Source organism: Ornithorhynchus anatinus, chromosome 10 (genome assembly GCF_004115215.2).
Source record: "Ornithorhynchus anatinus isolate Pmale09 chromosome 10, mOrnAna1.pri.v4, whole genome shotgun sequence".
In the NCBI taxonomy this organism is placed as follows: domain Eukaryota; kingdom Metazoa; phylum Chordata; class Mammalia; order Monotremata; family Ornithorhynchidae; genus Ornithorhynchus; species Ornithorhynchus anatinus.
Window position 1 is genome coordinate 16,065,229 of NC_041737.1, and position 144,179 is coordinate 16,209,407.

General features: G+C 38.6%; 3 long non-coding RNA genes across 4 annotated transcripts; 1 reads left to right on the forward strand and 2 right to left on the reverse strand.

The window, feature by feature from the left end:
• The first annotated feature begins 14,141 nt into the window (after positions 1-14,141).
• Positions 14,142-34,703, forward strand: LOC103170351. Of its 2 annotated transcripts, XR_486111.2 has the most exons (5): positions 14,142-14,251; positions 24,176-24,222; positions 31,993-32,061; positions 32,764-32,909; positions 34,534-34,703. It is a non-coding gene; the product is annotated as an uncharacterized LOC103170351 (long non-coding RNA). The 2 variants fall into 2 exon arrangements; XR_486112.2 differs by lacking the exon at positions 32,764-32,909.
• A 13,327-nt stretch (positions 34,704-48,030) lies between these two features.
• LOC103170350 lies at positions 48,031-50,571 on the reverse strand. Its single transcript, XR_486110.3, has 3 exons — positions 50,359-50,571; positions 49,455-49,518; positions 48,031-48,967 (listed from the first exon to the last, which is right to left on the reverse strand). It is a non-coding gene; the product is annotated as an uncharacterized LOC103170350 (long non-coding RNA).
• Positions 50,572-50,772: 201 nt separating this feature from the next.
• LOC120638640 lies at positions 50,773-100,127 on the reverse strand. The gene is made up of 3 exons (XR_005660406.1): positions 99,956-100,127; positions 90,697-90,808; positions 50,773-50,932 (listed from the first exon to the last, which is right to left on the reverse strand). It is a non-coding gene; the product is annotated as an uncharacterized LOC120638640 (long non-coding RNA).
• Positions 100,128-144,179: the final 44,052 nt, after the last annotated feature.

Sequence of the window (144,179 nt, forward strand, 5' to 3'; positions counted from 1 at the left end):
GTTTGCAGTGTTTTGTAATTTGGAGGGCCTGCATTGCTCAAATTCCCTAACTCCAGATGTAAGCCAGGACTGCACTGATAGAAGAGTGCCAGACTAAAGAACACAGAATTAAAAAGGAAATACAAATCTGGTACAAACTTGAGACGTAAGACTCTACTGGCAGCTATAATTCTTCAAAAGTCTTTTCAGACTCTGTTTTTAATTTTCTTTTGATTTTTCTCAGCCCACTCTCCATTCACAGCCCCCCCAGCATGCCCATATGCTACCAAATTGGAAAAGCTTAAGTGCATAAAGCAGTATAGTAGCATCTCCTCCTAACTCTATAGTCTATTTAATACCTGGTACATGTCTACCAGATGCTTACTCTTAGCTTTAAGAGGGCGGCTAAGTGGCAGCTTTTCCAACTCCCACCTTATGTAAGAACAGGCCATCTGTCCTGGGATTGCCTTGAGAGGCTCTAAAAATTTGGTCTCTAGAAATTTCTCATTCACAACATGCACATTCAATAAAAGTTGCAAAGATCCCCAGATTAGCGGCATTCAGCTACAGCGCTTACCAAAGAAGCTTTAAGACGTAACGCACACCATGACAACAGTAAAAGAAATGTATGATAGTTCTGTTTAATGGAAAAGCAGCCTTTTGGAAAAAAAAAAAACCAAAGAGATTGCAATTTAGAAAAGCATGGAAGAGCATAATTCAGAGATCCTGGAAGAGTAGTGCAATGAAAAGTTTGTTCTCATTAAGCGTATCCACACACAACATATATTTTTCAGGCTCGTGAGTTAGAGATATAAATTGCAAGTGTTATTTGCAATTTTTAATGGACTTAATGTGGGCTTGCCATCTCATCTTCATTCTTTTACTCTGGAATTTTGGAATGTCTCCCAGGATGATAAATGAGAAAAATGAGTGCTTAATTAACAATTACTATTGAGTACTTTATTAAATACTCCATGGAATGAATCATTTGAAGTTGTCATCAGATCTAATGCAGAAAAATTCCAATAGTTACAGAAATGCTTTTTGCCAGTGACATTTATGTATTTGCTATAAATTTTAAACAGAAAGTTTTATATGTCATATTCTGTTCCATCAAGAAAGAAATGAAATGTTACTGTTCTTCTCTTTATCCAGCAGGCATTTAGCCCTGCACAAAGTGGGTATGCTTAGTTGCTCCTAGAAACTGGTTGAGAACAGAAAAAAGTGATTTCCTCCAGGCTGACTTGGAGTCCAGACCATTTACCAATCAGAGCTGTACATTTCCCTGCCTTGGTTGGCTCAGGAGTGACCCACAAAACCTTCTTTCTGCCAAGATACACAAAGTTAACTCTGCTTTCTGTAAAGTAGGTAAATCTATTCCTGCCCTCTGTCTCCCTCCAAGTTTTCCCACAATTTTGGATTCTCTAGCCTTCCTCACTCCTCTCTCCCAGGCATTTAGAACAGTGTTTTGCACACATTAAGTGATCCATAAATATGACTGAATGAATACTCACCACTCACCCTCTGTCTCATTAGTCTCCTTGCATCCTTCACCCACCATCAACTTTGCCCTACATTTTCCATCTCTTCTTTTGAGCAGTTTAATTCTTCTATAACTTTTGGGTCCCATTAGGAACCTTTCTGTTGACACCACTGTCATCCCCACCCTCCCTGCATCAGCTGCTTTCAAAGTTCATAGCTTTTGCCTTCTGGAGCTTTGGTGGCAAAATGTTTAGGCCGGACCAGGGTAGGATTGAGGAGAGAAGGTGGGAGTGATGAAGAGGGATGTGGGGAAAAGACCCTTCAGAAGCTCCATTCTCACCATCTACTTCATCTACTTTGGACCTTCTCCCCTGCTCACCCCACCTCTTCGGTTGCTGCTAAAAGACCTGCACACCAGTCTTATGGGGTTCCTTTCTTTCTTGTTTTCTTCATTGATACCTGTTAAGCACTTAATATGGCTAAGCAATGTACAAAGCACTGGGGAAGGTACAAGGGAATCAGGTTGGAAATAGTCCCTGTCACATATGGAGCTCACTGTCTAAGTAGCAGGGACTAGGAGTAGCGTGGTGTAGTAGATGGAGCACGGGCCTTAGGAGTCAGAAGGTCATGGGTTCTAATCCCGGCTCTGCCGCTTGTCTGTTGTGTGACCTCGGGCAAGTCACTTCACTTCTCTGGGCCTCGGTTGCCTCATCTGTAAAATGGAGATTAAGACTGGGACCCCCACATGGGACAAGGATTGTGTTCAACATGATTTGCTTTTATCCACCTCAGCGTGTAGTACAGTGCTTGGCACATGGTAAGCGCTTAACAGATTCCATAATTATAATTATTAGGAGTTACTCCCCATTTTGCAATAAGGAAACTGAGGTGCACAGAAGTTAAGTGACTTGCCCAAAGTTACACAGCAGAGAAGTGGCAGAGCTAGGATTAGAACCCAGATACACTTTCCACTAGTCCACACACTTCTAATGAAAAGGTTCTCAGAGAAGCACCATTATCTAGTCACGTTACTGGTGTTAGCTGTAATTCCTTGTTCCAAGAAGGCTGCAGGAATGTTGCCACTAAAGGGCCACCCAGGATTTGTTGTTTCTTCATGATTTGGATGCTGCTTCTTGATAAACTGGTGTTTTGACTAGCTCAGATTTGGATTGAATAGGACAGTGATCTGTCCAGCCCTGGCATCACATGGGACTGTGGCAAGCTTCACATCCTTCCAGTTCCTGTTGAGTGATGTTATAATCAATCAATCAACGATTTTTAGTGAATGCCTATCATGTGCAGAACACAGATCTAAACCCTTGGGAGAATACAACAATCTAGAGATGAGATGTCATTTATGGGCTCTGGCTATAACAATTACGACTTCCTCTTCTTTGCAAGGTGACAAACAAGATTGGTGACTGTGCCTTCTTTGAGAAGCAGTGAAGATTTCACAACATTTCTAGAATCCACCCTTTCAATCCGCCCAAACTGTGCCACGCTAATTTGATTACCTCACTGATTTCCTACTGTATAACCCATACCGCACACTTCCCTCCTCTATTGCCAACCAACACGCTGTCTCTCACGCTCATCCGTCTCACTGCTTAAGCTTGGCCCTCTCCTCTCCTTGTTTTATATAGTATATTTATGCATGGCATTTAATAATCAGCTTCAAAATTTCCACAGAGTATTATGTTTAAAAAATTAAGAATGTTTATGTTGCTGTGATCTACCTGTATCCTGTCAGCTGGTGGGATGGAAGCAGGCATGGACTTTTTTATTGAAAACAGTCATTCCTAATTGTTATGTGAGGACATTGAAAAGAGACACTTTTCTAAAAATTTCCTTTGTTTTACTCCAAAGAATCAAAAGATAGAGACCTTTGGCAGGCTTAGGTTACCTAGAAAGCAGTTTAGAGAATTTTTTCCCAAATAATAAGAGGGAAAAACAAATTATTTTCAGTAAGGGTAGATAAAGGGAGAAATCCTTCAAGACTGAGAGAATCAGTGCACGGTCAGGACAAGACAACACAATTCCCTTCAACACAGGATGACTGATTTTCTTGGTTTCTTTCAGGCTGACAGTTAAAACATTTCATATAAAAAGAAACAAATGATCGTGCTCTCCCTCTTGGTTGGAGTTGTGTGAAGATGTCTGACAGATGGCTCTCTTGTCCATTTACACACAAAAAAAGATCATCTACGCCTGTTGGGGACAGATCCTGGCACAGCAAAGAGGAAAATTATGCCACCTATCCCAGTTGTCTAGTTTGCCCAGTAGTCTAGACAGTCATTCTTTTAGGGTGCTGTACCCCTTTCAAATTGTATCTAATTTAGAGTTAAAGAGGTGAAAAAAAACACACAAAAAAACTTACTTTTATCCTTCCAGGGTTAGCTACACATGCAGGATTTAATAGAAAAGTGTAAAAGAATGGAGGGACAAATTTAGAACAAATAAGCCTCCTTTCTCGGACCTAAAAAGGGTCTGTCATTTTGCAGAATATCATTAGCAAAACGTAAAAGTACATTTGTATCTCTAAATACCCAAGACACTGGAATCTAGGTCTCCTTTTTGTTACCGGAGGGAGTATTTTTGTCTTTCCCTTAGATAGCCTTAATTTCTGCCTCATTCCCTTTCAAGGATTGATTTGTTTTTGCCTTTTCATACAGCACAGAAATTATCCCCTTTTTTGGTATGCATACACATTGCTCTTTAGATACCATTGTATGACTCAGTACTATTGATATTCTCTCCCTTGCAAAGTTCAAAGTTTACTTAACAATACTATTACTTTGCCCCTATTTAAAACACTGTTTTAAAAGAAACTGATGTTGATAATTACTGATAGCTGAATAAAATTATCTAAACACAGCTATAAACTGGCTGGAAGATCCCAGTTAAACGGCATCTTTACCATAACTAAGATGTTCTCTAAAGAAGACCAAATGAATGCCATGAAGCAATTAAGAAATAGTTTCTTAATGGCTCCCCCATATGTCTATCCTTTTACTGTTTGATTTTACAATAAATGTTCTTTGAAAGTTAATGTTTATCTCCCTCTCAAATCTCGTTATTACCCTTCCAATGTAAGAGTTGTTTTTAACCCTAATTAATCTCAGTGTGCTGAAATGACTTGCGAGTTCACTTCTATCTGCTAAACTACCAGAGGCTAAGATGTATGGAATCCGATCAATAAGAAACAATTTTCATCAGGGACATCCTGAATAGTAAATTGGGATTATTTTATGATGGAGAATTATAAAGTTCTTCAATTGCCCATAAAATGGCTCCATGCATCTGAAATATGTATCTCTAGTCTCTTGGTCAGCCTCTTCAGTAGTTGTTCAGTCTTGAACAGTTTTCTGTATTGCAGGGCTTTTTTCTTAAAGAGACACCCATTTTAGAATGCATAGAAAAATATACAGAAAGCATGATTTCTAAATGTACTATTTTCCTCAGTTCTCTGAGACACACCCACACACTCCCTCTATTCCCCTTGAGGTTTGCACCAATTCCCAGTTTGATCTCTGTGTCCTGGAGAAGAGTATGTTTCTTTCAACCGAATCATCCAACCAAAGTCTTCGTTGTAAATGAAGAGTATTATTATGATTTTTTTCGTGTAGGCTGGGCAGCTTTGAACACTGTACGTCTGGGCAGAAAGGGCTAACATCCATGATGACAATTACCCCAAGGGACCTTTCAACACGGGTCTTGGAAACTGTCTGTTTCATTGCTAAATCAGCCTGACGGCCATTTTTAGAAAAGGCAACCAGGTGGAAACCATGCCCTGCTCAGCCCCCTGTGATCTTCTCTGCCTCCTCTGAGCCTCTTCTCTCCATTCCTGTCACTAAACATGAGTATGCTCAAGCAAGGCTAAGCGACAGGTGTGAACTATGTTCGTTCAGAGAAGCAGCTTGGCTCAGTGGAAGGAGCCCGGGCTTGGGAGTCTGAGGTTAATGGGTCTAATCCCGGCTCTGCCGCTTGTCAGCTGTGTGACTTTGGGCAAGTCACTTCACTTCTCTGTACCTCAGTTACCTCATCTGTAAAATGGGGGTTAAAACTGTGAGCCCCACATGGGGCAACCTGATCACCTTGTATCTCCCCAGTGCTTAGAACAGTGCTTTGCACATAGTAAGCGCTTAACAAATGCCATCATTATTATTATTCAAGGTGTTCAGGCATCTCCCATTTGGAGTGTAATAGTGCTAGAGAGTAAGCTTCTCATGGGCAAGAAGCATATCACATGCTTTTATTCTACTCTCTCTAGCACTTAGAATAGAGTGCACTGTAACCAGAGACATTTAATAGCTACTTTTTCCACTATAAGAACTATTATTACTACCCACTTCTCAGACACTCATATATGCCTTCTGATGGTCAGGAGGGTTGGGATGGTAAGGCCACAATATATATTTTGTTTTGAGAACACCCCGACCTAAAATTACCTTCATTTTTATATCAAGCCTTCATGCATTATAGTATACGCCTTCAGGTTTTCTAAGGAGAGAAAAAAAGTATTTCATTAGGGTCAATTCTTCCAGAGGCCATAGGTTATAGGAATCTTCTAAGGACAGAGTGAAAAGTTGTTCATCACAATGGTAGGACAGATTCAAAGAGGAAAGATATCACCTGGTCCCATGTGACTGGATTGTTTCAAATGTTTTAATCTTAATGTTCCCTTGACTTTTGTGTTTGTAATCATCCTTCTCTACCCACATTTACTCTTTCAGTCACTAAAAACCCATAGTTCCTTGTCCTCTTGGCAACAGAGCAAATCTCTAAATCCTGGGAAACGGCACTGGGGAAAGATGACTCCTCATTCCTATAACTCACTGCTAACTTCTACCAGAATTCTAGTAATCAGAGTTCTATTTTCTCTTCACACCTCCTGAGGTCTGGCTTTTCAGTTTGAGAAACATTAATAAGGGGAAAAGATGATGCAGAGCACACTGTACACAGGAAGCAGACACACTTCAGTTTCTCCATTAAAATATAATTTCCCTCATTTTCAAAAAGGAACTTTAGTTTACATGCACAATCGGTACAGGAGCTGTATCTGTCCCAGCACTTTAGTTTGCAAATAAAAGATGTTTTAATTATTCTCATGTTTCAACTGAACTATATTTTTTTCCAATGAATAACCTGGAGAGTATTTGGGGAGTTAAGTTATAAGTGAAGATTCTTCTTAACCTCATTTTTAGTACAGAAGTTCCAAGAAGGTAAGTGAATGATGAAAATAAATATATCAAATTGATCAATTAGTCAGTGAGATTTATTGAGCACTTACTGTGGACAGAACACTGTATTAGGGACTTGGGAGAGTACAATGCAACATAGTTGGTAGACATATTCCATGATCTCAACGAGCTTAGAGTCTAGAGGCAACCTTACAGTCTAGAGACTGAATGCAAAGAAAAAAATGAAAAAAAATGAAAAGGTTCTTCTATCTGAAACAACAATCTTATCCATCTGATGACTGTTTTCCATGCATAGCCACTTCTGAGAGATGCACATTCTTACTGGTCTAAAGTTTCCTTTTGGATCCAAACACTCTTATATTGAAAAAAAATATTTGGTTGCCACTAGTCACAAAGACTGTTCCTTGTCAAGAAAAAATCTGAAGTTTAGATTTAAAAATATTAATTTTTAATGGATTCATAGATGGGTACATTTTGAGGATGTTGACAGAAAAATAAGAGGTGAAAGCACTTTTTTGCAGTCTTTGAAGGGAATAATAGGTAAAATAACTTCATGGTAAATATCTTGTCAAGAGATGAAAGCAAAAACAATAATTGTTCTGACTGCAGAGATAATTATTCAACACTACATGATTATGAGACACAACTGGAATTAGGGAGAAAATAAAAATGCCTAATCATGGCCTGTTTCCCTCAAGCTGAACTTGAACATGGGTGAGTTGTACTGATCCAAATAGTTTGTCTATTCAAGGAATGCAGTAAGGGCGTTCTTAATTAAGGGTGTCAGTTTTTTTGATGGGGAGGCGGTTTGTTCATGGGGACTACAAGTTTTGTATGGTTTCTTCTGATTGATTTCATCGTGACAAATCTATTGAATCTTTCCTCCAATGTAACTGGAATGCATTCAGTTGTCTATGAAACAATAGTAGCAAATCAACCTGGTTCTCTTCTCTGACCTCAAATGTCCTGAAATACCACCAATGCCCATTACAGAAAAGAGATTCCAAACATACATCTCTCTTTCATTCAAACCCATGAGGAAAAAGCACCCAACTTTTGTCATAATACTTAGCGGTAGCTGAAAGTCATTTGTTTTCATCTTTGAAGAGAAGGCATTTTGACCAATGTGACTTTCCTTCTCCTGTTTGGCCCAGTAATTTCTCCTGATTCTGCCAAGGAAGAGCAAAGAGGAGATAGTAGAAGGACAGCAATACACTGGTGCCTGAGTTATCACCTTGTCTCTTTTCCCCATTCACACCTGCTTGAGAATAAGCATGGCCTAGTGGATAGAGCCTGTGCTTGGGAGTCAGGGGACCTTGGTTCTAATCCCAACTCCACCAAGTAAATGCTTGCTGTGTGACCACTTAACTTCTCCTTGCCTCAGCTACTTCAACTGTGAAATGGGGATTCAATACCAATTCTCCCTCTTAGTTAGATTGTGACCCCTGGGTAACAGGGACTGTCTCTGATCGATCTATCTTGCATCTTCCCCAGGGCTTAGAACAGTACTTGACACACAGTGAGCACTTAACAAACGCCACAGTTATTATTATTGTTGATTTGGGAATGCCTGGGAATGGGCTTACATTCAATTAATCAATCAATGGAATTTACTGAGTGCTTTGGAGTGCTTTGGAGAATACAATACAACAGTTGGTAGACATGTTCCCTGCCCTCAGAGAGCTTAAATTGTTATGTAATAGTAAAATGAAAAGTAAGTATAATGCAATTATAATGACCTTGAATGTATTCACTGTCTGAGATCCAAGTAGAAAGAGGCAGGAATTTGGGGATATATTCACAGTTGTCACTTGGGGATTTTTACTTATGATTTTCACCTGGGCTGAGAAGTGACTTTAAGCTGAAAGCTTCCTCTGGCCCCTTTTTGAGCTTGTCAGGGACACCATGGTGAATCACCACTGGTCATGAAATCTTTTGGTGCTTCTGGCAAATGAGGCACCTAGGATTGGGATCTAATCTTTGAACTTCAGCAGGTGGCCTCTCTGAGCTTGTCAACATTTTCCCTTTACATGCCCTCCTACTGAGGGAGAGGTAATCTGTGAGGAAGTACTTCCAGAGAAAGAATTAGATTAAAAAAAATGAGATTCCTCTTGTTGTTAGGGCAAAGACTTTCTGCAAAACATTTTGGAATTTGCTCTCTGCCTGTGCACACTAAAGCCTACTTCAGATATTCAGAAGTTGGGCCTTAACAATCATTCTAATAATTAGCATACGGTATTCATTGAGCATCTTCCTTGAGCCACACACTTTCCTAAGCAGTTGGGGGCTGATAAGACATGAAACATTCAAAGACTGTACAAAACAGAAGGTGAGAAAATAAACCAGTCTTACTTTCATACTCTCCAGAGAAGGCGCAGGCTTATGAACTAAAGGGACAATTTACTTCTTAATTTTAATCAATTCTTGTAGTCTTGAGTGCTTCTTAATAGTGAATGGACTTCGGAACATTTGGAGCTAAAGTAAGAGCAAAACCCGAAGGCAATCTTGCAAACTCTTTGGGTATGAGAGACTTGCTGAAATGTAAAAAAAAAAAAAATCATACTAGTGGTATTTCAGTATTTATAGTCCTGGTTTCAGTCAAAACATGAATAGGAACATGAAAATGTGCTGGAAAATAAGGCAACGGAAACCCCCAAACCACATTCAAAATATTTCCCACTTTAAAGTTATCCAAAGAGATGGGAACCAAAGTTATACATTGGTTTCCTTTTAAAGTTTACAGCGGGCATCCAAATCTAAATAGAAAGTGTTATTTGGTTCACAACAGTTTTGTGTGTGTGTGTATGTGTGTGTGTTCCATCTCAGCTGTCTATCTGGGGCACAATTTGAGTAAGTGAGCCAGTGAAGGGACCAATAATGTGTGTGGGCCAGCCATACCACACAAAGAGTTTGCTAATGTTCATTATAAATATCCTCCTTAGGCTGGCTCTCATTCTCTCTCTATGACCTGTATTTCAGTCATTTTCTGGACCATCGATGAGGGTTCTCTTCCTGTTTTCTCTAATTTCTCTGAAGAGAAACAGCGTGGCTCAGTGGAAAGAGCATGGGCTTTGGAGTCAGAGGTCATGAGTTCGAATCCCAGATCTGCCACTTGTCAGCTGTGTGACTGTGGGCAAGTCACTTAACTTCTCTGTGCCTCAGTTCCCTCATCTGTAAAATGGGGATGAAGACTGTGAGCCCCACGTGGGACAACCAAATTCCCCTGTGTCTACCCCAGCGCTTAGAACAGTGCTCTGCACATAGTAAGCGCTTAACAAATACCAACATTATTAATTCGGATTTGAGTCTGGGTCTTCAAAAGGATGGGGTATTCCACCTGGCAGCTTATAGCAAAGACTGCCTAAGGGGGATCATTTGAATTGTCCTTCTGAATAGCCAAATGCAAGGGGTTCTTCCCCTAAACGTTTTTTGGACATGTTATTTTATGGCCACTTACCATTTTGTAAGTGAGGGATTTGGCAGATTTTGATCATTTGAGGAAAGCGAAGTAGATTTGGTTTTACATAGGAGATACAGGAGAAAGCTCTTTTAGGAAAACAAACGATATTGAGATGCTCAGAAATAGTGTTTTCCGAGGACTTTTAGCTGGGCATTGTGTCTCCCCTCCCCCCTGCCTTGTTCATCTGAACCTTCACTTCTGCCCTTTCACACCTTCTAGGAGCCTTATTTCCTCCCGGCCAGCTGCTCTTTGTGTAAAAGCAGGAGATCACTGACTTTCTGTTGTCCTTGGATGAATGAGTTGTTTAAATTGCCCATTTCTTTAGGGATGTCTCAAATTCACTCCACATCTGGTTAAAAAAAAAAGCAGGCTCTGCAGCTTGAACCAGGGAGTAAGTGTCTGGCTGCATCTTCATAAAAAATAGAAAAGGACAAGAATCTTATGGGGGAATGGATGGTGGGATGCTCTTTCACCAAGAAAAAAAATGCAGCTATAAATAAAGCCAGTGATTATTGTTGTTTCATGGGCTGCTAGTACCACTAGGAGTTTCAAACTAGGAATGCTATACTGATTATATAAATGCAAATGAGCTCTGATGGACACACAAGAATGAGTGAAAGAAGCCACCTATGAGCTTCTTTGGAATTTAAAAGATTTCTAAATAATTGTAAATGCTTCCCACTTGGCAAATTAAAGAAAATATATTTTCATTTTGAATCCCATATTTCCCGTAAAATCTATCCATAAGTGATTTTCATTTACATGACTAATGTAATTTTTTCCTCCTATACAGGATAGATTGTCAGGCTTCTTGTATTTTTCTGAGAAGTCATTCTCTCTGGTGTTCACTGTGGAGGCCTTTAAGGGAAAAGAGACATCACTTAGGGAAACAGTGTGGCCTAATTGGCTTAGTACAGACCTGGGAGCCAGAGAAACTGGGTTCTAATTCCCACTCCACCGCTTGTCTGCTGTATAACTATAACCTTGGGAAAGTCATTAACTTTTATGTGCCTCAGTTTCTTTAACTGAAAAATGGAGATTCAATACCTGCTTTCCTATGTACGTAGACTATGAGCCCCATGTCGGATAAGGACTGTATCTGTCCTGATTAACTTGCATCTTCCACAGCACTTAGAATGGTGTTTGCCATACTTTATGAATATGGTAGGTGCTTAACAAATATCATAAAAACAAACAAAAAAACCCAACAAAAAATCACCATTCCTTGGTTCCACTATCATTATATCTAACCCTGATATCCCAGCTATTCAAAAACTGATTTTTTTTTTTTTATCTTTTCAGGCCCTTGGAATCTTCTTGATCCCATGTAGAGCTGAGTGAAGGAAATAGGGTCTAACTGTATCAGGGCCTCTAAGTTTCAAGTTAGGCATTGTGAAGAAAGACCCTGCAAGATATAGGATTGTATCTTGTTAGTAAAGACAAGAATTAATAGTAGTAATAATTGAGGCATTTGTTAAATGCTGTACTTAGTCCTGGGAGGTTAGATACAAGATAATCAGGTTGTACACAGTCTCTGCTGCATATTGGGCTCATGGTGTAAAGCAGGAGAGAACAGGCATTTAATCCCTCTATTATAGAAGAGGAAGTTGAGGCAGATAGAAGTTGAGGGACGTACTGAAGGTTCCATAGAAGCAGCAGCAGTGTGGCCTAATAGATATAGAATGGGTTTAGGAGTCAGAAGGTCCTGGGCTCTAATCCCAGTTCCACCACTGGTCTGCTATATGACCCTGGGCAAGTCACTTAACTTCTCCGAGCCTTAGTTGTATCATCTGTAAAATAGGGTTTAAGACTGTGAGCCCCATGTTGGCCTGGACTAGGTCCAACCTGATTAGCTTGCTTCTACTCCAGTGCTTAGAACAGTGCTTGGCACATAGTAAGCGCTTATCAAATACCACAAAAGCAAAGAAAGACAAAACAAAGCTGGAAAGTATCAGAACCTAGGTCTACTGACTCTCAGGACAGTGCTCTTTCCATTAGACCATTCTGCTTAATCCAATAATTGCTCTTTGCACTATGATTTGATTTAGATTCCCAGTGGGAATTAATACCAAGACTTATTTGCAACAGGTGACAGATAAGTAACACAGGAAACCTAATTCTTCCAGACTCTCCCCGCCACGACATTTCTCACAGCTCTGTGTTTCCTCTCACCACCACTCCATCGAAATCCCTGTCCAAAGAGACACTGCTTCAAATGCTCAAAATATAATTTTGACAAAGTATGGAGAATGAGAACAGAAGAACCATGCAAACTGGGAATTTTCTGCGACAAGGCAGGTAGCCAACTGCATCATTAAGGGGATGATGTGAAATTAGTGTGGAATCTGAGTAGTGGGGAAAAAAAATGAGAGCAAAGCTGCAGAGAAGACAGAGTTGTATTGCATTTCCTGTCATTTTTAGATGCAAGAAATAACTAACTTGACTATCCCGGACAGTTGACCTATGTTTTATTCAGGCCCAAAAGAAGAAAAACTCAAATTGCTCTTCATCTGGTCCAGCAAAAAGTTTTGAAGGGAGTGAGTTTAAAATAAATTGGGAATTGAAATTTGGGGATCATCTATATTTTAGAGCTGAATTATCCACTGAGATTTAATGGTAAAGTTCATTTTATGAAGGGGATCTTAAGTGCATTTCTCTAAATTAGGTACATAAGTTGTCATAGCACAGTGGAAAGAGCCCGGGCTTGGGAGTCAGAGTTCATGGGTTCAAATCCCGGCTCCGCCACTTGCCAGCTGTGTGACTTTGGGCAAGTCACTTTACTTCTCTGTGCCTCAGTTACCTCACCTGTAAAATGGGGATTAAAACTGTGAGCCCCACGTGGGACAACCTGATCACCTTGTATCCCCCAGTGCTTAGAACAGTGCTTTGCACATAGTAAGCGCTTAACAAATACCACCATTTATTTATTTAAAGATACATTTTAAGTTGAAATTTTTGCTCTACAGTTCAGTACAGCACAGACAAAAAGATCTGCTGTAGTAGGCTAAACTCTCTAAAGAAAATAAGTCTGTAATCCTTTGAAATCCCCTTCAATTGAGCACAGGTGCTGTAAGGCACTTACTCATTCGATTCTGGCTCTAAAAGTGACCCTGCTCATCCTCTTTCCCACCCTATCCACCCAGGGCATGTATTTTCTATGCAAGCATCCCTATTTGTGCTGACAAATGCTGTCTTAAGAGACATCACTGCTATCGAAATCAGTGTTTGAGAACTTGTTTCAGTGAGAAATAAGGGGAAACATTCCAACTCCTATCTGCCCCATAACGCATATATACGAGGTAGCCTCTTGGAGCCAAAACACACACTTTGGGTGCCAGCGGTCTGCCGGAGAGGTATCACGTGCCAAAATACTATAAAAGCAAAAGCAATCTTGTGGAAAGCACACAAACCTGGCTCAAACACCACGTACTTACCAGTGAGTTCATATTTGACCCACAATCTCTCTTGCTCTGTTCATGGTCACAGTACCACAATTTGTGAAATTGTTTTTGCTCTTTTCCTCTTGTACTTTATTTCCAATATCATTCATTTGTGAATTCTTTTCTGTATTTGCATATTATTGTCATTAAAATTATACAAGTATTCCAGTGCAAAATCGACCATAAATAGACTTTTTTTGTTGCTTTTTTCTTTACAGCAGACACTGTACTTGAATCTCCTTTCTTGTTCCCTTAGTTGGAAAAATGACCCAGTTCCAAAACTATTTTTGCTAAGTGAAAAAGATTTCTGAAACCACATTTATAGGTGTGTGTTGATATATATGTATGGATCCAAACAATATCTGTTAGTAGCTGAAGGGCTCATGAGCTGTGTATGCACATCTGTATACTATATATGTAGGTATGCCACGTTGAAATTAATATGCCATGTAATTTAATCCATCTTCATTCACTCATAAATTGTCAAAATATTATCTCAAAAGCCATTTGTTCACCCTAAAGACTTTTGACCCTTTTGTATAATCTCCTTAAATCCTTTTTTTGCTCAAAACAGGAAATGGCCTTTTTCCATGGGGAGAGAAAGAAAACTAACAGAAGTTCTAGATCTTCATTGAATATCAAGTCCCAGATTGTGTTAATCGATTCTCATTATCCTCTGATTATCCAAAGTAAGTCCTTGTTGATTTAATAATGCCCCAATATAATTTCCTCTATTCCTTTTAGGATTTGTTTCGTAATTCCTGTCTTAGAGTAGGTGTATATGTGTTCATATTCTAAACCATTTTAAACAACTGAAGCGGCATGGCCTAGTGGACAGAGCACAGCCCAGGAATCAGAGAACCTGGGTCCTATCCTTGGTCCCGTGTTTGCTGTGTGACCTTGGGCAAGTCACGTTTCTGTGGCTCAGTTGTCCTGTTCTTCCATCTATTCAGACTGTGAGTCCCAGTGGGACAGGGCCTGTACCCAACCTTAATTGACTTGTATATATTTCGGCACTTAGAAAAGTGTTTGGCACATAGTAAGCGTTTAAGAAATACCATAAAAATAAAAATAAGGAAGAGAGGATTTTGATTTAATCACTAGTATCTATGTTTTCAGTCTTTTGTCTTTTGATTATTTGACAATCTATATCTAATTCTCTCCCCCACTGCATTCTAATTTACTCCCGGGCCTTGTCTTGTACCTTGTCGTATTCCTCATATGTTCTAGGAGTACTTTGTAGTACTCTGTCCCCAGAGAAGCAGCCTGTCTTGTGGAAAGGGCATGAACCTAGGAGTCATAAAACCTAGGCTCTAATCCAGGCTCTGCCACTTACCTGCTGTGTGACCTCAGGCAAGTCACTTAACTTCTATGTGCCTCAGTTACCTCATCTGTTAAATGAATATTAAGCCTGTGAGCACTATGTGGGACAGGGATTGTGTTCTACCTGCTTGTATCTACCCCAGTGTTTATTTAGTACAGTGCCTGATATAAAATAAGTGCTTAACAAATACTATTAAGTAAAAAAAAAAGAAAAGGTGTTAGTGATGAGAGTGTTGATACAGCAGCTTCTGCCTAGATGCAGATTGCCACGTCCTCCAACTCTCATCATTCCTCTCATCATTACTTCAAGTGTATCAGGGAAACGCTTGTGATGAGTAGAAATAACATGGGACTGGAACTCAGAGGACGTGGGTTCTAATCCCAGTTTTGCCACTTATCTGTTGAATGACTTTGTGCAAGTCGCTTCACTTCTTTGTGCCGCCGTTTCCTCATCTGTAAAATGGGGATTAAATTTTCCTCTCTCCATTTTAGACTGTGAGTGCCATATGAGATAGGGACCCTGAGCTGACTAAACTGTATCTGCCCCAATGCTTAGCATGGTACTAAACACATAATTAGTGCTTAAGTACAATAATAGTGTTGATGCGACTTCAAAAACCAGTAATAATAACAGTCCTCTCCCACCTCTTCTCATCTCCAAAGAAGGCAGGCACAAGTGGTAGCGACAGCAGGAAGCAGAAATGGAGCCATAGTCAATCACATCTACCAAATCTGTTATATTGTACTTGTCCTAGCACTTGGTAAAGTTCTCTGAACATAGTGAGTACTCAATAAATACCATTTACTGATTATTGATAAAGGTGAATAGAGAAAAGGGACATGGGTTCAGAGAACAATAGAGATCATAATTCTTTTGAATTTTCATTTAGTGGAAAAGAGAGAAAATGTTTGCTTAACTTTTTTTCTTAAAGTTCTCTAAAAACTGAGCGTATTCTGTGAGAAGATACTTTGCTGAGAAATATGGGGTGGGGTTTGGGGTGGGGGGGTAGGGAGAAGTGGCTTTTGACTTCTTAAAAATATATATTTAGGTCATAGAATTCCTTAAATGAATCACACTGGGGAATAATGGAAATTCTCCCTATCCTTCTAGACCCTGTCAATATTCTGCATTTTGAAAATATTCTAGCACTCCTAACTCCAATACTCTGCTAGTAGGAATAGTTAGAAAATACATTTTTAAAGTTATGTATTTTCAAAGTTATAAGTGGGACCCAGTTCTCAACTCATTTGGTAGTCAAAGTGTGTCCCTTCCTTTAAGAAAAAATAATTCTAGGTTTAATCTAAAGAAAGTGAAAACCTTATGCCTCAGAAACGGTGGAACATAAATCCATCCTGTATTCCAACAAAAGCACCTCTTTTTGCTGTATAGTAACTCTAGGAACAGATCTTTAGGAAAAAAAGAGTCTCTTGATACCCATTATTTTCTTATGTGGACTTGATTGGATAGCCCCATTTTACTAATAGAAGGATTCAATCTACAAGATCAACAGACATTTATTGAAATCCAACTTGGGTGTCGCGGGGGAGGGGGAATGCATGTGTAATAGGCGTGGGACCCATCCCGATTCAGAAATCCCTCAATTCCTGTTTTCTCACTCATCTTTTTCCTTGGTTGCCTGAAAGCTCTCAACCTCTGTAGCACCGTCAACACTAGGGAGCAGACTTTCCCTAGGAATTAGCTTTTGAGAGCAAGAGACACAAGGCAGCCCTTCTGCAAATCAGCAATTCGGCAAAATTCCAGCCAATACCCAATGCTGAAGAGAATGAGAAAGCATACGGTTGTGACAGCGCTAATGGTAAACAATGACTGTTCTGGCAAGAATCTTGCGTTTTGTATCTCCACTCCAAGAATCGGAGCTTTCTTAGGGCACACACAATGCATTTATGAACTTTTCACCTCACATTTTACAAATCAAAATTAGAACAGCATTAGGGGATATATGGCAATGGGAAGGAGGGACAGTAAATGGCTTTGGGAGCAAGGAGTAATTGTTTCCTTAAGTCGAAAACAAAGAATAAAGCAGTGCTTGTTGTGTTGCAAAAAAAGTTCAGGAATTGTTAACTTGATTTTGAGATAGAGGAAGTATAGGGCTCTCTCATATTATTAGTGTCACAAATGGAAGCAGGGTCTGGCTCTTTAGAAGTTGTATGGACATGCTAGCTTTTCTAAAAAAGAAAAAAAAAGGACTTTCCCTGATCTTTCCCTGGCCTGAGTGGGTTCCTGATTCTAATCATCATCATTAGTAATTATTGAATGTTCACTGTGTGCAGAGCACTGTTCTAAGGCTCGGGAGCATCAAAAATCATATAAAACTAGGTCCTGGCCCGAGTGGAGCTAGCTAAAATTCTAATTGAGAAAGTTACAGTCTCTGATCGATGGTCACTCTTTTTTCTATTCCACCATTGCTAGAGGTAACTAGATTTGTTGGGGTCTTCCTATGAAGGAAAAAAGAGAAAGGCCTACAGAAAATAGTTCATAAATGAATGAGATGAGATTTGGTAAAATAAATATTTGCCTTTCCATTTAATGTAGATAACCTTGAACTTACAGACACCTTGCAGGGAAAATGCTTCTGCATTGCCAAGACATTTTGAAATGTACCTAGACAGGGCCTAGTGCTACGGAAGCAAGAGTAAGCAGGTATTTAGTAGGACAGTTTTCCTTTGATCTAGTAGTTATGCCATTGAACTAAGATATAAAAATAACAGTGAACTCTGGTATTGGAAAGATAGCTCTCATCCTCTGCAACAAACCTTAATCTGGATTTTAGTAAAAGCAAGACAACTTGACTTCATTTGCAGTGAACTGCTGGAAGGTTACTGTGGTAAAAGGAAATATTCTTCAACTAAGAATAGAGAGAAGGTTTTCTCTTTCTTTTCAAAAATGTAGCAGCATTGAAATACTCAACAAATATAGACTGCTATAAAATAACATACGGGCTATACTTTGTCCTAATGTTACTTGATTTTTTGGCCACCTTCAATACTGTTGACCCTCCCTTCTTCTGGAAATGCCATGAGACCATGGTTTTGCTGGCCTAGTACTCTCTTGGTTCTCCTCCTCTTTCTGACAGCTCCTTCTGAGTCTCCTTTGAGCTCTCGCTGAGCTCCTTTGATGTCTGTCTACCACTTTCTAGACTTTAAGCCCTTTGTGGGATGAGATTGTCTCTACTCCTGAATTGTACTTTCCAAGCGCTTATTACAGTCCTCTGCTCACAGTAAGTGCTCTATAAATATGATTGAATAAATGCATGAATTTGGATCCTCTCTCACCTCTCAACCCTTAGCTGTTGGAAATTAGATTTTTTTTTTAAATGCCACTGGCTTTTAAATAATACCACTTACCACTGTCTTCAAGGGAAGGAGTGTGGCTTAGTGGAAAGAGCACAGGCTTGGGAGTCAGAGGTCAGGGGTTCTAATCCCAGCTCTGCCGCTTGTCAGATGTGTGACTGTGGGCAAATCACTTAACTTCTCTGGACTTCAGTTACCTCTTCTGGAAAATGGGGATTAAGATGTGAGCTCCTCGTGGGATAACCAGATTACCTTGTATTCATTCATTTGTTCAGTGGTATTTATTGAGCATTTACATGTGCAGAGCTCTGTACTAAGCACTTGTAAAGTACAGTTCGCCAACAGAGACAATCCCTACCCAATGATGGGCTCACAGTCTAAACGACTAAACCCTAGCGCTTAGAACAGTGCTTTGCACATAGTAAGCACTTAACAAATACCATCATCATTATTATTATTATTATTCAATGGCCTCCATGAGTTTCTCCCTATCTTACATTTTTGCTCTCCACCCACTAACTCTCCAGCAAACCTAATTCTATAGCTGAGTGACTGTGGGCAAGTCACTTAACTTCTCTGTGCCTCAGTTACCTCATCTGGAAAATGGGGATTAACTGTAAGCCTCATGTGGGACAACCTGATGAACTTGTATCTATCCCGGCGCTTAGAACAGTGCTGCACATAGTAAGTGCTTAACAAATATCAGGGTTATTATTACCCTGATAACCGTACCACCCTGAGAAGCAGCACACCTAGTTCAAAGAGGTCAGACCTACCTGAGATTCAGAGATCTTGGTTCTAAGGTCGGGTCAGCTACATACTTGCTGTGTGACCTTGGTCAAGTGACTTAACCTCTCTGTGCCTCAGTTCCCTCATCTGCAAAATGGGGATTCAATATCTGTTCTCCCTCTTACTTAGACTGTGAGCCTTTGATTATCTTGTGTCTTTCTCAGTGCTTAGTACAGTGCTTGATACATAGTAAGTGCTTAAAAATGCTACTGTTGTTATTTTTATTACCCCACTTTCAAATCTTGATTATGCTTTCCCCTGGCTTGGAATTCCTTCCCCCAATAAATCCACTAGACTTCAGTCTTCCTCATTTTCAAACCCCTTCTAAAAAAATCTCACTTCCTCCAGGAAGCCTTCCCTGATAATTCCAAAAACATCAAGACCCATTAACCTAATATGCACCCTTAGCACTTATACACATATACCCATCCCTAACTTTTATGTATAGATGAACATTCAGTTGTACAGCCAATCATTAATTCTGATATTTCATCCAGGCATATACAGAATACATTTTATCCTTGCTCTTCCTCTTGTTCCTATCATTTGTGTATGATGCTTATCTGTATCCCCTATATCACTCTAAGTTTCTTGAGTTCGGGGATCATGTACTTTCTTTCTTTTGTAGTTTCCTGAACACTTAGTATAGTCCCATGTACTAAGTGGACACTAAATAAATGAAATCGATTGGTAGATTGATCAAGATCTTGATGGGAACGACATAATTTATAGCCTTCAACGCATCTAAAGAACATAACTATTGACATTACTATATCTGATCAGTGACTTGACCAGTCTAAAATTTTGGAAGAACTGCGTGATGTTTCATAATGAATATTCATCTTCAGAGCTAAGGATGAATTACCTAACACCCCTAATGTTTGTCTTCTCTCTGTTTTACTTTCCCCCCAATGACACTTTATACACTGCTCATCTATGAATGTATCCAAACACCACTTGGACCTGCTGCTTTTACCTGAACAGTTTCCCAGACCATATGGCTGAAAAAAAGGTTTGAATGGGTTGTGTAATGTAGTTTATTGGCCATTTCAAATATCTATTGGTTTGCAAAAATTATCATTAATTCACTAGCCATTCCCACGTTGGTATATAGCATATTTTGTCCAAGAGAAGTTCCTTCCCTTTTAGAGATTTCTCTGCTTGGCCAAGGAATGAGCAAATAATGTTTTATCCCAGCTGTAGCTTATCCTCACCAGGATATATATCTAACTACCTTCCCTGTTTGGAAATGATGTTGCTGATGATGAGATTGTGTTCTTATATATGTGTGACTAACAATCAATTTCAGAGTATGAATAAAAATATTGTCCCTACTGTGCTGTAGCTTTTGCCATAACCCATGCCAAATTCAGTTTTTATTTCCTCTTTTTGAAATCTCACCTCGGAAACAGTCACCCTGTCATTATACTCCGTCTGACCTATCTGTTTTGTACTCTCACTGTACCTCAGGTTACGTCTTCTTCACTCCTTCCAAGCAACCTTCCTAATCATCTCTCAGAAGCAGCATGGTCTAGTGGATAAAATATGAGCCAGAGAATCAGAAACATCTGGGTTCTAAAAACGACTCCACCAGTTGTCTGCTGTGTGACTTTAGGCAAGTCACTAAACTTCTCTTTGCTCAGTTACCTCACTGTAAAATGGGGAATTGAGACTGTAAGCCCATGTGGGACAAGGACTGTGTCCAATCTGATTAATTGTATATATCCCAGTGCTTAGTATGATGCCTCTTTGAGTTTTCAATTCACTCTCATACCTTTCCCCAGTCAATAGAACTTGAGTGAGTACTCTGTGCAGTACACTCTACTGAGCACTTAGGAGAGTACAATAGTTAGTAGGCACGGCCCTTACCTTCCAAGAGTTTATGATTGAGATGGGGAAAGAGGAACTAAAATGCATTTCAGATGAGGGGAGGCAGTAGTTTTTAAAAATATGCACATAGGTACTGTAAGGGTTGGGGGAGGGAAGACGAGAGTAACTGAAGTACTTAGTAGATATAGATTCAGGGGCACAGTTGATACAGTAGAGCAAGGTTGATGAGACTCCAATTAAGGAAAGAAAAAGGTCTGGGAGTTAGAAGATCCTGCGTTCTAATCCCGACTTTGCCACTTGTCTACTACGTAACCTTGGTCAACTCACGTAACTTCTCTGTACTTCAGTTACCTATTCTATAAAATGGGGATTATAGCTGTGAGCTCCTTGTGGGACAAGGACTGTGTCCAACATGATTATCTTGCATCTACTTCAGAGCTTAGTAAAGTGTCTGGAACATAGTAACCACCTAACACATAGCATTAAAAAAAGGAAAGCCTCCTAGAGAGGATCTAATATTAGTAGGGTTATGAAGATGGGAAGACTAGTAGTTTGGAAGATATAAAGAAAGAGAAGTTCCAGGAAGGAGGGAGAACACATTATTAGATCATGTCCCTTCGCTCGCTCTCCAAACCTTCTGAGTAAAGCCACCTCTTCTAAGAAGTATTCCTTAATTAATCCTCCCACATCCTCTCAATCATGTCATCCCATCCAACAGCTCATTTATCTGTTTGTTGTTGTTGTTATTATGTGTTGTTCAATTTAGTCATTGTACCTACTAATCAGATCTCTATTTTCACTCTGGCCTAGTCATCATTTTTTTGTCTCCTGTCTGTTTTGTTAGAATTTAAACTCCAGGACAGCAGATGTTCCATCTTTAATTTTTGCTGAACTTTCCCAAGTGACTACAGGAAATGCTCAGTAAATGTTGATGGTAGCGCTACCCCATTTCCAATTACTCTATATTCGACTTCTCCTCCCTCATAGCTATTCACAGCTGAATTAAATCTCTTGACATTCAATCAATCAATCAGTGGTATTTATTGAGCGCTAGATGCTTTGTGACTCTGAAACTTTAAAACATTTCCTAGCTGAGAGATAAGGGAAGGAATCAATATTTATTTTTTAGTGCTCTGTCTGCAGAGCACTATACTTAGGCTTGGGAGAGTACAATTCAGCAGAATTGGTAGATTTGTTATCTGCCTACCGGGAGCACTTAGTCTAGAGGAGGAGACAGACAATATAAATAAATTAATAAGGGAAACATACATATGTGCTGTGTGACTGAGGGTGGGGTGAATAATAAGCACCTAAGAGTATAGATCCAAGTGCATAGATGATGCAGAGTGAGACAGAGAAGGCGAAAAGAAGGCTTTACCGGGGAAGACCTCTTGGAAGGAAGGAAGGTAATAATAATGTTGGTATTTGTTAAGCGCTTACTATGTGCCGAGCACTGTTCTAAGCGCTGGGGTAGACATAGGGGAATCAGGTTGTCCCACGTGGGGCTCACAGTCTTAATCCCCATTTTACAGATGAGGGAACTGAGGCACAGAGAAGTTAAGTGACTTGCCCACAGTCACACAGCCAACAAGTGGCAGAGCTGGGATTCGAACTCATGAGCCCTGACTCCAAAGCCCATGCTCTTTCCACTGAGCCACGCTGGTAGACTATGAGTAGCTATCCCAGTAACAAATAAGGTGGGATCTGATGTCCTGCTTGAGCATGTGTGAGGACTGAGCATTTAAACTGTTCATAGAACACACAGAATGTTAGGCTCTAAACTCACAGAGCATACTTCAATAATCCTAGACGTACCAGAGAGACAGAGAATAAAGAGCCCGCTTTATAAAAATCACTTTGTCCCAGTCCAGTAAAATTATTTTTCCTCACCAATGATAACCGTTGGGTTTCAATAGGTTGTAAGGAAAGCCCAGCATTAGTATTGGTAGTATTTTCAATTTTTCTTGAAGTTTCCCAGCTTGCTTTCTTTTACATTCAGCCTATAATCCTTCCTGCCTTACTCATGTTTGCTCTTCCTTTGTGCATGCTGTTTTCAGAGCACAGTTAACAAGGCACAGCCTACTCAATATCCCAGGTTATTCTCCCATTAAACAGGTGATAAGTCAGTTAGTTTTCTGCTACTAAATCCCATCTGTCCTGAAAGGGTGGAAAGATGACAAAAACATAAATGTTTAGCCAATCCCTTTCACTTTCATGCTAAATTGATCCCCTTTGCTAGGTTAAATATTTCATGCTTAAGGAAAGATAAGATAAAATGTGGTCTGAGACCTGAGAAGAGATTGAGAAGGGAGCTAAATTTCCAGTCAGAGTATTTAGCACACTGTATTGATCTATTATTTTCCTTCAAGATGAAGAATGGGGTTTGTTTCACAGAGCAGGGACTCTGATGTCCCTTTACAGGTTTACTCTTGAGGAAGAGAAGTGACCCGAGTATCTGGGCATGTCCTCTTTGCCCTTTAATTGCCCTGTCTGCTTCTTGCTGAGAAGCAGCATGTCCAGTCATTTCAAGCCATGTTTGAGAGGTGATTTCCACCCCTCAGATACCAGCTGTCATTGTCTCTCCCAGACCCCCAAGCACTGTTTGTGCAAACTGGTTTAGAAACTGCCTTACCTGACTCTCCTCACAGCAACTGCAGAGCCAGAATTAACTGAGACATGCTGGGGCTAACTGGGGGCAAATCTGGCTAATCCCAAAAGTAGCAGAGGGAAAAAGATGCTGTTGTACCATATTGCCCATTTGAAGTAAATCAGTGAGTGACTCTAACAATCACTGTCCTGATGTTCAGGCACATTGTGAAAACAGTAACTCTGTTTTTTAATTATCTGCTAAAAGTGTCCACACTGAAAATTGTTTAATGATATCAAATTCACTATTTTTCCACAGGCCAAAAATCTTTTTAAAAATGTGGAAAAACCTCCCCCAGAAGGTAGAAATAAACTTAAAATATCTGCAAACTATAACACTAATTTAGGAAATAAAAATGTATTACAAAAAATGTTTATTAGTTAGAAATGATCAAGATCCTATAAGCTTTAATGTCAAATGGAATTTTGTTTTCAATAACCAGTTTAATTTTAGTTTAATCATTGAAATTTACAGATGTTCAAGAGGTCTTTTAGTTCTCAAAGGTACAGTAATTACAATACAAAGTGTAATTTTGGGAAAACATGTGGATCTTATCAGTTTTATATTGTTACTAAGTTTAGATCGATGTCAATGTATGCATTTTTTCTATCCTACTATAAAAAAGTTTACACTCTGTTTAGCTCATTTTGCTATGCAAAAATTACTTATATAAGTTCAGCAACTGACTTTTACTGTTCATTTTTTCCTCCAGAAATCACTTGGACTTTTCCTTGTCTGAAGAAACTTGTAATAAAAAAGGTAAAACAGGAAAAGCAAATCACTGGTAGTATAACACACAGAGAAATGAACACTTCAGCACTTATTTTTTATGGGCTACTTAACCTCACTGGATTTATAGAGCTGACAAAACCTGACCTCTATTACTGTTGATCGGAACTAAAATTTACTTCCACAACTGGTAAAATAGATTCTTTTTCTTTTTTAAGAGAAAAAAGCCAGAATTTGATCGGACCATTGAATATAGTTTCTCAAAACTTTGATGATGGGTAATGAGGAAAAAAAGAACAAGCTTGTTCAAAGAAAAAAAAACTCAACTGTTTGAACTCTCTCATACCAGTGATGATCAAATAAACCCAGACTACAGAAGTGATTAACTGGACCAGAAAGATATTTCAATCTGGAAAATTTTTAATTATGAGGCGCCATGTGGGATTAGGTTTGGGTCAGAAAGACAAAAATGGTTAAATCAATTTGCGGAGTTACAGCTTCATTTCAAATGGCACAGATATGAGTCTGGTTCACTGCTTTCATGGAAAGATGGTAGAAGAGATGGAAATATAACTCAGCTCTATGGGTAGACAGTAATTTCCTTGGGGTCCTGAGCCTTTTCTTAGTATTTCAAAGGTTGGAAGTTAAAGCTGCAATTTGATGAAAAAGAAAGTGACCATCAGGAAACATTTCAAACTCTCAAGAAAATTGAAACCAAGGGTTGATTCGAAATTTGGCCATTTCAGTAGTCAGCATTGTATTCCAATTTTTAGTGCTTTATTTTCCTTCTCACCTGATACACACCCCTAAAAGAAGATCCTTTTAAGCAAACCCTGTGGTATTTAATGATCATACCCGACCTAAAGCTCATCCAGATTTGAATAAGAACAATTTACATTTATACATTATATTTCTTAATATTTCTATTTAAATCCTGAATTAAATCCTAAATCCTAAATCCTGAAATCTCCTGTCCCTGTGTTGTCTAATTTCCAGATTTGAATTACTTCTGCTTGTGGACCTCAAGTTGAGGTTTACGGTAAAGATGGATAACATTGATAGGAGCATGGCCTAGTGGAGTCCAGGGACTGTATCTAATCCCAACTCCCCCTTCTGGTGCTGAATGACCTGGGGCAAGTCACTTCTCTTTGCCTATGTTCCCTTGCCTCTGTTTCTTCACTGGTATCTGTTCTCCCTCGAATTTAAACTGTGAAACTCATGTGGGACAGGGGTCGTATCTGGCCCATAGCAACTGCATAAGAAATATAACTGCTTCTCACGTTGCCTTAGGATAAGCAACGTGAACCTCAACTATCCTGTCTCTGATCCAGATTATAATCCAGGTTTAATGGAGCACGAGTTTAACTCCCCTGGCCTGGGAACCAAAAAAATAGTTTGGATACAGTATCAGTCTCCTAAAACGTGTGCCATGAGACAAGATATATGTTTGATATTTTAACTTCCTTCATTTCTCTTGCTGTAAAACAAAGATGTTTAATGCATAGGATGACCCTTGCTTATTTCAAATCTGGAAAGATCAGTGCTAAGTAGCATATGATGATCAGGCATTTCATGAATTTAAATGCTGTGTTATTTCATTACTCCATTTAATTATTTAATTATGTCAAATGCCAATCCAATTAACCTGTAGCAAGGCATAGTCAAGAAATATTGATTTTTAGAATAATGGATAGAGCTTTCATATCATTTTCTCTCATTTTCATAAACTCTAGCCTAAGTATCACTCAATTACTTAATGGATGATATCATAGAGAAATGAACTGTATGGCAGATTAGCTCCTCAGCTGACTTGATTGAGGCTTTGGCCCATCAGTACCCAGAATTTCAACTGGTGAATTATGACCCTGCCAGGGTTTTGGAGATTTTCTGAGTTGCAGTGACTGAAGATAAATTATTTAGCTGGTTATTGGTTCCCTTTCCCCCATTTGGAATTCTTAAAAGCCAGAGTTCTATCTAGTAAGTTGAAGTTAGTCACAGTCATCTACAACATGGTTATTAGTTCTTAAATAAACCCCTTTGTCTTGATAGTTTATTTTGGTTATATTGCTCCAGTGCATAATATAATCATTGAATTATATTCTGCTGTGCTAGCATTTTTAATGTAAATTAAAGCCTATTCTTCCTCAGTGATTTACTATACCATATAGCAAACTCTAAGGCTCACTGGTACATTATAAGCAATTTTATTAAGCTTTTCTTTTGTTCTTCTTTTTATGGGAACCAGTCTTTTTGGGAATGAAAAACATAATTACATTTGACTTGCCAAGATGCTTGCTTACAACAACATAGTCACTGTAAGCATGATAATTCTGAGGCAGCCTGGATGATGAACATGGATTAATGTTCCATTTTTGTTTGCTAAAATGTTCGTATTTGAAAGCTGAAAGTCAAATGATAAGAGAAATCAAAACAGCTTCTACAGATAATAGTTTGCTCTTTTGGAACTTCTGGTTCTTTCTTTTGTATTGGATATTTCCAGCCAGTAGTCAATTTCTATCTAGACTATAGACCAGAGGCAGTATGAGGGTTGATTCTGGAATTTTTCAGCCATTCATCCAAACTAGAATCATTTGGTTTCCTGATATATTTGTGCTTTTAGTGAATATTTTAAAAAGTTAATAAGCCACTCAGGGTCAGGAACCATGTTTTCTACTTTTAATATTTGCTTTCAACTATCTATTCTAGTGCTCTGACCAAAGAAGATGCCTGATAAATCCTGAACGTTGGTGAAAATGATGTCCTGAAAGTGTTTGATAGTAATAGGCATAATTTTTTTTGTTTCAGAAAAGACAATCCCACTCAACAGAAAAGTATATTAACATTCTTAAACTACAGATATTGAACATAGGTTTCCTTTTGGGGGGGTAAAAGATTCCTTATTCTGGTATTCTTTTTCAAAATTATACATTGGTGCTCATCCATTCAATGTTTTGCATGCATGAAAATATATTCTAATTTCCTTCTTTACAATTCCAGTTTACTAAAATGTGTTTGTTAAATAGCAGAGAGCTGTAAATAATCAAACAGGGTGAGATGTATCATGCTTAAACATGTTATATTTGGAAGACATGTCAATGAGAAGCAGTATTGCTCAGTGGAAAGAGCCCGGGCTTGAGAGTCAGAGGTCATGGGTTCTAATCCCAGCTTCGCTGCTTGCCAGCTGTGTGACTTTGGGCAAGTCACTCAACCTCTCTGTGCCTCAATTACCCCATCTGTAAAAAGGGGAATAAAACTGTGAGCCCCACGTGGGACAACCTGATCACCTTGTATCCCCCCAGCGCTTAGAACAATGCTTTGCACATAGTAAGCGCTTAACAAATACTACATCATTATTATTATTATTATTAATAGAATTTCTGAAGTGTGTGATTTAACTCTTCTACATGAAATACATGGACATGATTTAAAACAGCTACCCACAGTATGATTGATCATGCAGATGCTTGGTATTTTGAAAGGATATCTTAGATAATTTTACTCTAAGGAACTGTTGGATTTTGAAATCTCTTGGCAACATTTGTAGAAAGAGTTACTGAGACTTTTAAAGAAATGCTTACCATGACATGAATAAAAGCTTCAGCAGTCTGACATGAAGGTGGAATATTTTCCCTCCAGCAAAGAAAATGAATGTGAAGAAATTTTCTGTCACCCCACCCACAGAGTTGGTAGTGCCTGAAATGTCCAGTCACCTCGCCTTGACTTGTCACTTGCAAGACAAATTTGCTCATGCATCATGACTGTCAGAGTCCCTTTTCTGCAACTGTATCGGTAATTAGCTATGCCTTGTTAGTGCTCAAGGCATGGGCATCTGTCACATTGAAATAAAGGTCTAGATTTTTTTTCTCCATTTCAAATAGCATTTGAGCCTCTCGGCGTTGTAGAGCTCACTAAAATCCAAATATTGGTTAAATCCATGCTGATGGTGTTTAAAAATGCCTGCTTTGTTTCGGGTGTTATAAACAATGCACCCTCTTTGCATTATTGTGCATTTGAAGGGAAGTTAAAGTGAAATAGGGTTTGGAGAAATATATTTTAGCTGCTTTCATTATATCCTTAATTCTACTAAAATGTGGTTTCTGGAATAGAAAAGAATGAAAATCATAGATTTCAATTGTACCCATTCTGGTACAAATGGTATTTTGTGACTAGAAAAATTTGGTCTATGTTGAACATAATAAGAATACAAACAATGCCTGATTCCGTTTTGACCAGTGAGTGGTCTACTAAGCCCAGTATTCTCCCTCCAACAGTAGCAAGTAATAGCACTTGGAGGGCCTAGGTGTACATATGAATAAACAAATCAAAAACAGAAATGAAGAAGAATGACAAGAAAGCAAAAGATTTTGCCTCTTTACACAAAGCCACCATTATTTAGCGGGAGTCAGTTCTTCCAGAAAGTACCTACTCGATGTGGGAAATAAAACTGTTTAAAATACCTTTATTAAGAGAATGAAATATCAATTATGGAAATGTCCTAATCCAAGTCTCCAAAAGAATCAAAAATAAGCAGGGAGCTATTTGAGCAGCCCTTGATTCTTTCTTATTGATACCAGCAAGTTTCTGTAGAATCATATGCAGATGAACAGCAAGAATGACTTTTGTGAATAGGTGAAGATTTGTTTATTCATTTTATCTTTGAGTTGCAAAGTACTTCTACTTTCTCAAGAAAGTAGAAGTGTCTCCAGCATTCAAGAGTATCTCAAGAGGAGATCTCCTGCCTTCTTGAGAAGCAGCAGCGTGGCTCAGTGGAAAGAGCAAGGGGCTTAGGAGTCAGAGGTCATGGGTTCTAATCCCGGCTCAGCCGCTCGTCAGCTGTGTGACTGTGGGCAAGTCATTTAACTTCTCTGTGCCTCTTAGCTCATTTGGAAAATGGGGATTAAGACTGTGAGCCCCGCGTGGGACCTGATTACCCTGTATCTACCCCAGCGCTTAGAAAAGTGCTCGGCACATAGTAAGCACTTAACAAATACCAACATTATTATTATTTTTTCCACCACATCCCTTCATGCCTTCTCAAAACATTTTCCCCCTCCCTTTATCATCTCAACTTTGTTCTCCAATGACTTCTTTCCTCACTGCTTTCAAACAAGATCTTATCTCTCCTATTCTTAAAAAACCCTCCCTTGACCCATCACCCTATCTCACTCCTACCATTCCTCTCCAAAGTCCTTAAGTGAGTTGTCTACACACACTGTCTCCAGTTCTGCTTCCCCAGTTCTCTCTCTGAACCCTCCAATATGGCTTCCAACCCCTTCACTCAACAGAAACCACCCTCTCAAATGTTACAGATGATCTCCTCGCCAAATCCAATGACTTCTCTTCCATCTTAATCCTTCTTGACCTCTCAGGTGTCTTCGACACTGTTGCCTACCCCCTTCATCTGGAAACATTATCCAACCACAGCTTTACAGACACAGAAATGCTCATCTCTCTGGATGCTCTTTCTCAGTCTCTTTTGTGGGCCCCTCCAACTGTGGGACTCCCTCAAGGTTCAATATTGGGTAGCTTGTATTCTCTATCTCTACCCCCTCCCTTGGAGAACTCATTCTCTCACATGGCTTCAACTACCTCCAGTATGACCATTAGCTTGTATCTACCCCAGCACTTAGAACAGTGCTTGGCACATAGTAAGTGCTTAACAAATACAATTATTACTATTATTATTATTCCCACATCTACATCCACAGCCCTAATCTCTCTCACTCTTTGCTGTCTTAAATTTCCTCCTGACTTCAAGACATCTCTCCTTGGATGTCCTGCTGTCACTTCAAATTTCACATGTCCAAAACATAACTCAGCATCTTACCAACCAAACCCTGTTCTACCCATGACATTTTCATCACTGTAGATGGCAGCACCATCCTTCCTGTCTCACAAGCCCAAACCTTGGTGGTGTCCTTAACCCCTCTCTCTCATTCAACCCATGTATTCAATCCATCACTAAATCACGTAGGTTCGACTTTCACAACACTGGTAAAATCTGTCCTTTCCTCTCCATGCAAACTATTACTCATCCTCTACCACCTTGATTACTATACCAGCCTCCTTACTTCCAGCCTCGTGTCTCTCCCCACTTCAGTACATATTTCACTCTGCTGCCCAGATCACTTTTCTACAAAAATGTTCAGGCCAATGTTGCCCATTCCTCAAGAACTTCCAGGGGTTGCCTTTGTATAAAACAGAAACTTCTTACCGTTAACTTTAAAGCACTCAATCACCTTTCCCCCTCCTACCACACCTCCCTACTCTTTTACAATATCCCAACCCACATACTTCACTCCCCTAATGCTAATGTACTCTCTGTACTTAGATATTGTCTATCTTGCTCCTGAACTTTTGCCCATGTCCTACCTCTGGCCTGGCCTTTTAAAATCTGACAGACAATTCCTATCCCCATCTTTAAAGCTTTATTGAAGGCACATCTCTGTCAAGAGACCTTCACTGATGACTTAGCCCTCATTTCCTCTTTTCCATTCTCCCTCACTTGCTCCCTTTATTCACCCCCACCCCCAGCTCCTACAGTGCTTAGTTTTGTATTATTTTATGTTATTGAGTCATCTTTGACCCATAGCGTTGCCATGGACTTATCTCTGCCAAAACGCCCCACCTCCATCTGCAATTGTTCCGGTAGTGTACTCATAGAGTTTTCTTGATAAAAATATGGATGTGGTTTATCACTGCCTCTTTCCTTGCAGAAACTTTAATTTCCACCCTCAATCCTCTCCCTTACTGCTGCTGCCCAGCACAGGTGAATTTTGACTTGTAGCAGAGTGCCTTCCCTCTGTTAGACACTGTTCAAATTGGTAATGGAATAGATATGCCTTTGCTTGACTTTTCCTCCTGTAGTCAAAATTGGTAGAGTACTGGAAACTCTCCAGGTGCGACTCTGAGAGGAGATAGCACTTCTGTACATATTCATAATTTATGTATTTATATTAATGTCTGTCTCCTCCTCTATACTGTAAGCTTATTCTGTGCAGGGAATGTGTCTGTTAAATTGATGTATTGTATTGTACTCTCACCATCTCTTAGTACAGTGTCCTGCACACAGTAAGCACTCAATAAATATGATTGAATGTATTGTTTTATATATGATGAAACAAAGATATTTTTATATCAAGCCTAGGAGGTTCATTTACTGACAATAATATTATACTGTCTCAATTTTCATATGTGAAGGGGTAACAGGTAATGAAAGAGAATCTAGAAAGAAGAGAAATAGATGCCATATCCTGGGAGAAAGGGGAACGGAAACATTTATGTGACTAAGAAACTACTTACACCTTAGAAAATAATTATTTACCACTTAAGAAGTAAGGGAAATCTGGAGTAGGCAGCCAGACATAGTTACTGACTGATCAAGAACCTCAAAACTGATGATCTGACTTATTTTAGGTTTATAGTTTAAGGGGCGTGGATTTTCAAGTATTCAGCCAAAACTGGAAGCACAGAATTATTCCAGGATCCTAGGTCAAAGATTAACTTTATGCTATCTCTAACAATAGCTGCTGAGTTAAGTAATACTTATAGTGTTCTATAGTATAAAACAGTCTGAGGGAATGTTGAGTAAAATTGTTAGGTCTTCGAGCTAGATGAGGGGTATTAGAGAAGTATTTAGGAGTAAGTGCTGAAATTCTGACTATGACACTGATATCCCCACAATGGTATTATGTCTTCACATTTGTTAGTACCAGTCTATAACTAGAATTCAATCAGGAGAAAACGTTTCAGACTAAAACAGCTCCAACTGAGTTGACTCTAGAATTTCTTTTTGCACAGGTGTAGTGTGAGCAGAAAGAAACACCTCACCACGGGGAAGTCTTCTAGCCAGTTCCAGGAATGAAGCAGGTAAGCATTCCAATCAAACCGAAGCTTTTTTCTTTCTATAGTTTCCTTCAAGGAAAACTCTGCCTTGCCTAGAGTGATTGGAATTTTTTGGAAGAGAAAGCAAACCCTTCCCAGAGTGTCTCAACAGCTTCTGAGGGGTTTAGGTGAAATTAGCCCTTTTGCATCCTCTTCATTCCATTTGTCCTGGTCTTTTTCTCCTCTGAAATATTAATGCCAGTGTTTTTAGCCAAGACCGTTTGAATATGTTCAAAGCACATCATACTGACTGTGACCTTGCCATTTAACATTAATCAAAGCTTAATAGGGCAGCTCAGCAATTTAAACTAGCATGGGGTGAAAATGATGTAGTAATATGACAATGTGGAACTGTTCCTGAAAAATTAAACAATATCTCTTTTTGCCAGTGAATTTTTGGATAAATTAAGGAAAGAGGTGCTTCTATAAACATCTGCTCTTCCTATGCCTAGAGAGAATATTAAATTCATATGTGCTTTGTAGACATATACACCTGCATGTATTGAATCACCCATTAGTATTTATTGAGCTCCTATTATTTTCAGTTTGAACAGTTTGCAAGTGACATTTCCCATCAACAAATTCATTCTTTCCTTTTATCTGTGAATCATTTTTATGGCTGTTTCCCTGCTAAACTGTAAGCACCTTGAGTACAGAAACTGTGTCTCTTTCATACTCTTTCAACAGTGCTATGCCAACAGAGCTCTGCCAACGATAAGACTCTTAACAAATACTACTGATATGTCGACTGATTGATATAGCCCTCAGTCTCTACTCTCCCTCATTCTGTTATTAACAGTGAGAGATATATATTGGGACTTCCAGTCCAAGAGGTAAAAACTATCCTGGATGGCAATTGGTTAAATTTATTTTCCACAATTTAATATATCTTGTTTTTGTACCACAGACAATGTGCATTGTTCTCAATCTGTGAGGCATTTTGTGATAAGGGGTCAGTTTTGTGCCTCCTTTATTTTCCTGTATATTTATTTAACCAACATTTGTGGCTCAGTGGAAAGAGCACGGGCTTTGGAGTCAGGGCTCATGAGTTCGAATCCCAGCTCTGCCACTTGTCGGCTGTGTGACTGTGGGCAAGTCACTTAACTTCTCCGTGCCTCAGTTCCCTCATCTGTAAAATGGGGATTAAGACTGTGAGCCCCACGTGGGACAACCTGATTCCCCTATGTCTACCCCAGCGCTTAGAACAGTGCTCGGCACATAGTAAGCGCTTAACAAATACCAACATTATTATTATATCCACATTGACATTAAGTAGTTACACTAATGCTTCTTATTACTAGTGACAATAATAGTAATGAGAATAGTATTTTAAGCCCTTATAATAATAATGTGCCACCCACCCCACTAAGGACTGCAACAAATATGAGATCTAAAATAAAGTTCTTGTCCCACCTGAGGCTCACAGTGTAATAAGGGGGGATAAAAGGTGTTTAATATTCATTTTACAAATGAGGAAGCCGAGGCATAGAGAAGCGAATGAATTGAACAAGATCATGCAGCAGGCCTGTGATGAAACTGGAGTTAGAACTCGGGTCCCCTGACTCCCAGGCTCGTTTTCTTTTTGCTAGGCCTCACTGCTTCTCTTACCTAGTTAGTTATAGCCTCAACTCAGATTAATGAAAAAAAAAAAGGAAAATCAATTTAAGCCTATTTAAACTTCATTTACCATAGAGTCCAAGTCACCAGCTTCATTCCTTTATTCTATAGTTTTTTTAAGAAAAATCTACTAAACGGAGAGCACAGTACTGAACACGGTATAAGAATCACAATTCAGACACAATCCCTGACTCAGAGAGAGATCACAATGGGGCCCCTCCTCTCATCAATCAAACAAGAGATAAAATTTTTTTGATTACTTACTCTGTGCGAAGCACTGGACTAAGTGCTTGGGAGAGTACAATACAACAGAGTTGGTAGTCACAGTCCCTGCCCGCAAGGAGCTTACAGTCATCACCTTCATAGGCACATGGATTGTCCAATCCTAATCCTTGATTTTCATGTGAGCCAAGGCCAAGACTCTGGTGATCATCTGGTGGTTGTCCTGATCAAATGGGCAGAAAAATGTGTTTACCGACTGTTGTATTGTACCATCCTAAATGCTTCGTACAGTCCTATGCACACAATGAGAAGCAGCGTGGCTCAGTGGAAAGAGCATGGGCTTTGGAGTCAGAGGTCATGGGTTCGAATCCCAGCTCGGCCACTTGTCAGCTGTGTGACTTTGGGCAAGTCACTTAACTTCTCGGTGCCTCAGTTACCTCATCTGTAAAATGGGGATTAAGACTGTGAGCCCCACGTGGGACAACCTGATTCCCTTGTGTCTACCCCAGCGCTTAGGACAGTGCTCGGCACATAGTAAGCGCTTAACAAATACCAACGCTATTAATAAGTGCTCAAGAAAGTGCTCATTGATTGATTTCCCGTTTCCTTGACTTTTAGGCTGCTGTACATCTCTATCAGGAGGATCCTTAAACTATGAAAGAATTGGCAAGTGGGAGGGCAAGATTAGCAGCATCCTATTTAAAACTTTTAAAATGTTAGCATGTTTTTAATGATAAAATGTTATGTTGTGAATTAATGACAAAGGGTAATAAAAAAAGGGACTGCAATTGCCAGTGAAATATGCTTTTTTAAATATTTTGTTGCAAACTGGGGAAATCTAGTCTCAGTGTACTGAGTGATCCTCTGAAGACTCCTAAATTGATTTTTATAAATTTGTATGTCTGTGTTTCACAATATATCACTAGGTATTTATTTTTCATTGAACATCTGCAAGGTAGTCATCCTGTCTTAGGGTCAGGTGCAAAAGCATAAACTGATAGACTCCTTCCTGTCACAATCAATTGAATTGCTAAATCAGCAGTAATTCCGTGGCAGGAGCAAGAGTAGGGCTAGGCTGTGGGTTGGGGATTTAACCTTTTCAAAGATATGCTGCTCAAAGTGACATATAATACTTCTGAATTAGCAAAGACTCGGGAATCTGGTAATCAGTGAGATCAATTCTAGTAGAGGTTAGCAGAACAGGGTTTATTTGAATGTTGCAAGGCCCTATTTAATCTTTAGCCCCAGGCAGCAGAAGGTTTAGAGAGGATGACCCCACAGGGCAAAGGAAAACGAACAGTGAGGCACAGTTGACTACAGGTTCAGAAGCCTTGATCCTGAGTTTTATGCAATCCATTCAGTATGATTCTTCCTTTTGTAATGGAGTGTCCATGGAGTTCATTAACCTACACTGCCTTTCGTTGCAGTTCACCCTTTCAGAATGGAGTATAGATGGAGCCCACCATCCTTTTGCTTTTGCCAGTGTTCCCAGACTCGTGCTTACAGATGGGAACTGACAGTCTCTAACTCCCTACTCAGATACAGTGTTTGTGTCTAAGCAAAGACCAAGAAAGTGTAATTCCTGAATCCTCCCATTTTCTGCCAGAGGCCATGATCTGTATGTAGGCTTTGATGCAAGGATTGATTCCTGTGCATGACTAGGGGGAAGAATCTCAATCCAGGAGGAACATTCCTGCAGGAATCACAGCCCGACTCATTAATGCAGTCTAGTCTCTACTGAATGGAGGGAAAATGTATTAGCGTAAAAAGAAACCTGTAGTATCTGTAGTGGAAAATCCAGATACCTAATGAAGAACACAGATACTATTTTAGATGCTATCGATGGAAAGTTTGAGATTTGACATTCATCAAGAGCCTGGAGGGGATGATTTTTGGGGTGGTGGGTCAAACCCTAAACTTCAAGAGCATGAAATAGATGCTGTAGACTATTACATATAGTTAGGTAGATGGCCTCATGTAGATGCAATATGGCCTCAGGGGAGGGTCAGAGGACCTGGATTCTAATTCTGTCTCCACCATTATCTGTTGTGTGACTTTGGGAAAGTCATTTAGCTTCTCTATGCCTCATTTTCTTCATCTGTACTTTAGATTGTAAGCCTCAGGTGGGTCAGGGACTGTGTGAGATCTGATAATCTTATATGTGCTGAATACAAGGAGTGTTATGTAGTAAGTGATTAACAAATACCATATTTATTATTAACTCGGGAGATCTCCTAAGAGACATTCCAACTCCCACCCACATCTTTGGTCCCACAAAGAAGAGATGCTCTTTTATGCCTGAAGGTTGAATGAAGAATCAACATAGCAGATTTCTATCATGTATAGATTCTGCAGAACTCCACAAATCTGCTGACAGATTGGTGGTGCAAGAGAAATAATCACAATTCCAATTTTTAACTTAATTTTTCCAATACTTTACCCATATCTTCTGCCACCAACTTAGCAGTGTGAAGAATTAAGATCTTGCTATTCCATTTTTCAGAAAGGAACCTAAAGGCCAGAGGAAATTCTTTTTTTTTTTTTTTAATTTCTTCAGAGTCAGAATATCAATTAGCGGAAGAATTTGCTAGAACTACTGGGCTCTGTTTTTCACTCTTATACTGGTTTACTGAAATGGGTAACTTTCTCAAAGGCAGGAACCACTTTTTTTTCTTCAACTGTAAACTTCCTAGCAGCTAGAAGAGTCCATAGTACATGGCAGGTGAACAATACATATCTATAACTGATTGATGCGGTCTTTGTTAGCCAAATAGGGAGACCAATAGTTTTGAGATGATGACCTTTCAGGTTGATCTGTACAGTGAAAATGAAAATTCTTCAAAAGGAATAAATTCAAACCAGAAGAGAAAGAAAATTGGGTTGGAAGAACAGTAGCAGTAGCAGGGAAAAGTATTGTACTTCTGAAAGCCACTGAGTCATACCAAAATGCTGAAACTAAATATCTGCAGAAGTACCTAAGTGAATACTGAAGAAGGATGCTGAATCACATGGATCCCCTGCATATCATCAAGACATAGGGATAATTAAAGGAGAAAATGACCTAACCTAATCAAGATCACCTGGCGACTTCTTGGCTAGGCCCAAATCTCAGGCCCAATGATAAACAGAATGGAGGGAGTGTTTTCCCTATCCTGGACAATAATGCAGGATCAGCTGTCCAGCCAAACTTTTTATTTCTGCCTGCCTGAGGGAAAACGGACATTTTTCAGTATTAAATTTCACAAGTACCTTTCATGTGGCTCAGTGGAAAGAGCACGGGCTTTGGAGTCAGGGCTCATGAGTTCGAATCCCAGCTCTGCCACTTGTTGGCTGTGTGACTGTGGGCAAGTCACTTAACTTCTCTGTGCCTCAGTTCCCTCATCTGTAAAATGGGGATTAAGACTGTGAGCCCCATGTGGGACAACCTGATTCCCCTATGTCTACCCCAGCACTTAGAACAGTGCTCGGCACATAGTAAGCGCTTAACAAATACCAACATTATTATTATTATTATTATGTACCTTTCACTTATTTATCCCAAGGAAGGGACTATTTATCCTTGAACTCTTTCCAAAAAAAAAGGAGGATTTCTGAAATCACCGTTTTACCTCTTCAAAAGGAATGATCTGGCATTGGAAAAATGAAGAATCCAATTTTATAAACTAATTGACTCTCTAAACCCAATGCGATAATAGGAAGGAACCAAATGGAGCCAGTACAAATCATCAGGAGAGAGGGATAATCAGAGAAGAAAATGAAGTAACTTCCATTATTTAGCACTTTCCAAATAGGATTCTTTTTCAAAAGCTAAGAAAAGTAATCAGAGATTTTTTCAGACCATATGGAGCTGCATAAATGATTGATTATGTTGCCAACTAGAACAAGGGTGATTACATTCCGTAAGCTAAGAAGTAAGTTCTTCCTCTAATCTATTCTCAGAATCGTTATGGTAGTCTTCTGATGAGATGGAAATATTTTCATTGGAATCATTTAGGGTGATGTTGCATTATTGGGATTCAATACCAAGATGAACTCAATCAAATATATAGAAGATGAAAATATTGTAAATACGTAAAATATGTCACCTTTATCGTGCCTCTCTGATCAGCTACACAGGCATAGAGGAAAGTAAAATAAATCAATTTTAAAATATTGAAATAATTTTAAAATGTATCCTTCTTAGAATTTCAAAAGGGTCACTCTAACCCTTCAATTTTTCTGTTAGAATATCTGAAACTAAATTGTAAGCTTTTTGAAAGCAGGAATCACATCTATTAATTCTCATATACTCTCCCAAAAGTGCAGTGCTCTGCAAAAAGTAGATGCTCAGTAAATACCACTGAATGATTTTTTATCTATTTTATTTGCCTCTTTCTTTACTTGTTTTGCTCTCTGTTCTTGTACTCCTGTCTATTTTTTCATGGCATCTATTAAGTGCTCACTGTGTGCCTAGCACTGTACTAAGCATTGGGCTAGATACAAGCTAATCAGGTCTCCCCTCTTTCTATCTTTCCCACTCTGCCTTCCACTCCCCTCTCAGACTTGGGAAGCAGAATGGTATAATGGAACGAGCATGTGCCTGAGAGTCAGAGGACTTGAGTTCTAATCCCGATTCTGCCACTTACCTGCTGTGTGACCTGAGCAAGTCACTTAACTTCTCGGTGCCTCAGTTCCCTCATCAGCAAAATAGGGATTCATTACTTGTTCATCTTCCCACTTTGACTGTGAGCCCCATTTAGGGCCTGATTATCTTGTGCTCAGAAGATCTACCCCAGCTTTTAATACAGTGCTTGTCACAGAAGGACCTGGGTTCTAATCCAGACTCCTCCACTTTTCTGCTCTGTGACCTTGGCAAGGTCACTTCATTTCTCTGTGCCTCAGCTACCTCATCTGTAAGGTGGAGAAAAGACTGTGAGCCCCATGTGGGAAACAGACTGTGTCCAACTGGTAGGTTGTAATAATACTGTTGGTATTTGTTAAGCGCTTACTATGTGCAGAGTACTGTTCTAAGCGCTGGGGGAGATACAGGGTGATCGGGTTGTCCCAAGTGAGGCTCACAATCTTGTACAGATGAGATCACTGAGGCACAGAGAAGTTAAGTGGCTTGTCCACAGTCACACAGCTGACAAATGTCAGAGTCGGGATTCAAACCCGTGACTTCTGACTCCCAAGCCCGGGCTCTTTCCACTGAGCCACGCTGCATCTACCCCAGTGCTTAGAACAGTTCTGGATACATATTAAGCACTTAACAAATACCATTGTCTTTATGGTAAGTGCTTAAATGCCATAACTGCAATTATTCTCAATCTGTTCCTATTCCTGGCTTTTTGAGTTTTTGTTCTCCATTTTTCAGCCTACAGGACTCCCAACTCTGTTCTCTTTTACACTCCCTTTTTCTATTTCCCACCCTATGTCTCTTCCTTTCTCCCTCTTTTCCTTTGCCTTTCCTTGCTACCTTCCCTCTCTTTCTACACCATTCTCTTCACCTTACCCTGTTTTCTCCTTCCCTCTGAACTTCCAACTCTACTTTCCTCAGCCATTCTACCCCTTCTTAATCAGCTATCTACTGACAGGGAAAGAATGGATTGAGAAAAGAAAGCTTGCTTGGTAGTTCCCTGACTAGCTGATGATGTTCAGGAGAAAAACACCTCAGAGCCTCTTACACCCAATTAATTGACTTTCCTTGGTAAGTGTGAAATATATGGAAGTTGACGAGAAACAGTCAGAAACACAGAAAGGAGGTGAATATTATAACCTGGCTGTGGCGTCTCCTTTTTATAATTTCCTTTAGAACCTCAGATATATAGGTCAGTTCTGCTCCTACCTCTCCTTTTGTCTCACCGGCTTTAGACCATCCCCAAACCTTTAGCTTTTTCTAATATGAGTGAGCTTTAAATAAAACATTGCCACCAGTGCAATTTTTAAATGACTGGAAGCCCAAGTAATGTTTTCATAGCCTGTCTCAAAAATACTTCATAAAATGATCTAAAACAAAAGCCTAGTCAACTTCTTATTCTATAGCAGTCATCTATATTGCTGGCAGAAAACCACTGAAGGCCAAAAAACTCCAACTGGAAGACATAAGAAAAAAAAGAATTACCATGTTTTTTCCACTTCAGGCCACTTATACATTCTCATTTTTCCCGGTCCCAATACCCTCTTCTTTTCCCAACTCTTCTCTTTCTCTGAGAAAATTGGAGGACCTAAAGTGGATTTGAATCAACAGTGGACTGGATCTTTCTATTCCCAATGACCTTTTCTGGCTTCTGTAGTTTATGTGCTTTAGACAATAGATTAAACAAATTCCTGAAGCCCAACAGCTCCAGAGAACAATTAGACGCAACCTCATGTTCCATTCCTACATTTCATACAGAGGGACCTATGAATCAGGGGGAGCAGTCCCAGAAAATATCAGTTTACTCTTCTGAGAGACTGCCAGGAGGACTTTCATTTTAAGTAAAATACACACCACCATTCTCTTTTTCCCTATAATGGGTCCTTCATTTGTAGCTTACATTGAATGTGAAGCTAAAAGCATTTGACACAGCACTGATTATCACTTTGAATTAATATCCTTTATACGTCTGTTTAAATTTATTCCTTTGTCGATACTTTTGCTTTCAGTATTTTCCCAACTTTGGTCTGCTAGAACATTTAAAAGTTCATTGCACACTTCATTAAATTTGTGAAAAGGCCCTTAAACTCTAGCCTGAGAGGCTCTGTTCACACTTAAAGTCCCAGTAGGTATTATTAAGCATTCCTGCAGGATGGGGAAAGAGGAGTCTGCCTCTGGGACTGAATATAAGATCTTGAGAGCATAAGGAAAGTAATCACTGGCTCAGACTAACAATCTGCCCAGCACAGGACTCTGTCACCAACAGTAACGACAAGACTCTTGGAGAAACCTTGGTACACTTAGTCCCTTCAAAACTTCCGGAGGACAAAATGTGTAGAAGTGTAATATATCATCGAACATCCCTAATAATTCCTTCTCAGAGCTAACTTTCCCTCTGAAAAGCAACTAATGTGTTGCTTGTCCATGAATTGACTTTGAATTTACTGATTTTTTTGGCTGCTCCACTCTGTGTGCTTACCAGTCTGTGGATGAAGAGCATTCCTTCTCGTCACGAAACTTATGTAAATATTCTAATAATTGAATATTTACCTTATCACATCCATTTTCATGTCTATCTCCCCCTGTAAACTGTAAACTCCTTTTGGACAGGAATTCACATCTACCAGTTCTGTTGAAATGTATTTTCCCAAGCACTTAGTATAGGTCTCTGCCCCCAAGTTCACTTTAACTGAGGATGTCTCATCTCCTGGAAAAATATGTCTTCTCCAAATTTGGAGATTTCACTGTACATTTACTCTTCTGAGATTAGTTAATGAAAAGTTAAGCGTAGTTAGCTTTAGCACTGATTTCTGGGAATGTCAACTATTAACTCTTGGGAACTTCAACTATTAACTCTTTTCTAATTTGAAAAGTGGGTGTCTTCTATCCACGACAAATAATATCTTCCAATCCCATGATTACCCCTTTTTTTTAAAAAAAAAATTGCTTACAGGGGCCAAGAGCAGCTCCCCTTCTGGATCCTGGTGCTGAACGGGTGCGCTTAAGTGCTGGGCAGCAAAGCTCTGGAATAGGGGACTAGTTAAGCCACTGTGCTACATGCCACAACTCTCAGCTCAGATCATTAGACGTGCTATGTCTGGAGCAGCTGAGTTAGGGAGGAGGAGGAGACTGAAGAGGATGAAGATATCACAGATGCATTTTTAGTGTTTTGATTTCTTTTTCTCTTCATTTCTCTGGTCTTCCTTTGGGGCGACCCAATGAGTACCTCAACTCCGACTACCAATCTGGGCCCCGCATAACCTAGCCTAAACTATAAGGCCACCATCCCTTAGCCAGGATTCAGTAAGACAAGACTGAAGCTGATTCACCTCATTATTTCTTTTGGTCTTATCTGAATTCCTGAAGTTTGTTTTACTTGAGAAAATCCACAAAGGCATCCTGTGTGAATCAATTTTGCATGAAAGTGAATGGACAAGTGCATTCGAATTATTTTAAATTAATTCAATCGTTTCGAAGTTCAAAGTTATATTCCAAAGATTACTGCAGGGGGTTGAGCTGACCAAGAACAGCCTGAGTGGTTATGTTATTCTGAAAATACACCAGAAAATATTGCCTGAAGGATACTTGAAAAAGAAGATAGGATCTTTGCTATTACTAAGAATCAGTCCATATGGAGAAACTGGCAGAAAGCTGACAGAATCCAATTAATTTTTGATTTTAGAGTGCATTTTGGTTATTTTTTTATTAGCTGTAATGTAATACAAAAAGATATAACTAATCCAATAGTATTTCTCACTTCTCCCTGTAATGATAAAGAAGAGCTTGTATAAGTTATCATCCACTAAGCTTCCCTGTGCCCTAGACACTGCTCTATGTAGCTACTTTATCTATTATGTGGATTACTTGCTTTTATGGCTCATTGCTTTTACAGGGTGTGCGGCAGAGCTAAAGCAATAGTCTGGATTCCTCTGGTCTGCTTTCATGAGGAGCTGAGGTTTAGGCTTGATTCTCCTGGAGATAAATTTTCCTTTCAGAGAGGCTTGCAGGAATCAAAGGTTCCACCTCTGAGTAATGCAGTGGTAGAATGAATTCCTGTTATTTACAGAGCAGCATGAGAGTGAAGGTCCACTAAGAATCTTTGCCTAATGGGTCTAATGTTTGCCCCTGAGGAGGTTCTTTTTATATCATCATCCTCTTGGAACTCCCTGCTTCCCTGTTGGTTTGATCACTTGATCCAGGCACCATTTCAATCTGGGGGCTTTGATGGGCAAATAAAATTGGATGGCTGTTTTTGCTATTATGGCTTAAAATGATTTCAGTTATTTTCATGCTTTTTCCTGGTGACAATAACCCCAGAATCCCTTTGGTGCAGAAGGAAATTAAATGAGAGTCCCTGAAAAACTGTGTCATAAACTTCACCAATTCAAGAATCCTCTCACTAGACTGTCAGATCCTCCACTAGATTGTGATTGTTATATCCTTGAGAGCAGGTATTATGTCTACTAATGCTCTTATCCTCTCCCAAGAGCTTAGTACAATGTTACACACAAAGTAAACACTCAATAAATACCATTGATTAACTTTAAACATGCCAATTACTTTGCCTTTAAACATCATCACCACCTCCCAATGATAAGGTATCTTGTCTCCAAAGTGTGACCAGATGTCCTCTTCCTGCACCACCCCCCAACCCCATCACCTTATTTTGAAAGCAGGCATGACTCATTCCAATTGGCATCAACCAATTATATATTGTTTTTAAATAGCTCTTTTATTTGTATAATGTCTATTTTTTTTAACCATACACCATCTCTGGGAGACAGTCAGAAATTCTTATTCCCATTATACAGGTATGAAAACTGAAGCACGGAACAGTTAAAAGACTTGCCTAAGGAGGTACAAAAAGAAAAAGGGCAGAGTACCAGGAAGCATGCGAGATAATCAGATTGGTCAGATCCCCTGTTCCACAGTCTAAGAGGTGGGCAAAAAAGACATCTTGTCTCCATTTTACAGATGAGAAAACTGAGGCACATGCAGGTTAGGTATTTTACCCAAAACTACTGAACACTTCAGTGCGGAGCTAGGATGGAAATTCAGGTCTTTTGACTCCCAGTCTCACGATCTTTTAATTAGGCCTCACATACGATCAACGCAGAAATGATCCTGTTGATTAAGGGATGAAGCTAAATGTAGTTCCAAGGAGTCAGGGAGCAATGCTGGCATCTAGACTATAAGCTAGTCCTCTAAACTGTAAGATCACTGTGGGCAGGGAATGTGTCTGTTTATTGTTATATTGTACTCTCCCAGGTGCTCTGAATGATCAAATGAACAGGAATTCTCTAGCCCCATGTTTCTGAATACATTCTTACTATAAGAAAACAGGGCAGGCATGGATTCTGAGTACTGTTTTGACTTCATGTAACATTTCCAAGCACTCACCAAAGAAGCAGCATGGTCTGAGAGGCGGGGACCTGAGTTCTAATTCTGGCTCTACCACTTCCATGCTCTATGACCTTCAGCAAGCAACATTTTGGTGCCTCTCTTTCCTCATTCGTAACATGGGGGGGTTCAATATTGGTTTTCTTTCTCCCTTAGACTGTGAGTCCATGTGGACAAGAGACTGCGTCTGACCTGATTAACTCATTTATATTACAGGGCTTGGTACAAATTAAGGACTTAACAAATACCACCAGTGGAATTATTATTGTGTAATTTAGCATTTCTAAAGACTGTTTCTGGGTAGAACATTGCGGTAGGTATAGACAGGTTTTGTTCAAGTTTATGATATAGTCCATCACTCTCAAAGAACTCATGATCTAAAGAGGGAGGCCAATCCAAAAATAAAATGCAATCATTCAGTTTCACGAACTTAGCAATTCTCACTAATGAAAAGAACTAATAAGGGATGCCAGAAGTAAGAGGGTTAATTTGGCACAAAAGGGTTGCTTTGACTTTCTCTGCTAGTCCCATTACTAGATGACAACAGCAGGGTTGTGCTAGGGATTCACCACCTAAAATAACTCAGTGGAGTCCCATTTTTAATGTTTGGACCCTAAACACTCAATTCTTTATAGATACTGTGGATTTTTAAACAAAACATGGCAAGGTAATAAATCAGTGTTCAATCCTAACCGCTTTGCCTATTTTGAAACAACGATCTGTAATGATGATATATTTTGTTTAGATAGCTTCGGCTTAAAAGACTGTTGACATACAATTCTTTGCATCTCAAAGGTTTAGAAAGTTCCACGTTATCCTTGATCTTTAGGGAAATAACTGGAAAAAACAATGTTGAAATTTTTAACTTACCATGAAGGGAGACAGATTACAAGCATTTTGAACACAAAGTCACCATTATCATTCTATTTTTGACGTGTCTATTGACAGTATAAAAGAAGGCGAGTATAGAAGCTCTAACAAAAGACATTTTGTAATAACTGTGGTATTTGTTAAGCACTTGCTGTGTGCTAGACAGTGAGGTAGTTGCAATACAGGAAGGTCAGAGAGATGTAGTGTAGCCTAGTGGAAACATCATGGACCTGAGAGTGAGAAGACTTGGGTTCTAATCTTGGCTCTGCCACATGTATGCTGGCTGACCTGGGGAAAGTGACAACTTCTCTGTGCCTCAGTTGCCTCATCTATAGAATGTGGATTAAGATTGTGAGCCTCGTGTCAATTGTATATAACCTGATTTGCTTGTTTCTACCTCAGTGTTTAGTACAGTGCCCCAGCACGTAGTAAGAATTTAACAAATACCATTAAAAAAAAAAAGATCAGCATAGTCAAGTCTGTATTGCTTCCCCATTGAGACTGAACAGTTCTCACCTGGCTTTCTGAGCATAATGTACCATGCAGTGCTTCAAAATGAGACTTTCCTTAATGGGCTAGAAAACCCTTCTTTCCATGAACATTCAAAAGACTGAGTTAACCCAGAGGACATAATGATTTGATGGGAAAAATCGAGGACCAGAGAAACTTGAAAGAGATACTGTTTTTAAAAAAGTTAAGTGCTTTCTATGTGTGAAGCACTATTGTAAGGACTGGGATAGCTACAAGCTAATCAGGTTGGACACCATCCCCATTCCACATGGGGCTCTCAGTCTTAATCTTAATCTTAAAGGAAGCAGGGTGGTCAGTGGAAAGAGGCCAGGCTTGGGAGTCAGAGGTCATGGGTTCAAATTCCAGCTCTGCCACTTGTCAGCCATGTGACTGTGGGCAAGTCACTTCACTTATCTGTGCCTCAGTTACCTTATCTGTCAAATGGGGATGAAGACTGTGAGCCTCACGTGGGACAACCTGATTACCCTGTATCTACCCAGTGCTTAGAACAGTGCTCTGCCCATAGCGCTTAACAAATACCAACATTATTATTATTATTATTATTATTAATAATCCCCATTTTATAAGGCCTCTATCCACTAGTCCATGCAGCCATTACTGCTGCTTCTCTCTTTCCACCCAACAGGTGCAAGCCAGTTTGAGAGCTAAGCCTCAGTACGGTTCTGAAAGGTTCATGAAAGGGTTTCTGGCAAAGCAGATTAGCTGTCAGTTGGGTTGGGAGGCTGAGGCCACAAGCTGGTTTCTGTCCTTCCCATTGCCTGAAATGTTTATAGGACCCTAAGATTACTCCATTGTAATACATCTGACTGTCAAGACTAGAGAGGTGTTTGCATTTTTCCCGTTACTGAAGGAGTAAAGCAGAACTAGGTATAAGTACCAATAAGAGGAATGAATTTCACTAATCTGTGAGTTTAGGGAGCTACATTCTCAATCCTGTTATTGTTGACTTACTGGCAGCTAGTTCCGCCTCCTTTGAGGTGGCCAGAGGCCCTGAAATAAGTGAGAAACAGTGCAGCATCGAAACACATCAAATTATTTGTCCAATGATTGCCCCATCTCCTGAAGGGCAAGAGCAAATCTTTTTCTTGTGTTGGAAGAGAGAAAACTATCTTTAATCCCCACTCTCAGATCCTCCCTCTTTCTGGAACAAACATTTGCAATGAATCCAAGCTTACCATGTGCCCAGTTAGTTCCTGGAAACTTCTTAGAGAAGAGGAGGGTGGGTGATGAGTGTCAGTTGGTGACTTTTGAGTAAGACAGAAAAGGAGCATACGCATGATTTCTTAAGCCTGAGAGTAAAAATGCCTTAACTTATTAGAGAAGGGTAATTGATCCCTGACTCTGCATGTATACTTCACCACATTATGATGAAAATAATTTTCTCTTAAAGTGCAGATAGAGGAGTTATTCTTTAAGTCAGTTTATGCTCTCTTCATCTGGGCAAATGGACAAGACAAATGCACACTTAACAATTCAACTTCTCCTGTCAATTCCTTGGCAAAACCCCCTGTTTAGCTAATCAGGATTTATTGCTGACTAATTAGAGCAGCCTGGGGCAAATGATTCACCAGAGTGAAAAGTTTTCTTGGAATTTGCCTGGGTCTTATCAGTGCTAACTGTGTACAATTAATAAACCTGCTAACAATAGACAGGGTTTGTTACTGGACCCAGACTCATCAAATGGTCTCATCTCTCAGGCCTCCACAGTCAGCTTGTTTTCCACCACAATAGCTACAAACTCCATCCTTATGGGAACAGCCGGGGAAGTGAAGGAAGAATTCATCTTATACACAGTTAGATTGTGGTGAAAGTTGTGGTAGTTTGGACCAAGGACAGTCACACCTGAGCTGGGAAGAAACTTGGGGATTATCCCTTAATGTTTAAATTCAATGACCATGAATTTTCATCCCAAGCCTAATGCTGGTCTTATAGAGAGAGCCGAGGCCTCTTATTTTGACTTTGTTTTGGATCCTCTTCTTGCTTTTCACTGAGTCTCTCAGGGAGCCTTATCCCCTCACGTGACTTTGGCTACTCCATCTATGCGGAGCAAACAATCAATCATCAATTATATTTACTGAGCACTGACTGCGTTCAGAGAATGTAGTAAGTGCTTGGGAGAATGCAGTACTCTCAAATCTCTTTCTCTAGCCTTGTACTCTCAAATCTCTTTCTCTAGCCTTGACCTCTTGACTGACCTGTCATCCTGCATCTTCTTTTGCCTTCAGTTCATCTCCACTTAGATGTCCTGACTGACGTTTCAAACTTACCATGACTAAAACAGAACTCCTCAACATATTGCCTGGGGGGATATGGCTGGCCCTGGCCTTCTTCACTCAAGCCACTTCATGATTGCTGGCAAGATAGGACCTTTCTGAGGCTTTCTAAGGCAGTAGTTGAATGGACAACTTTGGAAAATCCTGAATTAGTTTATTATTAAGGCATAAGTGCAGCTGAAATCAGTGTTTTAGGGCAGGATCAGAGGCAGCACTGATGGGGCCTGCATCTAAAATGCTGGTAAGTCTCCCTGACACTGCATTTGTTAAAACTAGGTGGGCACTAGCTGGCCCCACGGTGACTCAGGACATAAAAGATCTTTCTCAATTACTTCCATAAACATATTTGCTCCTTGAAGATCAACAATTTTCTCCACTCATGCCCTTAATCAGTCCATCATGTTTGAGTGCTTACTTGTGCAGAGAACTATACTAAAGATTTGGGAGAGTAAAATATGAGAGTTAGGAGGCTTATTCCCTGCCCACAAGATACTCACTTTGCAGAAGGACCTCTACCTCAGTGATGCAGTATAGCTCAGCCTCGGTCAGTGTCCTTATAGTTGAAAAGGGAGAGACCCCTAGGCATACCATTCTGTCCTGGAGCAGTACAATTAAGAAAAGAGTGGTTCTTTTTGAGCAGAAGTCTTTAGAGGATCACGAAAAAGTAAGAAAGTGAGACCAGGCCTACAAGCAAAAAATACCCCAGCATAGCAAAGGATGATATTTGAATGGGTACAGCGTGCTTGGTACTGTGGGTCCCGTATTCTTTATTCACGTTCACACACAGCAGCTTCATTTCACAGATCAATAAATGTGTGTCTGTGTGTGTGTGTATGCATACGTGCACAAAATTGTGAAAGCTGATTGGGGTAAGTGAGATTCATAGAGGATTATATTTTCATCTTGAAGTGTCTGAACTTTTATCTTTTATAGATACAATGAATCACTTTTAATGGTAGAACCTGACTGACAGAAAAGAGATGGCAGTATCCTTGGCCACATTATTAGTACAGTTAACTTTCAGACAAATATTGTAATTTATGTTATTAATGACCTGCTTTGGCCTTTCTCTCTCTTCCAAATCATAACAATTTGTTTTAATTCAAAAACAGAGTGGGGAATTTAAAGTATGTGTTTTAACCTCATTTTCAGGAAGTGTTTGTCTCATTCAGTGACAATTCATTACATTTTAATGATACTTAGTAATGTGGGGTAAACTTCAAAAGAACAAGAGGTTCCATTAGGAAATTTGGGGAATATTGATGTTCTTACAGAATTTCCAGTAATTCCTGATGAATGAGGATTACAACTGTCTCTTCAACCATGCTCTTCAAGACAATTCTGCTAGCAGTCTTGGCCTAAACTAAAAAATATAAATATGTGGATGGAGAAGAAAATACATTATTAATTCTGAATAGTATGGTTAATATTAAAGACTTACATTTGTATTGATTATAATTTATACTTTTTTTAAAAAAAAAGCTTTATCTGCCTTTAGCAGTGAATAACTATTGGGATTAATCATTTCTATGTGATTAAATGTGAGGATTAGGTGTCTAGCACTTTTACTTCTTGACAATATGGATAGGTTAATGAATCCCATTTTACTACATATCATATTACACTGATAATAAAAGCCAAATATTCCTACTGACATTAATGTATTTTTCTGATAGCATTTCTTTTCTTTCACCCTCTCCCATTTCCTGTTCGTGTTTCCTTTCAAACTTTCCTCTTTATTCATCTTATCACATTTTGCTTAGCTTGATTAACTATTAAGTGCTATACTGTCTGTCATATGATAGCTTTTTAAAAATAGATGACCAGTTATTGTACTTTGATTAACATACCTTTTGAAAGTGTTGTTCTGAACAGCAATTTTCCTGACAGAATTCAGAAAAGTGGAGAAAAGACCTAGGAGAATAAGGATTTAACAACATAATTAGTCAAGCAATGGGGACACCGTATCAGAAATGGTACTAGATAAATGTTGTGATATTAAAAAATTGTGCTGTATTCTATTTTACCCCACCCTGTTTACAGTAAAATGGGATAGTATTTCTTAGATCTAATCCCTTTAGTCTCACAGGTATAGCTTTAGGCTTTATTTTGTTTTAGTCATGCAGAATGTTCTTTGCTAACAAATCTTGCCTCTGCCGTATTCAATTCCTCCTGACAGTGGGTGAAAGCAGAGTCTTCTCCCCAACATTATTCTGATTCTGAGTAATTAACCTAAATGTTTAATAGTAAGAGCTTTAATAGCATTTACCAAGTAATTACTGTCTGTTGAACACTATACTAAGCGCTGGGAATCTCCATGTGGCTCTGTGGCTACTGTATGCCAGTGGGAATTACACTTGATCCCTGTCCCTCAGTGGGGGGGCAGTCTCACAATCTAAGAGAATATAGGTGGGGAGAGCAGACTGTAGACAGAGACATCAGGACTGATGAAATATGGAAACACTACACAGACAAAAACACAAAATAAAAGCAAAATACATTGTATACTGTGGTAGAGGAGAAGAATGAAACTTTTCATTCATTCAATCATATTTATTGAGCGCTTACTGTGTGCAGAGTTCTGTACTAAGAGTTTGGAATGCACAATTCAGCAACAGATAGAGACAATCCCTGCCAAACAATGGGCTAACGGTCAAAAAGGGAGAGACAGACAGCAGAATAAAACAAGTAGGCAAGGCTCATGACTCAGAGTCCAAGGAAGTCCATAGGTACAGCAAGCATTAGGACACCCACCAGTCTTCCCAAGGTTTTGCAGAAGTCTCATGCTCTGGGTGTTATTCTCTTTCCTGCCAGGCCAGGGGAAGGCAGGATGATGGTCTCGTCGGTGGCATGGAGGAGGAGAGCTAGTGTCACTTTCTGGGGAGGCCATGTGACTGGCGTAGTGCTGAGAAGCCCAGAGCAGCAGCTTTCATTCCAGACCTGCACAGAGCAGGCCAGGAGCAGGGACCTTCTGTGGAGGGAAGGACCAGTGAATGAATGAATCATTCATTAAAGTACCACTAAATCACTGGTACTTATTGGGCACTTAAATGCAAAGTGCTTGGGAGACTCCAATTCAACAGAGCTGGTAGACATTTCCTGCCCGCAAGACTCTTTCATTCTTGAGGGGAATTTACAGTCTAGAGGGATGGCAGCAGTTACCATGGATGTTTTTGGCATTGACGTTTACTGTACTTTGGAGTGGTACCTCCGGATGCCTTGCTTTGTCTTAATGCTGCTGGGAAATCCAACCTCCAGCCGCTTCTTGGTCCCTTCAAAGAAGTCTACAGCTTCCATCACCATAAAGTAATCAAACCACCAACAACCACTAAAAAACAAAACAAAAAACCTAAATTAAATATCTTCTCCCATCACTGTGAATTATTCCTGCTACTTCTGTAAGGTTGAAGAAGAGATTTTCTTTTTCTTCTATTGAACACTTTTTACATTAACTTTAAAAAAATGAAAACATTTCCCACTTTTTTTCCTTTTTAAGAGAAAGTTGATCCAAGTCTGCGTTGGAGTTCATTCTCATATACCCTGCTGTTACCCATTGCAGAGAAGAGTATAGGGCAGGCACTAATTAATGTTGCCGGACATACTGTGCAACTGTTTACTCTTAAAGGACTAACGTCCACTTTATCATCTGATTCAGATATATTTACCGTCTTATGAAAAACAAAAAATCATAAAAGAAAGCCATAAGAAAACCAGATGACAATGCTGCTAGTAGAGAAGGGAGCATTTAATTTTGCACTGGCATTTGCTTATTCAGAAGGTAGACTCAAGATAGCTGCCTATTTCCTATTTGATGCCAGAAAGATCAGATTACCATTTTTGCCCTGACCTTGTGTTGCGATTCAAATTTCACATCAGTCTTTTCTTTGTTAGCAGCTGGTTATGGTATGAGAGAGTTAAGGAATTAATGGTTTAAATCATTACCTATGAACCAAGCAAATTCTTCAGTTCTTTGCTTTTTCTTTCCATTAAGAGTCCCAAATGTGAGTTCATTACCGTTCTGAAAATGTAGGTATACACCATGCATTACATTTGACCCCCCTTTGCTTCTCCTCCTCCCCCATGGCTCCTCCTCTCTCCCTCTGCTCTATCCCCTTCCCCACCCCACAGCACTTGTGTATATTTGTACGTATTTATTATTGTATTTATTTTATTAATGTGTATATATTTATACTTCTATTTATCTATTTTGATGCTATTGATGCCTGTCTACTTGTTTGGTTTTGTTGTCTGTCTCGCCCTTCTAGACTGTGAGCCCATTGTTGGATAGGGATTGACTCTATCTGTTGCTGAATTGTACTTTCCAAACACTTAGTATAGTGCTCTGCACACAGTAAGTGCTCAATAAATGCAATTGAATGAAAGAATGAATATAACGTGTGGATGGATTCAACACACTTAATTTCTTGTAAGTATTTTTGCGATTCTTAAAATGTTCAATTTTCTAGTTTACTATTATTTTGGTATATAAAATGAACAACCAGCATTCCTTTAGTGGAATTTTATATTGTCTTCAGATTTTATCAGGTCAGCATAATAGTTGTAAAGTATTACCTACTCTTTCCCCTACTTAGCGATGACTGAAAATAAATACAAATTAAACCTGTTAGCCAATTTAGTCCTGCCCAGAGGTAAGGTGATTAGTGATTGGTGACTGAATGAGGTGATAGGAGTTTATTTCCAATGTCAACCCTGCGTTTTTCGGTAACGTTTCAAAAGCTAGTCCTGGAGTAGAAATGAAAAAGCATCAGGAAAGCATATAGAGTCTTTTTTTTTAGTGAAACTGATAGTAAAATATGCTTTCTGTTTCATCCAAGATAAAATCGATCAGTGGACACTTATGATCATTTTCATCCACCCCTGAATCCAAGTATGTGTGCCTTTGAATATAAAACTAATGGAAACTTGATTATCCAAGCTAATGGATAAGAGGCTCATTTAGATAATTGGGTTTGGGTACCTCGGATGGGTACACATCCACTCGGGTTACCTAACTCATATTTTTATTTCAATTATCTCAACTACACTAAGTTTAGATAACTGGTGATTTAGGCAGACATGATGTGGATACCAGTGAATTGCTGCTTCCCTTTGTTTCTGAGCAAAATTGTCAATTTTTGCAAGAAAAATCCTGGGTTTAACTGCCACAGATTTTGTGAACAAATATTGGCATTTTGTAGGGAACTCATGAAAAGTGTCGCCTTTTTCTGGTTTCACTGAATATACCACATGATTCCTTATATACCAGCAGAGAGTCCATATCCTTTCTGTCACCTGCAGTGATGTTACAGCATCACAATATAAGAATCAAACTAAAACACCTAGAGATTTTCACTGTAAGAATAAAATGGCCATGTGAATATTTGACATTCTTTAAAAAAGAATAAAATGCACTGCTGAGAATGACTTCCAAATCAATACAGGCTGGTGATTACTACTCTGGTTGTAATATATATTTTCTATGGGAGCTGGATATCAAATGGTTTTAGATGTCAAGAAAAACTATAGCGGAAATGAGGTGATTACTCCTTTAAGCTAAATAGAAAACTGTGTCTAATTGTTTAACTGCTCCACTGCCTTCAAATAGTCTGCAAAGAGTCACAGGCTCTCAATACTTTCTGAACCTTCAGAAGGAGCTAAGCATTGCCTCTGAAATATTGAATTTCAGCAAGAATTAAGAACACTCATTTTGTGGGTTGGGCTTTATTTTGTGCTGTTGTTGGGGTTGATTTTCTTTGGGATGTACAGTTTTCTTTCGATATTTTAGATTCTTTTCAGATTCTGTGAAATTATAAGAAAAAACAACAAAGAAACATCTCTCCTGGCCTAAGTCAGATGAGGAGAATCACAGTTGTGATTTAAATGCCATTTCCATTTCAGGCTTGTCTTGATAATTTGCGTGGCATATAGGTCTTAGAGATAATGGGTTTTATTTAGTTTTCATGTTTTGGACATTTGGCTACTTTCCTTGAAGATGGTTTCTGATTTCCAGTAATAAAAATCATCTTACTAGAATTAATTGTATACTATTTGGAAATAATTTTTCTTTCAAAATTAAAATTTGCTTTCTAAACAATGCTTACTCAGTCAAAATAAACTAATGAACTGGTGAATGTGGAAAGGATAGACAGGCTATCCAAGTATTTTTTTCTCATATTTCTAAGTAGTGTTTTGTCTTCAATTTCCCAGTTTGCCATTTTCAGTGCCCATATGCATTAATTGCTCTAAGCTTTCCTTTGCTTTGGCTATCTTTGGAAACTTCAGAATTGAACCAAACGTTGAAAATCAGGAAAAATGTTGGTTATTTTCAATAAATGAGCTTAGTTTGCCAGGCTCCAAGTTGGGATGCAAATTTTGGGGGAAGCAGCTATTATCTCATTTTTCTGAATGGCACCTCTGAAACAGTCGATTCTCAAGAAACATTCATATATAAACAGAACTCAATTACACTATTCAAGATATCACCAAATTTTCTTCAGGCTCAGAAGGGTGACTGTCCCGTTATAAGCAGGAATTATGAGGAGGCTTATAGAGAAATATTCAGGAGTGTGATATTAGGGAATAGAGTCCCCTCATGGAGTTTCCATATTGAGCATGTCATAAAAAGGGTCAAATGAAAGATTGTCATTTAAACATCATTTAAACCAATGATATCACTGTCATTTAGAAAACCTGTTGGAAAACTAACTTAATAGACGAGAGATGAACAAAAAAAATTACAAATTGAAAATTTTAATTAAACCCAAAGCTCTCGCCTTATCTTCAAAGAACAGACTTGTAAAATCGAGAAAGGACAAGCTCAAGTATCATGCCCCTTCTATCTCTCTTCATTTGACTCCTTTGAATGAATTCATTGAGATAAATATAAAAGCAAATGAAACATTACTTGGAAAAAAATGCTAAACATATTTTAAGCAGGAAGAACAAACATTATTCAAAAGACCATACATTGAGGTGCATTACAAATGTTTAATTTTCCAGGAAATTTCCGGATAGAAAACCCATCCCTAACATTAGAGGATTTAGAAGTGCTGCTGTTATTGATCATTACACCTACAGAACATTGTCCTGTGGGTTATCAAGCTAGAAATGATGTTAAGCCAATTTTCTAATGATGGAATGGTAGAACAAATTGAATTTTAAATCCTTGAAAGGTTAAACAGTATTTACTACATTAAAGAAATAGTAGAAGACACCTCATGCAGCATGATTCTCTGAATTTTATTAATTCAGGAGTGGATTTTGTATTTTTGTCATTAAAAGCTTCTTAAGTGTTGACACCTGAATTTGTATTTTCTCTGATGTCTACAGTTCATTCAAGGAAAAAAAAAATCATTGAACTCATGAAAAATATGTTCCATGGAGAAATAATATGAACTGAATCATTTTTGAAATTTGTCCCTATGACCATATTCTTTGAAAACTTTGAGGAAGTTTATCCAGAGCTTTTCAGTTGAATCTTTAGGTACTACTGAAGTCATATATTCTTATTATTGATATACTGAGTGATGAAAATATGAGTATTTAAAATTGAGACATGGGAAAAAAAAAAGATGTACCCTGAAAATGAAATTTTCTTCAATATCAGATCGTAATTGAATGATGTCTTAATGAAGTCCAGGTAAAGAGCTAAAGCTGTTATATGTGTGTAGACCTTTCAAAGAGCTAAAGCTGTTATATGTGAATAGACCTTTCCTCATTCTGTATACGTTATGAGACTCAGCGACAGTGCTCAGAATTATTGACTTATCAGCTAATCCACAGCTTGTAGTTAGCTTTAAAATTTTTTCTCTGGAATGTAATATGGTCATTGGTAGGAACCATGCCTCTTATTTCTAGTGCTGTTCCTAAATGTCTAATATATAGGGCTTTACACATAGTGCCCAGTAAATACTGATGATGATGCTCTATATTTAATTAGGAGGAAATTACTTTTTTAACATCTTAAATCACTGTGTCATCAAAACCTCAGTAGCTGAAGTGTTTCTAAACTGTGAGCCTTGACTGTACTCAAAGTTAAATCAGAGTTCAGAATAGGTTTCTGGAAAGAAAAAAATTTTTTCAGTATTACTACACATCTGGTTTAACTTAAAAGTTTGATTTTTAGATCAGGAAGCAATTTTATAATAATTTTAACTGAAGCCGTGAGTGAATGCTAATCATCTTGTTTTACTATCCCAGCCACCTTTTATTTTACATTTCAACAGAATCTCATAATTCCTAAAGTTCTTCTACTGAGTAAAATAACTAAAATTTTCCACATCAATCAATAGTCCGTGGGTAGTAGAATTACATTTTGTATGATGTGAGTAGCACATACAACCTCATCTCATTTCTGCCTGAGAACATTTATTTTTTTTTGAAAATTCTATTCACGTCCTATTTTGTAGCACCACCGAAGTACTATTTCTGTTGACATGTTTTATCCATTAATTCCATTAAAAAACTTACAGCATATTTTGAAATTTCACCTGGTGGTGACTGAAAGCCTTTGATTTTTATCTGAAACTTTTCTTGGGCTGACAAAAGTAGAGCATAACTGGAAATCAGTTTTCATTATTCTGATTGGAGCATCAGTGAACGCAAGATGAATTCTCTGTAACTGTTTAATTTGCTTAGCGAAAATGGGGGAAAATGACTCAATTTTACACCCTAAATTTAGGCTCAAAAATGCCAGGCTTAATGCCCGGTTATGCACAGTTATTAGGACAAAAACTTTGATTTTCCTTCAAGCCTTTTTGGGACAACCATTTTAAAATCTCTTGGCACTGGAATGAACTTAAAAACAATCAGTGACCTGCTGAAGTATGCCCTTTAATCAGCAAATATATCTGTCCAAGTTGATTACCTTGTATCTACCTCAGCACTTAGAACAGTGTTTGGAACATAGTAAGGGCTTAGCAAATGCCACAGTTATTATTAGGTATGTTCTCTTTGCATTAGGTCATACTTCTTCCCATGTGCATAGGAGAGTACTCTGCACACAGTAAGCCCCTAGTCAACACCATTAATTGATTAATTTCCCACTTCTTACCAGAATAGGATCCCCTTCTTGAACAGCACACAGGTAATGCATTTAAAGAGAGCAAATATTTCCTCAAAATTCAACTAATCCTCTTCCAAATGCAGAGATTTTCCTTTTAAAATAAACTTTTGCTCAGAGCTAAGCTAAATGGTTCCTTTAGCAGTGTGTACCAGTTTTTTCTTGTTCTGCCTTCAGAACAAGCCCGATGGACTCAATTTTCTTGGGGAATGAGTGTGTTGAGCATTAGTATTTATAGTGGAAGATGGCAGCCAAGAGGTGTTTGGAGGGAGTTAAATATGTGAGACAGGTTACATGAATTAGGTAAGGGGTCAATGAAGGGATAATAAGAGTTGTCACAGATGGGAGCAAATGTAGATGAGAGTAACTGAAGTCCACAGTTCCACGGGCTAAGGAGGGAAGAAGTGGAAGGTAGGGGAAGAGTAGAACTAGGAGCTGGTGAGGGTGCTGGTAGTGAAAGGAAAGTCAGGGAGTACAGAGCATTAATTGGGGACAGTTCAGTGGGTCTACCCTTAATAGTATTTATTGAGCACTTCTTATATGCAGTGTACTGCACTCTACTTAGTACTGTACTAAGCACATGGGAAAGTACAATACTTGAGGCTAAGAAGGAAGAGCTGAAGCAAAGCCCTGCGTATTAGTTTGGAAAAAATGGGACAGAGAAAGCACTGAAATTCTGACGGAGAAATGTAGAGATGACTTGGGTACAGAGTCTATTTAGCTGATGCGAGATCTCAATTTAGAGTTCTGAGGTTCAGCTGAGGAAATTTAGAAGTGAAGATGTTTAGTACACTATGGGTAGGGAACATGACTGCTGATTCATTGCTCTGCCCTCCTCTCCCCACCCTACAGCACTTGTATATATATATATGTACATATCTATAATTCTACTTATTTATATTGATGGCTGTTTACTTGTTTTTATGTGGCTATATCTATAATTCTATATATATTGATACCTGTTTCGTTGTTTTGATGTCTGTCTTCCCGCTTCTAGACTTAAGGCCGGCGTATGGAGGGATTGTCTCTCTTTATTGCTGAATTGTAGTTTCCAAGTGCTTAGTACAGTGTTCTGCACAAAGTAAGCCCTCAGTAAATATGATAGAATGAATGAATGAATTCTGGGGTATTGTACTCTCACAGGTGCTTAGTAAAATACAAGAGACGCTTGCAAATGATAGCATGACATCTTCCTATTTTTTTGAGTTCAAGTTGATGAAGGCTTTTTGTTTTTCCACTGACAGTATCCCAGACCTAACACTTATATGGAAACTCATCATGAGAAAAGCAAGATGAATAATTGAAAGTATTGTAAACCATGTCCCTGGATGCATGGGAAGCTGTCATAAAGTATTGTAGCAGTAATTTCTGTCTATATTTTATTTTTTTAATCTGTCCTCTTTTGTTCCCAGTATCAATAGGAACTAATGCATGCACAATATACAATACATTATATACATAACATATGCTGTATTACATACATTTATGATGTTTTATAAAGATATAGTGTTTTAATGAAATTAACTGAAAAGTACAGGACGGAATATGTATGATCCATTCTTGTAAAAAAAAAAAAATCCTTATAAAAAATGGTCATTTCTATGACAGCGATAACATCACTCCTATATCAAATGCCCATTTTTTCCCTCTCCCTTAATTTTAAACGTGGTTTGCTCCCCATTTTCTTAGATCATAACTTCCCCATTGCTAACATTTTGAACTCTACTGTTCTAACCTTTCTCAGGATATAATGCCTCCCTTTATGAAAAACTGATAATTCTTTCTTTGGTTAACAGCGACCGTAATACTTGTAGTGTAAAAGCATTATAGCAAAATCCTTCCTTTCGCAAAACCTCTGGGCCCCCATTGCCATCAAGTCAATCTCTAGAAATTCCCATCAGGCACTTCACCTCAGACACCTTCCCTAAATTCAGTATTACATTTGAACACAGACGTGTAATTGGGTTAATTCTAATTACAAGCCAGTTCTCATAATCACAAAAGACTGTCTCTTTAGTGGAACTGCTCAGGTAATTAATTTCTCATTCTTTTATGTATAATGCCAGTTCTGAGCAAACAGGAAATTGGACTAGTTAAGCCTTTTCCATATAATTTCAATAGACTTCCTCCCCTTCCTCTTTTGGGATTTGTGGTTTACCTTAAGGGTCGGGCACCTCCATTCCCATCAATTAACATGCAGATGAGCTGGAGTTTCACACCTGAATAAATGATTGAACTGTCTTTCTGGGATATGGCTTGAGACTTTTAAAGAGCATATCCCTCTAACAAGAAGGTTTATTTCATTGACAAACATGATTAGGTTATATTAATGCAGGGCAAACAGTTTAAAGGGTTTTACTATCTGAAATGGTAAATGTGACTAGAAAATACCAAAAAAAAAAAAAGAAACTGTGCCATAATTTCGGGACATATCTTTTTCATTCAAAGTGTAGACTTTTGTAGGAATGAACAAAAAGAGTTACCTATTTATCCAAGCAAATGAGAAACATTGTAATACATGCCCACTGCAACCTTCTATATTTTGAGTATTGCAATCTGATTTCTTCCTCATAAAGCCTCACTAAAGGGTTTTTAATAAGGCGAGGGAAGTCAGGCACCGAAATAAATTATTGCTATGGTAAATAGGAGAGAACTGGAGAAGGTACTTTAGTGCTGTGGGGCTAGTGGTTGGGTGACTATCAGCAAGTGCTTAAAGGGAATAATAATGATTGTATTTGGTATTTGTTAAGCACTTACTATGTGCCAAGCGCTGTTCTAAGCACTGGGATAGATACAAGGTAATCAGGTTGTTCCACATGGGGCTCACAGTCTTAATCCCCATTTTACAGATGAGGCAACTGAGGCACAGAGAAGTGAAGTGACTTGCCCAAAGTCACACAGCTGACAAATGGAAGAGCCGGGGTTAGAACTCATGACCTCTGACTCCCAAGCCTGTGTTCTTTCCATTAAGCCATGCTACTTCTTAGTACGGATCCAAGTCCATGGATGACTGGACAAATAAGGGCCTAATGAGGGAAGGCCTTTTGCAGAGAAGTGATTTTAGAAGGGCTTTGAAGGTGGGAGAGAGTTGAGAGATATGATTCCTATCCCCAAGGAGTTTACAATCTAGATATGGGGAGAGAAATTCAAATCAATTACAGACAAGGGAAGATGCAGGGTAGAGAGATGTGTGCATACATGCTCTGGGGCTGGGGCTGAGATGAGTATCTCTTTTAGTCTCTCTTTGGAACCAACTGACTTTTTAATTTCTTTTATTCCTAGGTAACTCAAACTGTAATTTTTCATTCTGGCCTTTTTCTTTTGAATATTCCATATGGAACCAAGCTCACCATCAACAAAGATTATAAGAATTAGTCAAAATAAAATTTTGTCTCTTACATTATTATTCTGTATTTTTTTCCATATACAAATAAAGTATATATGGAGAGAGAGAAAGAGAGAAAGAAAGAAGAAGATTTTGTCTTAGTGAGCAAGTATTTGAAAAGCGAGAGACTAAGAATTCCTTCCACAATTTGTACATCTAGGAACTTCCCCTTTTCACATTAGGGTAGGAGTTGGAGGAGAGGAAGAGTTTTGGGGCTTCTTTTTTTGCCTCTTTGGCCCAGGTTGCTAATTATCTGTGTCCCTCTGCTTTTAAAAGCAACTGTGATTTCTGAGGAAAAAACTACCTACAATACACACACTGCTGGATTTTACCTAAACAGTAAATTGCCATTTGGCCATATCCAACATCTCTCTGACACTGAAAATGTTTTTATGAGTAGAGTTGTGGCAGAAATTAAAAGCCAAAGCCCCTCCCCTTTCATTACCCCATGCGCCTAATCAAATCAGCTCAGACCAGGGACACCAGACCTGAAAGAAGCTAGAAAGAGTGAATCCTCTAAAACAATCCTTCAACATCCATGGAGTGGGAATGCTGTTTGGAGACCAGTGATGTCAACTGCCTGATGATTCAGTCAGTCAATCAGTGGTATTTAATGAGTGTTTACTGAGTGCAGAGGATTTTAGTAATTGGTTGGTAAACAGTCTAACCCTATGCACAAATGTCTGGCTCCCCATTGTCAATGGGCCAGTCTCCAGTGCCTTTTCTTTTCCCCTCTCGGAGCACTTCTGTACCTACAGTGGATACTCCTAGATAATAATGTAGGTATTTGTTAAGCGCTTACTATGTGCCGAGCACTGTTCTAAGCGCTGGGGTAGATACAGGGTAATCAGGTTGTCCCACGTGAGGCTCAAAGTCTTAATCCCCATTTTACAGATAGGGAACTGAGGCACAGAGAAGTTAAGTGACTTGCCCACAGTCACACAGCTGACAAGTGGCAGATCCGGGATTCAAACCCATGACCTCTGACTCCAAAGCTGGGCTCTTTCCACTGAGCCACGCTGCCTAGATGCAGATACCTCATCCTAGGTCTGAGCAGCAACATCTTTGAACTCTCCAACCACTGCTCACACATACATAAGTAAATTTTTCCCATCTTCGCTACCATCACAGTGTGCCTGGAAAATGTTTGCACAGCAGGAAGAGATGACCAGACATCTGGGAGGAATGACCCATTTGTGATGGAATGGGGCTTAGAAAGGCCCATATTTGTGCCGTCAGACCCAGCACACTGGAGCTGAGACTTGACAATCCTGAGGGAATGCAACTTAGTGAGAAGGTTGCAAGGGGTGGACTGAGAACTGTCACTACTGTCTGTGGCACTTAGTCCTTGAAATAGAGGGGTTTTGAATCCTTTTCCCCACTCACACACACACTCTAGCCCTTGGTCTCTACCATTCTGGTAGGTGGCAATGAGCCCTGGTGTGAGGGAGCTTTGAAGTAACTTGGCTTTTGAAGGAAGGAGATATGTCGCATCAATTTCTGCAGCCCAGGTCAATTATGCTGCTGCCCAAAGGGCAATAGTTATATCACAATGTAATAATAATAATAGTGGTATTTGTCAAGGACTTAATATCCATTCATTTGTTCATTCAATAATATCTATTGAGCACTTACTATGTGCAGGGCACTGAACTAAGCGCTTGGAATGTTTAATTCAGAAACAGAGACAATAGTTGCCCAATGATGGGTTCACAGTCTAATCGGGGGAGACAGACAGCAGAGCAAAACAGAACAAAACAAAAACAAGACAACATTATCAAGATAGATAGAATCAAGGGGATGTACACCTCATTAAGAAAATAAATAGGGAAATAATATAAACAAATGAGCACAGTGCTGAGGGGAGGGGGAAGAGCAGAGGGTGGGGAGGAGGAGAGGGGGAGCAGAGGGAAAGGGGGGATTCAGTCTGGGGAGGCCTCTTGGAGGAGGTGAGCTCTCAGTAGGGCTTTGAAGAGGGGATGTGCCAAACACTGTACTAAGCACTGGGCTAGATGCAAGATAATCTGGATGGACACAGTATCCCTATCCCACAAAGGGTTCATAGTCTAAGGAGGGAACAGGTATTTAATGCCCATTTCACTGATGGGGATACTGAGGCACAGGCATGTTAGATCACCTGCCCAAGGTCACATAGCAGACAAGTGGCAAAGCCAGAATTATTAGAACCAAGATCCTCTGACTTTAAGGCCCATACCAAGAGGAGTGGGAGGGCTTGGACCTGGCCACAGGCAGAAAAATGACAAGGAGTCTCCCTATTGTGTCAAAGATGATTCAGCCACCATATTTGTTTTTTTTTCTTCATGGAAAATAACAACAAACTTCAAGAGATGTGTTCCCAGCTATGAAAAATGAGAAATCTTGGATCCTTGTGGATTCCTCTTTGAGTCAGTCCATCTTTAAATATGGATCTCCTATTTGATCATTTGGTATTTATATATCTTCTTTCCAGGTAATGCCTACTACCAGCAGTTATTCAAGGAGGCTCCTGCCCAAACACAAACTCTGAAAGAATCAGTTAACTTTACATTTTGCAGGCTTGCCCCAGTTTATCTGCAAAGTCATTTCTCCTCTTGCTTGAGTGGAAATGACTTATATCTGCCTTCCTGCTGGAAACAGGGGATTGTAGCCTTATTCTTGTTTACTTTGGTGTGTCACCATCTCTTAGCTCCAGTAGGATTGAAATAGGGCTCTCCCGTTTAAGCAAACATGAAATAAGGAAAAAAGTTGAAATTATAATAACGAGGGAATTGTTTTGCAAATGCTGTGAGGACATCTGAGAATATTTTAAAAGACTTTTCTTAGGAGAAGGTAGTATGATAAAATGTTCACAATGTCCTATTTTCTATCTATCCCTGTTGCTGAGATGCCATGACAATAGAAAAGCATAGATTTACCAGCCCAACATTCTAAATGATCAGAGATATGTCCTCACCTAATAATTATTTTGTTTATAAAAGGCTTCAAATAAGATATTTGCATTATGCATTCTAAGCTACTGCTTAAAATAAGGAAAGACTCAATGCTGTTGTGGCTTCAGAGAGGCTATTTTAATTAAAAACTAAATTAAAGGCAAGGCATCACATAATTGGTAGGCTTAAAAAATAACAGTGGACATCTATTTTTACCAAGTTGCTACTGCAATTTATTCTGTTTTAAAATTAAGTACACTGTGGTAATTTCTTCCCATACATCTTTATAAATGTGGTAATTATGCATTCGTATGGAAAAGTTTATGCCTATTTCTTTTACCCTCTTGCAATTCTTTTTCACTCTGAATAGTGTTTCTGTGTTTAAAACACCAGCATGAGTTCAATGATGTGGAAACAGCTTAAGACTCATTCTGTATCCTACAATGGTTAAAAAAAAAAAGAATTAATGTCAAATCTTTCTCTTTACTTTTTAATGTCTGTTCACTAAAAGGATATGCCTGTGACACTACCGATAGTCAAATCTTCATCCTTGGCAAAATGTATGAATGAAAGGTTGCCTTTTTCTGCTCAGGTAATTTACCAAAACCTCTATTCTAAAACAGACTCAGTTTTTAATTATGTTTTAGGCCAATTTCACTTCTGCTGTTGTCTCCCTACAGTTTTCTATTAGAACATATTGTTTGAGATCATTCCTTCAATGTGTATCTTTAAGCCATTTTCCCAACCATTCTAAAATTACCCCATTTCTAAGACCCTAGATATCCTGCAGTGATCTAATCCCCTCTTATGACCAATTTAACACAGATGAATTATACTTTCCAAGCCCTTAGTATGGTGCTCTGCACACAGAAAGTGCTCAATAAATGCGATTGAATGAATGAATAAATAAGGCACGTAAGTGATATTGGTGGAACTCATCTAGAAGGGTGGATTCAATGTTATTGGTCTCATTATGTTATAGACATTTATACACACGTCCGTGCTTATGGGGTTTGTAGAGAAACTGATATTTAAGTTACATTTTTTTCCACATTGGGTATATGTGAAGATGGTTCTTGGTTGCATTAATGCAGAGTTTTCAAAACTGCCTACGAATAGAGCAATTTTTTTGATTTTTGTTCAAGGAAAGCAGTCCTCCTATTTTTTGCTATCAACCTGATTTGTTGCGTAGTGCCTCATCTGTCCTTTGCTATATGACATTATTTTAGGACTGATTATCTTTAAATTCTTTATTCAGCCTTCCCTTCTATGGTGTATCTCTTTTCAGTTCACATGCAGTAATTGCTGAGGAGGGTTGTTTCCTATTTCGTAGGCAGGTTTTAATTGCTATGTTTTAGTCCAGTCTGTCTTCTGCCGTTGTTTACCTACAGTCTTCTATAGAATGTAATGTTTGAGATTTTCCTTCATTGTATCTTTAAACTATTTTCCCATCCATTCTATTTAATGTCTGGTAGTGACAGTGGTCTGGTAGTGTCTCATCAGTCCTCTGCTATATCACATTATTTTAGGGCTGATTATCTTTAAATTCTTTATTCAGCCTTCCCTTCTAGTGTGTATCTTTTTCCAGTTCACATGCAGCACTTGCTGAGGAGGGTGGTTACTGATTTTTTTAAGCAGGTTCCACCCAGTGGAACTATTTTCCCATGAGTATACCTCAATGCATTCCACAGTTTTACTGTTGGTAATCTTTTTCTTCTTTTTGATTATGAGGGAAATTCAGAAACATTTTAAAAATAGTCCAAAAACCTCTATGTGCTGCTTGTAGTTTCCTGATTTCGTAGTCATATTAAAGTGTGGCCACCACTTCGACTTTCAATAGACATTCAGTTTGGTATGATGCTTGATGACCTTTTGTTATTACATTCTGTTTATCCTTCTTTTGTTGTGACATTCTGTTTATCCTATGGCCAAAAGCTACCATGGCTATTATTTGTATTTTGTTTGTTTATGAATTTTTGGTTAGTATGCCACCTTAGTAACTAGCATAATTTGATAACATTATATTTCTGTATTCTTTTATCCATTTCTTAATATTTTTACTGAGCCCATACTTTTTTTCCAAAGCACTCTATTAGGTGTTTAGAAGAGGACAAAAGAAGTAAAAATAAAAAAAAATCCATATCCTTAAAATATAGTTGGGGAGACAGGTATAAATTATTTTACAGAGGAGGAAAAGGAGACAGAGATAATTTAAATCAATTGGTCCAGTGGTATCGAATGCTTTCTATGTGCAGAGCACTCTACTAAGCACTTGGGAGAGTCCAGTACAGTAAAATTAGCAGAAAGTTCCCTGACCATAGTGAGCTTACAGTCTACAGTGACTTTCCAAAGACCACACAGCAGGCAAGTGGTTCAGGCCCTTTTTCTTTCCATTAGGCCACATTTTAGAGGGCTGCCATTAGGGTGAGAAGACCAGAGCAGTAGAAATGAGTTCAGAAATGCCTCCCGGAGGAGGTGAATTTTCATGGAGCTTTACAAGGGAGTTCGAGAAGGGGAAAAGAGCTGGGAAACAGGCCAGAGAGAGGTACCATAAGTGAAAAGGTTATCTTGGAATGAATAAAGAATGCAAGATGGAGTGTAGTGGGTGAAGAGAGCAGAAATATAAGGAGAAAGCCAGATGGAGAGGTATGAAGCCACTGGTCAGAATCTCCTGTGGGTAGGGAGAAGCAGCTTCGCTTAGAACAAAGAGCACGGGCTTGGGAGTCAAAGGAGGTGGGTTCTAATCCCGTCTTCGCAACTTGTCAGCTGTGTGACTTTGGGCAAGTCACTTAACTTCTGTGTGCCTCAGGTACTTCATCTATAAAATGGGGGGTAAAAGTGTGAGCCCCATATGGGACAACTTGATTACCCTTTATCTACCCCAGTGCTTAGAACAGTGCTCGGCACATAGTAGGTGCTTAACAAATACCATTATTATTATTATCTGTTATATTGTGCTCTTATTACAGTGCTCTCTGCATACAGTAAGCACTCAATAAATGAATTGATCGATTGATTGTCCTTAGAGGTTTATGAAGATGGGAATGATGCATTTTAGGATAAAGTTTAGGATAGACTGAAAAGGGTCTCTCCTTCCCGGTTGGAGGCAGGGAAAGCAATAAGGAAGCTGATGCAATGATGTACTATGGGATATGTTGAAAGCTTAAACCGGAGTACTTGCTATTAGTGTGGAGATGAAAGAGTGGAACAAAGAAATATTATTATGGAGAGAAATCTGGCAAGATCGCCAGACAGACTTACTGTCTGTGATAGAGAAAAGACAGAACAGGGTCACAGATGACCTCAAGGTTGTGAGCTTCTGGGACAGGAGGGGTTGTAGTGTTTTCAACTGTTTTGGGTAATTTAGGTGGAGGAGTGGATTTAGAAGGGAAAATGAGGATTTGGGTTGAAATACATTTAATAACTTCAGATCATCACAAGAAACATGGGTAGAGTTTTATGTTTCTTAATGGGCTCATACAATATGGATTTATAAAATTCTATAACTTCAGACCTATTATTATATACATCTCTATGTTTACGTAGGTATCGATCTAAAACATATAGAAAGCATAAAAAATTATAAAATAAATATATAGTTGGGTATATACTATATAGGCAATTTAGAATGTATTTGTTCCCCCCGGCATGTACATATATATTTCTAGCGTTTTTAATGGCTTCATCAAAAGCTCATAAAGTAATTATGTATTTGTCACCATCTCCTTCCTTTGTCAATCAGGGAAAAGTATTCCCTATAGGATCGTTGAACACAGATTCTTTGTGAAATGAAGCATTTCAGTCAAGCAGTTCAAAAAAAATATACTTCCATCCTAGCAGATGGAACATCAGTAATTTAGTACTAATCAGCTCAACGGGTTTCACAGAGTTTCAGCCTTTAATGTTCTGTGCCTTCATTGTGGGTGATTTACATCGAAGCTGAGTGGTGCTTCAAAACCTGGCAGTTTTCAGTAGCTGGCTGATGCTATCTCACTGTCATTAGATCTTAGGCTGCCTGGATCCGATGACAGGAAAAGCTGGACAAGGCAACACACCTGCAAATTGAATTCACTTATACCAGCCTAGATTTGGATTGGCTAGATAAAGTGGAGGAGCCTGAAGCTCAGACCACCAAGCTGACCACACCATTATCCTGTCAAATCCAGTGTCTGCCTGAGGGATGATGTTAGAGTACTTGCTGAATCACCTATATTCAGAGAGAAATAAATGAAAAGTCAAACATGTTTTCTTTACTGGGCTAAGCATGCTGTTTTTTGCAACCCTGGACCAGTTACAAACTAGTTGAATTGTGTCAGTCACATGGAACTGTGCTCTTTGAGTACTTGATAATCACCCAATCCTCAGACCCACAGCACTTATGTATATATCCATAATTTAATGTCAATCAATCAATGGTATTGAGTGTATACTATGTACAGAGCACTGTACTGAGCACTTGGGAGAGTACAATCCAACAGAATTAGTGTACACATTCCCTGCCTATAATGAGCCTACAGTCTATATATATATCTCTCCCTTCTGTATATGTAATGTGTATACCAATTTTGTTGTATATTCTCCCAAGCTCTAACACAGTGCTCTAAACATTCAATAAATACCACCGATTAATATCATCAGTACAGACTGTGAGTTCCTTGTGGGTAAGAACATATCTCCCAAATCTATTGTATTGCAGCCTCCCAAGCCCTTAGTACTGTGATCTGCAAACAGTAAGCACTCATTAGCTACTATTGATTGATTTCAGATTTGCTTCCCGAAGCTGTTGAGGTTATTGTAAGATGCTGGTAGGCAAGACTGGGTGAAAAAGTTACGTGATTAAGCAACTATTTCTAAGTTCAAAACATTGAATATCTGTTTAAGATTATTGCAAGCAGATTTTGAACTCTTTATGTCATTGGAACAGTTTAACTGTATTCACTAACCTTTCTAAACTTTCTCTTCACTTCACTTTCTCTTCTCTTTGCACTGGGGAAAATCTCAAAGGACCCAGAGATGCAGGGCCTTTGTGTTGTTTCTGAGAATGTGTATATACTCATTCTTTGATAGGAAGGAGAATACGAGACTGGCAAATCTAAATTGTCAAAGTGATTTAAAAGGACAATCTGATATATGTGTATAAAAAGGATAAAGGGTTTTTTTCCCCTTTTACAAATAAATCCATATCTACATGTTCTTATTCAGTTATGTGGTCAATATGTGTCCTCTCTGATATAAATGGTTTGAGCTAAAATAACTTCAGTAACCATTGTTTTGATGTATTTAATTCTTAATTTAAGAAACTTTGCCACAATGGGTTTCCTTCTGAAAGGGCTTGCAGTTTCTTTGGGAAAAGAAACCAAAGATTGAGTTGGCTCTAATTGAATTTTGGCATTTCAAGTTAATTTCAGATATAGCCTGGGATATTAGGTCCCACATCTATCTACTGGAGTATGGATGTATGTCTATTTCAGAGACACCCAAATTATTCTCTCTCTTTCATTCAAGATTAGCCTGTGTGGAACAATGAAAGATTCCTTAATATCACTAGCAAAACTGCTTCCCCAAAGAAAGTGAAATGATTCATTTACATTTTGTTGAAGAAAATAGTCCAGTAAATACACAAATCAAGCTGCTTCTTATTGTGTTTCCCCTTATTTTGTCTTTTGCTAAACACTTGTTTCATGTCTAATCTACAGTGATAGTCGTCCTGTGAAATAAATATTTTCTGGGTCTGTTTCAGGATTGTGCGGAAATACCCATGTCCAGAAAGTAAAAGCATACCTGTGTTTCTTCAAAAGTGAATGAAATTTTATAAAGAGAAATGTGGCAAATATATCCTTTATATTTGTAGTAGATTTGTGATTGCTGTAGTGGCTGCTTTCGTTTCTCGGTGTTCTGCTATTTTATTGGTCAATTTTATGATAATATAAGGACAAGACTCCAGGCAATGATAATAATAATCTCAATATGATAACATCATTTAGTAACACTGCCTTAAAGTGTAGGAGAAGGGAAGAATTTATTTAGTTGGAATGGAAGACAGATGGATGTACAAGACCCAGCCTGTATTCTTTGGCTCTTTAAAATTGAAGTTGGCTGAAACATGACAGCTACACTGATTATTTTTTGTTCTGACCATTGGTTTTGTGTAATCGGTACAAGAAGTCAGATTGAGACCTCATGTCATTTTATGGAAATAGATGGGGTTTGAAGATTAGGAGTTTGGTTTAATGGATTCCTTGATCTCTGGAGTCTATTCTAAAATTCTACCATCCAATTTATAAAATCAGCTTGTGTATAGATTATACTGTAAAATTGCAGATGTAAAAATGAATTTTCCTACTCAAGTTAGACTTTTAAAAAATTCAATCTATTGAAATTTGTGGACTTTTAGTGGTTCTCCTATGGATCTTTTTTTGACTGAATAATTAAAATAACGGGCCAGGTGCTACATTTTAGAAGACATTTGAAAAATGTATTATGCAAGGGACATTCACGGTATAAAATGACTGATTTTCCCACTTGGTCATCCAATCCTCACATATCATTTGCTGACTCTTTTCGTCCTATCATCCCTAACTGTGGGGTTTCTTCAAGACTCACTTACTGGTCCCTGTGATCAACCAATCAATACTATTTATTGAGCACGTATCAAGGACAGAACACTATACTAAGTTCTTGTGAGAGTACAGTGTAATGGAATTCGAACATATGTTCCCTGCCCACAAGAATCTTACAGTCTAGAGACAGTAGTCACATGGACTCTGGCCTCTTGGAGATTCCACTTAAATTTCCCTCTGGCACCTTAAACTCATCATGTCCCAGACCAAACTTCTCATATTTTTTTTAATGGTAATTGTTAAGCACTTACTATGTGCCAAGCACTGTATTAAGCGCTGGGATAGATACAAGGTAGCCAAGTTGGACAAGTCCCTGTCCCACTGAAGTTGAAATCCCTGTTTTACAGATGAGATCACTGAGGCACAGAAAATTTAAGTGGCCTACTCAAGGTCATACAGCAGACAAGTGACGGAGATGGGATTAAAACCCAGGCCCCAGACCCGTGCTAATTCCCCTAGGCAATACTGCTTCCTGTGCTCATTCATTCAGTCATATTTATTGAGCACTTATTGTGTGCAGAACACTGTACTAAGCGCTTGGGAAAGTACAATACAACAATAAACAGTTCTATTCCCTGCCCACAATGAGCACACATTCAAACAAAATAACATCACAAATGCACATTTTTTGGGGAAAACTCATTCAAATACACCTGAATCTGAAATATTTTTCCAGGGTTGGGGATGGGGCGGGAATCCAGACTCTTCCACTTGCTCCAAATCCTTGGGCCCAGTGAACATAGGTGCCCCCTCCAAGTTGTGGAACCTGGTAGCGGGAACCAAGGCAGAAAGAAGGTGGGTGCTTAAAAAACATCAAAGATAGGGACATCTGGAACCATAGCCTTGGCAGACAGGTTAGAGACCAGCTGTAAAGTGAACTGTCTGTTATAAAACCAGACCAACCCTTTATAAAGTAAACTAAGTGAGTGTTGTTTTCCAGGGGATTAAGTTCAATCTCATAGAAAGATGTGGAGATTTAGCTAGAGGACATCTGGAGCTCTCTACCTGCTTTCTGATCCCACAGTTGGCTGTCAGTATATTTCTGTCTGTGGACAGGTTGGACCCACCTCATTCATAAGTAGAAATAAGTATATTGGAACATTACTGTTAGACAAGGGCTTGTCAGTACTCCTTAACACATCATCCAGAGCTCCTTCTGATTTAAGTAGATGAATGTGAATGTCTGTATCCTTCAGAGACTCACTAGATGGAAGTAACAGTCTCTTCCTTTGAAATTAATGACAAAATGTTCTTTTCCTGCTACACTGACCATTGACCTGGTGTCTAGAGGCCCTGACATTCTAGTAGTATTGTAAATTATACTTAGAAATAAGAGGGCAGAGCTTTATTCTTGGGGTTCAGAAAAGCTCTATCAGCCTCACTCCATAGTTAATAACTGCAGAAGCCTTGACATCCTTTGGGATTAAGTGTCCAGAGATTTTTTAAAAGTTTTTCCATAGAAAAAGAACGTGTGAAAGATGCTACAGGTTCATTTCTTGTTGTTGTCAATTTCTTTTTGAAGTACAAAAGTCCCTGGCTTCTTTGGTTGTTCTAGGAGCTGGTGGAAAATTGAAAGCACACGGGCATCTTAGTGATTCATTACACTTAAGGCCTAAAGTAATTTATTATAATCAGCCTGAAGCTACTGAAAAATAGGGAAAAAAAATAAAGGCATAATTAAGGCTGTTTTCAGAGTGGCCTAGTGCCCGATTTTTACTAATAATTATCTGAGGAAAGATTGAATTTCCCAAAGGGGGGATTGCCGCCAAACTAAATATTAGAAAGTATGATCTTGAATATCAATCACGTAATCTATCTGTTGTATATCCCTTACTTGCTGTGCTCGAAGACAAGTTTGTATTATTACAAAAGAAAAGAACAAGCACTCTTTCCCCTTGGGGATCTGAGTTTAAAGATCTTTCTCATAATCTAGTTTGCATTTTGGGAAACTATACAATAGGCTATTCAGAGGAATGCAAATTTCTCTTTATTGTTTTAAAGTCTTTTAATTGGAGAGTTTAACTTTGGAGATTATAGTCATAAAAAAAGAAAAAAATGAACACTTATCAGAGAAAGACGAATACCGTCCTTAGGGCTGATGTAAAAGTGTTTAGAGGGAGATGGGAGTAAAAGGGCTCTTCTTTGATAAAGAGGCAATTTACAAGTATTGTCTAAGTAGTTGGAAAGGAGAAAACTAATAAGACAAACTGTTATATAACTGTTATATAATTTTCATTTTTGAGAATAAACACTCATAGAAGTTGCTTTGAAAGTATGAAACAACAGCTAGAGTGCAGAGGAGCTATGCATGTTTTAATATTACTAATTCTGGTATATGTTAATTTCTTACTATCTTCCACCCATGTAATGAGAACTGATAGAACAATTCCTCTCCTAAATGGTGTTCAGAGTCTAAAGTGGAGAGGAAAGGACATTCTATCCCATTATATAGATGAGAAACTGAGGCACAGAAAAGTTAAGTGGTTTGCCTTATGTCACAAAGTAGATGAGGGACAGAGTTAAGTTGGGACTCTTAGGCTTATTTCTTTGTAATGCATAATTGTAGTATTTGTTAAGTGCTTTCTTTGTGCCGGGCACTGTACTAAACACTGGAAGTGGAAGAGGGAGAAGGCTATATAGGTGGGGAGAGCCGATTATGTGACATAAAGCCAGAGGTCAAGAATTTCTGCTTATTGTGGAGATGGACGGGCAATCTTTGGAAGTTTTTGAGAAGTGGGGAGGTATGCACTAAACCATGTTTTAGAAAAATAATCAGGCCAGAGATAATGTATGGACTGGACTGGGGAGAACCTGGAAGCAGAAATTCAACAATGCAGCAGTCCTATCAGGCAGGATACAGCTTGGCTTAGTGGATACAGCACTAGTCTGGAAGTCGGAAGAACCTACCTGGGTTCTAATTACGGCTCCACCATTGTCTGCTGTGTGACTTGGGTAAGTCACTTAACTTCTCTGTGCCTACGTTACCTCATCTATATAATGGGGACTAAGACTATGAGCTCAGTGTGGGACAGGGACTGTGTACAGCCCAGTTATCTACCCCATTGCTTACTATAGTGCATGGTATATTGTAAGCGCTTAAAATACCACAATTATTATTATTATGTCACTTGACTTCTCGTGCCTTAGATACCTCATCTGTAAAATGGGGATTAAGACTCTGTGCCCCATGTGGGACAGGGACTGTGTCCCACCAGATTAAACTGTATCTGCCCCAGCCCTCAGAACAGTGTCTGGCACATAGTATATGCCTAATAAATACCATTGGAAAAAAAAGTATTTGAACCAGTATAATAGCAGTTAGGGTGATCAGTTACGGGACCAGTCCTATTTGGTATCTTCGTTGATGACTTAGAGGGATTCAGTTTTTGTATCCTATTATATTTGGGAAGTTTTTGCTAATACCTTGTAAGAGAAGTCTTGAGTTCTAAGTGAGGCAGCTTGGTCTAGGGAAAAGAGCAAAGGAGAAGGAGTCAAAAGACTGTGTTTCTAATTCCAGATCTGCCGCTGACCCACTGTTTGATTTCAGGAAAGTCATTTAACCTCTCTGAGCATGAGATTCTTCATTTGCAAAATGTGGATGTAACTCTGCCTACATTTCAGATTATGAGCCCTTTGTAGGATGGAGACTCTGTCGAATCTGATTCTCTTGTATCTATTCCAGCATTTTGCACAGTGTTTGGCACCTAGTGAGTATCTGATGAATATCATGACTGACTAAAGTACGAAAGATAAATCGGAAAGGTCAGAGCAATCAGGATGGTTCAGTCTGTAGAAAAGGAAGCTAAGGGCAGGATTTAAGAACTATTTTCTGGACTATAAGAGTTTTTTGTGTGGGAAAGGTGCTGACCTGTAACGTGTCTCTTGAGGATCAAGCAAGAGGAAATGGGTTTCAAATTAAAGTGGAAGATATTTTGTTTAGATACAAGGAAAACTTCCTGACTGTCACAGTGATAAAGTGTTATAATTAAAACACTGAATTAATATCCTTGTACCTTTCCCAGGACTTAGTACAGTGCTTTGGACATTGTAGATGCTAAACAAATGAAGGAATAACAGTTTTAATAAGAAAATTAATAATAACAATTCTACTAATGATAATATCAATAGACGTCTGTGAGAAGTTGAAATTTTGGAGTCATAGAAGAAACAAAATTAATTTCTCTCGTACCTGGTTTCATCATTCATCACCCTGAAGTCAAGGGACTTGATCAGATAACCTCTTGATATCTCTGACAACTTGATTATTACATGATTTTTTGTGAAGGAGCAGGAGAATAATTTGTTTTAATTCAGTAAACATGATTCCTTCAGAAAGCATTTTGACCTTTACAGACCTAAAATGGCACCGTGGGTCTAGCAGGGACTTTCTAGATGACATTTCTTCTAATTGATGACAAAGATGGGTCTCTGTGGTCAGTTTAGAAGTCAGTAACCCCTAATGATTAGGCTACGGTATGAGAAACTCCTAGATGTAATTAGGAAATGGCAAGGATAAATCTCACTGACATAAAAATAGCCTGACTTTTCCATTGTGAAAGTTATCGTTGTGGAATCCGATATGCAACCTTACTAAAGTGGCTAATTATCTCCTACTGATTTTAACTGAACTTTAATATTTTCAAAGTTTATTTAGCAGGATGTCTGTCAGGAGCCTCAGTTGATATTATAAATTAGCTGAGTAAGGTCATTTCTGACCGTTAAAGACATACGAAGAGTATGTTATTGGGCATTAATCAGCCACGTCAGATCTTCAGAGGTCCTTCAGAAAAATTCTACTTGTGACCACAGACTGTGTTTGCTTCCCGAACTGCCATCTTGCAATGTGAGCCATTGGCTAAATGAAGACTGGGTGGGAGAGTGTGGATGGCTCAGTACAATTCATAACTACTCCTGGGAAGGCAAATCAAGCACATGACCTGCTGGAGATGGAAAATCTGTTTTCCTTCTTCCATCCTCTGGCATCCCACTGTCATGTGAGAGGGCAGGCCAATGTAGACCTCGACTCACGAGACAGTGGGCTTCCAGTGAACCCTTTAGCACCTGAGAAACCAGCTAAAGATGCCACATTGATGCCTATTAGGGGGACTTCTAAACTTATTGTATTTGCACTAGAATAATGTGGAAGAAAATGTCTTTCAGTGATTCTCAGCCATGCTTCTGATCTTCTTTCTCTCTTTCCCCATCACCAAATCATTACCCTGGTAGAGTTTTTGGAATTCTTTTCATAAGCAAGAGCAGTGAACTTTCACAAACGAGAATGATTTTTTTTTCTTTTCTGTGTGGCCACTGATAGATATTAGAGAATTCCATTACCCTTTAGGCAATAATGGAGTGTTTGAGTCTGAGTTGAAAATGCCTGATCCTTTCCTTCCTCCATCAGAGTAAAGCAGAACTGTGGAAGGAGCAGTCCTGTTCCACCTATTCTGTGTTACCAAGCTTGAAGATGCAATTAAAGAGCGGAAAAGACATGCTTCCAATCAACTGGGATGCCCTTCTAGGCCATAAGTTAACATCTTTGAGACTGTAGTTCAGGAACTACTCTCACCCCTTTTCTCAGTCACTATCTAGAGCCTGTGGATGAGAAACTCTTAGATTGTGAACTCCCCAAAGAACAGGGATCATTTCTAATTCCCACCTGTGTACTCTCTTCCAGTGATTAATACAGAGCTCTGCCATTTGGATATCCTTTTAAGCTCTTTGTTGCTCTCCTCAGTGCCTCCTGATTGTTGGAGTAGAAAGTCCTTTCCATCTTACAACTGAACTAGCCATTTGGGTGAAAAAAGTAGAAATCACTAGCTCTCAATGCTTTGGATTCTTTATTCAGTGGGGACTTGTGGACACCAGTATCCAAATTTTCAGAGAAGGTTTCATGACACTACCGCGGAAGGAGAGGTGGTTCTCATCTCTTCATGTATCTCCTGTGTAGGGCAAACGACGTATACTTCTGGAATGGAAAATCTCCAGGCTTCAGCAACTTCAATTTCTGGAATGATGGCTCTGGAGTTACTCTGCTCCTCTTTTTCATCTCCATTCCGGAAAACTTGCTTAGGAATGTAGGCATGGTGTCCAAACTGAAGAACTCCTTCTAACTATGCTTTTCCCTCTTTACTTCCTCACCCCTCAACTGACTAGGTCTTCTGTATAACCTTCTCCTCCTCTTCATACTGATTTGAGTGAGACACAGATAACATATTACAAAAGTGCCCTGAAATCTGTGCTTACACTCTGGTTCTGAGGGTAATAGTAATTTAGGGTATTAGTGATTATCTTTGAAGTTGTAAGTGATTGGCGTGGATATCACAGAGAGGTTCTTTCTCCCCATGCACCATTACCTGAGATCAAAAAAGTCCAATCATCTGGAGTTGAAGAAAGAATATCGTTCACCCATTGCCTGTGGAATTCCCTGTTCATCTGATCTGGCGGAGTTGTTCTTGACCTTCAGAAAATGGTACAGGGACCATTATGTTAAATAATTAGCTTTCAGTCAGAGAACAGCATTTTGAAGGTGATATTCCTTTATCTACTGACTCACCTATTGCTGAAGTGTTTGTAATGTTATTATTTTAATTGATTGTTTTTCATTTTGCATTAAACCCAAGGTAGTTGATTGTAAAGGGCACATTAAGAAAATATGAAAACAAAAAGGGAGAAAAAAACTTTTAAAATTTTTATTATGTCATTTAGCTTGAATTATCAGGTAACGAAGCAAGACAAGGTATGTAGCAGTAGAGTTTTAATTTTTTAACCTTTTTTTTTCCATTTCCATTCACCATGCAGATTTCTTGACTATATAAAAATGCTAATTGAAAGTGCAAAATGATAAATTACCTCTGTTCAGTAAAAGCCCCTAGCAAACTAAACCCACAAAAGCTCAGTTGGAAGATCATCGGACTGTTAATCTGAGGTTCCAGGGCTCGAGTCCCTTCTCTGCCAAGAGTTTATGTCTCTTAGACTCTGATCCCCGCTTGGTACACAGAGAGCACTTAAAATATCATCATTATTATTATCATTATTAATAAAACTTTGAATAGGATTCCAACCTATTAGATACACTTAATAATTCAGATCTTTTTCAATACATTTATGTTTGTCCAGGCTTTTATAAAGCTCTATAAAAACCTGCACTTCTTGAGGGCAGGAACCAATGCCATTATTTCTATTATTTTGTCCCAATCACTTAGTACTGTGTACAGTAGGTGCTTAGTAGAGAGCGGTGAAAATAAAAGGGCTCAGTAAATGGATGAAGATGATGATGATGATAATTACTACACCAACCATGATGATTTCTGGAACATTAGGATTCTACTAATACTTCATTTGTTAAATGTTTATACCAAACACTGTACTAAGGTTTGGAATAGATAAAGATATTCAGGTCTCTAAAGAACAATCTCTGTTGCACATGGGACTCAGTCCAAGGAGAAGAGAAAATAGGTATTTAATTTCCACTTTGTGGATGAGGAAACTGAGACATAGAAGATAAGTGATTTGTTGAAGGACACCCAACAGGCAAGTGGTAGAGCTGGGATTAGAACTAAGCAGCTCTGAATTCTAGGCCTTTGTTCTTTCTACTAGGCCACACTGATTTTGTGAATAATATGATACCTATAGTGTAATTTAGAACATTTTTGAAGAGTGGTGCACTGTATACTCTCAAATGCTTAGTACAGTGCTCTATAAAGAGTAAGCGCTCAATACCTGTGACTGATTACATAAGAGCTTAGTGATAACAGTCTGGAGACTCTATCTTTCCACATCAAAAAAAGAAAAACCCTGAGCTAGATACTGTTATTTCAAGTAGCATTTTGTAGATTTTGATTTCTTATTCCATCTTATAGTGTACATTTCTACAAGCAAATTTTGATAATATTAGTAAACCTGAGCTTATCCAGGCTACTAATGGTTCTTTCGGTTTTTAGCCATCTTGACTTTGTTCAAGCCTTATGTGTATGACCTGAGTTTGCAAGTGAAACCTTCTAATTTAAATGTTAAAAGAAGGAGGTTATAAAATCATTCTACATATAGTATGTTAGCAAAAATATTCTAATGTTTTTCTAATGTATTCTAATGTTATAATATTAGTGATTCTAATCACTAATATTCTAGTGATTGGTGTCCTTTGTACAAGATTTGCCTATTAGGCTTCACATAATGTTTAAAATTCAAACAAATGCAGATACATATATAGCTAAACACTGGTTTTCCTTGAAAAACAGATACAAGTGGACCTTAAGTATAAATTTAGAGCTCAGGAGTGACCTGACCTATAAGAATTTGCAAAGATTAATGTGGAATACTTGTGACCTGTGGTTGTGTCAAGACAGGGCAAGTCCTTGGACTATTTCCTTGCCTATGTGCTTGCTCTCTTGCTGTGGAGCATAACATTTATTGAACACCAACTGGGTGTTTTTCTTCCCATAATGGCAAAAATCTGTCCTCTAGAGTTCGCATGGTGTGAACCCCATATTATGTGGATTGATCAGATATAGTATCTCCTTACTATGAAGCAGCATGGCTCAGTGGAAAGAGCATGGGCTTGGGAGTCAGGGGTCATGGGTTCTAATCCCAGCTCCGCCGCTTGTAACAGACTTTAACAGACTGTAGCTGCTGAAGAGTATGAGGAAAAGAGGTGAAAAGGAGGAGGCTGGGTAGCTTCTCTTGCATTTCCCCCTCCTTCCTGATGTTTCACTATCACTATCCCTCTCAGCTATTCCCCAGCCAAAAGTGGAACCCTAATGACTGCTGTCTTTGTTATTCAGTTGCAGAACATAGAACGCTCTTTTCCCCACTTCCCCCACAACAGAATGTAAATGCTCATCCATACTGTCCGAATATTTTTAATTTTATTTGTTAAGTACCTGCTATATGCCAAGCACTGAACTGAGTGCTGGAGTAGGAACAAGATCATCCAGTTGGACATAATTCCTGTGCCTCATGGGTTTCACAGTATAGGCAGGAGGAGGAACTGATATTTTATCCCTCTTTTACTGAAGAGAAAACTGAGGCACTGAGAAGTTAAGTGACTTGCCCAAGATTACACAACAGTCAATTGGCAGAGCCAAATTAGGACCCGATTCCATGCTTTTTCCACTAAGCCACACTGCTTCCTTATTTTCTGGGCAAGGTGTGCTTTGGTAGCAAATTATCTAGATGATTTCATAACAGATTTGATACTTGTCATCCCATTCATCATCCTATCAATTTCTCAAGACACTGTTGCTCGTCTCTCTTTCCTTACATAGATATTCCATGAGGAGAAGACCCAATGGCTGAGTGGGAAGAGGGAATATAAGAGGGAACAGTTCAGTGCATAGTTTTCATGGTTGTGGAAATCACTATTATACCTGCTAAGCTTTAAGTTGTGTTTTGAGTCAAATAAAGAACTGCAGCAACTACATTATCCCTGCAAGCATTCACTTATATCACTTAATTTTACCTTTAATTCGAAGTAACTAAAATAGTTATAACCAAATAGCATAATGAAATTCTTAGAATGTAATATTTACCAGAGAAAACACAATAAAACTTCAAACCTAACTTCCAGCAGCGTGCAGGTTTATTGTAATATTGGAACAATAATATTTCCATAACTATAATTATGATTTCATACTTGTCGGAAGCCCGTAGGTCTTGTTTCCACAGCAACCCCCAGAGTTCTCTATGACTGTGGGAAATAGTTCACAAAATCCCCTTGAATGTCTTGGGGAAAGTAGGTGAGTTTCCCACGTGAAGGGACGAAGCCGAGTACAGGCCTTCTAGACTTCCTGAAACTACTGGTTACATCTAGAGCTGGAGACTGAATATTTGGGGCAGGTTTTAGACTAATTATCATGGCAATGAGACTGTTTCTGTATTTGGAAACAGTCATAAAGAGCATAATACTGAAAACTGAAATTGAAAAATATCAGAAAACTGAAAACAATTCCTCTTCCTTTCTACTAATTCATTCATTCATTCATTCATTCCTTCAATTAATGATATATATTGAAAGTCTACTAAGTACTGAAGAGAAGAATACTAAAGGATAAATATGACATGGTGCCTAGATCTTAGGAGTTTCACAATCCAAAAGCCTCAGAGAGGTTGATCATTTGCTTAACAAAAATTCTTGGTAATACGGTCTCTCATCTATCTTTTATTAACTGAAAAAGTGAATTCATCTTTCAAGTTCCCTTCCAGGCTCCTGACTCTAATGATTCTTTAATTTCCTACTACACACCCCACATAAAACATCTGATTATCACTGCCTTAAATAAGTCAATAGAAAAGGAAATTAATTTTAAATTCTAACACCAGAAAAATGAATCTGTATTTCTGAGATGGCTTTTTTGAAATGAAATTCTACCAATAATTTTCTGTTGGGTCTTTCGTTTGTATCACAGATGATTCATGGCATAAGAAAAGGAAATGGTCACTTGCAAAATTTAGAGAACATGTAAACTGGTCAAAACAAGCAATCTTCTTGTAATTGATGAGTCAGACCAATGGCTCTTCTTTTAATCAAGTTGTTTTCATTTTCAAATCATTTCCATTAGACAGCTAGATTTCCCTCTAAAAAAGCAACTTCGTGGGAACACAGAAATATGGTAGCATTCAATCCATTGATTACCAAAAAAACTGTAACATTTAAAACATGGGGTGTTTAAAAACTGTAGTCTCACTAAGCAGAAAAAAATGAATGGCAAGATGCTGCTAATGAAAACCTATTCTTCAAAAATACACAACAAAACAAGGTATACAAAACTAGCCGTAAAGAACAAAATTACACTTTGAATTATATTCTAAAACTTAGAGTACTATAATAAAGCCATTGTTTTCCTTCTCAAGTTCTAGAGGTACTATTATGCTTCGTAATCTACTTAATCCTAGAGAGCTATGTACTCCCATATTATAGACCGCTTTGAGTATATGTGAATAACTTTGGTGTTCAGGTATTATATGTTGGCAACCATAACCTGACTTTTGCTATTCCCTTAATAATGATGAGTAGAACATCATGAAAGAGACAGCTTGTATAACACTTCTTAAAGAACAAGACACAACAAGGCTTGCATTATGAAGCAATTAAAACATGCCCTAAATCTGTTCGGTCACTTTTCTCCCTGCCATGACATCAGCTGCTAATGGAGGTAATTCAATTGTAATATTTCAAAACTCATTTTGAAACTGTTTTGTTATGTCCAGATGACCCACTCCCCTCACCTCACCTGAACATTCCTCCCACGTGAAGGGCCATAACAACTAGGAACTCAAAACCTTTTTGGAATCATAATATAATCAAAGTGGTGGGAAGAGAGAGTAATGCAGAAGATGTGTGAACTGAGTCCTAGTTATGAATATAAAACACTTTGAATTGAGGGTTACTTTAAAATACAGTACTTGCTATTAAGAAAAAATCAACTATAGAAAAAGCTTTATTCTGACCAAGGATAATGAAGAGAGAAAACCCTGAAAGCTTCTAAATGTAGGGGATATTGGTCCTTTAATAATAATTGTGGTATTTGTTACTATGTGCCAAGAACTAGGCTAAGCACCGGGGCAGGTAGAATAAAATCAGAATAGACACAGGCCCTGTCTCAAGTGAAGCTCTCTCAAAGGGGAAGGCTCTCATTCCCATTTTATAGATGAGGAAACTGAGTCAAGAGAGATGTTAGGTGACGCCCTGAGGCATAGTGAAGTGATTTGCTCATGATCACACAACAGGCATGGGGTACAACTGGAAGAGAACACAGGTTTCTTGCCTCCCATTCTTGTATATGTATTTGTTTTTTAAAAATGGTATTTAGGTACTTACTCTGTGCCAGTCATAGTTCCAATCACTGGGGTAATTACAAGCTAATTGGGTTGGACACAGTCCCTGTCCCTCTTAGGGCTCACAATCAGTCCCCATTTTACAGATGAGGTAACTGAAACACAGAGAAGTTAAGTGATTTGCCCAAGACCACACAACAGACAAGTGGCGATACCTGGATTAGAAAGCAGGTTCTTCTCACTCCCAGGCCTGTGGTCTGTCTATCTATGCTGCTTTCCCTCCTATCAACACTGGAGGTTGTTCTTTCCTCTACATTCCCTCCCCACCTCATTGTATGAAGGGAAGCTAAAGGGTAGATTTAAATGGAGGCTAGGATTTATTTTGTTTGTGAGGTTTAAAAATAAACTGCTGGATGTCAAGATGCAGTCAGAGACCAGATGTTTGGAGAGATGACAGAGTGCTGTGAAAGTAAAACACTTCCTGAATTTGGGGAACTTCAGAGAGGGAGATCAGAGACAAGGAGCAGCTAGAGATAAAGATGAGGGGCAAAGAGAGAGTTAACTGTAAGTTGTTACTTCCGTTGTTTTGTGGTTTCATGTGAGCCCATTGTGGGCAGGGATTGTCTCTATTTGTTGTTGAATTGTACTTCCCAGGTGCTTAGTATAGTGCTCTGCACACAGAAAGTGCTCAATAAATATGATTGAATGAATGAAATTATAGCAAGAACACTTAATTATTGGGGCACAATTACACTGACTGGCACGGCAAGAAATGGTGGGTCAATCCATTTCTTTCTCTCCTGTCGCTGTTTGTGCTTGCGGGTTTTTGCATCAACAGTCCATGATTCCATTTCAACCTTTCTCCATATATTCTCCTCTCCCTCTTTCTGAACCACTACATAGACTTTGTTAGTCATTGTTGATGGGATCAATCAATCAGTGTCATTTATTAGGTACTTAATGTGTGCAAAGCACTGAACTAACTGCTTGAGAGAGTACAACATCACAAAGTTGGTAGACCCGAACCTGCCCATAAGGAGTTTATAGTTCAGAGTGAGCTTAGGCCAAATATAAATCTCTCAAAATCTTGTCACTGAAAAAAGACTTCCTTGATTGCTCTGCTTCATAAACCAATCTTTTCTTCATAGTCTAATCTTTTTCCCTCTACTCATATCTTAGTCTCTGGGACTACATTATTTGTATCCCTCAGGTGCTTTGAAGAACAGTTCGTTAACAACAACAATGAAATTGCTATTTTAATGTTATCTTAAAAGTGTAATTGTAGATTGACTAAAGATTGATGTGGGAAATATCTTTTTACCTGGCAAATAATTTGGTAAAGTGGTAATTCTTTTGCTTTATGTAGTAGATATTTCAGAAATTGACTGTCATACAGTGTCATTTTTCTTATTCAAGGGGAATCAGAGAAACAGACATTTCAACCTCTTGTTTTCAGAATCTAGCAGTGTGGAAATTGCTTTCCTAGGAGAGAATGGTAGTGACAAAGCCCATAAATATCACTCAATCAGCTATGTTTCTCTTATCCATCTTCTTGTCTTTCTTACCCATTAAAATCCTCTAACATCAACCTACTTACTATGTCTTAGTCTCACCTTTCTCCGACGACCCCTTGCTGAAGCCCATCCTGCCTGAAATGCCTTCCCTCTTCATATCCCTTACAGATCACCACTCTGCTGTCTTCATAACCCCGCTAAAATCCTTATACTCTGTTAGTTCTAACTGTAATTTAATTTAATGCCAGTCTCCCTAGCTAGATTATGAGACCCTTCAGGGCTAGGATCATATCTTCCAACTCTTTTGAATTCTCTCACTTAGTACACTGCTCTACACACAGTTAGTGCTTAGTAAATACCACTGATTGATGGATTAAGGAAGTCACACCACACAACTTTTAATGTTAGCTTCAATTAGATTGTTGATTTTCAATGATGTTTTACCATCGACTCACAGGACTGTTTTATTCATGAACCACACAAATGAGTATAACTTTAGAATCTTTTAAATAAACAGTTCTTCGAGAGGGGCTGGATATTGACAACTGTGCTCTTAAGGTGCATAAGCAAATATGTAAATGATTGTGAAACATTTCACAAAGCCCATATAAAATTATGGACTGACAATAAAACTAAAGAAAACTGAGTCTAAACCAGCCACTGACCATGAAATGCAAAAACAAACTTTTTATCAGCAATATAAAACTTAAAGTTGACCCTAAATTCCACTACCTAGTCAATATACCTACCATCAACAAGAGGGATTAAGGGAAATTGGCAAACAAAATTTAGCTAAAACACTGTATATGTCTTACCAATTTGGTGGTGTCTGATCTGATGATTATGAGATCTGCTGTTATAGAAGCTGTTTACAGCTTCTTGAGAGATTTCATCTAAGGAACCGGGAATCATACTCAATACCTCAACCCTGGATAAGTGAGACGATGGATACCTGCAAGATACCTGAGGAGCTTTTGTACTGTGAATTGGAAGGTGAGTTCAAGCAGAAAGAGCTGAATAATTTAATTTCATAGTGAAGCACAACCTCAGACACAACCATGTAATAGTGAGTGGTTGGGAGATTACTGCTACAGATAATCTTACCTTATGGGAAGCAAATGAAAGAAAGGATTGCACTGGATTGGAGACTTCAGGACAATTGGAATATGTATGAACATAGTAAAGGAGTATCTAAACATGCAAAGTCTTTTCAGGCATACTTAAGACACCTTAGCGGTCATCTTTGAAATGAAGAACAACTGTAGATATTGTATAAATGTTCCCTCCAAAGCATAGGTTTTCCAATCAATTTTTAGTATCCATGTTCAGTTGCCTGAATTCCATTTTGTCTGACCCAATAGTCAGTTTTCCTTAATAAAGGCAGTCACTCCCTGTTCTTCTTAGTTGACTGCACTCTGACTACCTCTGGCCCTGGGATCACATCATACTTGTCAATAGATCATGAGCACTGGGAAAGTAGTTAACACTGCCAAAGGTGGTGACTCTTTAGTGAATTGTACTTCAGATCACAAGGGATGCTGCTGGTGATATTTTGTTTCTATAAACATAATTGAGAGAAAATTTGTCTCATACTTCATATCGTACTCATGAAAATTCTGTAGTGCACATTTTCTGTCCCCTTGCTATTGCAGGCATTGTTTGGACCTCAGGAGTTAAGATGGCAGGGATAAAGCCTACTATACATATATAAATATGTATATATATATATATATACTTTATAAATACTACAAACACTGTTCTAAGCACTGGGGTAGATATGAGTCACTTAAGTTGGACATAGTCCCTAACCCACATAGACCTCACAGTCTAAATAGGAGGAAGAACAGGAGAAGTGAGGCACAGAGAAGTAAAGACATGCTTGAGGTCACAAAGCAAGAAAATGGTAGAGCCAGGATGATGACCCAGGTCTTCTGATTCCCAGGCGAGTGGTTCTTCTGCTAGTTTGCTAAGAGAACAGTTAATTTTGCATTTGTGGTGGTGACTTATGCTGAACCATCTACACCCTCTCATATTCCATTACCCTATGCCCATCAACACACTTTGTGAGTTACTATGGTGATGATGGAGCAAACTATCTGAAGCTTAATCACTAAGAGACATCAGTGCGGCCTCACTCATTTCTAAAGCCATTCATTGGTTTGGCAGTTAGAAGAGTTGAGTGAGGATTGGGAAGTCTTTTCCAATTCCTTAGAAAAAACAAAAGAAAAGCAAAACCAAAATTAAAATATCTTTCTCACAACTAGAAAATAGCAGGACCCTCAGGGAAGGGTTAGATGGTTGTCTCACGTGGCGGTGCAAGATCAGTAAATATTTACCTGCTCTGCTCAGTCTGAGGTCGTTTGTTTAAAAATTACTATTTTCTTAAATTTACTGGTAGGTATGTCATGTATTTCTTGAAATCTATAAAACTTGTTTCAAGATGGCATAGATTTGAAAAAGTTCAGTCTTCTCACTTTAGATGATAACTGTTAGATCTCTCCTGGGTTCTTGGGAGTTATCTGAGAACTACTGATAGACTCCAGGGAGTTCAATAAAACCTAGAAAGTGACTCGAAGGGCTGTAACCTTTCTCCATCTCTCCCTAACTAGATATCTCTGGACTTCCTGGGAGAGTCAGAATGAACATTTGAAGCAGAAGGGGAATTTCCCAAATATTTCTATATGGAAATAGATGGGAACAACTAATTTTGGCTACTGAAAAGCATTCTATTAGGGTAGAGTCGGACCATTAGTGGCATTTATGTTTCCCCTCATTAAGTCTCTCTAATGTTTAAGATAATATTCCAGGTATGGGCTTTTCCTATCCCCTGGGACATATCATTTTACTCAAAATTGTTTTTGGCCACAACAAATATCCCCTTGGCAACAGGATGTATACTTCTACCAAATGATAGTTTATGGGTGGGAGTTATCCTTTTCTCAATATCTCATGTTGTCCTATGTCTTAGTGACAGGAAAAAAAAAACAGATGAGAAGAAAAGATTAGGAGGGGCTCCATGACCTTTGACATCAATGTCCAGGCACAGTCTTGGCAGTAGACAGCTACATAGCCCATATCTATTACTTGCTTCACATTAGCTTCATGTATAACCTTATGTTCTTTATTTCCACATTTACAGGTAGCATGCACAGTGAAAGAAAGCAGGTAGTCCATTCAAGTACTGTGGAAACATAACTGGTAGATTAAATGGACTGGTAAAATGAGAATTATAATTGTATAAAACGACCACGTGTATGTTAAATTGGAAATCTAGAAAAATATTGCCGCTGGATTGTTTCTCGGGATCAGACTCCTTGGTGGGGTTTTCCCAGCCTTTAAAACTGTTACACACACATAAGGTTGGAGCTTGGGCAGCGGCTTCGTTCTCCCCATTCCTCTAACCCCCTCTCTTGTTTTTCATTCCCTTCATGACCTTCTCTAATTACAGTCATTGTTTCCTGGATTAACAGTCAGATCTAGTTAATCCATGCTTGATTTATCCATACATCAGGGTATCTGAAGGATTTAAACTGTAAGTTATCTAATAGTCCACATTTACCAGAGGGTTTTTTTAAATCTTGCATAAGAATGGATTTTTCCATTGGTTTCAGATGAAAAAGATTTTATATCTGTATATGTGTGTTGAACTACACACACACTTATATCTCTTTAGAACAGTGCTTGGCCAATAGTAAGCACTTAACAAATACCATCATTATTATTATTATTATCTATATTCATATGAATACATATATAATTCATTAATATACATATTTATGAATCAATATGAAAAGAGATGGAGTCTGGGTGTATATATACACATATTCATATATAAACAGGTCTACTTATATCTGTGAATTCAAAAGAAAAGGTCCACTGATATGTGTATATATTTAAACTTACACATTCTATAGTTGTGTATGGATTAATATAAATTCAAAAAGAGCATTTATAGGCACTCCTTTGAATATATATATATATATGTATATATATATACATATAAATATTTTTGAATTGTTATGAATTTACAAGTAGAACCCCTATCCTTTCTAATTACATCAAATAAAATTCCAATGTATTTTTTTCTGGGCTAGGCATATATACCAGCAAAGTCTATGTATTTCATGGTGCGTTTAGTTTACACAAAGATCAGGTGTTCAGTGAAAAACAGGAATATCCTGAGTATGACCTCTATAGCGATTATCAAAATTCTGATTACTGAGGCTTCTTTCCTGCCTCTCTATACATTTATTTTCATTCTGGAGGGGAAGGACGGGAGAGACAATTGAGAGCATTTATGCTACAAATGTTTAATTTTAGATTTCCCTCTTTGACAGTTATTTATCTTCCATATTGGTATAAAAAACAATGAAATAATGACCACTGAGCTAGTTTCTTTTCCCTTGTTATTGGCAGTGCCTCTGAGACCATGTTGGATTACAAATATACAGCACTTAGACAGCACAGCAGTAGAGTTTGTGTTCAAGAACTGTGACTGAAGGTAAGGCTGCGGAAATAAATGTACATTTACTCCCTTTCTCTTCAGCCTTCCTGGAAAAATAGAGAATACTTAAAGTAGAAAAAAAAATGTGAATGGTGTTTTGATTCTTTGCTCTTTACCACAGAAACCCCCTCCAATTCTTAAATATCTGTACCCTTTTTCTGAAATGCTGATTATATTTCATTGACTCTTTCATACATAAAATGCTCACTTTTCCCATAGTAATCGAGAGACGATGTGGTAAGGGGTTTACTCAAATAAGATTTTCTTACTTATTAGTTTATTTGCCGATACAAATTATTTTTAATTTTTAAAATATCTGACTTTTATTTGTATTTTGAATCATAGTTCTAACCAAACTGATTTTTTTTTCTCTCCACAAACAACTGTTTGGTAACCGATAAAATTCTAAGAGGGTTTACTCATCAAAGCAGATGGAAATACTCATTAGACTCAATGCATACAAAAAATCCATGGAGAAAATGAATAAAAAAGGAAATAAATTTTAAAATGAAAAAATCTAAATGCTGGATAGAATGTGTTAAATTTGTTCCTCAAAATTATAATAGGATGGGAGAAATAAAGTGACACAGTAGAACACAAGATTGGACAAGAAAACATAAATAGTTTCTCAAATTTTTTAAAAAAGGAAAAAGGACAAAAAAACTTATAGTGGAAATAGGGAGTTACATTTGTTATGACTGATTTTTGATCCAATTGGCAGTAAAGATCATCAGTGAGGAAAAAATTTACCATCTGAGAAGAAAACATCAAACCTACTATTTTTTCTGCAAAGCACGGATCACATATACATTTCTATAAGGAATGTAACATATTCAAACTTGAAATAATTTGAAATTTTATATTTTTTCAGAACATTCCAAATTACCTTTTACACGTACTTTCTGTTATTTTTATAATGTTGCAATAAATGATAGATGCTTCTTTTATAGAAATAGATTATTGCATTTAATGTTATTTTCATCTTCTGGGATTTTTTTTTAATTTTATCATCTTCAAACACACATTTATTAAAATGTAGAAAACATTATTTTTTGTCATTAATAATTTTTATATTTCATGTTTATTTTATTTCCATTCTATATAGTGGACATCACAACATTTTTAATAATTCTATCAAATGCTGTGTTGTGATTGATTTATTAAAGAAATATGTTTTTTACCTAGAAAGATTTCAATTTTTCACATTGTATGAAAAACTATAAAAACAGTATGTCTAAATGAAGACACCAGTACAAAGGATTCTTCTCCTGAAATTCAGGGGACAAAAAATTGTATTTACTACCTCCTGGAGTTCAGCGTTCTCAAAGTTTTGATAAGACCCTCAAACTTTCCATTAATAAAGATTAATTATGCACACTACCAGTCCTCTCTAGAAATTATGTTTTGTACCAGCTTCTCCAGCCAATCTGAAAGTGCTTTCTGAAAGATATGTATGTTTAAAAATAAAATTAGTGAAGGTCTCCTCTTCCATTGAAACAGTCTGAACTGTCAGTTTAGGTAACCTTTGTTTGCCTGTCATGGTGTTCCCATGATTAAATGTGAAGATTATAATCATTAACCATGCCAGAGGTTCAATGTGGGTGGAATTTTGATATGTGGATGACATTCTGTTTATACCATGAAGTCAAAATCAGGCTTCATCTTTTCCAGCTCAACACTCTGAGGTCCCTGGGTTCGCTACCAAGGGCTAGTTGTGTTTGTGTCACCTAACTTCAGTTTTCAGTTTGGCATCCCAAGAAGATTGGAGGTATTCCACAATACTATAATCTCTGCCTTTCCTTTAACTGGAATAATCTATTGGACGTAAGTGAACCTGACATGCCCTAGACATGAACGGTTTTTTTAATCTTGTTAGAGCAAAGATGAATCCTATTTGTGTTAGATTTTCAGCCATTATTTGACTTCTGTTGTGCATAAGAATACATGCATAAGTATATAAGTATATATACTGTCCTCTCAATTTAGTATTATTGCCAGTAATAATAATAATGATAAAATAATTAATCTTGTCCTACTATGTGATAGCAAGTGTCTTTAAGCAAAGGAGATGTTTTCCAAGTCCAAAATAGAATTTTTACCCTGCCCTGGATATCAAAAATCTCAGTAATTCTATACTTTTGTACTGAGTAGGGGAGAAATTCTCCTTAATCATTAGAGTGACTTTTGTGTCATTAATCTCAGCAGTGCCTTCAAGTAGCCAAAATATAAGCATTAGACTTTGCTGATTTGACTTAATATCCAAAAATAAAAAAAGGAAATCTCATTTCACATCAATACCGTAAACTGTGCTCCCTGGTAGCCTGTTTTCTCACTTATTTTATTTCAAGATCTGACATTAATTTTACCATAAAGCAGTCCGTGTTAGGTTGGGGTTTAGCCTTTTACTTAAGAATTTATCAAATTCCATCTGATTGGCTAAATCAAGGAGGGTTTATGTAATTTTGGGGGAAAAAAATCACCCTTTCCAAGTACACAAACCTCAATCATTACAGTCAAAGAGGTTTCTTCAGAGGAATAAAAGCAAAGCTCCTCAATGTGTTAGATTTCATCTGTCCTCCCAAAGCCTGGACCACTGCACTCACACATACTGATAGAAATAATTTCATTCAGTTTGATAGAAATAACAAAATGAAGAAAATCAAGTAATACCTTTCATTTTTTAGAGTAGTAATCAATGAAAAGGTAGTTCAGATACCTAAATCACTGATTGGAGAACCTTAACTTATCAAAGGATGAGGTGATGAAATTTTTCAAGGCTCATATAAAGAATTACAAATTACTTTGGAAGTCTTTCTGCTTCTGAAAAGCTAGAAGGTTCATGATCCTGTGGTAGAAGAGCTTCAGAAGCATTATACATAACCATGTTTATCCTCTCTGAAACTCTGATGCCCTTCTCTTCGCTCTCTAGTCTTTTTCTAAGCAGAAATGCCTTTTTCAACGCTGCCTATATTGACAGGACTGAAGATATTGCTTGGCAGCTCATTTTAAATATGTTTAGACTTCTTTGGAGAATGCATTTTCTTGAGTGAGCTATTGATGAAGATTTTTGGGATTAGGAATTTCATTTGCAGATACTTCTAAATAGAGAGTTCAGTTTTTACAAACTAGTGTGTGCTGTTTAAAGTGAAAATACCACTCAGAAGAAAAAGATTTAAGGAAAGAAAAATAATGTAATACTTTATAGTTTATAGTCAGTTCTAATCGAGTTTTGGAGACTTTTTCCCCCCATTGTGGATCTAGGTGTTATAGTGAAACAACTCCAAATCTTGGGCAGAGAACACAGACCTGCAATGACTTCTTGACCCAAGCTGTGAGTCCTCCTTTCACAGGTAAATAGATGAGAAATGCTGTGTTGATGCAGTTGGTTTCCCCACAACAGCTTCATGCCACAGAGGTTCTAAGAATTTTAAAATGAAATAAACAGAAGCAGATTTGGAGGAGGCTAAGACATGTTTCTTTAGGTTTCTCCATTTTGGGAACATTATCAGAGGGAGCATTAATGTGTATGTTTATTTGTTGCTCAAGTCTCTCTCTCTCCCAAAATGTCTATCATTCTCTCTCCCTTCACTCTTCTCTCCTTCTGTTTCTCTCCTCCTTCTGTTTCTCTCATTTCTCATTTCTCTCTATTTCTCTCCTCCCTCCTCTCTCTGTTTTCTCTTCTTTCACACACATTCTCCCCATCTGTTTTGTGCTTCATCTTCCACATACTATCTTTCAGTTATGGAGGTTGGAATATGTCAGCTGAGGCTTAAAGATGTTTGCTAAAATTTTGTTACTTCAGAGCAAATTGACTAGGTTTAACAATGGTCATTATTAAGGAGATTCTTTTGAGGTGAGAGGGTTGTATTAGAATACAAATAATTGCCCTATCATAACTAGCACCCTGGGGAAGAGTCTCCCTTTTTCGGTTGCTTCTACTGCTATTCGATTTTTTGGAACTTGAATGGGAAGATTATGATCACCTTGCCCATAAATGACACAGCAATTATCTTGTATTAGCCTATTTCTGATAGAAAAAAGACCCATCAAATTGCCATAATAATAATGATGATGGTATTTGTTAAGCGCTTACTGTGTGCGAAGCACATTTGGGATTCTACATCATTTCAGTCATGTCAACTTCCACCCAGAGGGGGTGCCACTGATGAGGGAAAATGCGCAAAAATGCTAATAAAAATGATGATAACAATAACAGTACTGACATTTTTCTAGAAGAAGTGCAAAGGTCCACTCACTTTCATAGACCCTTGAATTGCTGAATTCATTCATTCAATCGTATTTATTGAGCATATAGACCTGGTTCCTGAATCAATCAATCAGTCATACCTGTTGAGCACTCACTTTGCACAGAGCACTTGGGAAAGTACAATAGAGTAGAGTTGGCAGGCCAACTCCCTGCCCAAAATAATCTTATAATCTAGAGGGGGAAACAGACATTAACAACAGGAAGTATATTAAAGATATGTACACAAGTACAGTGGGGCTAAGGGAGGGGTGCATAATGAGTGCAAATCCAATTACAAGAGTGAGTGATCCAAAAAGGAGTCGGAGAAGAGGAAATGAGGGAAGTCTCAACTATTTTCTATTCTGAATATTCCCATTCAGTAAATGTGCCAACCTCTTCTTTTCAGGATTGAATTATTTTGAAAATCCCAGAATATTTAATGGACATTTCTGACATGACATGCAGATTATTAAACTCATACTTTCTGAAAAATACTTAATAATATTTAAGGACTTACAATACATAGGTAAGGAGCCCAGTATTGTATGTGGATATAATGAGGGATGAGCAGTGTCTGCTGTTTTATCAGGTGCTTGGAGCTATTTGGATGGGGTCTTAAATTACAACTGATTTTTATTGATTTTCAAGGAGATAAAAAAAGAGCTGGCAAGGGGGTCTGTAGCCACAGTTCAGCAGCTCTGTTGTAACCACAAACTGCCATCCCAATTTTCAGCAAAAGAAATAAATAGACATTTTTTTTATGCAGTGTACTACTCAGCTGTTTAAACATTAGGTGCGGCTATTTCGAACTCCCAGAGCTGGTTCGATGATAAACTACCTGAGGCAAAATAAGAGCTCCATCAATAACACCTTGCAGCAGCTCTAGACCCTGACAAAAATCTACGTGGTGACATGCATATTTAGATATGGGACATGCACAATGAGTGATGGCATGCCAAAATAGAAGTGATTCAAAGCTTTATAATCCACCACACAATTAAGAACCTCTAAATGTCACTAAAGAAGCCCTTCTCTATCTCTAGACTGTAATGACTCTAGACTCATTATGGGCAGGGAACATGTCTGCTAATTTCATTGCATTGTGTTCTCCCAAGTGCTTAGTACAGTGTTCTGCACATAGTAAGCACTCAATAAATGAAGTTGATTGATAATACAGTGGTATTACAGCACCTGTGTACCTTGAAGATGGATCCAACCTCATGACGGCTGAGGGGAAAATTCTGAATATATGACAATATTTAGAATTCTCCTGAATTGGCTATTAAATATGAGGTCCTACAAAAAATTGAAAATGTACCAAAACAGTCCAACCATTGATGAAATCATGACAGCCAGACCTGTAAAATTGGCAAAAGCACTATGAGTTGTAAGAACACAAGCCTGGAAGCTAGAGATCCTGGGTTCTAATCCCTGCTCCATATCCTATCTGCTGTGTTACCTTGAGCAAGTCACAAGTTCTCTGTGCTTCAGTTATCTCATTTGCAAAATGGGGATTGACTGTTCCTATGTGGGAGAAGAACAGTGTCCAACCTGATTAAATAGAGTTTCCCCTTAGGACTGTCTACATTGCCTCATACGTAGTAAGCGCTTATCACATATCATTAAAAATAGAATAACTGCTGGGATCTATATTGCTTTAACACTGACAGTAGCATTTCCTCAATCTATGGAATACTGAGAATCTGCCACAGGATTGCAAAGATGCTAACATCATCACCATCTTCAAGTTGAAATTTCAGAGTATCGCAACTATCATGATACTCTCTCCATGCACCTCACAGCTGGTTTGATACAAGCCAGGGTCCTTCTGGACCAACTACTGACACATTCCTGGAATGCAACTAATAACGATCCTGGAATCATAGTGTGGCTTGACTACAGTCTAGTACAATGGACGTGATCTTTGTTACTCCTAAATTACAAGAGAAGTGCAAAGAGTAATGCCAAAATATCTATTCAATTTTATAGTCTTTATTAATGCCTTTGATGCCATTGAGAGATCTGTGGCTGGCAATTGCTTAGTGAATTTGCACCCAGACAAATTTCATTAAAATTTTTAGACTGCTTCATAATGACAGTGATTTTCTGTGCTAGAGTAAATTGTGCCCAATTTGATCCATTTTTTCTCTGTAACTCAATCTCATCTAGCCATTCACTGCCCCCATGCCTATGCTCTCCCTCAGGCTTGGAACTCCCCAGTCATACCAGAATGTCCACCACTCTTGCCACCTTCAAAGCCTTTCTAAAATCACATCACTTCCATGAGAACATCCAAGACTAAGTCCTTTATTGCCTCTATCCACCCAATTTTCCTCCATCAACTCTGCATTTGTTTGTGAACTCTTTAAGAACCTGACTGATTGATTTTGAAGTGCCCAAGGATGATGTAGGGGCAGAGAAGGAGAGCAAAGGTAAGAAAGGAATCAAAATGGTATAGAAAGTTGGAGGTAGGACCTGGTAAGGGAGGAGGCCACAGTAGACAGATATTAGCGACTAGGAACTGGAATGGGTGGTAGAGGATATGTTCTTCACAGGAAAGTAATAAAAACATGGGAAAGGTGGGATGGTGCAGAGGTTGCACTGGGGAGCAAGTAGGAAGCCAACCCCTCCCTTTTTCCCTATTAGTCTTGGTGAGCGGTTAATGATTAGGTCCCCATAGGAGAGAGGGCCCGAGAAAGCAGTGTTGTTTCGGGACAGTCAGGTTTCAGTGATGTTGAAGAGAAGCAATGAGTGGGTCAGAAACAAGTCAAGGGTCAAGGAAAGCTTTACTGTGATGAAGTGAGGGTTTGGAATAAAACAGCTGTTCTACCTTCCTCTAAATGGGAGCAGCATGTGGGACAGGTACTGATTTGATTGTATTGTATCTATCCCAGTGCTCAGTAAATAGAAAGAAAGCTTTTAGCAAATAGCACAACTGTTTTTCATTATTATAAGCGACCAAGCTGAGATTAAAACCCCGGTATCTTGACACCCAGCAGTGACAGAAGCAACATGGAAGGAGCACAGGCTTGGGAATCAGAGGACCTGAATTCCAGTTCCAGTCCTGCTACTTGTCTGCTGTAAGACTCTGGGCAAATCACTTAACTTCTCCAGATCTCATCTGTAAAATGGGGATTAAATTATATTCCCTCCTATCTAAACTGTCAGCCCCCTGTGAGACAGGTTATCTAACCTGATAACCTTGTATCTCCCCTACCTTTTAGAACAGTGCTTGGCACATAGTATGCATTTAAGAAATACCATAAAAACTAAAACATAAAAAATACACAGTACTGTGCTCTTTCTACTAGGCCACTCATTCTCTGAAGAAACAAACATGCTTTGCAATTTTCCAATGCAACACTTGAAAAGGCACTTAGGCAAGATTAGTGATGAGTTCAGCAACACTGTGATAAAATTCTCCTATATGCACACCTACCTAGATTGAATATATTTTGAAAAATTAGTAAAAGAATACTGGATATATGGGAAGGTTGGCCAGGCTTAATTTTTTTGGTTTAATAGGGAGGCTATTTACCTGTCTTCTCATATTTAAATACCAAAACATTCTATGTAAATAGGAAATTCAAAATGCCTCATGGAAAAAGAGATTTTTTTAAGAGTATATGTAAGCACCTACTCTGTGCCAATCACTGTAGTAAGCACTGGGGTAGAGTGCTCTGCACACAGTAAGCGCTCAATAAATACAATTGAATGAATCCAAGCTAATCAGTTTGGGCCCAGTGTCAAATATGGGGCTCACACTTTTCATCCCCATTTTTACAGATGAGATAAATGAGGGACAGAACAGTGAAGTGACTTGCCCAAGGTAACACAGCAAACAAGCAGAGGAGCTGGGATTAGAAACTAGGTCCTTCTAACACTCTGGCCCTTGCTCTTTCAGGCCACACTGCTTCCCTAATTATTCATTTAATTCATTTAGTTTGAGCTAAACAAACCATTTGAGGGCACATATATTATTCTCTTTCCCTTACAGATTATCTCTGAAGTCTCTGTGTGCACTGATGAAACAAAGTCAAACCAAGAATATAGGCAGCTTCAAGCAGCTCTATGATAGACATTTCGTAGCTACTCTGGTGGGCAGCCTTAAACAGTCTAATTTGCAGGTTCTATTTGTCTCTGCACATCTCCTAGCTCCAAAGAATGTCAATTGACTTAAAAGAAAGTCTTTACTGAGAGAATAGATGAAGATTTGATGGAGAGGGTGGTGAAAATCAGGCTAATTTTATATATGGCTTTTACGGTGGCTGAACATTTTCCCGAGAGGTTCCCCTGAGATCTATCTTTCCGTTTCATTCAAAAGATCGTTTGAAAGCCTGGGTTCTGTACTATTAGGCCATATAACTATCCTTGTAGTTTTTCAAGGACCATTTTATAACTGGATTGCCATTTAGGTGAAAAATAAATTACAGAATTTAGGACACTGGCAAACGGTCCATAGATTAAATAGAAAGCTAAAAGAAATGAATGAAGAAGCCTTTGAAATTCTCTCAGTTTGGATGTCTGACCCGCTCCCCTTTATGCTGTCTTTTTTTTCTTGCCATTTATTATATGAAATCATGGCTGGCCTAAAAGAAGCCTTTAACTGAAACTATCATTAGGTTTCAGCCATATGATGGCATTCCACTCAAGGTTAACGAGCCAGGGTTTTAATCACTGGACCTCATCATCAAAAACATCACAAGTGACCCCAGAGGTTCACCACAGACAAAAACACCATTTGCATTAGAGAGGCCAAGAAGATTACATTGTCCATATATGCGCAACCACAGAAGTAGCTAAGCAGTCAGAGCAATAGAATCTGGGAATGGCCCACCCCAATTGCATTTGTTTTGTAAATAAAAAAAACACTCCTGATTTCCAGATTTAAAGAGCTATCGTATTTCACTTGCTCATCATGAACTGGATTCTGAATTTTTGGCTAAAAATGAAAAACTATCATCACTGCCTAGAGTGATAGTGTGGGCATTATGCCAGCATGGATCCCCTCTATGAGAGGCATAAGTTTTCCCACGTTGTCTTCCAGTGATTTTCTTTTAAATAAACACATGTTGTTTGTATTTTTAGTTCTTTTGAATTCTGTTTGGTTTTTTTCAAGTCAGTAAATGCTGTCTTTTCCTAGACAATCTGTTGACGGTAATTTAAATGTGGTCCATCTTAGAGGCGAGAACGCTGACTAAATGAGCTGGAAAAGTCCCTTCCAGCCTGTACTGTCATGAGTCCAGGAAAAATCTCAAATTAGGCCTTCGGCTGCTTTGGGAATCAGGGCTTTGGTTGCGTTTATAACTTCCTATTAAGAATGTTTTTTGATCCATCAATCAATTTAAATTGAACGGTATGGTAGTTCAGCTTCAAATGTGAAAGTAATCTGAGCTTTCTGCTTTGGGGTGTTACAAGACATGTAAGCAGGAGGTAGTACTAAGGAGAATATGTGCAAATATATTATATATATGTGTATTACACATATATATATGTATATAATTTTAGGATTTCTACTAACTTCCCATTAATAGCAACCCATTATTTTCCAAGATCAATATACCAAAAATGTATCATTGAATGGAGTTTTCTTCAACCCAGGTCTTAATATAATGATGAAGTGATGATGCAACAGTCTTTTATATTCAAAGAAGAGTTCGTTGACATTGAATTCACCTGAGTGCATGTGTGATTAGAAAGGCCATTGCAAGACCCAAGATCAGATCCACAATGTGCATACAACCCATAAAAAATCAGTCCCTTGTTGTGTTGTCATGCTTGATGGGTACAGCACCTACTCTGGCTTTTGTTTTCGTCCTCTTGTCTCTCCTTAAATATCTTTTTTTTCTTTTTTCCAAAGTGAACAACATCTCTATTGATAGTACTGTTCCGTGGTGATCTGCCCTTGACAACTGACGCTCAGTTTTCCTATGGGCTGCAGTATTTTCTGAGGCTTTGTATTACTGTGTACATAAAATGTTTCCTCTGCCCCATCTGGCTTTAAGTTCTCCACTTGGAGCCTTCATTCAGGAACTGTAAGTGCCTCTTGGTATTCAATCACCTTATGTGTCCCACCCAGCATAGCTGGGTTATGCTGAGGATAGGACTCTGACATAGGTATCAGAACTTCATTGTCTGAAACCTTTTCTTTCCATTTATACTGGGTGTGGTCTGTAAGTAATGATAATGGAAATAAGTACTTAATGAGTCATATGTGCTGGTGTGGGATCTACTTCTCACAGTTGTAGAAAGGTTTGGCCTTGGACACCACTGTCACTCTATATGACAGTCTCCCAAATGAGGTGTTGGCTCTCAATTTGGTTTTGCTATTATTGTATCATGGTCTGTTTGCTGCTGAAATGACAGGATTCTGGATCCACCCTTAGCACTTGGTTGCCAATAACTATATTTGGTTGTTTGTGCGGCTTCCCTGATACAGGTCAGTGTCTCAAATTGGCTCTATCATCAGTCCATCATGCCTGGTTAATTGGGTGAATTGGTTTACGATTAATTAATTAAGGAATTTGTTAAGCTCTTACTATGTATCAGGCACTACTAGGCAGTTTGATTAGTGCTTTCATCGCAATCCAAAATTCTTCAGTGACTGTTTCTAAGACTTGGGGTGATGCTCCCAACTCAATTATATCACCTGCATCTAAACCTCCCGTTTCACCTACTTGAATGGCTGCAGAGGATAAGTACAACTGAACTGGGCCCCTGCTATGCAACCACTGCTTAGCTCAAATGGCATCAAGGAATGAATTACTCAAGGCATTCTCTGGTCAGACCCAGTAAGTCTTAACATACTGAACATTCCAGCACAGATAAATTGGCTATGTAATTTCCAAATCCCAGATCTACTGATGGTACAAAATGCTTTCCTAAAGGTTATGAAAACTTGGTAGAGTCTAGGTGCTGTTCCTGGCACCCTGAATCTGATATCATGCCCTTAAGGCCATGTTATGGTCTCAAGACATGTTGTAATTCTATGAGTAATAATGAATGATATATGATAATAATAATTATAATAAAAATCATAATGGCATTTGTTAAGTGCTTAATTCATGACAATCACTATACTAAGCGCTGGTTAGACACAAGATGATCAAGTCCATAGGGGTCTCTAGTCTGAATGGGAAGGAGAACAGGTATTGAATTCCCATTTTGCAGCTGAGGGAACTGAGGCACAGAGAAGTTAAATGACTTGCCCAAGGTCACACAGTAGGTAGGCAGAACCAGGATTAAAACCCAGGTTCTCTGACTCCCAGGTCCATGCTCTTTCCTTTACTAAGGAACCATTCGAAAGTACTCTGGCTAGGATCCTGCCAGCAAGGGAGAATAATGAGATGAGTAATTGCTGCTGTCTGTTCCTTTGCCAATTTTGTGGAAGATGTTGGTAGTGGGAGCATCTCTGAGACTCTGTGGCATTTCCTCAGGGGTCTGTATACTGGGGAAAAGCTTGTCTAGGAGCATGAACAGGTCGTTGCTTTCAGACGTAAAGAGGTTTGCCCTCCCCTTCAGGGGGCTTTTCCATTTTTCATGGCTCTGATTTGTGGGTGACTTCCATGAGGTAATGCTCTAATTTTACAATAACATGAAAAACCTATTATGGAAAGAAATTCCATCTGCCTCTAACAATGTGACCAGTGTTTTAATGTCTTTACCTGGTACGGTGTACCAGGCAACCTTTCTATCTGTGTGTGATACTGGAAGAACAAACTGTGTTGGTAGTGGAATAGTGCTGAGTTCAAAGAGCTTCTTGCACCAAAAAAAGCAGTTTATCATTAACACCTTGCAGCTACTTGAGTGCAACTGAAGACATGTATTGAAACCTTCACCACAGTCTTCTGAACGAGATAAATAGTATGTCTGACAGTACTAGAACAGCAAGGTGGAAGAGATATAGTGTTCTATAAGAGATTAAGACACTAAATTCTGTCCCCTTCCAAGGACCACCGAGTATATTTGGACCCATATATGCCACTAAAGCACACTGAAGAGCAAAGATAGTTCTAACTTCATTTTCTACCAAGAGAAAATCTTGAAAAAGAAGACAGTAACACTTATCTGAGATAGTTAACACTACTTCCATAAAAGCTACATGGTAGCTTGAAGCTATATAAGTTTATGAGGGAGGAACAAAAATCAAAGGGAAACTAGAACAGAGTCTTATAGGAGAATAGCAGTTAAGGAATAACAGGTGGAAGAGGGGCCAGTAGAAAAAACAACACAAAACAAAAGAAAAAATGTAAAAGAATGAAGTAGTTAAAAAGACTGGACCCCTCATCTTTAACACCTCCTTTCTTTAAAGGATCTTACCTGTAATAGACTTCATTTTAAAAAATCCATCTTTCAACATTCTGCCATAGTCCGTTATGGCAGTTGTGTCACCCAGTGTTAATAATAGAAAGTGAAGATGTTGCCAGTCCTTAAACTTTTCCTGGAATAAGGGCTGTTTACTTTCAACACCTCTTATCTTGAAAATCCCTGATTTTGAGCATTGACTTAAAACCAACTGTGGAGAAAGAGAGATATAAGTGTTAGCTTTTCATTTGGAGTGGGTAGATGGGCCAGAAAGGAGAGATTTTATCGAGAAGCATCTAGTTGAGTAAGAGAGAGACCAAAGTAACAGAGAACAAATAGAGGCGTGGCAGAAAGATTCAAAAGAGAGAATAATGACAGATACAAAGAGACAGACAGCGAAAGTGGAGAGAAACAGAAAAACTGACAAAGACAAATGCATCTTGTGAGAATAAAAATGACAAGAAAGGCCTTCTGGTGTGTGTGTGTGTGTGTGTGTGTGTGTGTGTGTGTGTGTGTGAAAGAGAGAGAGAGAGAGAGAGAGATGAAATTGGAGAAGTGATGGGGATCCATGGAGAAATTCAGAAACTCAGGCAAGTTCAGAAAAAAAAAAAAAAATCAAAGACTTCACTTACTTGTCCTGGTCTCACAATGGAGGGAAAGGAGGTGAGTCTGAATTGCTGTGTTGAGAACCCACCATGGCTATGGGAAAATATTTTTTAGCATGGTTGTAGAGCCTAGTGGAAGGGTTATGGACCCCAGAGTAACCCTGTATTTACAATGGGCCTAGATAGCCATTTCCTGGAGCCACTGCAGAGGACAGACCATCACAAGGATTCTGAAAGTGGGCAGGAGCAAGATAAACCCTGGGCTGAGGCTTAGGCCCTACAATCCCCATTCAGATGTGTGATGGAGCTCATTCGTCCTTTCAGAGGTGATCCTTCTAGACCAGGTAGCCAGTATTGGGGCACTTCATTACTGAACCATTAGAGAACCAAGGCTAGATTGTAAGGTCCTTGAGTGGAGGGATCGTGTCTATTTACAGTGTTGGAGTGTCTCAAGTGCTTATGACAGTGTTCTGCACATAGTCAATCCCTAATAAATACCATCGATTGATCAGTTGCTCAATTCTTCCACAATATCTCTAATGTCCCTTAGGTTGAGATATGTTTTATCGATATCCTAACTGGACAAAAGCCCTAAAAAGAGTACTTATCAGTAAACTCGGCCGTTTTGCTCGGCTTTGCAGGCACATGGACATTTTTCAGTTATTCATCACAAAAGCTTTTGGAGCATTCTATTTTCCTTTCTATTTTGCAAACTGCTATGTGTAGAAAGCATAACGGGATTAGATTGGAAAGGCTGTCCCTCTTAATTTAACAAAAGCTGCTTTTGGATACCCTGACTACACTCTGTCATTCTGATACCACTTACTGGAAGAAACCATTAGTCCAAGATGTCAGATTTTAGTGTCTAGTTCTGTGGACAGATGCAGACATGGTAAACAGAGGTACCGTTTGGAGAAAACATAGAGTGGGAGGCAGGCAGTTTTACTACAAACATCTATTTACAAGAGAAAAGTTAAAAGAAAATTCAAACAAATCAAAACAAATACAATTTGAGAAAAAGTAACTATGATTATAAAGAAATAATGTCTGAGTTATCCCAAGACACACTTAACGAGTTGTAATATATTTTTCTGGGTCTGCTGAACATCAGCAAAGACAGAGCTTTCGTTTTTTTAATATTTTCCCAAAAGAACTAAAGGAAGCCTTCTTCCTCAAGATGCTTTCTATTTTCTTCCCCAGATGAAGAAAATTATTTTTTTAAATATATAATATCACCCTTGTTGCCCCCAGATATGTGCTTGGAAAATCATTAGACTGTGAGCCCCATGTGGAACAGGGACTGTGTCTGATCTGATCATCTTGTCTATCCCCATGCTTATGTCTTTAGTAAGTGCGTAATGAATCCCACCATTATTACTGAGGTTTTTCGAGTTTAGAGTCGTGGGTGTATACATATTGCATATGTGCATGTATGTGTTTGGGATTGTTGATCCATCTTGGCCATAGAGAGAAATAGCTGTGTAGGTTAGGATGATTAAATGGGATCAGAGCCAAGTAAGGTCATGTCCCATATAGGTAAGAGCCATTTGGAATCCTGAAAGACAGGAGTGCAAAGGACGATTCCATGATTCTGTGGGTAAGAGAACAAAGGAATTTAAAATTTTTTTCAGTTCTCTGAAAAATACGGCCATTAGGAAAGCTTTCAAAAAATTCCAAAAAGGATGAGCATTGCTCTAATAAGGCTCGTCTGTGAAAATATTCTTTAATACCCTGGCTATCAGTAAGGATAGGTAGAAATAGTTACAATATCACCATGGTTTTGGTTCTCTAAGTAGATCAGCAAGAAAAAAAAACAACTCTTGCTTTGTGTGTGACACAGTTAAGAACAGTGGTAGAAGGTGATTGTATTCAAGCGAGTTTCTCTAAAGCAAAAACGAAAAAGATATTTGTATGGGCTGAAAGAAGAGGATAACCCAGGACGATTCACTTAAAACAATGCAGTCATCAGCCCTACTTTACACTACAGCCTAATTCAATGTGTCAGGCCATAATCAGCTCTGTTTCACAGTGCTTTGCTCCATAAAGGCAGATTTGTTTAACCACAACCTCGATTTCAGCATGACTGAGAATAAAGAATAACGAACGAAGCCAGGCATATCTCATGGGTTATAGTATGGGCATGGAGTGAATCCATCATTTGCTGAAGAGGCAGAGAAAAACTGACAGGCTCATTCATGCCTCAGAGTCATTTTTAGGCCTATTGAAAATTTTAATCTGTGCACTTTGGATGAACTCCTGCACTTCTTAATTTAGTCAATGTAGCCATGTGGTAAAGTCTGTCTGCCTTAGATAGGATATGCAGGCTTCTGTAGGACATCAGCCCCTTTTGAGTCATTTTCTTCTCTAAATTCAGCCTGCCTTGAACTTTACACAGGCACACAAGCTCCATTTACAGGAGGATTCAGAGTTAATTAAATGCTGAATTTGTTTCTTCAGAAATCACATTTGCCCCAGGGCTAAGTAAGAGCATTCCAGCAACAACTTTAATTTAGGATTAAGCGTACTGTACATTTCTGAAGACGTTTTATTTTTATAGGAACGCATCTATATATGATGGGGCAGTTTATCCCCCCTGTTACCATAAAAGCCTTTTAAAATTTTTTAAAAATAAAAAGAAAGAAAAAAGCATCCAAAACACAGGTCTAAGAAGGACTGCCAAATTGACCAATTCCGAATCAGGGCTTTCATAAAATGTGTTTGAACCTGACAAATAAATAAGGATCTTTGTTGCTTCTCTGAGGAGAGAGCCAAATGTCTTGGTTCAATTTTGTTAAAGGACTGTGGCTCTGGATTCCTGGTATTAGAAATTGGGCTCCAGCATGCCTTCCCAGACAAGACAAGTTAACAATCCCAGGAACATGATTTTTATAAACATTGCAACTAAAGATTCAGTTTGTACTGGTTAATATGAAATAGACAGTAACCAACTACAAAATACATCATATGTAGCTTATGAAATTAATGTAAGCTACTTTAACCCATTTCTACATGCTAAAAAAAAGATTAGGTTTAAATTCATAAAAATGATCAAAAATGTCATTTTAAACACTTGCATTAAGTCCACTGTGCAAAGGAGAATATCAAGAAAACTATAAGTCACTTGACTGCATTTTGTGGTGCCTCTTTTATTTCTTCACTTTCAGTACATTGAAAAGTATTTTTGATTGTGACGCCTCTTAAATTTGGTCATTTGAAAATGAGGGATCAATGCATATCCATTATTTATTTTTGCTTGGGAACATTCCTTCAAATTCTGAAAGCAGTATAGAGTTCCCTTGTATAACTATCACTTGCAGTCAGTTCTTGCTTGAGGGAACGTACAAAATATTATCACCAGTTTAGATTGATAGTCACTCTTGTCCAGTATTATGTGTCTAATTGGGTCAGCAGAATATTTAGAAGAACCATAGGGATAGTATCCGTTCTTGACATCCATCTGATTGTTAGGGATGAGCCATCTAACATATCTAAAAATATGTCTCTTAACTAACTTTTTCTCTAGTAAGCCATCATGGAACACTCATCTATGACTTTATAGATGAACGTTCTGAACTGTCAGCTTGCACATCTTCCTGTTAGACTGAATTGCATATCCATGACACTAGCTGGGGAAAAAATTGTTTTCTTTTTTGATATTTTGTACTGCAATCTCCCAAGTGCTTAGTACAGTGGTCCCCACATAGTAAGCACTCAATAAATACCATTGATTGATTGATTTCCATCTACCACCTTCAGGCTTCAATTGACATGGGATTTGTAAACAATTCTGTCCTTATCCATCAGGATTTTGTAGGCCTGAACTATGCATGACACTCTTCTGGTTGTGTTTTCTCTTTCCACTCTAGAACTGGCCATATTTAGGTAGAGAAGCAGCATGGCTCAGTGGAAAGACCCTGGGCTTGGGAGTCAGAGGTCATGGGTTCTATTCCGAGCTCTGACGCTTGCCAGCTGTGTGACTTTGGGTGAGCCACTTAACTTCTCTGGGCCTCAGTTACCTCATCTGTAAAATGGGGATGAAGACTGTGAGTCCTATGTGGGACAACCTGATGACCTTGTATCTCGCCAGTGCTTAGAACAGTGCTTTGCACATAGTAAGTGCTTAACAAATACCAACATTATTATTACTATTCTTACTGCTTAGTGGAATTAGACATACAGTCAATCAACCTAGTATGCCTTATCAATCCTATGTGCACCAACAGGTGAGAAGCAACATGGCTAGTCGAAAGCTCATGAGCCTGGGAGTCAGAGGACTTGGTTTCGAATCCAGCCTCACCACTTGCAGGCAAGTCACTTAACTTCTCAGTATACTTTGATTACTTATCCGTAAAATGGGCACGTGGGACATGGACTGTGTTCATCCTGATTATCTCATACCTTCCCCAGAACTTCATACACAATGACAAAGTAAGCACAGCGCACAAATTAAGCGTTTAACAAATACTACTGAATAAATAAGGGAAGCCGAATTATTAAGCTATTCCTGGCATTTGCCTTGTTGGCAAACAGCAGGGGAATAATACTGCAAAAGACATATAACTATATGCATTGAAGAGTGCAAGCTAAGCAAATCTCCATTTTTGATAAAATATAAAGCTGATTCTTATCCAGATAGTTAAAAGAGTAATTACCCCAAGTTACTTGTAAACACTCAAAATCCATACCTTTCTACTTTAGATCATGTCCCCAAACAAATTATTAAAGATTATTGTTATCCTTGCTTTAGCTTTACCATGCATTCCTTATCTGAAGGAAAGGAAAAGAAAAGAAAATCCTTAGAACTTGAATGTCCTTTTATATTTTTTAATATATTGCTGTTTACAATGTTAACCTTTGGACAGGACCTCTCAATACAGTTACATTTATGCAATGTAATAGATTGACCATCAACTAAAATACACCTTTTTAAGATAAATGATTTCCATGAATAAATTTCAGAAGAGATAATACATGCATGTATCTACTGTCAAAGTATATTTCTTTTTCTATTTTAACACTTGAATCAATCTATTTGTGCAATCGATCTACTAAACTTTTCATATAATTATGAGCTCTTAACCTGTGACGTCAGAAACCAGAATTGAAAATGTACATGCCAAGAGAAACAGATATAAAACCTTCAAATGTTTGATAATTAGCTTTGCCCCCTTAAACCTGAAGAAAAAAGTGGGGTGGTGCCATTTTGCGTGGGCTCTAAGAACTCATGGATAATTTAAAGGTACAAAGTTCAGCCTGTGGGGAAGAGCAGAGCCAACTGTTAGGTAGAAGACCTATAGTAAAATAAGATGCTTCTAAATCCAGGCAAACTAAGTTTTTCCCCATAAATCAGAAGTACTTCAAAATAAGTTGGCCTTGGGAAAAATGTGATTCCATTACTTAACATGCCCAAGACCTGAATTAATTAAAAAAAAAAGATGAAGGGACTCTCATGGTCTACTGGGTAAATAACAAAAGTCATAAATAATGGAGTCTGGTAGGTAATATGCCGAAGGATGTAAAAAGAGTCTATCTAATGTAGTGTATATGCATTTGTAGATGTCCACACCAAGGCACATGCATTTTTTTTTTTTTTGGAAATGACCTCTCCATTTATTTGTGCAATGGCTCACTTGCTGATTTTTTGGTCTATTGAGTTAAAATAATACACATCTAAAACATGTCTAAATCCTTGTACAATGCATAGTGACATGTAACACCCAAACAGCCAGTGTGCCAATTGTTGTTAACTTCCCCCAGAGAATTGTTTTCCTTCTCTTCTAGAAACCTTGTGTTAGAAAAAGGAAATTAAATCAACAAAACTAAGATGATGAGTGAGTGAAATCCACACAAGCCTAGCAATTCAAAATTTATGTTTAATGTCTGAGGGGAAAATTTGCCAGTCAATTGCCCTTTTGTGCTTGGGAACTGGAGCACATAGGTGCCCCTCCCCCTGCCCTCCTCCCAGACTGGCTCGGTATTTCACCCATCTTTTCATGGCTATGGGTTTTGAGATGTGTTTGCTAGGCGAAACCAGTGCTTATTTGGTCCCACTGCTATGCTATAGCTTTCTCTGCTTCACATCTAATTTTACTTTCTTTGGGGAAAACTAACAAAATAGCAGAGCAGAAGTTAGCAAGTCATCACATATCTTAGAGAAAACCAATCTAGTCTAAACCAGCAGCTTTGCTGGCATCCATCCACATAGCTCCATGTAATTGTTAATCTAAAAGTAACGACTATTGTCTTTGGTGTCTAATTCTCATCTTTACTAATCTTCCTTGGACTCCTTCCTCCTACACATCAACCTATCTTTCCTGAAGTTACAGGATACCATCTCCCCTTGCCCTAGGTATCAACTCTGCCTTGTCAGCAAAATGTCTTCATTGGCATTAAGCCATTTTAACCCAGTAGAACCTAAGCTGTCTGCCATCGTGCAAGAAAACAAGATCAATTAATCAATCAACAATTAATCCACTTCTGCTACAACACATATTTTTCTTTACACCATTCAAAGATAACAGAATGGAATAAGAATAAGGGAACTCTCCCTGCATAACACAATTCTGCTCTTCTATAACAGAGTCCAAAAGTTGGCACAAGTAATTCTGGCATACAAAAAAATCCAGGGTGTGCACAGGTGAGGTGGTGGTCAATCTGAAATGGTGCTACACTTCCCAGCCTTTGCTTCATCTTTACTGAAGCCTTCTCAGTGATGCATCATGGCCTAGTGAAAAAGGATGGATCAGGGAGTGGAAGAAACACTGGTCTGCTGAATCACCTTGGGCAAATTACTTAGCTTCCCTTGGCCTCAGTTTCCTCATCTGAAAAATGAAAATAAGATACTGGTTTTCTCACCTTCTTGACTGATTTGGTTTTCTTGTATCTACTCTGATCTTAGTAATAGTTTAGTCCATAGTAATTATTATAAATAATGATTATTATCAGTTATGCTGATGATCCTCACCACAATTACAGTTACATACAATAACTTGGGTTTCCTTAGTTCTGCAATTTTACAGTTATCAGTATTTTTCAATAAAAAATATAGCAAGAGTTCAAGTATTCTTCAAGTGGTGAACAGAACAGTAGCATAAGAATTTATCAGTCATAACTAATTGTTTGCTGGTACTAAATACTATGGAGAGCACAGTACAACAGACTTGATAAATACATTCTCTGCTCACAGTAAATTTGCAGTCTAGAGGGGTAGACAGATATGAATATAAATAAATTACGTGTACATAAGTTACCTACGGCAAGGAAGTTGCGGAACCTAGATTAGGACTCAGGTCCTCTGACTCTCTGGCCCGTGCTCTTTTCACTAGGTCATGCTACTTCTCTAAAAACACAAGTGGTGGTGCATTGACTCAAGTTGGAATGTTGAAAATTAACTGGGGCAGGGTCCATGGAGAAGGTGGAATTTTAAGAGTCTTTGAGGTAGGAGACCTGTTACTTGACAGATCTATTACAAGGCGGTAGTTTCATGCAAAGTTTTAGAAATGAAGAGTAAAGAGCAAGATGCAGTAATCTATTTAGGATTAAAGGGTTTGAGCTGGGGAGAAATAAGTGAAAGATACTTGATGGCTAAGATGGGGAAAGCTGCTGGAGAGTCTTGAAGGAAATGGTAAGGAATTTTTGCTTCATGTGAAAATGGTAATTTTAGAAAGACATTAGGCCTAGGTAGCATGACATGAAAAAAGATAGCATACTTGTACCACCTTGACTTACAGAAAATAAAAACTTATTAAACGCATTTTACAATAAAATAAAATAGCTATTTACATTTTTATCACATCTTTAAATTTCTGGGTGGTCATGCTAATGCACCATCTTTGATCTTCAATTCTGGAATTTAGAATTGGTCCAGAGATGTTGGATCTACCTGCATGGAACAGGAAACTCTGTGGGAAGAAGGGAAGTTTAGATAAAAGGGTAGGATTGACACTTGTATTAGAGATTTTATGCTGCTGAATGTGATATATAACTCACCTATACTTGACAGTTATCAGTCAGGCACTTAGCATTTAGCTGTTCTGCCAACCATAAAGCTCAAAATGGGGTTGGGGATTCAGGCTGACACACCATTAGATATCTTCATGTTTCTTTGTTTCTATGATTTTATAATTAAGCTTTTTTAGCTGTAAAAAATCTCTTCTTCTTCTGAAGAAACACAATGGTCTTTAAGTCGTGCTTAGTGAAACGCTTCAGCAAGCAATCAGGTTCTGCTACATCTGTGTGTCTTGGTGATTCTTTATCCATATGGTATTTGTAGTGGGAGATACAGCTTCAGTGTTTGCTAATGACAGCAGTGAAGACAGCAAATAGATCGTGGTCTGTGCCCTTTGAAATACGGGCACCCTTGGGAATGAATTCTGAGCTAAAACGAAACAAAGCTTGCAATTGTCTCTTTTTTAACATAGGACTGGATGCTAGTGGGTAACAACAAAGACAGCAAATGTTTAGATGTAACCTAGGACCTAAAAATAAGCAGTTAAACCTGAAATGGTTTATATCAACTTGCTGAGGTGCCCTGCGTGCAGATCTTCATACCACATTTTGTACCCGACTGCCATTTATTCTGTATTTAATCCGTTTAATCTATAGACAGAATCTGATATATTTGCATACAAAATGTCTTTAACCATTACACAGGCCCAGTAGAATGCATCTTAGTAGGGGTTTTGTATGGTATAATAGATACAGCAGGGACCTTGAGTCAGAAGGACCTATGTACTAATCCCTGGTCTGCCACTTGTCTGAGGTGTGACCTTGAGAAAGTCATTTAACTTCTTTGTACCTAATGACTGTGTGCCTCATGTGGGAGAGGGACTGTGTCCAATCCAGTTTGCTTGTATCCACTCCAATGCTTAATATAGTGCCTGGCACATGGCAAGTGCTTGACAAATACCACAGTTGTTATTGTTATTATTATTGTCATTTTAATCATTATTTGGGACTATTTACAGTCTTCAAATTTAAACTTGAAAAAAAATACAGTAAGGAGAAAATCCCCGTGCTCCTTAAAATATATCCCCCAGAAAGGTATAGGATGCAGATAAAGACTCCAGGTTTAAGCAGCTCTTACAGAAAGAATTGGCAATTTGGCAATATTCAAGTTAATTCCTCCAGCGCTGAGTACAGTGCCTGGCACATAGTAAGCACTTAACAAATAACATAATTATTATTTTTATATAGTAATAGTAATAATAATGATGGCATTTGTTAAGTGCTTACTATGTGCAAAGCCCTGTTCTACGTGCTGGAGAGGATACAAGGTGATCAGGTTGTCCCACGTGGAGCTCACAATCTTAATCCCCATTTTACAGATGAGGTAACTGAGGCAGAGAGAAGTTAAGTGTCTTGCCCAGAATCACACAGCTGACAAGCAGTTGTCAGGATTTGAACCATACATATTTTATATCTATTTCCTTTTCTGGAATAGATATTGCGGGAAATTAAATCCATTTGAATGAACATAATGTAAAAAAATGAATGAGAAATACACTTTGATTTTCTGGTCAAAAACACAGAGGAAATTGGTGGTTATTGGAACTATGTGCAGCTTTGGGCCCAAGGCAACATTGATCACTTCCCTCCATCTCCTTTTATCTGTCTCTCCTGTTGGATCCATTCAGCTCAACCTTTGATATGATGAGAGAGTGAAATGGTCATATGAAAGAGAATGTGAGCTAATGAATGTGTAAAGCTTTGAATCACCAGAGTAGAAAATTCCCAACTAGCAAATCTAAAAGCTGAAATCTGATATGAGGAGGCTTAACTGACATTGCTGTTATGTTTTTTGGTGTCTAGGGTTGTTAATTTTTACATAACTTCCTTTCACAATTGGAATTCAGAATTTTATATCAGTATCATATTTACCTGTATATAGATTGCTTATTTCAATTTGGAAATTACTTTAAGGAAATTGAGTTTCCACAAAAAAAGGTTTTCATTTCATTATATTAAATGATATGGTGAGTTTTGATTGGCAAATATCTGTTCTTTAGAGTTTTATTTTGGATATGCCCTCCAAAATTCAGATTCTGTAAATGCTTTGTAGAAATTATTTTCCCCAGTGTGCAACTCAAAAATTACCCAAATATCAAAGTTGTTAAAGTACACAAATTTTTCTTGATATAGATATAGTCAATGATATCTCTGACTCTGATTAACAACTCAGAATCTGAAGCATCATCTTCAAGCCCAAAAGACAGATATATGCATATATACCTACACAAAAAATCTTCATTGTTAGAAATCCTGAATTACAGCAAAATGCTTGTTTTTAATAGCACTTTTACATGGCTCAACTTTAGGTTTTCAAGCTTTTGGGATTTGATTTTTGACCTTTCATCCAGCTGATGGATTTTATTATCTCTGGTATCTGAATGTGCTCTTTAGATAACTTTATTCTGCACTATCATTTTCTACATGCAATCAAATATAATGAGCACTGAAATAATGGCATGTGAAAAAAGATTCTGAGAACAACTGCCATATAATAAGACTTCAGTTCAGGTCAAAGTTCTGTGAATTAGCAGTCCCAGTATAGTGAGATATATTTTAACAAATAAAGTCCTTTCCTAGTCAAAATGTCATTCAGGTTTCTCATTGTAACATAGTTCCTTTATGTATGAATAGATTTTGTTTCTAAACATTCAAATGGCAGCTTAATAAAAATTGTATTAAGAATAATGTGATCCAGTCTCCCAACATGTTCAGGAGGACTTCCCCGGGGCTAAGGAAAGAAAAATTCCTAGTAAGTCCCTGCCAGCCGGGTTCAGAAAGAAAAGTCATCAATACCTGTACCCTTTTAAATAGGGAAAACACATCCAGTAAATGGTCTAATCAGAGTAACTCAGGTGAAAACAACACTTGGATGATGCTCAGTGATTCAATACAGCTGGTAATCTTCACTTTAATACACTCCTGAATTAGGGGCCCATGACAAAGACAGGAAATAATACAGGTGGAAAAATTGGGGATGTTAGAAGCCTTAGAAAAAATCATGGAAATCCCTAACTGAAAAAAAATCAGTGCTACAGACAGCAACACTCACACTGTTCCGCAAAACATAGTTCAGTGCCAGAACACTGGACTGGAAGAATATTTGGTCTCAGCTAGTTCAAACATTTTTATGTTCTGAAAATGATTCATGCTTTCTAATAATCATGTTTAATTCAAATATACTTCCTCAGGAAGAAAAGTAAACAGTGTAAGAACAAGCCATATATATATATATACATATATATATATATATATGTGTATATATATTTCACAAAATTTCCATTTATCAGGTCCTTTTCATTGCTTACTTTGATTCCTTTTATTTTCTCATTTCTCCTCATTCAACATTGCACTGTTGATGATGGAAAGTGTTGATGATTGATTTAATGTAATAAACAGCAACAGCTAAAAAAAGATTGAAGCTAGGCTTTTTGGCAACATATGATGCTCCACAATCATGTGCATCCTAATAGTGAAGTCCAAAATGTACAATCCATTAACAATGACACAGATGTTTCGTGAGAGGTGATAATATGTGCTGCTCTGAAATTGTTTCCCATTCATTGAAAATGTCCAAATTAAAGAATACTCCTTTTTGTGTTTTTCATAATCATTAGTTGCCAAACCACTAATTAGTCAAACATTATAGAAAAGGATACCTAATATACTTTTTTTTGTTTGTGCTGTGTGGAAGAGATTGTCTTTTCAGAGATTCTTACATACAGATGGAAGCTCACCATCAATAGCATCACATTTGAATTGTTTATGTAGATGATTGTTATTATTAAGAATTAGAAGTCAATACAGAACCCTTAAGAAAAGCCTGGCACATATTTCTGATGGTTTATTATATTGCTGCGGGACAGTTGAACAATCACAGTTTTCCACTGGACTTACGAGATCTTGCTGATGTTTTTGTACTTTATCACGTTGTTATTTTAGCACAGCTGAGAATATAAGGGCATATAAAGTTCATTTCAAGCCAGCGGCATACTAAGCATCTATTTCCTTGTCAACGATATTATGACAGCAAGTTTATGTAGGCGGAAAGACGGGATGTAGGAACACTATCTGTTCACACTATTTTTTTTTTAATCAAAAGAGTTGCAACAATTGAGAAATCAAATCAAGTGGGCAGCCCAACAACTCTTCAGCTCAGGACTATAGGGATTTTTTTTTTTGTGACTTTGTTCAACTCAAGCTCCCTGAACCGAATATTGACTGACCTGAACTCTTGCAGCCTCGGAGGGCAGAGAAAACAAAGTGTCTGGTAGACCCACTAGCTAAATGGAAAGAGGATATGAATGACTGAATGATTGGCTCGTAGACCAGCTTTGCTTTGTATGTAATTTGATTCGCTACATTGTTCACAGTAAAAACAGACTCTCTGTTGGGTTACCAAGCACGTAGGTGCAGAAAGTCCATTGCTTAAGCTTTGAAAGGCAGTCTGCAAAATGAATTTCCTGGCTCCCGGTTGGGGTCATGGAATGCGTATATGTGTTGTGTGTGTGTGTTTTAATAATAAGTATTTATTAAGACTTACAAAACTTAGTGTGGTCACTGCTGCTCAACCTTAGCATGATTATGCTCTGCCTACAGTGACATTCAAAAATGAGAAGTGTTCATGATTTAGCAATAGTATGTTTATTTCCCTGCCACATATTTGTCATTGATGTGCACAGTTGTGAAACATGTCCTGTTTTTTTTTCCTATTAAGACCAACAGAATTAATAAGTTAATTACTTATTTGAGTTGGTATGCTGGAAGAGAACAGAGGTGAGTATTCAACTCTTCCTAATGTATTTTATTTTTCTGGGTCACCGAGAACATTGTGTTTTTCAGTTGCTTGATCAAACAATTGTTTCAATTCTTCCTTTCTTCACAGATTCCCGAAAAAGTAATTGTGTGTCCAAACTAACTCTCCGTCTTTAACCATGGGACAGAGTTTCCTAAGTACACTGTATTATCTGTACCCATATTGATGTTTTATGATAATAATAACTGTGATATTTATTAAACACTTACTATTTGTTAAACACTGGTGAAGATGCAAGAAAACCAGATGAGACACAGTACCTGTACCAAATGGAATTCTCAGCCTAAAAGGGGAGGGAGTACGGGGTTCCACTCTCAGATGAAGAAATGGGGTTTCAGAGAAGTTCATTCATTCATTCAATTTTATTTATTGAGTACTTACTGTGTGCAGAGCACTGTACTAGGGGTTTGGGAGGATACAATGCAACAACAAACAGACCCAGCCCCTGCCCCAAACAAGCTCATAGTCTAGAGAATGAGCGGACAATCTAGAGAGTAGAGTGATTACCTGAGTTCACACAGCAGGCAAGTGTCAGATCTGGATTAGAACCCAGATCTCCTGACTCCCAGGGTTCTTTCTACTAGGACTCACAGCTTCTTTGTACCCACAACATGAGCGCAATGAAAGAAACCCAGAAAGCAAAATGGACAACCTCCTTTCAATTACCTCCATGGATCTCAAAGCAATCAATGGTTGTTCTATTGTACTCTTCAAAGTACTTAGTACAGTACTCCGAACACAGTAAGTGTTCCAAAAATATGATTGATTAATCAAATGATATTAAGGGGAGGGAGTCCCAGGCAGGGGAAGGATAGGAAAAAGTCACCCGCAGCTGAGGTAACGAACTTGAGCCATAGTGAATAAGTTATCTTAAGAGGAATGAAGAGTGAGAGCTGGAGAAGACTGGGTTAAAAGAGTGGATAAGTAGGAAAGAGAGAGCTGATTAAATGCTTTCAAATCAATTGTCAGCAGTTTCTGGTTAATGTAGAGAAGAATGGCCACCACTGGAGGCTTATAAAGAGAGGGGATACAGGTACAGATATTGTGTTAGGAAAATGAACCAAGCAGAAGAGTGAAGTATGAACTGGAGTAGGAAGGCATTGAAGATACAGGAGATCAGCAATGAGGCTGATGCAGTCTTCAAGCTGGAGTGTGAAAAGTGCCTGGAGCAGCATGGTTGCTGTTAGGAAGGGGAAGAAAGTGCAGACTCAGGAAATCCTGTGGACAGAGAAGGATTGGATGACAGAGTGAATATAGGGACTGAAAGAGATGGAGGTGTCATGGTTAATGCCAAAATTATGTGTCTGAGGCATGTGGATGGTGGTGGTGTCTTTTAGATTGGCGAGCTATTGCCAGATTCCATTATCTCCCTTAGAATGTATTTTTTTGGAAACAAAAACTGAACTCTATTTAAGAGAGGAGGTAACTTTTATCAATCTCATATCCTTTTCAGCTTTGCTTTTGATTAATAGTCTACCAAAGATCTATAATATTTAAAAATACTGCTGGAGGGTGGTTTGAAGTGGAATGGTGAGATACTCGAGAAGTGAAGAATGAACTATTTTTTTCTTCTCTTTTTTTTAGTTTTTCCCTCCTGGAAACCTACTTCCTTCAGGAGATAAAGGTCCATGACTTCAGTTATATATAATTCAGTAATCATTCTTCTGATTATGCACCTTAGAATTCATTCCTGCTCTTTATTTTTATGAACTTGAACTCATTTTTTTTTACCTTCATATTTTTCTTTAAATGGACTGTGCCTGTAAGTTTTCCCATTGATATTAAGCTTCTGAGGGCAGGGACAAATTGGCTACTCTCCCAGGGATCCCGCCCTTTGATTCTCTAGCTTTCTGGCAATCAGCTGTCCCCTTTCTACCTAATCCCACTAGTTGTGTGACTTTGGGCAAGTCACTTAACTTCTCTGTGTCTCAGTTACCTCATCTGTAAAATGGGAATTAAAACTGTGAGCCCCACGTGGGACAACCTGATTACCTTGTATCACCCCAGCACTTATAACAGTGCTTTGCACATAGTAAGTGCTTAAATACCGCTATTATTATCATTATTATTATTATTATTATTAATCTCCCACTATAACATAGCCTGCACACTTTGCATCTCCGAAGCTAACAGGTTGACTGTACCTCGATATCATCTACCCTAATGAGGACCCCTTGCTTCTGGCGTCTCTCTAGCCTGAAACTCTTTCCTCTCCATATAATAATGTTGGTATTTGTTAAGCGCTTACTATGTGCCGAGCACTGTTCTAAGCGCTGAGCTAAGAGGCCACCATCTTCAAAGCCTCACTAAAGTCTTCTCTAATGAAGTCCTCATTTCCACATCCATTTGCTCTCCCATGTGTGTCATCTAAGCACTTGGGTCTTGTATCCCTTAGGCACTTTGATTCTTCCTACTCAGATGTCCTTTCAACATCTCAAACTTAACATGCCCAAAGCAGAACTCCCTATCTTCTATCTTCTCATTGTCCTCCCTCTACCTTTTCCATCCCTACAGACAACACCATATCCCCTCTGTCTCACAAGACTTTAACCTAGGCATTACGTTCAACTCTTCTCTCTCATTCAACCCACATATTGAATGTCATCAAATCCTGTCAGTACTATTTTCATAATCAATCATATTTATTGAGCTCTTAACTGTGCACAGAATACTCTACTAAGTGCTATGGGGAGTACACTATAACAATATAGTATTAATACATTCCCTTCCCTCAGTGAGTTTACATCTCTGCAATCCACACATCACCCTTACACCCTTCAATAATCACCCCATTCCAACCCCAAAGCACTTTTTTTAAAGGAATTCATTAAGTGCTTATTATATCCCAGGCACTGTTCCAAGTGCTGGATTTTAAGCTGGTCATGTTGGACACAGTCACTGTCCCGCATGGTGCTCACAGTATTAATCCCCATTTTACAGATGAGGTGACTGAGGCATCAAGGCCACACAACAGACATGTGTCAGAGCCAGAATTAGAACCCAGGTCCTCTCCCAGGCCCATGCTATTTATCCTAAACCATGCTGTTTCTCTATGTACACTTTATTGAATTTCTCTCCAAGTTCAATCCAAGTTCTTATTCAGTAAATACAAATTTATATAAATACGAATATCCTTATAGTCTACCTATTCCCCTATCTGTTATTTATTTTATTAATAATAATAATAATAATGATGGCATTTGTTAAGTGCTTACTGTGTGCAAAGCACTGTTCTAAGATCAGGGGTACATATAAGGTAATCAAGGTGTCCAACATAGGGCTCACAGACCCATTTTACAGATGAGGGAACTGAGGCCCAGAGAAGTAAAGTAACTTGCCCAAAGTCACACAGCTGACAGGTGGCAGAAGAGGGATTAGAACCCATGACCTCTGACTCCCAAACCCGGACTCTTTCCACTAAGCCACACTGTTTCTGTACTGTTCGCCTCCCTAATTAGACTGTAAACTTCTTGAGGACAGGAATCATGTCTACAAATTCTTTTGTATTTTATCTTCCCAAATGCTTAGTACAGTGCTATGCACTCAGTAAGTGCTCAATAATTATTAATTAATTGATTTAATCTTAATTTTGAATGATTAATGTACATTCAATAGGATAGAAAGCAAGCCTAACCTTTCAAGGAGACGGGATGGAGGTTAACACGGTCAACTTTTCTACTGTAAGCTTTTTGTGGGTGGGAAAATTGCCTACCATCACTTATATCGTAGCCTTCCAAACCCTTGATATAGTGCTGTGCACACAGTAAGTACTCAATAAATACTTTGATTGATAACCAGTGAGAGACTTCACAGGTGAGATAGTAAGACTGGTACTTTCCAACTGTACTGTATATCGAGTATTCCTTTAATTTGTATTATGATGTTAGTTTTCCATAGATTCTACCCATGTAGATGTCAGAATGGCTGAGAAGGCCTATGCCCAACTAACAATCTGTTCCAAGATGTAAGTAAAGATTGTTTTGCAGGCCTAAAATCTTAGTTTTCTGCTTCTCCTGTGAATTGTTTCCATTCACTTGGAAATGGTTTCTTGGTACCCCAACCTCTATAAAGAAATCCTTAAACTGATTGGTCCCTGTCTTACTGCTTGATCTCATTTTCGTCTTCCACCAGTCTACTGCAATATCACGTTGACACCATCTCTTTCAAATGGTTGTTCTGCCTTCTTCTTTGTGACTCTTTCAATATCCTATCCAGCAGTTATTTTGGCATCCTACTGCCTCTTCATATATCTTGTTTGGCAAAACTCAGTCGCTACAAGCATCACCTCGGTGCTTGTGAGCTGAATGTGTTCCTTGGCATCATTTCAGTAGTAGTCTTCGCTTTACCATTTGATGCTCAGTGTGGTTCATGTGTGATACTGGTCAAACTGCATGAGATGTGTCTTCTGTAATAAGTGTGTTCTGTGAATTGCTCACTGCTGTTTTATGATCTGTGAATTTTATATAAGACCCATGGACCAGAATCCCACCTATTAAGTGGGCTTCCTGGACTAAATCTTGGGAACGCCTCAAGTAAAGGATTTGGAAGATTTCAGTCAGTTAAATATGGGTAAATAAAGGAAAACAGGAGCCAATTGAGAATTTTGGCCTGAGTGTAAGTCTGGGCTCAGGTCCTAACTAACTCTGGGAATTTTGCCCAATTAATACCTGGGTTACGGAGGGAATGGCTAGGTTTCAACTTTCCACCCCTCTTTAGTCTTAGGTTTGTTTGAACCCCCCCCCCCCATGATATTGTTGCCAAAATAAGCAGTAGCGGGGACCACTCCGCCTTACCCAAGACATTGGGGACATTCCCATCTCCATCTGTCGCCAATCTTCCAGTTATGAATGATGTAATTTTGTGATGTCATGTTATCAACCCATTCCAGAGCCAGGTGAGTCCCATTTCTCTTAGAATTTTTAGTTTATGGTGGAAACTAGATATTTGAGCTGGCTATGGAACAATGTTCATACACAATTTACCAACACTTTCATCCAGTACTACAGGACTTTAAACCACAACTTGGCCCAAGAAAATCCAGAGTAGACTACTGAACACTGAAAGAGAAAAGTTGAGAAAAAAAAAAAAAGGTCAAATTCTTTTACACTTCAATTAGTGATTTTTTTTTCTTAATGGTATTTGTTAAGCACATATTATGTGTCCAAACACTGTTCTAAGTACTGGGATAGTACAAGTTAATTAGGTTGAACACAGTCCCTGTCCCACATGGGACGAACAGTCTGGGAGGAAGAATGGGAACTGAATTACCATTTTGCAGTTGAAGAAACTGAGACAGAGAAGTGAAGTGACTTGTCCAAGGCCACACGGCAAGCAATTGGCAGAGCAATTGGCAGAGCTGGGATTAGAACCCAGATCCTCTGATTTCCAAGCCCATGCTCTTTCCACTAGATCTCTTTGACTCTGAGCTTGATGAAGTACAGGGCTTGTGTCTGACCTGATTATCTTGTATCTCCCCTCATGCTTATTACAGTGCTTGGCAAAGAATAGTACTTAAGAAATGACCCCTATAGCTCCAACCAGTGCAATCCATATTTAACAGACCAATGTCTCAGCAGCTTTACCAAGTCTGCTATGGCCTCAAATCTGAAGTAATCCTTACTTAGTAAATAAAATCCAAGTTCTTATTCAGTAAATACAATAATCTCTGAGCAGTTAAAATTTCTGTGCCTCAGTTTCCTCATCTTAAACTTCATATCCCATGAGGGACAGGGACTTGGTCTGATCTGATTATCTTCTATCTGCCCCAGTATCTGGCACATAAGTGCTTAGTGATAATGATAATAATCACCGTTATCTTTAAGATAGTTCTCCACTCAAGTTCTTAAACCCTTAAAATATTTTGTGGAGATTCTTCAGCAATATGGAAGAGCAGTAAGTAAATCGCTCCACATTATAAAACAACCTAAGAGAAGTTAGAATAGAAATCATCTAGCATTCTGAAACACGTACCAGAAGAAAAATCCAAATCCTCCAAATTCATTCATTCGTATTTATTGAGCACTTACTGTGTGCAGAGCACTGAACTAAGCTCTTGGAAAGAAAATTCAGCAAAAAAGAGAGACAATCCCTACCAAAACTGGTCTTACAGTATAGAAGTCCAAATCCATTTTAGCCAGCACTGCAGGAAATGTTTCTTGTCCTTCAGCAGAAAAATTGTTTTCTTTATAGACATCACTGAAAAGAACACTAACTTGTGATCTTTTGCAAGAAATCTTCAGGGGTCCTAGAAATCTTGGGCTTACTGAAGATCCACACGTCCAAAGTTCCTTTGACTTTTTGCCACCATTCATTCCTGCCCAAACTCTTGCCTACCCATTATGTTGAGGAAGCTGATTCTTCCAAATACAAGATATCTAATTAATATGCTAATTCAGTGGCCAGTTCAGCAGGACTTCCAAAGTGAAATGGTACATAGGCTGTTAGCTAGACTTATTGACCAACCCACCCTTCCAAAGCACATTGTTTTACTACCCTGTTGATTTTGTTCATTTTTCTGCATTTCTTCTAAGCTGATGATTGACCAATCTGATATGGTGGTTATCCTTTAGGCATTCATTGCTGAGAATTCACACTGGGCCATATTGAGATTTCATGTATTTAAGCTGAAAAAAGGGAAGGAAATATATATTTGTAGTTAAATTGGAAAATGCGAGTATAAAACCAAAGCTATTAATCATCTCCTTGAGAGAAGGATAAGCACGCATAAAACTATTGTCCCGTGCAATAAAACACTACCTCAGACTACCACGTTGAGTTATATTGCTTTTGGTATACCAAGTTGTTTTGCGTTACCTGATGACTTGTAATGGAGGATGGGGATAAACTGGAGATTAAAACAACCGGTGCATTGTTTGCTCTGATTCAAATGCTTTTAAAGAGAATAACTTGTCATAGGGAAAGTTTTTTTGTTGTACCTTGAATCTAGTTTAATTTTGAAATAGAATGATAAAATGAATATTGCTCTATAATCTAAAATAGCCAAGTGCCTTCTCATGTATATACACATTAGCAGTCAAGCACTAAACTATTTTTAACAACTTAAGGGCATAAAGAGGAAAGTGTGTTTCCATTTTGCTCTTTGCTACCGAGAATATTTTTGTGAAGCTTTATTCACATATACTGGAAATCCAATGGATTTCTTTCTAACCACACTGCTCCCTTAATAATTCAATGCTAAATTTGTGAATTTTGGAGAAAGGATGCCAGGATTCTTATTTGTGGTTGACTCTTGTGGATAATAGGATACAGCAGTATCTTTACTTGCTATAGGTTGTTGTGAATTCTTATACATGATCAATTTTAGGCAGTGTGATTGGAAGCTGATTGTTTTTAGATGATAGAGTAAATTTTTAGAGCAAAGAGATTGCATAATTGCAGCTAAATAAGGCCAGATGGAATTAAACTATTCTTGTATTACATTAAATTTCAAGGTAGGTCACTGAGCACTGGAAATGAAAGCTAATTATTCCCAATTGAAAAGTCAGTGCTACTATTATGATATGACCTACTTTTAAAGCTCTTGACATTTTTGGCTACATTGATAATGATAAATCTTAGAATTTTTCTCTATCCATTAAACTGCTGACTTATTTTTGCATCACCAGTACGATAGAAAATTGAGATTTTGGCTATAAAATCACATTTTTATCAACTCAAAACAAACGATAAAAGCAACAAGAAAAGGGATTTAAGGTGTTTAACACTAAGGTCAAAGGTAAGATATGTTACAAGCAAAACAATAAGAAAAGAAGTAATAGCTTCAAGGAGTGAGTTGATTAAACTAATGAAGTAAATGTAACACTCTCCATTAATTTCATAATCAGTATTTATGGACTTGGTAGTTTATAGTTGTTCCATCTAATGACATTTTTCATTTAAGATCTGATCTGGGCATTCCAGTTTCCACTGCCCATTAGTTTTGTTTAGAAGTGAAGACATGCCATTGTTTGAAAAATGAGTGTTATTAAGAAAGTTACTTGGACTGCTCTAATTGGAAACTATAAAATTAAACCAAGTAACTCACTAGATTGTAATTTATATTCCTCAAAATCTTGATCGAGGCAGCTCAAAATCACTGCTTTCTATTGTGCAAGCTACGTGGGCTGAATTGAAGCAGTTCTTAATAGTTTTAATGTGAAAGTAAAACTGAGAATGTTTGGAAATTCAACAAATTCTTTTCACATAGAGGAAAGTTAATTTTATGACAAGAAGGTTATGGTTGTCTCAGAAGCCAGGAAGCCAAATCATTCCTTTATAAAAATGTGAATTTTTATAAGTTTTCTGATTTAGACACTTCATGATATGCACTGTGTATGTTTTTGTTCAAATAACTTTAGCAAAGAAGATGAAAATATATGCTCAATATACTTCCTTAAAATGGGTTGTAGGCATTTTAATTAATAAATACATCAAAGCAATTTTAAATCTTTGAACATTAATCAAATCAATCTTTAAATATTGAATGAGCAAGTAACAAGATATTTAAATCATTTCCTCCTACTAGACTCCTCTGTTATAGCTAAGATTCAGGATTCTGTAACCACCTATTTGGGATTTCCGCAGAAAATCAAAGGAATAAGAGGGGTGACAGTCAACTAGAGATGACCCAGACATTGTGCTCACATTTTCAGATATGTTGAAAACCTGTCTGTTTCATCTCCATGGAGACAGGCAGGGGTTCCAGCCTCAACCATCAGTGTTCTGTCTGGAACAAACCAGACAAAAGGTGGCATCCCCACTGTCAAAAGTTATTAGACAATTTAGTTATTAATTGAAATCGCAGAAGATTAACTGCCTTGCTTCCAGTGAAAACCGTGTTTTCTATATTCAGAGCTTACGATTTTCCTGAAAAGTCACTCAAAAGTAGGCCACCTCTGCCTGTTTCTTCCCCTCTGGGAAATCCTACTGGAAGAACAATATGAAAAATCAACTGGCTATCGAACTGACACTATTCCCGAGGCGGATTTCTTTTGGATTTGGGCCATGACTGTACTGGCTAGGGTTCTGCTATTTCACCTAAGTGTGTGGGAAGGGATCTGAATTAGTTCCTGGACTTTCACCACCCAAAGGCCCTGGGAGAGAAGGCCCAATTATGTCCAGATATTTGAAGAGAAAGAAGGACATTCATTTGGCAATGTTTAATCTGAAAACCAGCAGACAGCATAATAATACTGCCTGGTTATTAAAACACTGCAACACTGAAGACAGGCGAAGCCAGAGGAGGGAGAAGACACCTAATTATTGAGAAGTTGATACACAGTAAGACCAAAGACCAGGTAAGCACAGAAGAGAGAGATGATGCATAGAGGTCATGGAGACTGGAAATCTCTTTAGGATTTTTTTTTTAAAAGTCTAAATTCTATTCCGGTGACAGTGAGTGGAGCTCTTTGAAATGGGGGTTGTTCAATGAGTTCTGTGTTTGTTCTCCTTCCTCTTCTCCCCCTTTCCACCACCATCAACTCCTTAGTCAAGTGAAAATCAGAAACCTAGTTCTTCCTACATCAAGTTAATTTTTTTAAACAATCTCTTGGGCTTCTCAGACCCTCATTAAGGCATAGATTTAGATCCAGTCTGTGGGTTGGTTAACAGATGGCGATCACTCCACATCTACAATGGCACAGTTCTTTGCTAGCTCTCACCACTCCCATTAAAAAAAAACAACAACAAATTGCTGTTGCAAATAAAAACACAATTATGTCTCTGAACCCCATGTGACATGACCGCTTGTTTTAATTAAACCTGGTCAGTAAAGCTTTATCCATGTGGACAAGGGAGGCAGAAATCTCCCTAAGTGTGAGTAGCAATCCTTCCCACACTGAGTGCAACCAAGATAGCTTTTAGATGTGCTGACAAATTTGCACCATTTGGCCTTGTTTTCAATTCTTCTTCTTGACATCACAATCAAGCCTATGAGGGTCTCGACCCCATATGGCTCCACTTCCCTCACCCATGGTGAAAAATCATCAGTGGCTACTAGTTATCTGGCGGCAGTCATTATCCTCATCTGCCCCACTCCCAGAAGCTGATTTCTGATAAGCATCACTTCAGAAATGGTGGAGTGACATTATTTGGGAACCTATCCTGCAATCTGATGTTTGAGGAAAATGTGGGTCTATTGTTGAACTGCAATAGATGTGACAGTTGGGGAAGGTTCATTTCTTGCTACCTAAAGAATATTGTCCATTACCACTTGAGTTCAGTCTGAAGTTTATAGCTATTTTACTGTTCTAATATATCATTTTGTGCTTAAAAACCTCTTTAGTACCTCTGATGGGCTTCACAACTATGAAGGAAATTCAGGCTAAATACCTTGTGGTTTTTTCATGTTATGTGCCTTCTATATCGGTATTACAGTGCCCGTGAATGTGTTAATGATTACGTTGTAGTTTCCACTGGAAGATGGTGGATTCGCTTCCATTGAAGAATTCTGAGTTGAGGATCTGTGCAGGACTTTGATTACAGCCACTGTGATTTGTGAAGTTGTTCCTGCTCTCATTCCATGTTCTCGCTGGGTCATAGGGCACAACCTGTTTGAAGTTGTTTGGAGGAGTATAGCTCCCAGGGAAGTGCACACAAGAGGTTTTGATGTAGAACTCATTGCCACCCAATGAGTGCTGGAGAGTAGCAGCATGGCTTAGTGGAAAAAGCGATGGAGAAGCAGCGTGGCTTAGTGGAAAGAGCACGGGAGTCAGAGGACCTGGGTTCTGATCCCGGCTCCAGCACTTGTCTGCTGTGCACCCTTGGGCAAGCCACTTCACCTCCTTGGGCCTCAGTTGCCTCATCTGTAAAATGGGGATTAAAGACTGTGGACCCCACCTGGGACAACCTGATTACCTTGTGTCTACCCCAGCACTTAGAACAGTGCTTGGCATGTAGTAGGCACTAAACAAATACCAGAATTATTATTATTTAAGATCATTGTAAAACTGGGTCACTCAAATTGTAACATACAATTGATATCATCATTTTGGCACCACATTTTCCATGACATATTGGTAGTAACTAATAATCCAATATCTTTTTCTGTCTTTTCTCCTGAAAAAAAAAATCATGGCCTCTTTGCTTTATTGCACTTCCTGATCCAGGGAGGAACTCGGTTAACAGGGATGACCCAGCACAGGGAGAGCAGTACTCACCGCCATCCCTACAATCAACTCCTTTGTAAATAGCCTCGGCTTTGAAATCTCCTTGGAGACTGAACCTCACCCTTGCTTTCAACCGGAGACTCCATCATATGCTGATAGTTTCTCAATGTACGTATGCTCTATTCTTTCTAACGTGAGCTTTAGTCCTTTTTAGGACCTCTGCAATTGAAGTGAAGTAACAGGCATGTTATTTATTCAGTTTGACTAAAAGGTTTATCACTATTGCCTCCTAAGTTCAAATATATCATTGCCAGTAGTGTTATTTCTTGAATGAGTGAAAACAATGCTTACCCAGCATTCTGTTAAGGCTAATTGTGCATAAAGACACTAATATATGGCTGGCAATTTGAACTGGATTCCGGATGGATCTTTCCTTGAAGCTCCCACTTGAGCATTAGCCCTTATTGCTGTCTCATACAAAACCTAATTGGAGGTTATGAGATTCCAGAAAGAGAAACTACAAGTTGGGTTTTTTTGGGTGTGTAGAGGGGACAGTGCCGGCAGGAGTGGGGGGTTGGGGGTGGGTGGGACTATAGCACAGGAGACATTACGTGACCCACATGGCACTCACAGGTTTAATAATAATAATGTTGGTATTTGTTAAGCGCTTACTATGTGCCGAGCACTGTTCTAAGCGCTGGGTTTAGGTTTAATTCCCACTTTACAGATGAGGCAGCTGTGGCACAGAGAAGTTAGGTGACTTGCCTAAGGTCACACAGCAGACAAGTGGCAGAGCTGGAATTAGAAGTCAGGTCCTCCAGCTTCCCGACCCAGGGTCTTTCCACTAGGCCACACTGCTTCAGTCTTGAGGGAAAATATTTCCCAAAAAAAATTATCAAACATCTATTTCTATAAACCATTTTTGAAGAAGAAATCATATTGTTTAATGTTGCAAAATTGATCCCCTATCTGATTAGTTCCTATTTAATAAAAACAGTTTTACTTTTTTAAGCCGTAGCTATTATCATTGCCTTATAGCACCCCAGCGTTTAATGTAACAGTCATGACTTCCTTTCTGTTTGATAAGATTTTGTCTGTGCTTAACTCATGGTCCGCCGGTAAACCTAGTTTGGGATTGGGTGAGGCAGGCAATTTGGGGGGCATTTTTTCTTGTCCTTTTTCCATCCAGTGCATTCTTATACTGGGTTGCTTAGATACCCAGTGTGTTAATGAACTTTGATGCTGTCTCTTAGCTACCAAGTGACCAGTTCCTTTGGATTCCTATTCAGAGATACACTCAGTGAATTTTCATTGGAAAATGGACAGTCTTTTCATATGTGCACTGGGAAAATAACTGGGAATTGTGCTGCAGGTTTGTCAGCCCAGTGTCAAATGTGATTAAACATACTGTTAGGCACATAATTTTTATATGTATCTACATGGGTAGATACATATACGTATATACGTACGTACAAGCACACACATAGATATACCTAGCCACATACATATAATCGTGTGCTCACATGCATTTTAAAAAATTCTGTTAGGTAAACTTACTCTCTTATGCCATAAAGTAAGTTGGATTCAGCCTCTCAATCCGGTTCCCATGATTTAGGTCAGTTTGTGCTGAACCTATTATTATGATGACTGTAATTATTTATTTATCAAAGTTTTAGAGTGCACTTAGTTCTTTATTAAATATAGACACTGATATGGCTCAACACCAGATCAATTACGAATCTGGAATGCTGGAAAGCCCAGGATACAACCAACTGTTTCAGATATATTGTCTTGTCTTATGCTGTCAAGTTGTTTCCGACCCATAGCGACACCACGGACACATTTCTCCATCTGCAATCATTCTAGTAGTGCATCCATAGAGTTTTCTTGGTAAAAATACGGAAGTGGTTTAGTACTGAAGGAGGATTCCATGCAATGAACTTGAATCTCCGCCCTCGACTCTCTCCCATGCCGCTGCTGCCCAGCACAGGTGAGTTTTGACTTGTTGCAGGTTGCCTTCCACTCTCTAGCCACTGCCCAAGCTAAGAATGGAATGGACAGGACTCTGCTTGACTCTTCTTCCCATAGCTGAGAGTAGAATCCTGGAAACTCCCCAGATCCGACCCTGAGAGGTGTTAAGATCTATTTGGATTATTAAAATTGAAAAGTAATGATAGAAGAATGTTGGTATTTGTTGATCGCTTAATATGTGTCAAACACTGTTCTGAGCACTGTTCTAGGTGTTGAAGTAATAGTAATCCCAATAGGAGGAATAAGAATAGTAGTAGCATTCCTTGAGTGTCCTCTTGGTGTGGAGCACTGTACTAGATGCTTGGCAAGTACAGAATCATGATGCTGCAGTTACATTACCCACAAAGACTTTACCTCAACCAAAGAGGGAAAGATAACATTTTCAAATAGAAGGTTTTAAAACAAATAAACGATGAGATCTTGGATTATTTGTTTTCCTCACTTACGTACATATCTTTACCCTGCCAGTAACTTAAAAGTAATGAGAAGCAGCATGGCCTAGTGGAAAGAGCATGGGCCTAGGAGTCAGAGAACATGGGTTCTAATCCTGCCTCCACCATTTATCTTCTGTGTGATATTGTGATAAATCACTTAATTTATCTGTGCCTTGGTTACCTTACCTGTAAAATGAGGATTCATACCATGAGTCCCATGTGGGGCATGAACTGTCTCCAAACTGATTAAAGAATATCCACCCCAGTGTTTAGTACAGTGCCTGCCATATAGTGAGTACTTAACAAATGCCATTATTTTAAAGATATGCACAGAAATGTGAGAACAAACCAAGATCTCAGCAAAGTTTTAGATTGTAAACTCCTTGTGGGCAGGGATTGTGTCTACCAGCTCTGTTGTATTGCACTATTCCAAGCACTTAGTACAATGATGTGCACCCATTAACTGCACAATAAATATCATTGATTGATTATTTGTTTCAGGGATTCACAAAGAAAAAATTGGAATCGTCAAAGGAAATTCACAGATGATGATGATGTTTGGGAATTAGGCTCTCTGACTTCTCCGGTGTAGTGCCTCAGACATTTCTCATTACTATGACATCAAATTCAGATCCCCAGTTGAGGCACTAACTAGTTAGAAACTTACTCAGACTGGCCCCACCTGAAAAATGCAGGCCCCAATTCTAAATAACCTCCTGATCCACTGGAACTATACATAGTTGTCCATGTTAGAAGACGACACTACTGAAAGGGAATTTTAGAACACTGTCTTCCCTTTTCCTCCTTTTTTTGACTTCTTTATGAAGCTCATGTTCCAAGCCAGTCAGTCCCTTCTTGATAGCGATATGCCATGGTGGTTTATTCTCAGCAACATACTCCCAACTTTCAGCTGGGATGTAGTATTGTCTGAGGCTTTGTTTTCCCATGTCCTTAAACAGCTTAGGTGCAGAGTTCCTCAACCGCAACCAGTTTTTAGGATATTTGTTAAGCATGTACTATGTTTCAAGCACTGTACTAAGCACTGGGGTAGATAGTACAAGCTAATCAAGTTGTAGACAGTCCACGACCTCATGGGGCTCACAATCTTAATTCCCATTATAGAGATGCAGTTACTGAGTCAAAGAGAAACAAAGATATTTGCCCAAGGTCACACAGAAGATAATTGATGATACCGGAATTAAAGACAGGTTCTTTTTATTCCCAGGCCTATGCTCTCTCCACTAGGCTACATTGCTTCTTGAGCTTTTGCTTGCCTGCCTCCAGTGTAAATAAGGAATGTTGCCCAAGGGCTTTCTCTTCTCAGAAGCCTCCTAGTTGTTCCCGCCTACATCCACAGGACCCTTAGACATTAACAATGGCTTTCCTAAATCAGTCAATGATATTTATTGAGCACTTACCGTTTGCAGAGCACTGTACTAAGCACTTGGGAGAATACAGTACAACAATAAACAGACATATTCCCTTCCCACAGGAACTTTACAGTCTAGTCTTCTGAGTGACTTTTGGCAAGTCACTTCTTTGTACCTCAGTTACCTCATTTTTAAAATGGGGATTAAGATTCTGAGTCCTATGTGGGACAGGGACTGTGTCCAACTGGACAATCTTGATCTACCCCAACATTTAGAACAGTGCTTGGCACATAGTAAGCACTTAAGAAGTACCATAACTATTAATATCATTAAAGGGGGAGACAGACATTAATAACATCACACTGTTTGGAAGACTTTTATGAAGTCAAAACACTCTCTTACTGGCATTTCTTTGAATTGGTCAAAGAAATCATCTAAACTCCCAGGCCCCTCTCTATCCATGTCCATTCCTCCCAAAGTTTATTAAAAAAAAGAATAAAAAGCCCCACCTGAGTGGCAGGATCTGTGAGTAAATCCTCTCAGTGAGCCTCTGCCCCCAAGTTTGTTGTTTAACACAGATCTTCAGGGATGCTCACAACCATGCTATATTCTGTCTCCTGGAAGCATGCTTCAGTAGTTTTAGCTGACTTAGATTTTTACAAACTTAAGGGAATAATTACAGTCTGTAGCTGATGTCAGCTAAATTAACTAGGACAAAAGGGTGGAACTAAAGATACATTTCTATCAGACCATGTGAACTAGAGAACAACCAAATTATATGAAGTACCATATTTAACTCTCATGTTTCATTGGCAGAGAGGTTTTTCCCAAAAGTTGCTTCTCAAAAAATTCTCTCCTAAAATTGAAATGAAAAACTTGATTTTCTACGCTTCTCTATCTGTAGTTGAATTTTCAGATCTACTTGCTTTTATTCCAGAAGAACCATACCAAAAATGAACAGTTCACAACAATCAACAATTCACAGGTAGTACCGAAATTCGGGACCATGTAGTATTCTTTCAAAGAATCGCTGTCCAAACTTGAAAACGCAGATGTAAGAGTTAATGTGCTTATAATGGATGTGCAGCACAAACCACGTCATCAAGTATTCAATGAGCTAAATTTAGAACAACAGCAAACATAATAGTACCATGGAGTCAAATAAAATCAGTATTATGTAAGCAACCTACAAAATGCGAAGGCATTTGCAATGTTAATGCCAGTGACTAAGTCATCATTTTCATTAGTAGTTACATTAAGGGTAAAATGTTCAATATTTAACTATTTCTTTGAAAGAAAATGAAGCCTTTCATATATTCAGTTGAAAATGATAGTTCTTTTGTGACTAGTACTGGCCCTTCTTGCATTCATTATAGATGAATTCAATACAATATCTAAACCATTTCCTTCTTTTGTTATGAGTTCACTTGAGCTGAAGACACTTTTAGGACTGTGCAATATACTACCTCATAAATATGGCCTTTTAAGAACAAAGTAATTCATGCACCAGCTTTCTGTGCAGGCTCTTAAAAGATTTTAGGGCATTGGAACGTCCTGTGGAGACCACAGAAATATATTTTAGGTAAAGCCTGGGTGTGCATGCAAACACATACACACAAACATACACACGTAGGAGTTAATGAAATCTAAGATAATGGCTCTAACATTGTGACTTGAAGGTGGACTGCAGCTCAAATCTAATCATGCTGAGGATCTGTAATACTTGCATTATTTTTCTAGTAGATGCCAGGCAGGCATTAGGCTAAGTACTGAGGTTCTAGAAACCAAACTACCAGATCAGTCAGCCTCTGCCCCACACAGGGCTCAACAAGCAAGAGGGGGAGGTGAGCATCTATAGATTTCCTTTTACAAATGAGGAAACCGAGGCCCAGAAAGTTAGTGGATCAGAAAACATGGAAATCACAACCCTGTTCACACCCTTTGTCCCTCTCAAATTGGCCTCTGTGCTGTGGCTTGGTATCCCTGAAACTTTCCCATCTGCTGGAACTCCCTCTCCTTTTAATAGCTAAAATACCACTGCTCTCTTGGTCTTTGATGCCCTTCTGAAATCACATAATTCCTAATCTTCCCAGTTTACAACCCACTGAACTGTCACTTCAGCACTTTTGTGCCACCTACATAATCATTCCCTAACTCATGTATGTATCTGTTTTTCCTTAGTCCTCCTAGCAGTATTTAAGTGTCTGTTTCCCCTGCTTGATTGTAAACTCTATAAAGGCAGGGATCATGACTATTAATTCTACTCTACTCACTAAAATGCTCACCAGTGCTCTGCAAACAAGAGTTCTTCAATGAATGCTATGGATTGAATGATCATCATATTTAAGCCAATCCATTCTGTTACTGTTCACGAGAAAAAAGCATTTCAAAATTCAACCTGAACTTTGCCTTCCTTTCTATATCACTTTTGTCCAGTCACTGTTTGTCCAATCTGTAATTTATTTATTAGTGTTTGTCTCCCCTTCTAAATTGTAAGCTCATTGTGGGCAGGGAATTTGTCCATTTATTGTTGTATAACTCTCCCAAGCTCTTAGTACAGTGCTCTGCACAAAATAATAACTAAATACGATTTACTAATTCTCTTTTCTGTACAATATATTGAGTGTAAAGTACTGTGTAAAGAGTGTAAAGTCTCATAGAATTTCCAGTGGCATCCATGGCTTTCAAGTGCCTTGGGGATAAATCACATGACGTCAATATTTTCATTCAAAAATATGCAGTGATTACTCAAAGAATCATGGAGCATAATCCTATCCCAGAAAATTGTAGAGCATTTTAAGGGCTTTAAAACTGAGAGATAGGACACGTGAATAACTTACTGTTGACTTGGCTTCCTGTTATCCACAGTAAACAGTGACAACTGCAGAACATCTGAGGCCTTATGTAGGTTTTTCTACTCAAATTGCAGAAGATTGCTCACTTCTTGGTGACGGGATTGGATGCATATATAGAAAGATATAGCCAAAGAGATTATAAAATGAATAACAAAAATACCACTGAAGGACCCTCATCTCCACAAAGAGGGTTAATAAGACACAGATAGCTCTGTTTCCTGCTAGCAGTTCAGAAAGAGTTCTCAGTCCTGTCCTCTAGGCCAGATGATTGAAGTTCTCTCTGGAGTCCAGTCCTTCTGCTGATTCCTGTTTGCCTATTGCTGGTCTCTGTTAACTCTCCTGTTTCACCTGCTGCTTACCCTGATAGTAGCCAGAAGTCAATTCTGTTTTGCTTTGCTCCTGACCAGATTCCAGATTCCTCATCTGTTTTAGTTTGCAGCCTCTCCAATCACTAACCATTTAAACACATCAATCTAACCTTTCTGTGCTTACGCTTTCTTCTGGCCTCTAGGTTTTCTGCCTGATTCCTGATAGACAGAAACAGATGTATTGCATACAAACAGCAACTGTGTAGATAAACACTCAAATGCAGATACATACTCATACATACACCGTTACTGAATAGAGGAAAAAGGATGAGGAGGGGAGGAGTCAGAGAGGGAACACAGATTGGAAGGTTGGAGTGAACAAAATCAATGAATCAATCATCAATTGTATTTACTGAAAGCTTACTGAGTTTAGGGTGTTGTACTATGTGTTTGGAAGAGAGAACAGTATAATAGAGTTGGTGGACAATTATCTGCCCATAGTGAACTTACAGTTTAGAAGAGGAGACCGACATTAATATAAATGAATACATTAAAGCTGGGAATATGTAAATAAGTGCTATAGGGCTGAGGAGCAGTCAACAAAGGATGCAAATCCTAGAGCAAAGAGAAACAGAAGGAAATGGGAAAAAAGGAAATGAATGCTTAGTCGGGAAAGGCTTTTTGGAGAAGGTTCTGAAGGTAGGGATAGTGAACATCTGTCAGATATGAACAGAAAGGCCACTCCAGGCCAGAAGCAGGACATGGGTGAGGGCTTGGCAGTGAGATGGACAAGATCGATGTATAGTCAATCAATTGATCATATTTATTGAGCATTTACTGCATACAGAGCACTGTATTAAGCACTTGGGAGATTACAATGTAACAGAGTTGGGAGAAACATTCCCTGCCCACGGTGGTGCAGTGAGTAGTCTGGCATTAAAGGAGCAAAGTATTCAGACAGATTGTAGTAGGAAATCAGGGAGGTGAGGTAGGAGGGGGTAAAGTGATTGAGTTCTTTAAAGCCAATGGTAAGGAGTGTCTATATGATTTGGAGATAGATGGGCAAGAGTTGAATGATCTTGAGGAATGGGGGAATATGAACTGAACATTTGTGCAGAAAAATGATCTAGGCAGTAAAGAATTGAAGTAGGGAGAGGCAGGAGGCAGGGAGAAAAAAGGTAATAATCATATTTATTGAGCACTTACTGTGTGCAGAGCACTATATTAAGCACTTGGGAGAGCACAATATAAACAATATAATAGAATTAGCAGATATATTTCCTCCCCACAAAGAGCTTACAGTCTAAAGGGCAGACAGATATTAATATAAATAAATTATGGATATAAGCATAAATGCTGTGGGGCTGAAGGAGGGGAGAATAAAGGGAGTAAATCAGGGTGATGCAGAAGGGAGTGGGAGAAAAGTAAATGAGAATTTAAGAATGTTTCTTGGAGGAGATGTGCCTTCAAAAAAGATTTTGAAGGTGGGAGAGTAATTGTGGTCAAATATGAAGAGGGAAGGTGTTTCCTCGCTAGAAGCAGGTTGTGGGCAAGAGGTCTGTGGAGAATACCCAAGATCAGGGTTCAGTGAGTAGACTGGCATTAAAGGAGTGAAAGTGGGTTGGGTTGTAAAAGGAAATCAGGGAGGTGAGGGAGTAGGGGACAAGGTGATTGAGTACTTTAAAGCTGCTGTTAAAGAGTATCTGTTTGATGTGGAGATGGATGGGCAACCACTGGAGGATCTTGAGGAGTGGGGAGATTGGACTTAGTTTTCTTTTTTTTTCTAATAAAAATGATTTGAGCAGCAGCGTAAAGTTCAAACTGCAGTGGGGAGAGACAGGAGGCAGAAAGGTCAGCAAGGAGGCTGATGTAGTAACCAAGGCAGTATAGGATAAGTGTTTGGATTAATGTGGTAACTATGAATAGAGAGGAAAGGGCAGATTTTAGCAGTGTTGTGAAGGTTAAACTGATAGGATTTAGAGATAGATTAAAATGTGAATTGAATGAAAGAGATAAGTCAAGGATAACACTAAGGTCACTGGCTTGGGAAACAGGACAGATGGTGGTAGACAGTGATGGGAAAATCAGGGAGGGGACAGGGTTTGAATGGGAAGATAAGGAGTTCTCTCTTAGACATGTTAAGTTTGAGGTGACAACAGGTCATCCAGATAGAGATGTCTTGAAGGCAGGAGGAAATGTTGGACTGCAGAGAGGGAGAGAGAGCATGGCTGGAATGCAGATTTTGGCATTATCTGCATAGAGATGGTAGATGAAGCCATAGTAATAATTAAGGGAACATGGAGGAGAGGGAGTAGGGAAGTCACAGAGGGAAGTGGATGAGGGCCAGAAAGTGGTCACAGAAAGTTGGTAGTGAAGTCTCCAACTGTGAGGTAAAGAAGGAGTAAGGGGGAAAGAGAGAATTAAAGAGGAGAGGTGGGCATCTCGAGACATGGGAAAAGGCACAGTGTATATGGTCCAAGACAAGATTAGAGAGACAGAATGATAGAGAGAGGGAGAAAGGGAGAGAAGGGGAGAGAAAGAGATGGGGAGAGAGAGAGGGCGAGTGAAAGGAAGAGAGGGAGAAAGGAAGAGAGGGAGAAAGATATATGGGCACATACTGAAAAATGCATGCAAAAAACCTTAAAACTAAGAACATAACACTACCAGAATGTAAACTGTGGTCCTCTGGTATATCTAGTCTCATGGTTAGGGATGAATCGTCTAAAATCATGAAGTCCCTACTTTTTATCCTTGACTTTTGCCTGTACTAACTCATTACCAGCCTCTTGTCCAATAATTTAGGCAATTCTGAGAACATATATTAACAGTTTATATAAAGACTTTGTGGTATTTATCATTTCCCTATTCATAGATCTAGCTTTTGGATGAAAGACAGACTCCTTTTTCTAATAATATTTTTGCTCAAATTCTTTCTACATCTTATCACCTCAAGCATATTGGATGAAAGGATGTTTCCTTTGCAACTTGAAGGTATAATGCCACTGCTCAAAAACGTGGCATATTCTTAAGAGATAAGTGATATTCCATTCCCTGGTCAGACTTATAAGAGGAGAATATTAATAGTGACATCCCAGATACTGTTCACAATATCTATCTCCTGGTAATTTGGATGTGTTCCCTCCTGCCTTCACTTTACATATTTGATAGTTGCCTGTGGCCCACATTTCAAATTTGGAAAGAAAAAAAAAGTTCAGTTCTATTATTTCTAGTCATAACCTGGACCACTTTCAGCTGTTCATTCACTCAATCATCTTTATTGAGTGCTTACTCTGTGTAGAGCACTGTACTAAGCGCTTGGAAAGTACATTTTGACAACAAAAGCTGGAGTTTCTAAATATTGAGAAACACATGAAAATCTTGCAAAGAATTCATCTTAACAGATTTCTTAGGACATGGTGACTGATTTCTTTGGGTAGCCATCTGGAATTTCAGGCAAAGCCAGACTACATACCAGAAATCGAAGGTTGAGACTCAAGTAAAAATAATAAACCATCTATCACAGGCTATTTTTTAAAACATATTTCCTGTTTGAAGATACTAAACTCCTTTTTTCCTGAGCATACAATGGTTGTGTTAAAAGAGGCCCTTAAGAAATCTGGCGGATCAGTAGAGAGAACATTGGAAAACAAATTCAAGAGTAACTGGATCTCAAAAAGGTTCAGGAGCCACAACTGAGATTCTTCCATATGACCTGAAACAGACTGCCTGGTTGTCTTTAGTTGGTTCCAATTATCCTATTTAGAAGTCAGGTTTGCTGAAATAAATATACAGCATTATCCAATAGAAAAAGCAATCAACAATCATGTTTCCTGAATGCTTACTGTATGCAGAGCACTATAGGAAGCACTTGGAAGGGTACAGTATAAGAGTTGGTAGGAGAGTTTCCTGTTCACAACAAGCTTACGTTCCCAGAAGGTGCCTTATAAATCCATGGCAATCCCACAAAGTCCGAAAGGCAAATCAGAAAGGAGCCACTGAGGAACAGAGACAACAATATGTCATTTCCTGAATCTTGCTGCACAGTAGAGGAATAGTATACAGCACTAATGTTGATCAAGGGCAAGGTAAAAGTTGATGAAGATTATTTTTATCCATCTATAATCCAATTTTCAGATATAGATTTTACTTCTCTGAGAAGCAGTGGGGTCTAGTGGATAGACATGGGCCTGGGAGTCAGAAGGGCCTGGGTTTAAACTCCCACTCTTCCCCTGCTGTGTGACCTTGGGTAAGTCACAACTTCTCTGTGCTTCAGTTACCTCATCTGTAAAATGGTAATTAAGACTGTGAGTCCCGTGTGGGACAGGGGCACAGTCTTCATGCTTCTAACCATTCCAAGAAGGTAAATCTAGGGTCCAAACTGCCAGAGACATCTCCACAATTTATAAAGCTTATATTAATGACTTTTATCACATGCCAGCTTGAATGTCTCTTCGTCGCCTACGGCCCCCCAACCCTTTCCCCCAACAACACACGCACCCCCACACATATATCCCCCACCCCCCACATGGCCAGCCCTAGTGTTGGCTACTTGATGTCAGTTTCATGGAAACACTTACTGGCTTTTCCCATCCCTGCCGGTTCTTTCCAGAATGGGCCTCCATTGTCACCTGTTAGCAGGGCTGGTTGGAGAAGCAGAATGGTGTGCTGGAGAGAGCACAGGCCTGGGAGTCAAAAGGTCATGGGTTCTAATCCCTGCTCCGTGACTTGTCTTCTGCGTAACCTTGGGCAAGTCGCTTCTTCTCTGTGCCTCAGTGACCTCATCTGTAAAATGGGGATTGAGACTATGAGCCCCATGTGGGACAAGGGACTTGTATCCACTCCAGCGCTTGTATCCACCCCAGTGCTTAGTACAGTGCCTGGCACATAGTAAGCACTTAAATATAATTACTATTATTGTTGTTTATTATTATTATTATTACCATCATCACAGGGAGTCTCTTGACTAACTTCTTCCCAGACTTCATGATCCTTCTGTTGTTGGTCACAACCCATAACTGACAGTGATGGAATTGGAGGTGTCAGATGCTTTTATAAGGGTGATGGAAATTGTCTAGATGTCTACACTATTATACTCCTTCTACATTTCCTTGTCTGACATGTAGCAAAAGTCACATCTACTGGGCCACACTGTGGTTTGATGACCCATTGTGATTCTAGTAGTATGCAGCTAGCCATATTCTTCTTTGGCCAGTCCAGAAGGACTCCGGATGGGATCTTGTTAGCATTGGAGTGGATCGAGCTGCCTTGATTAGTGTTGCAATATTATCAATTACTTTCTTCTTCCTGAGGATAATGACGATGTCTGAGGTCCTCAAAAAGGGCATTTCCTCAGTGCTCCAAATGTTGAAGAAGGTGATTTGTGTTTAAACCTTTGTTATTTTGTTTTCTATATGAAATTCAATCAAAATAAGAGAATGTGGAATATTACCAGTATGACGTATCAACCGACTGTCTTTGTTCTCTTGCCACAGAATGCCTTGTTTTGAACGATCTAAATGAGATATCTTTAATTGCCCTCTGCTCCTGGGTCATTTATATTTTTACTGCAGATTAATTGTATAATAACCTAAAACATTAGTTCTATTAGTATCCCATTAAGTTACTCAGAATGTAGAAAAATGATATGGCTGGTAATTGTAAGACAAAAATGGTTTTATGTAAGATAAAAAAAATCTTATTACAGTTTATTCTGGCAATAAAAATCCTTTATGGGTTTGGATAGTAGGCGAAAGGGCATATTTCACATTTGCTAAGTTACATCTTAGGCATTTTCTACTGATTTACAGATGCGGCAAGGAAGTCCAAAATAGAAGAAAATATGAATTTTCATCACTGATACTGAGTGATTTAAAAGTTTATCTTATGATGAAGTACTGAAATTCACTTGGTGATTGGAGATAAAAAAACAATTGATTTCAAAGGCAATGCAATGCTATTTATAAGATGTCTGAAGGCAATTCCAAGATGCTGAAAGAATTTGACTTCTGACTATATTCTACTAGTCCCGCAGAGCCTTCTGTATGAGTGAAGACCTACCCATCATAATTTTCTCTCACATAATGTAAATTAATTATAGCATTTGTTAAGCACTTACTATTTGCCAGACACTGTAACAATAATAATAATGTTGGTATTTGTTAAGCACTTACTATGTGCCTAGCACTGTTCTAAGCCCTGGAGTAGATACAGGGTCATCAGGTTGTCCCACGTGAGGCTCACAGTCTTAATCCCCATTTTACAGATGAGGTAGCTGAGGCACCAGGAAGTGAAGTGACTTGCCCAAAGTCACACAGCTGACAGGTGGTGGAGCCGGAATTAGAACCCATAACCTCTGACTCCAAAGCCCGGACTCTTTCCACTGAGCCACGCTGCTGTACTAAGCGCTGGGGTGGATACAAGCAAATCAGGTTAGACACAGTCCCTGTCCCATGTCAGGCTCACAGTTTCAATACTCATATTACAGATGAGTAACCAAGACCCAGAGAAGCGAGGGATTAGATTCCATGACCTTCTGACTCCCAGGCCCATGCTCTATCCACTATGCCACGTAAATGTGTGTGTGTTCTCTACAATACAATGATTCTTGTGAACGATATCGTTGAGGACCTACTGGACTGAAAGAATTGCACTACATATACAGGAACATGCAGTAAAGTAAAAGATGTGGTTCCTGACCTCGAGATGCTTACAATCACTACTGCTAAATGAAATTAATCCTTGGTATAAAGGGCAAAAACTTTTGGACATATGACCTTACAACTGCAAATCAACCCTTGATACTGGAGGGAATCTGAATAACTTTAAATGGGGAAGAGATGTGGTTCAAAGTGAAACAGCTGAAATTGACCGTGGTTTAAACTAGTTTTAATACATTTCCTGGCAGACTTCTTAACTGTTCATAATTTAAATGAACGTTAACTGATTTCAAAGGTTTTAAATATTTTAAGACTTGAAACGTGTTGACGGATAACGTGTTGACGGATACAGAGAGTGTCAGTCAAATAAAGTGCTTCAAATATTGGATGCTTTATTTCCAACAATTTACTATCTATAACTAAAGGTGGGTCACACTGGGATTGGCCAGGCCATCCCTATCAAGGAGGAGGGTTAGATCCTAAGCATGTGAGTTCTAATTCCTCCTGACCTTTTAGTCTATGAATGTATGTATAAGTGTCAGGGAGTGTGGGTGAAGGACTTGTTTACTAATTGGAAACAATTCAGTGAGTTTCAAACCTGCTCTTCACCACTAATGGATCTGCTTTAGGGAAGATTCCCACTGAGTTTAGGTTGGAAAAAGGAAAATCCCTTCAACTCAACAATGTTGGGGTCAAATCCCATAAAGGCCAACTTGAGGCAGGCATAGTCAAAGTGAACCCCAACTAAAAAACTTCATTATCACAAAGTGTTTAATGTAATTGCTATTTAAAGAGGTAGTCTTTATGAGAAGCAACATGACCTAATGGTTAGAGCACAGGCATGGGGGTCAGGAGGACCTGTGTTTTAATCCCAGCTCCCCCATTTATCTGCTGTTTGACCTTGGGTGAGTCATTTCATTTCTCTTTGCCTCAGTTACACGATCTGTAAAATGGAAATTAAGGCTGTGATCCCCACATGGGGCATGGACTGTGTTGACCTGATTATTTTATATCTAACCCAGAGCTTAATACAGTGCCTGGAACATAGTAAGTGCTTAAAAAATGCCATAAAAAATAGCCTATAAAGAATTTCACTCCAGCAATGGTATCTAGACTGTAAACTCTTCCCTCTAGACTGTAAGCCCTTTGTGGGTAGGCAACACATCTACCAACTTGGTTATGTCATAATAATAATTATAACAATGCTAATGGTATTTGTTAAGTACTTACAATGTGCCAAGCACTGTACATTCTGCCCACACTAAACAATAAATACGATTGATTGTTTTGTTTATCTTATGGGACCTATTAAGCTCTTACTAAGTATCAAACACTGTTCTAAGTGCTGGGGTAGGTACAAGTTAAGTCGGATTGATCTACTGAGAAGCAGCGTGGCTCACTGGAAAGAACACGGGCTTTGGAGTCAGAGGTCATGGGTTCAAACCCCGGCTCTGCCATTTGCCAGCTGTGTGACTTTGGGCAAGTCACTTAACTTCTCGGTGCCTCAGTTCCCTCATCTGTAAAATGGGGATTAAGACTGTGAGCCCCACGTGGGACAACCTGATTCCCCTGTGTCTACCCCAGCGCTTAGAACAGTGCTCGGCACATAGTAAGCGCTTAACAAATACCAACATTATTATTATTACTGAGTTCGGTCCTGACAGGGTTATGCACACTTTTGAAATTATCACATGAGAGATGCCAAAAGCTTCAAGCATTATCTTTTGAACACCCCAAAATTTAGACTTTCAACTTGGCAGGATAAATGTGCAATGATAACTTCAAAATCAGAGGCATGGCCAAGAATGAGTCCCCTGTTATTCTGGTTTTCTGCTGTCCACATTGCTGACTTGACCTGGCCTCCTACCCCCCACGACCAGAGACTCAGAACTTCATGGACATGAACGTGCCATCTGAACAACCGCACGTACCCATCAGGGCTCTTTGATGGGCCAAACTGTAGCAATTCTCCGCTGAGGTTTTCAGCCCTTCATCTGGGTTCTAGCCATTTCCTGGAAGGCTTGTTGGTGAAATGAATTTCTATGGAGAGGCACAATCTCCTTTTCATATGCAAGTTCCAAACCTATTTCCTCAGGCACAAATTAGAGTCATGGCAAAGCCTTAATCAACTCTCCAAATGTAAACCTTTATAGAGGAAAGGGATAATGGTTGAAGATTGAACTTCAAGATTTACTGGATCTGTTTACAAGAAGAGCCCACAAACTTTATCAAGAGGATTCCATACAGAATATGGAATGATTTCATTCTTTTGGATTGTTCCACATCATTATAACATTTAGTTTTGAAAATGAGGAGGAAGATAAAAGCTGTACAAGAGAAGTGCAGACAGCAGCACTGAGAACTCTATTCAGTTTTCTCAGACCATAGAAAAGCATTTGACCCCATCTCAAGACCCGACTTCTCATAACTGCTTGTAAATGGAAGTGCTAAACCTGTTGATTAAAGTTCCGAGTTGACCCCATGAGGACTCAACTGGTAGGGTCAGAATAATCATAACATGGAGTTTATTAAGCTTTTACTAATAGCAAAGAACTGTGATAGCTACCACATAATCTGATACTCCTCCAACTAAAATCCCTGGCCTACAGTTTAAAGGTGTCAGTCTTACCTTCACATCACTACAATCCTCCCATTCTTCTCCATCCAAACTATCACATTAATAAATCACTCATCCCATCTGCTTAGATTACTGCATTAACCTCCTTTCTGGCCCCACTCCAGTCCATCCACTGCCCAGATCATCTTTCTACAAAAATGTTCAGGACATGTCAACCCACTCCTCAAAAATCCCTAGAGGTTTTCTATCCACATCCCTATCAAACAAAATTCCTTACCATTGGCCTTAAAGCAGTCCATCACCTCGCCCCCTCCTACCTCACCTTGCTTCTCTCCTTCTACATCCCAGCCCGCACATTCCACATCTCTGGTGCTAACTTTCTCATTGTGCCACATGTCTTGCCATCGACCCCTGGCCCACATCCTATCTCTGGCCTGGAACGCCTTCTTTCCTCAAATCCACCAAACAATAACTCTTCCGCCCCTTCAAAACCCTACTTAAAGCACACCTCCTCCAAGAGGCCTTTCCAGACTAAGCCCCTTTTGCCTCAGCTCCCCTTCCTTTCCGCATCTCCTCAACTCACTCCCTTTGCTCTTTCGCCCAGCCTGCCCTACAACACTTATGTATATATGCATATATCTATAATTTTATGTATTTATATTGATGTCTGTTTACTTGTTTCGATGGGTAAACTGTAAGCCCACTGTGGGCTGAGATTTTCTCTCTTTATTGCTGTATTGTACTTTCCAAGTACTTAGTACAATTCTCTGCACACACAATGTTCTCAATAAATATGACTGAATGAATGAATAACAGAGGCATACTCACAGAATGAAGCCTATGAAGTTCTCTCCTAATTTTCTTCTTACCTCTCTGACATTCTTCTTGTGAGCAGAGAACATTATATCATTATACTGTACTACTGTCCCAAGCAATTAGTATAGGGCTAAGTAAGTGTTCAATAAATATGATTGATTGATTTGTTTCCCCTCTTTCACCTGCTTGCCTTCTTCCCTCTAATAAGAGTGTTCTTCAAGAACTTGTTCTAAGTCCCCTTCTTCAGTTTTTTAAACTCACTTCTTGGGAAGCTGACACACTTCGGTGGCTTAAACTATCATCTTGATGCAAATGAGTCACAAATCAACCTCACTAGCTCTTGTTCTCTTGTTTTCTCATTAATCTTGAATTTCTTCCTGCTTCCAGGACATCTGTAAATCTCTATCTCAATATCATCTCAAACTCAATATGTCCTAAATGGAATTCATTCCTCCAAAATCTTCACCTACACCTAACTTTCCCATCACAGTTGATAACACCACCATGCCCCGCCCTCCAATCTTGGAAGTTCACAACCTTGACATAATCCTTAATCTTCTCCTACAACCCCCAATATTCAGGCTGTCACCAAATCCTTAAAGTTCTTCTTCCACTAGATTTCCAGGACTTTCTCGTTTCTCTTCATCCAAGTGGCTAACAATCTGAAATAATAATAATTATAATAATGATGTGGGAGTTTTTCATCACTTCTTATGTGACAAGCACTGTACTAAGCATTCTAATAGATAAAGACAATTGTATCTTACACAATCCCTGCACAATTCCTGTTACACATGGGCATCATAGTCTAGCCAAAAGAGAGAATAGATATTGAATCCCCATTACAGTTGAGGAAACTGAGGCTAAGATAAGTGTCTTTGCTTAAAGAACACAACAGGTAACCATCAAAGTCAGGATTAGAAAACAGGCCTATGACTCCCAGACCCGTGCTTTTTCCATTAGCTTGGGCTGCTTCTCATGATAAAGAGAATTAAAAAAAAAAAGAGAAACAAGGGGAACCATACAATCTACATAACTGAGGCGAAGCATATTTCCACTAGTGATTCTAACTTCTGTGAGATTCCTAGAATGACTGGAATGTCAATAGCTAAGTTAACTGTAATAAATAGAGTTACTAGAGTTGACTAAAGTTAATATGAAAATACTTAATGGAGAATTCAGGTCTGTAGTAGTGTTTTTAAAGAGGGGAAAGCACAGAGTTTGGAGAAAAAGCAAAAGGAGATTCCAGGAAAAGGAAACAGTGCTTAAAGTGGCCAGTCATCAATCAATGCAAAACACTCTACTAAGAACTTGAAGTGGGAAAATTGTGTCTGGGGCCCAGTAGTCTTGGCGGAAGCTGAAAACTCATGCTGTGGGGCTGACTTCCCCTCAGAGCATTTAATAAGGGAAGGCAAGAGCTAGAGAGGCAAGAGTTTTCATTTTTTGTCATCTAGAGAACTACTGTGGGGACTCTTGAGAAGGAATGTGCTGTGATCCGATTATTGCTTGAGCTAGATGCAAGGACATTCTGCAGCTTATACGCTGAACCTTCTCCACTGAAGAAGGCATCTAGTTGTTTTGGAGGGGTACATCTCTTCAGGGATTCCTTCTGTTATAGGATAATAATCTGGCAAAAGGAATATCATCAAATCCTATAGTTCCTCAACAGTCTCAAAAAATGTTCTCCGATTGCAGTGAAAAATTCATTTATTTCTCCACCCATGTCAGAGTTGACGGAAATATTCTCTCGCTCATCGAACACTGTCAAAGTGGTCTCAACTCCTCGTTCTGGTGTTTTCTCATGCTAATCCTAGACTGTGGAGCTGATTTAGAATAAATCAACAACATAGGATTTCACATTCCTATAAACTCCTAATTTATTATTCTTTTAACTACCACACACATACTGGAGGCTTTTTTCCCCAGCAGCAATGAAAGAAACAGTGACTTTGGTGAACTCCGTGCCCAAATGTTTATATGGATTGGGTCTATATCAGAAGTGGCCTCCTGAACTCTAGGATAAAACTAGTGTTGTGACTTTATCTCCCTCTTTCAGAAATTTTTTTATGGTTCTGAAAACAAATAATAAAAATGTCCATACTTTAATTTATCTTCCTCTGGGCTTGGAAGAACAGTCATGAATTAGGGCAATCTAAGGGATAGGGACATGCTTAATTTCAAGGCTTGTGGGGCCTGCTTTTTGATTCTACAGAAATCTCTTTTTTTTTTTAAGGTAAATGTGACAGAATGGGAGTTATCCCGTCTCTTTTTCAAAACCAATAGCAAGTTCTGCATTTGAGATCAAAGGAACCACTCCCATGACTCAGACCTTAAAGGCCGGAGCAAAATCTTGCTAACTTTCTAGATCACATGTGAATTCAGGTTCTTCTGTATCTTCTTTTAAGGAATCAATCATTGCTGTTTATTGAGAGCTATTAAGTGCTTAGGACAGCACAATAAAATGAAGTTGGTAGATAAGATTTCTGCCCTCAATCTTAAAATTGGAGAGTAGAAATTCAATAAAGACATTACAGTGTAGGTGAATAGGGTGGGGAAATGCAATACTAGTCCAGGAAGTCTTCTTGGAGGAGACATAACTTTAGTAGGGCTTTGAAGATGGGGAAAGTGGTGGTCTGTCAGCTGTGAATCAAGAGGAAT